Source organism: Symphalangus syndactylus, chromosome Y (genome assembly GCF_028878055.3).
Source record: "Symphalangus syndactylus isolate Jambi chromosome Y, NHGRI_mSymSyn1-v2.1_pri, whole genome shotgun sequence".
NCBI lineage: Eukaryota > Metazoa > Chordata > Mammalia > Primates > Hylobatidae > Symphalangus > Symphalangus syndactylus.
The window spans coordinates 18,865,465-19,009,643 of record NC_072448.2 but is presented as its reverse complement, the minus strand read 5'-3'; the positions used below and the strand labels follow the sequence as shown (position 1 = coordinate 19,009,643).

Below are 144,179 nucleotides of genomic sequence, written 5' to 3'. Positions count from 1 at the left end.
GGATGGAGAACAGGGTCTTTGATTAGAACTGATGAGGTCAGGAAGACAGCACCTTCATAAATGATATTAGTACTCTCCCATAAGCAACCCAAGAGGTCCCAAGCCCCTTCTATCATGTGTAGACTCAGCAAGATGGCTGTTTAAAATTCACAAAGTGGACCCTCACCAGCACACTATCCTGATTGATTCCTTCATCTTTGGCTTCTCAGGCTCTGGAATTACAAGAAATGGTTATAAACCAACAAATCTAGCTATTTTCTCATAGCAATCCTGGTGGCCAAAGATGATAAAACATATTCTATTATTCATTTTTTGCTTTTTAGCATGATTTTCATATGAAAATTAGGAATAAGGCTTTATAGAAAGGCTCGTTATAGAAGGGCTTTTCACCATTTACTATAACTTGCTGAAGTCCCTATTCCAAGGTTGATGAGTTGTTTTTTATAGGTTATGCTTCTGTTTCCCATTCCTTTAAATTATTATGACAGAATGCCTCATGAAGATACATTGGGTTCAAAACTCGTAGGGTCAGAGTGTCACAGACACTTCATCTTTTTTTTTTCTTTTGTTTTTGGCAGGGTCTCACTTTGTCACCCAGGTCAAAATGCAGTGTTCAGTGGAGCAAAGACACTCACTGCAGCCTGGTCCTCATGGCCACAAGCAATCCTTCTGCCTTCATGCCCCAAGGAGCTGGACTGCATTGATGCACTACCACCTCCAGCAATTTGTTGTCTATTTTATAGTGACAAGATTTCTCCATGTTGCCCAGGCTTGACTCAAACTCCTGAGCTAAGTAGATATGCCTGCCTTAGCCTCCCAAAATGCTGGGATTGAAGACCTGAACCATCACAACTTGACAGACACTAATTCTTATGCTGCTGTTTGGAAGATAGACAAGACTAGGGAGTTTTATCTTTACATTTAATCATCACAGTCCTACATCATAGGTGAAGGAAAACTTAACTTTGTAATGTAAATAACTAACTTGAAAATCAAAATTGGTAACTTCTCCTTTAAAATTATTTGCAGACTTTCCTTTTAAACACTAATGATCTTGTCAACATTTTCTCATGAAAATACTTCCTCTTTGCAGATTATTCTGTTAATTGTAAGAATTATCAACTGTAAAACTTCTGGAAGTCAATGTATTCTATTTCTGTAAGTTATGGGTTCAGGGAAGTTATTTGATTTTCTTATTTTGGTCCTATTCCTTGTAGTTTTATTGTTAGATAATTTCTTAAACCTTTAAGCCATCCCCTATCTGAATCTTTGTTTTGTTGTTTTATACACTTAACTTTCCAAAAAACATAAGGTTTAAAATATTCCTGTGCACATCTTCAATGATATCTGATAGGCCGAGCATGGTGGCTCATGCTTGTAATCCTAGCACTTTGCAAAGCAGGAGAGGGGGGATCAAGATTTTAAGACAAGCCTGGCCAATATGGTGAAATGCTGTCTGCACTAAAAATACAAAATTTTACCCAGCTGTGGTGCCACAGTCCTGTATTTCTAGTTACTTGGAATGCTGAGAAAGGGGAATAGATTGAGCCCAGAAGGTGGAGTTTGCAGTGAGCCAAGCTCGAGTCACTGCACCACAGCTTAGGTGATAAAGCTAGATCCTGTCTCAAACAAAAAAAAAATCTGATAAATTTTCAATCCTCCCGGATTGTTCCTATTAATAAGAATATATTGCTAATCTGTTGGTTACAACAACCATTGTCAAGTATTTCGAGACAATATTAATGTAGTATTTTCCAAATCTAAACACTCATTTTCCACTATTTAAACTAGGAACATTTAATTTCATTAAGCTATGTACTTAGGAAATTTAGCTGATTCAGTTTTGATTTTGGTGCAAAATATGTTTTCAATACCATTGTCATGCTCCAGTCACAGAATCTTTCAAGAAGATTGTTCTGGATGTTTTAAACTCTAGTATCAACCATATCTAATTATTTCCTTTGACCTTTGCTATTCCTCTGCAGGATAAATGTTTTTGGGTGAGGCAGACAGTTTTGTGGTCTTTCTGAAGACTTCTGAAACTTGACTTTGTGATCCGTCCACCTCTGCCCCACAAAGCACAGGGATTACAGGGTGAGCCACCTTGCCATGCTGAAGCTGGTAAGTTTTTAAAAAGAAACACAGCCTAATTAGGAAACTTGTGAAGTTTCCAAGGGAGACTTCACATATGCCTCTATTTTTGTGCAAACCAACAAAGGAAATTTTCTACAAACAAAACAATTTACTCTCCTATTGAGTTTGCTTTTGAGCATGTGTAGCAATAAAATCAGGCATTTTGCATTACATGTATAATTTCATTCAGAAACTTTTAATATAGACATTACACCTAAGACTACAGTATTCAAAAAGCATTAAAAATTATGAAATTACTGGCCATGTGCAGTGGCTCACACCTGTAATCCCAGCACTTTGGGAGGCCAAGGTGGATGGATCAGGAGATCGAGACCTTCCTGGATAACACATGTGAAACCCTGTCTCTACTAAAAATACAAAAATTAGCAGGGGGTGGTGACACACAACTGTAATCCCAGCTACCAGAGGCTGAGGCAGAGAATCACCTGAGCCCGGGGGGCAGAGGTTGCAGTGAGCCGAGAGAGAGTAAATATATATATATATATATATATATATATTTACTTTTAAAACATCCTTTTCATCCTAACACCTCAAAAACTTCATGGAGGAAGTTAGTATCTACCTCTCCACACAAAACCAACCTGTTTCTTATGGTGCTATTCAGGAAACTATACAGAAAAACATTTTAATTTTCAATATGCAAACAAGACTTCATATGCAAGAACTATTATTTTAAATATCTGTTTTAGTCTCCTTTTTCAGATTGGCTTCCCCCAACACCTTTTCTAGAAGCCCTGTAACTTGAGCTACCATATTCTTCATGAGGATCATGGTGCACCCTATCCACTGAAGGTGGATACATTCATTGTTTTCTGCCACTGTGCTCATGACCACTGGTATAGAAATCACCACAGCTTCTTGAGTAACGCTCCCAGCTTCTGTCATATCTACCTTGTGTATTGTGATAATCATGGTGACGGCTTCTACCAAAATTCTTCGGAGCACCCAGTGCATGTGCTGTACCAGGAGAGGTCCTTGCGGGGTTGATAAAATAATAGAACTTATGTTGAATTACATTTGAACATTTTTACTAGTATCACTAAACCATGAATCAGTTAAAGTACTATTTGGAAATGTCTGCTTTCGTCTGCCTCTGTTGTGGATGTTAACTGTGACTGCAAAGGTCAAAATGTTTTATTTAAAAGAAGTGTCATAATAGTATTTTGAAGCTTAAGAAAGTTTATTCTAAAATAATGGTTGAGTCACATTTTCTGAAAATGAATTGAAGTTCTCACCTTTGTATAAATCCCTGTGCTTTATACTGTTAACAATTCTCAATATTTTCACATTGTTTTTTCCTTTGTAATTTTCCTTAACATTTCATTACAACAATGATTTGGTCTATTAAATATAATTATATAATATACAAATAACACCTGGACTCTTACTATAACTCTGATATGTATCTCTGTAAGAACTTCCACTTGGATGTTCAGAATGATCTTTACCACAGTCATCATGATGACTATACTAAAAAAGAAAAAAAGGCCGGGCAGAGTGGCTCATGCCTGTAATCTCAGCAGTCTGGGAGGCCAAGGTGTGTGGATCACAAGGTCAGGAGCTCAATACCAACCTGGCCAATATGATGAAACCATATCTTTTCTAAAAATACAAAAAGAATTAACTGGGTATGGTGGCAGGCACCTGTAATCTCACCTCTTCATGAGGCTGAGGCAGAGAATTGCTTGCACCCAAGAGGCAGAGGTTGCAATGAGCCAAGATCACACCACTGAACACCAGCCAGTGACAGAGTGAGTGATAATCCATCTCAAAAAACAAAACAAAACACACACACACACACACACATAAACTTCTTTAGTATGAGAATGAACAATTTAAGAGATCCAATGGACAAAATCAGAAAATATTATAATACCATAGTACCCATATTCTCTACAGGAATGTTCATCCCAGCGAGAATGACCATAATCACGGTATGCATAGTCTTTATGTGGTGGAGCATAATCCCTGGTGTCTCAGGAACTTGGAAGATGTCTGCTTGCATAAGTTAAAGCAACAAATTTTAAATGATCAGCTTCTCGTTTCCAAATCCTAACCTGTTTACAACTTAAAAAAGTTAAAGGGCTAGACCTCTAAACAGATATTTCTCCAAATACAATATGCAAATACCCAAAAAGCAGGTGGAACAGATTCTCATAATTAGGGATTCAGAAAATGGACTTCAAATACAAAATGAGACACCGTATGTCTCACATACAGGAATGCCAATAAATTGTAACAAGCTGGAAATATCAAACCTTTGAGAGGATGGAGGCAAACTGGAACCTGGATACAGTGCTTGTTGGAATGGAAAATGATGCAGCTGCTATGCAGACATGTGGTGGGTCCTCAAGAAAACAAACATAATTATCATGTGATCAAGAAACTCCACTCATTTATACTCAGAATTAAGTAAGTGTACTCAAACTAATATTTGTGCCTAGAAGTACTGTGGTGGAAACAACTCAAATGAAATAATAGGTTAACAGCTTGTGTAAGGAGTGAAGTGCTATGATGTAAATGATCCTTCAGTACATCCGGCAGAAAGAAAGGAGACAGAAAAACTCATGCAGCATTTGAGCTCATTAAAAGGAAATGCCCAGAACAGGTAAATTCATACGCAGAACACAGATTAGTGTATGGGAGGGAGCCACAGACTGATAGGGGAGGCCCGACCCTGTCCTTGGGAGCTTTGGAGAGATTGGGGAGGTCCGGCCCTGCCCTAAGGAGCCCCAGACTGATGAAGCACGCACAGCCCTACTCTTAGGGAGCCACAGGATGACAGAGGAGGCACAGCCCTGCCCTCAGAGATCCCTACACTGATGGAGGAGGCACAGCGTTGAGGACCCTCAAGAAGCCCTGGATTGATGGCGGAAGCACAGTTCTCAGGGAGCCACAGATTGATAGGGGAGGCACAGCCTTGCCCACAGGGATTCTCTGATCACAGGAGACACAGCCCAGAGCTGGCTCTGTGGCAGACAGGCTTTCCCCCTCTTGGAGTCTTTGTATGCAGACTCAGCCTGAAGCCCCTGAAATTGCATGAGGATGACAGCTTTGGTGACTGGTCCCAGAGGCCAGAGCAGCAACAGCAGTGCAAGGGGGCCCAGGGCGCCTCGGACAGCAGACAGCTCCCCACCGCCTGTGCAGGAGTCCTAAAGGCGAGCAAGAGGACAGTTGAATGGGGGCCTAGAGGGTGGGTGCTGGTCAGAGTAGGGCTCCCTCTGGCCTTGAGGGTGAGTGTCCAGCAAATCAGTGCTCCCTTCAGGCCCCCAACCTGCACTTGAGCAGGCATCCCATGTTCCCCTTTCCAAGCAGCCCCTGAAATGCCCCCATGGCCAGGAAAGGGGGAGAAAGCAGGGAAGGGAGGAAGAGGGCGAGAGAGCATGGCTGCCTGAGAGGTGCCATGAGGAAACCTCATTCTGGGGATCCCCAGGACCCCTGGGCCCCATCCAGGCAGGGGCCAGGCCGGATGCTGCCACAACAGCACACAGCTCAGGCGGCTTCCATAACGGAGGTTGAGAGCCTGCTGCTGCTGCTGCTTCCTCCCTTGGGGCTGGCTGATCTCCATGCCCCCAGAGAGGAGCAGGTATTTCCAGATGTGCACACTGTAGACTCAGACAGGAGAACACACTTTCCAGATTTGTGGATGTGTGTGTGCCTGTTTCAACCCCGGCAGGCCCAACAGGGGCTGCTCCTGATTCCCACCTCACTACCACTGCTCAGGGTCCTTGCCACTCTCAGTCACCTGTGGCCATGATGGAGCCGACCCCACTCACCCTGTGGGGCCCAGGCTGTCTGGGACCCCAGCCCTGCTCAGGACCCCCTTGCCTTGAGTGAGACCAGAGCCCACAGCTGGGCTGACAGTTCTCTCTTCTTAGGAGGGTCTTTCTTGGCTGCTCTGAGGCACTAAAGCAGCCTGGAGCTGTAGGAGCCAGTGTTGCTTTGCAATACTCCCTTGTCCTCCTGCAACCAGGCTCCCACTCCCCAAGAGCCACTGGTCCTTGTATGTCTGGAATTGGTTCCTTCTGGTGGGTTCTGGGGCTCGCTGACTTCAAGAATGAAGCTGCTGACCCTCACGGTGAGTGTTACAGTTCTGAAAGTTGGTGTGTCTGGAGTTTATCCCTTCAGATATTCAGATGTGTCTGGAGTTTCTTCCTTCTGGTGGGTTCATGTTCTTTCTAACTTCAGGAGTGAAGCTGCAGACCTCCGCAGTGTGTGTTACAGCTCTTAAAGGTGGCACATCCAGAGTTGCTTATTCCTCCCCGTAAGTTCGTGGCCTCACTGGCTTCAGGAGTGAAGCTACAGACCTTCATGGTGAGTGTTACAGTTCATACAGGTGGCACTTCTGAAGTTGTTCATTCCTCCCAGTGGGTTCGTGGGTGCTCTGGCTTCAGGAGTGAAGCTGCGGAGCTTCGTGGTGAATGTTACTGCTCATAAAGGTGGTGTGTCCAGAATTGTTCATTCCTCCTATTGGGTTTGTGTTCTCCCTGGCTTCAGGAATGAAGCTGCAGACCTTCATGGTGAGTGTTACAGTTCATACAGGTAGTGCAGACCCAAAGAGTGAGAAGCAGCAGCAAGATTTAATGTGAAAAGCAAGAGAACAAGTCTTCCACAGCATGGAAGGGGACCCCAGCAGGTTGCCACTGCTAGCTTGGAAGGCCTGCTTTTATTCCCTTATTTGGCCCCACCCATATCCTGATAATTGGTCCATTTTACAGAGTGCTGATTGGTCTGTTTTACAGAGTGCTGACTGGTCCGTTTTACAGAGTGCTGACTGGTCCATTTTACAGAGTGCTGACTGGTCCGTTTTACAGAGTGCTGATTATTCCATTTTTACAGAGTGCTGTTTTGTGCATGTACAATCCTTTAGCTAGACAGAAAAGTTCTCCAAGTCCACTACCTGATTAGCTGGATGCAGGACACTGATTGGTGCATTTACAAACCTTTAGCTAGACACAGAGTTCCAATTGCTTCATTTACAACCCTTTAGCTAGACAGAAAAGTTCTCCAAGTCCCCACCCAACCCAGAAGCCCAGCCAGCTTCACCTCTCAATCCCCCCTCTAAACAGGATACCACAATTGCTGTAGGGAATTGGGCAATGACTGCTGTAGCTACTTCCTGCTGGATAGGAGTGAAGAAGGGGCCCTGCAGTGGTAGTGTCCTTCAGAGCAGAACTGTTTAGGCCAGTGGAAAGGCCAGAGGGTTGGTCCAGGGGTCCTCAGTAGAAGTTGTTAATTCAATTCATTTGGGGTTCCATTTGTAAGACCATCTGTAGCTTGATGGTCTCAATTCTAGAGGAAACATATTTGGCAAGAAGGTTAAAAATATATGACCCAAAGGAGAGTAATAGCAAGATGGCTGCCATGGGACCTAGAAAGGGGAGAAGCCATGTTGCCCAACTCCAGAGGTTATTATGAGTTTGAAAGGCTTTGTCTGATTTCAGAAGCCATTTCTTTTAAACATCGGGCAGCATCTCTTACTCTCTCTAACTGGTTAGTGTAAAAACAACATTCTTCCCGTAAGAAGATGCAGAGTCCTCCTTTCTCAGCAGTGAGGACATCTAGGCCTCAGCGGTTTTAGAGAGTCACTGCTGCTAAACAGTCTATTTGGGATTGAAAAATAAGGATATATTTCGTTGTTTCTTGCAAACTGAGAAATCCTTGTGGAAGATCTACCAAGCGATGGAAGACAGAAAAAGCAGGGTTTGCAATCCTAGTCTCTGATAAAACATACTTTAAGCCAACAAAGGTCAGAAAAGACAAAGAAGGCCATTACATAATGGGAAAGGGATCAATTCAACAAGAAGAGTGAACTATGCTACAAATATATGAATCCAATACAGGAGCACCCAGATTCATAAAGCAAGTCCTTAGAGACGTACAAAGAGACTTAGACTCCCGCAGAATAATAATGGGAGACTTTAACACCCCACTGTCAACATTAGACAGATTCGCAAGACAGAAAGTTAACAAGGATATCCATGAATTGAACTCAGCTCTTCACCAAGAGTACCTGATAGATGTCTACAGAACTTACCACCTGGAATCAACAGAATACACATTCTTCTCAGCACCACATCGCACTTATTCCAAAATTGACCACATAGTTGGAAGTAAAGAACTCTTCCGAAAATGTAAAAGAAGAGAAATTATAATAAACTGTCTTTCAGACAACAGTGGAATCAAACAAGAACTCAGTATTAAAAAACTCAATGAAAACTACTCAACTACATGGAAACTGAACAACCTGCTCCTGAATGACTACTGGGTACATAATGAAATGAAGGCAGAAATAAAGATAGCCTTTGACACCAATGAGAACAAAGACACAACATACCAGAATCTCTGGGACACATTTAAAGCAGTGTGTAGAGGGATATTTATAGCACTAAATGCTCACAAGAGAAAGCAGGAAAGATCTAAAATTGACATCCTAAAATCACAATTAAAAGAACTAGAGAAGCAGGAGCAAACACATTCAAAAGCTACCAAAAGGCAAGAAAAAACTAAGATCAGAGCAGAACTGAAGGAGATAGACACACAAAAAACTCTTCAGACAATCAATGAATCCAGAAGCTGGGTTTTTGAAAAGATCAACAAAATTGATGGACTGCTAGCAAAACTAAGAAAGAAAAAAAGAGAGAAGAATCAAATAGATGCAATAAAAAATGATAAAAGGGTTATCACCACCAATCCCACAGAGCTACAAACTACCATCAGAGAACACTATAAACACCTCTATGCAAATAAACTAGAAAATCTAGAAGAAATGGATAAATTCCCAGACATATATATCCTCCCAAGACTAAACTAGGAGGAAGTTGAATCCCTGAATAGACCAATAACAAACTCCAAAATTGAGGCAATAATTAAGAGCCTACCAACTAAAAGAAGTCCAGGACCAGATGGATTCATTGCCGAATTCTGCCAGAGGTAGAAAGAGGAGCTGGTACCATTCCTTCTGAAACTATCGCAATCAATAGAAAAGGAGGGAATCCTCCCTAACTCATTTTATGGGGCCAGCATCATCCTAATACCAAAGTCTGGCAGAGACACAACAAAACAAGAGAAATTTAGACCAACATCCCTGATGAATATTGATGCAAAAATCCTCAATAAAATACTGGCAAACCGAATCCAGCAGCACATCAAAAAGCTTATGCACTATGACCAAGTGGGCTTCATCCCTGGGATGCAAGGCTGGTTCATCATATGGAAATCAATAAAAGTAATCCATCTTCTAAACAGAACCAAAGACAAAAACCACATGATTATCTGAATAGATGCAGAAAAGGCCTTTGACAAATTTCAACAACCCTTCATACTAAAAACTCTCAATAAATTAGGTATTGATGGGATGTGTCTCAAAATAATAAGAGCTATTTATGACAAACCCACAGCCAATATCATATTGATTGGGTAAACCTGGAAGCATTCCCTTTGAAAATGGGCAAAGACAAGGATGCCCTCTCTCACCACTCCTATTCGGCATAGTGTTGGAAGTTCTGGCCAGGGAAATCAGGCAGGAAAAAGAAATAAAGTGTATTCAATTAGGAAAAGAGGAAGTAAAAATGTTCCTGTTTGCAGATGACATGAGTGTATATTTAGAAAACCCCATCATCTCAGCCCAAAATTTCCTTAAGCTGGTAAGCAACTTCAGCAAATTCTCAGGATACAAAATCAATGTGCAAAAATCACAAGCATTCCTATACACCAATAAAAGACAAACAGAGAGCCAAATCATGAGTGAACTCCCATTCAGAATTGCTACAAAGATAATAAAATACCTAGAAATCCAACTTAAAAGGGATGTGAAGGAACTCTTCAAGGAGAACTAAAACCACTGCTCAATGAAATAAAAGAGGACACAAACAAATGGAAGAACATTCCATGCTCATGGATAGGAAGAATAAATATCATGAAAATGGGCATACTGCACAAGGTAATTTATAGATTCAATGCCACCCCCATCAAGCTACCAATGACTTTCTTCACAGAATTAGAAAAAACTGCTGTTACAGTTCATATGCAACCAAAAAAGAGCCCACATTTCCAAGACGATACTAAGCCAAAATAACAAAGCTGGAGGCATCACACTACCTGACTTCAAACTATGCTACAAGGCTACAGTAACCAAAGCAGCATGGTAGTCGTACCAAAACAGAGATATAGACCAATGGAACAGAACATTCCATTGACACACCAATGGAATGTGTAAGAAATAATACCACACATCTACAACCATCTGATCTTTGACAAACCTGACAAAAACAAGAAATGGGGAAAGGATTCCCTATTTAATAAATGGTGCTAGGAAAAATGGCTAGCCATATGTGGAAAGTTGAAACTGGATCCCTTCCTTAAACCTTATACAAAAATTAATTCAAGATGGATTAAAGACTTAAATGTCAGATCTAAAACCATAAAAACCCTAGAAGAAAACCTAGGCAATACCATTCAGGACATAGGCATGGGCAAGGACTTCATGTCTAAAACACCAAAAGCAACAGCAACAAAAGCCAAAATTGAGAAATGGGATCTAATTAAACTAAAGAGCTTCTGCAAAGCAAAGGAAACTACCATCAGATTTAACAGGCAACATACAGAGTGGGAGAAAAATTTTGCAATCTGCCCATTTGACAATGGACTAATATCCAGAATCTACAAAGAACTTAAACAAATTTACAAGAAGAAAAATCAAACAAGCTCATCAAAAAGTGGGCAAAGGATATGGACACTTCTCAGAATAAGACATTTATGCACCCAACAGTCACATGAAAAGATGCTTATCGTCACTGACCATCAGAGAAATGCAAATCAAAACCACAAGGAGGTACAATCTCACACAAGTTAGAATGGCGATCATTAAAAAACAAAACAAAAACAGTTGCTGGAGAGGATGTGAAGAAATAGGAATATGTTTACACTGTTGGTGGACTCTAAACTAGTTCAACAATTGTGGAAGACAGTGTGGCAATTCCTCAAGGATCTAGAACTAGAAATACCATTTGACCCATCCATCCAATTACTGGGTATATAGCCAAAGGATTATAAATCACTCTGCTATAAAGACATACGCACACGTACGTTTATTGTGGCACTATTGACAGTAGCAAAGACTTGGAACGAACCAAAATGTCCATCAGTGATAGACTGGATTAAACAAATGTGGCACATATACACCATGGAATACTGTACAGCCATAAAAAAGGATGAGTTCATGTCCATTGTAGGGACATAGATGAAGCTGGAAACCACCATTCTGAGCAAAGTATTTTAAGGGCGGACAGCCAAACACCGCATGTTCTCACTCATAGGTGAGAATTGAACAATAACACTTGGACACAGGGCAGGGAACACCTCCCATTAACTAGTCTAAATGAGGAGTTAATGGGTGCAACCCACCAACATGGCACATATATACATATGTAACAAACCTGCATGTTGTGCACATGTACACTAGAACTTAAAGTATATGTATATATATATGCCACTATATATATATATATAGTGTGTGTGTGTGTGTGTGTGTGTGTGTATATATATATATATGTAATATACATATAAACTAAGGTGCAGGTGCCTGTGCAGTTAGTGGGAAGGCAGATATAGGTTGACTTTCCACATAAGAAGAATATACTTTGGCTGAGTAGGCAGAACTTGTGTATGTTAAAATGATGTGTGAGTTGTTTGAATTTTCCCATACTCCTAGAGTACTGGGCAAGGTAGCTCCAGTGAGTGGCTGGAAAGGGCTGTTGTTAGTAAACTGAGTGGCTCCCTGTGTTCTATTTTTCCACTGGAGGAAAAACTGTTTTGTATCTACTAGGAACCATTCTAGAGAGTGATTGAAAGAGGGGATGAGAAGGTGTTCACTAGTGGTGGGGGTGCCACTGCAGGGGGTCAAGGGGTGAATGGTCATGGAGGGAGTATGTTTGCCATTACAAAACCTGGGCTGTTTGTCAAACGGGGAGGAGTTGATGATATCTGGGGGCCCTGAGAAACAGAAAAGCCATAATGAGCTGTTTGAGTAACTCGGAATTTACTATGATCCCTTGGGGCTTGAAGTTGTAGGGTGTAATTACAATGATTGGGTAGTAGGTGCCCCAGGGGCAGGCCTGATAACAGGTTGCATTGGATGAATAAAGGGTCTTGGAAGGTTAAGATGGTATTTTTAGTTACGGGGCTGTGTATAGGCTTCTCATAGCTTGTGTAATAGGTGAGGTTGGAAATGTAAGAATGTAAAAGTTGGATTGCCTGTCCTGTTAGGGTATTCTTGGTCCTATTAGATATGGGGATGTCAGCTAATGATTGCATATTTAGAAGTCAGAAAGGGTCTGTTGCTTCATAATGAGGGTAGTAGGTTAAGTTGGTAAAGACTCAGTTTTTTTTTTTTTTTTTCAGGAATGGGAGTGGCGATGTAAGCACAGGTTCATAGACAGAATACAAAGCCAACAGTCATTTGCTAGGGAAGGATTGGACTGGTTTAACAGAGAGTGGGTTGAGTTAAGAGTCTTGTAGAGGTAATTAGATGCTATTGGGAGGTGAAGGGCAATTGTATGAGGTGTCCAAGGAAGCAGGAGGGATAGATTGGCAAAGAGTAATTAAGAAGTTAACGAGGGCCCTCCGGAAGACGAGATCATTTTATCCAGTCTGAGTTAAAGGTAGAAGTAAATTGCTGTCAGAAGGAAGGGAGATAGAAAGAAGGATGGTATGATTAGGATTTTTGTCCCAGCAGGAGCTACAGTATACAGTCCTATCCCAAAGAGTATGGTTATGCTGCTTAATAGCACGATGAAATGGTAAAAGCATTCCATTAAAGGGGTAAGGAGAGGTGTTAAAGATAAAAATTATGTAGGCTTTCACTTATCTTTTTTAAGGAGGAAGGGGTTTTTCTTTAGGATCAGTGGTAGGAGCCTTTTTAGTCTGGGATGTTTCCTTCCAAAATAGGAGTTGAAAGTCCTCCAACAGTTGGCAGGTCTATGGAGGCTGGTCTGCCTGATCTTTGGACTCCTGAGATTATGGTCCCACAGGTTTCTCAGGGGATCTCCAAAATTTAACTCAGGTCACATGAATCCAATATTCAACTCCTGCCACCTGAACTGCAGTGGGGGTAGAGAGGATTACTGGCTATGGTCCCTTCCGCAAAGATTTCATAAATGGGGAGGTAGAGGGGAGAGATTTGACCAACACTTGATCTCCTGGTTGAAATAACTCTGTTCCCTTTTCTCTGTGACATCATTCAGGTAGGTTTTTATGGTTTTACTGATATTTTGCCTAAGAAATTGTATCTTTGACCAAGTTGGCCATTTCCTGATCAAGTAGGAGGTTATTTGTGAGAAAAGGTCCCCCATACAGCATTTCATATGGACTGAGCCCTATTTTGTGAGGAGAACTTCAGATTCTCAACAAGGCCACAGGCAAAAGAGGAGGCCATGGGAGATGAGTTTCTTATGTTAGTTTCCTTAAGTGTCTCTTGAGTGTTTCATTTGCCTTCTCAACCTTCCCTGAAGGATGTGGACTCCAGTTGCAGTGAAGGTGACATTGTATCCCTAGAGCCCTTGAAATTCCTTGATTTATCGTGGTTTTAAAAGCCAGACCATTATCGCTCTGTAAACTTTGGGAAAGCCCAAATCTAGGAATTATTTCATGAATTAGGACTGTAATAACTTCCTGAGACTTCTCTGTCATGCAGGGGAAGGCATCTATCCAACATGTAAAGGTATCAACACAGACCAATAAGTATTGAAATCCCTTTGACTTAGGCTTAGGCATATGGGTGAAGTCTAACTGCCAATCCTCTCCAAGATAGTCACCTATTCTTTATTGCCCCAAAGGGGCCTTACCATGGACCAAAGGATTATTCCTTTGGCACATCTCACAGGTTTGACTACCTGTCAGATGGTCCAGAGAAGACTTAGCACTGTAAATAGGGATTTGGTCATTTGATGAGTGTCTTCAATACACATATGAAGCATTTGGTGGAGGGTTTTAAGTATTTTCCACTGGCGGGCTTTGGGTATAAGTACCTTTCCTACTTCTGTCATGAATCAACCTGAGAGGAGAAAACTATGCCCCTGGGAAAGTCCCCATTCTATTTCAGTTGTGGAATACTGGGGCTTAATCTCTTGCAGGGGGTTGCTCCATACCAAGAAATACCATAGGTATTTCTAATGGGAGGTTCCACTTGGAAGCAATTTTGGCCTCAGCATCTGTTTGATGGTTTCATTCTACATTTTCTCCTTCACCTTTCTGATGGCTTTGGCAGTGTAAGAATGCCACCTTGTTGGGTTTTTGCACTGCATGCAATAACTACATAATTTCATTGTGGTATTTAATGGGGGTTCCCCCAGATGTTAGGAACTCCCATTATTTCGATATTGCAGCATGGGCTTGTAGGATTAGATAAGCATACTTGCTATCTGTATGCACATTTATTCTTTTCCCTTTCCCAGTTCCAAGGCTCAGGTAAGTGCCACCGGTTCTGCTAACTGGACACTGGTCCCTGGGGGAAGAGGCTTATTTTCAAGTACTGTTACAGCACTATCTATGGCATAACCTGCACTTCATATGCCATTCTCCACAAATGAACTTCCATCGGTATATAGGTTAAGGTCAAGATTAGCTAAGAGGACTTCTAAGAGATCATCTCAGGCGGCATAAATATGGACTATAATTTGTTGGCAGTCATACACGATTGGTTCCCCATGCTCTGGGAGAAAAGCGGCAGGGTTGATGGCCACACACATGTGTATTTGAAGCAATGGTCCCTCAAGGAGTTTCACCTTGTATCTAAGTAGGTAGTTGTCTGATAGCCATACACTTCCTTTGGCACCTAGTATATCATTTACATCATAAGTAGTCCAGACAGTGAGACATTTTCCTTGTATTATTTTGATAACCTCTGACACTAAGACAGCCACTGTTGCAACTACTCTTAAACAGTGAGTCCAGCCTTTTGCTACCACATCAATTTCCTTACTTAGGTATGCCACAGGTTGTGAGGTTGTCCCATGAGTCTGAGTAAGGACTCCAAGAGCTATCCCTGCTTTCTCTGTGATCTATAAAGAGAAATTTTGTCCTGTGGGAAGGCTTAAAGCTGGAGCTTGTACTGCTTTAAGGTTTTGAAGGTTGTTTCTGCCCTTTGCTCCAATTCTACTGGATAAGTATTTGCCCTCTGGGTCTCTTTGATTAGAGTACAGAGGGGCCTGGCTAACTTGCTGTATCTGGAGATCCACAGTCAGCAAAAGCCTGTGATCCCTCGCAACCGTTTTAATGTCTTAGGGTGAGGATAATCCAGCATAGGCTGTATTCATTCCTTGCTGAGGGCCCTGGTCCCTCTGGCTAAGATTAGACCTAGATATTTTACCTGCTGTAGTCAAAGCTGGGCCTTCAACCTAAACAGCTTGTACCCTTGATTAGCTAGAAAGTTCAAGAGATCCAGAGTAGCCTGCTGGCGTGAGGCTTCCAAACTGGGAGCCAAAATAAATCATCCACATACTAAAAGACCAGAATGCCTGGAATTGAGAAGTGGCCGATATCTTGGGCCAGTGCCTGACCAAAGAGATGGGGGCTATCCCTAAACCCTTGGGGCAAGACTATCCATGTAATTTGGTATGTGTGGTCTGTAGGATCCTCAAAGGCAAAGAGAAACTGGGAGTCAGAGTGCAGGCAAAGGGCCGGGCGCGGTGTTTCACGCCTGTAATCCCAGCACTTTGGGAGGCCAGGGTGGGTGGATCACGAGGTCAGGAGATCGAGACCATCCTGGCTAACACGGTGAAACCCCGTCTCTACTAAAAATAAAAAAATTTAGCCGGGCGTGGTGGCGGGTGCCTGTAGTCTCAGCTACTCGGGAGGCTGAGGCAGGAGAATGGCGTGAACCCGGGAGGCAGAGCTTGCAGTGAGCTGAGATTGTGCCACTGCACTCCAGCCTGGGTGACAGAGTGAGACTCCATCTCAAAAAAACAAAACAAAACAGAGTGCAGGCAAATACAGAAGAAGGCATCCTTGAGGTCCAGAACAGTGAGCCATTCTGCTTCCTCTGGTATTTGAGAGATCAGGGTATAGGGGTTGGGTACAACTGGATATAGAGGAATTACTGCCTCACTGATGAGGCTAAGATCCTGCAGTAGTCTCCACTGATTATTTGGTTTTGTACAGCTAGACATGGGGTATTGCAGGGACTGCTGCATTTCCTTACTAAGCTTTGAGTTTTTAAAATATTTAACAATATCCTGTAATCTTTTATAAGCTTCAGGTCTTAAGGAACATTGCTTTCAATAAGGAAAAGTGGTAGGATCTTTTATCCTGATTTGGACTGGGCAGGCATTTTTTGCCCTTCGAAATTGTCCTTCCAATGCCCAGACTTCAGGCTTGATTCCCTCCTCAAGTAGAGGACAACAAATGGGTATCTTGTTCCTCATATTCATGTAGGATAATAGCTCCAGTTTGGCTAATATATCCCTCCCTAATAAGGGTGTAGGATTTTCAGGCATGACAAGAAAGGCAAGTGAAAAGAGCAAAGTCTCCCAATTACAACTGAGGAGGTGAGAGATATACCTGGTTACAGGCTATCCCAGGATTCCTTAGATGGTAATGGGCCTTGAGGACAGTGGTCCAGGACAGGAGATTAACACTGAGAAGGTCACATCAGTGTCCAAGAGGAAGTCAATTCCTGGCCCTCAATGGTTAAACGTTTCCAGGTCTCAGTGAGGGTGATGAAATGAGCTGTCACTTACTTCAGGCACCCTCAGTCTTGTTGTTGGATCATCTGTTTGGGGGCTTCTGGCCTAGAGAACTTTTGTCCTCTGGGACAATGCACCTTCCAGTGATTGCCTTGTCATAGTGGACCTGGGTGCTGGTATTTGGCCCCTGAATTCTAAGGAAAAATAAGACAGAATAGCAAGTGAAAGGGGTCCGCTGGTACTCACCACTTGGCAATTGTTGATGGTCCCTTCATGGTTGCCAAAATGTGTCTAGAATTGGTTTCTCTGGTGGGTTCTTGGTCTTGTTGACTTCAAGAATGAAGCTGTGTGCCTTTGTGATGAGTGTTACTGTTCTTAGAGATGGTGTGTCCAGAGTTTGTTCCTTCAGATGTTCAGATGTGTCTGGAGTTTCTTCCTTCTGGTGGGTTCCTGGTCTTACTGACTTCAGAAGTGGAGCCACAGACCTTAGCAGTGAGTGTTATAACTCTTAAAGGTGGCATGTCCAGAGCTGTTGATTCCTCCCCATGGGTTGGTGGCCCTGCTGGCTTCAGGAGTGAAGCTGCAGACTTTGCAGTGAATGTTACAGCTCATAAAGCCAGCACCTCCAGAGTTGTTTGTTCCTCACAGTGGGTTTGTGGTCTTGCTGGCTTCAGGAGTGAAGCTGCAGACCTTCACAGTGAATATTACAGCTCCTTGTTACAGCTTATAAAGTTGGTGCATCCAGAGTTGTTCATTGCTCCTGGTGCATTCGCAGTCTTGCTGGCTTCAGGAATGAAGCTGCATACCTTCACAGTGAGTGTTACAGCTCATAAAGGTAGTGCGGATCCAAAGAGTCAGCAGCAGCAAGATTTATTTTGAAGAGCCAAAGAACAAATCTTCCACAGTGTGGAAGGGGACCCAAGCACGTTGCCACTGCTGGCTCAGAAGGCCAGCTTTTATTCCTTTATTTGCCCCCCCACAAACTGCTGATTTGTCCATTTTACAGAGAGCTGATTGGTCCATTTTACAGAATGCTGATTGGTCCGTTTAACAGAGTATTGATTGGTCCACTTTACAGAGTGCGGACTGGTGTGTTTACAATCCTTTAGCTAGACAGAAAAGTTCTCTAAGTCCCCCACCAAATTAGCTAGACACAGAGCACTGATTGGTGTGTTTACAAACTTTAGCTAGACAGAAAAGTTCTCTAAGTCCCCCACCAAATTAGCTAGACACAGAGCACTGATTGGTGTGTTTACAAACTTTAGCTAGACATAGAGTGCTGATTAAGACACAGAGTGCTGATTGGTGCATTTACAATTCTTTAGCGAGACAGAAAACTTCTCCAACTCCCCACCTAACGCAGAAGCTCAGCTGGCTTCACCTCTCACTGGCCTGGTGCAATGCCCACCTGCACCCGCTCCAAGCCCAGCCTCGGTTGTCCCACAAGCACTTGGGACTCAGCAGCCCTGCATTTCTGAGATGGGGCAGCTCCCTTCTCCCTGGCCTCAGGCTTAGGTGAGCACGGCTTCTCTCAACAGCAGGGAGTCCCTGTGGGACTAGCGGTCGGCACCCCACAACCCCAGACCTTGCAGCCCCTTCTGGGCCCAAATTCTCAGAGAGGACAAGGCTCGGATACCCTCTTGCAAGATCTGGAGATATTTCCCCAGACTCTTCAGTACCCCAACACCAGCTCCAGAACTAGAGCATGTCAAGGTCATAGAGAACCTGATGTCCATAGAGGGGATATCATTTGTTCCCACAGGTGCTGGGTGAGGCAGAAGGGGTACAAGCAGGGGGTCACCTGGTATGTATGTTTACTTGTTTCCTAAGACCAGAAATATCAGCAGCCCAGGATATCCAGCCCCTTGGTCTTGGAAGGGATCATTGAACAGAGCTTGGCTCCCATGAGCCCCAACATCAAAGTAGGTCAAGCTGCCAAGCACAACATATTTTCCCTCTCCCAGACTAATACGTGAAAGGCCAATGCCACATGCCAGCCACAGGAAGACCAGGCCCAGGCCCGGCTTTTGTCTGCTATTCTGCTGTTTCCTGAAACTCAGAAAACACCCATGATATGAGGGTTGGATGTTGCATTGGTGGATGGAGTAGTTGGGTGCAAGGATGGTGGGCTTTGCCTCAGCTGCTGCAGGCCCATGTCCTCTCCACCCTCTGCAGCTCATTTACACAACCAAATCCCTAAACTGCTCCATAGAGAGGAGGTCTGCCTGTCTGTGTGCCTGCTTTCTGGGCTCAGATGTTAGGTTTCCCCAAGTGGGGGTAGAAAGGAGTCACAGGGTAGAGATTTGAAGACTGAATGAGGCTCTAGGAGAGGCTCAGGTGGGTGAGGAGGAGACTTATGGGAAGACATGGGGCCTGACACATCTTCTACCCTCCAGTAAGAGTGTGAAGAACTACCAGCCATACTTGCCCATCTCCAAGACTGAATAGCGGGCTTCGAGGTATGACCTGGCTCCCCTCTGCTTCCAGGTTCCTCCTCCATCCTGGCACCATTCCCTCCTTCAACCAATACTCCTCCAATTAATCAGTATTCTTCCATGCAACCAATGACCCCTGTTGCAACAATACTCCACCATCCAATCAATGCTCCTCCATCCATTCAGTGCCCTTTCATCCTATCAATGGTCTTATACCCAGCCAATACTCCTCCAGTCAACCAATACCTGTTTATCCAACCAGTGCTCCTTAATCCAATCAATGTCCCTCCATCTAATCAAGACTTCTCCATCCATCAAATACTACCCCATACAATCAATGCCTCTGCATCTCATCCATGCCCCTTTATCCAATCAATGTCCCTCCCATCCAATCAATTCTCCTCCATTAGTCAATGTTTCTCCATCTGACCAATACCCCTCCAACCAACCAATACTCGACTATCCAATTAACTGCTCTCCATGTAACCAATGACCCTCCAATCAATCAGTCAGTGCCTCTCCATCCAATCATTGCTCCTTCATTCAACCAATTCTTCTACATTCAGTCAATGTCCCTGCCTCCAGTCAATATTCCTTCATCCATCAACTCCCTTTAATCCAACCAATAAATCTTCATCCAAACAATAAATCTTCATCCAAACAATATACCTATTCATTCAGTTCTCTTCTCTTCAATAAATTCCCCTCCATCCAAACGCTATTCCTCCAGCCAACCAAAACAACTTCATCCAATCAATGCCCCTCCATCCAATAATACCTTGCCATCCAATCAATGGCCTTCTATCAATTTCCCTCCATCCAGTCATGATGTCTCCATCTAAACATAACAGTTTCACCCTGTCAATGTCTCTGCTTCCAATCAGTGCCCTTTTATTCATCCAATACTTCTTTATCTAATCAGGACATCTCCATCTAACCAGTACCCTTCCATCCAACAAATATTCCTCTACTAAATCAGTGCATCTTCATCCATCCAGTGCCCCTCAATCTACCCAGTACTCACTTGTCCAACAAGCACTTCTCTATCTTACAAGTTTTCCTTCATTCAATCAGTTCACTTCTGCACAATTAATGGCCCTCCATCCATATATTACTCCACTGAATCAAAAACCTTCCATTCAACTAATTCTTCTGATTTCAATTAATCCCCCTTCAACGAACAAATACTCCTCCATCCAACAATTACTCCTCCATCCAATCAATGTTCCTCTATCCAATCAACACCCTTCTACCAAGCCAATATTTCTCCATCCAATTAATGCCTCTCCATCCAACCAGTAATCCATCCAACCAGTAATCCTCCATCCTATCAATGCTTCTGCATCCTATCAATATTCCTCCATCCAACCAATAATTTCCATCCAATCAATACTCCTTGAATCATTCACTGCTCCTCCATCCAGTCAATACCTTTGCATCCTACCAGTGCCCCTCCGTCCAATCAATACTCTTTCATCTAATCAATGTTGTTCCATGCAATCAATGCCCCTTCATTGAACAAATATTGCTCTATTCCAACCAATACTACTTCATTCAATCAGTTCCCCTCCATCTGACAAATACTCCCTCATATAATCAGGACCCCACAATCCAAGTTATACTTCTTCATCTATCAACACCTTTCTATACAACCAGTACTCCTCCATATAACAATCCTCCCCCATCCAACCAATACTTCGAAATTTAACCACTGTCCCTCCATCTATTCAGTGCCTCTCCATTGAAACCATGGTTGGCCAGCTTTATCCCATGAGCAGCATGGAGGCAGACCCACATCTGTCCTGTGTGCCATCATCTCTCTGGTGCTTTTCAGGACAAGGAAGTGTCTTACAATTCTATCCAATGAAGGAAGGCACATCTTTTCAGTCATCCCCAATCTAGTGCTCCCAGGGAAAATACAAAGATAAAGTAGAGGGTTGTCCAGTGTGTTCCTCTGAAGTGTCAACAGTAGTCATCCACTAAGGTAATTGTGATGCTAAGGTAACCCCCAAACTCGCCTGACAGGCCTCCATAGAGCTGCCCAGCATGGCTGTGGCCAGTACCAAGAGTCAGTGGGAGACAGGTAAGGTGCAGGCTCAGTCTGCGGCCAAGATTCTGCCTTGCAATGTAAGATCACCTCCAGGGGTAAGGCTGGGCTGCATGGCCAGTGCCTGGGAGTTTAGTATCAGGCCAGGTTTCCTTGTTAAGGCAAGCATGGGACTGTCCAGCATGAATGTGGGTAGACAGAACACTGAGGCATTGCAGTAGGGTTGGGTTTACCCTTGATGGTGTTAAAGGCTGTGTTGGTCGAGTGGAGATGGATGGCACTTTTATTCCTTTCCTGCCTCTTTCACTGGGATCACACAAAAAAAGTTTAGGTAGGCAAGTCCCAGGCCCTCTGGCCATGTAAAGAAAAGCAAGAGAGAAGGGCCCAGGGCTTCTATTCATGGAGATGCAGGGGTCTGCATTTGTGACATAGCCTACTGCTGCCCCCAGGATATTGTAGCTGGGGACATGAGCAAGCAAATCCTCTGAAAGCAGAAGTGGGGCTCCAAGACCTTATCACCAATTAAGAAATAGCCTAAGTGTCACTGGGGCAAGCTGGGTGGGTGCAGCAGTGGAGGGCAAACAGGGGCTGTCCTCTGTGCATCTGGGAGGGTTTCCCAGAGGCAAAGGCAGCATCATCTCCTTTCTGCTGTTCTCACCTTCACTCTTGGCCTCCTTCCCCAACACTCGTGGTCTCCTGCCATCTGGGAAGAGGTATATGTTTGTGGTCATATGCCATGGGAAGAATGAGACTTGTGGAAGGGGGCTTAGCACCCTAGGCCTCTCATATCAGTGAATCCCTGGTAACCCACAGAGCAGAACGAGGTGCACACATGTGCACCATGCTGAGAACTTGGCAGGCTGGAGGGAACATGGAACACTGCTGTAGGCTGCAAAAGTGGGCCCTGAGTTGGCCAGAATCCAGACCAGCTCAGTCTCCCCACCCTGCACAGATGCCACCTCCTCACCTGTCATAGGATTCAAAGTCTGGTCATTTCATCAGAGTGAGACTGGCTTAGCCACTGCTCCAGTAGGAAAGCTCAAGGCTCCCATCTGGGACTCCCATAAAGCCCCAGCAGGGCTCATAAGGGAAGTAAGGCACAGCCTGGCCACCAAAGGGTTAGCATTGAAGAAAGGGAATGGCATGGAGCCCAGGTTCCCTGTCCATATGTGTGCTGGGGGTCCAAAGAGGGGCAGTAACTTAGGTCCTACTCCCTTTTCCCAGCCAAGGGCCATTCAGGAGTCCCAATGTCCTCCCCATCCCTTGCTGCAGACATAGCAGTGACACTCCTGCCATGGTTAGACACACATTTATTAGTGACCTGTGTCTTGTGCTCCATTTCCAGCACCCATCACACCCCAGAGTGGGGCAGTTGACCTCCTATCATCTTTCCCTGCTAAACACTGACTCTCAAGCAGCTGCAGCAGAGGCTTTTTCTAGTACCTTTGTGTCCCACTCCTGTGGTTGGCAACCCCCAACAGAGCCTGGCTGACTGCCTACTGGGCCCCTCCACTGTCCCTACTGGGGCCACAGCCACTTCTCAGCCTTGTTTGGCCAACGTGTTCTTGCAGAGTTTGGACTGAGGGACCCCTCCTCATCCAGCTGTCAAAGCCTGGTCATAGCCAATGATGAGAACCTTTCTCTCCTTCTCTCCTACCAGGCATCCCCTGGAGTCCTGGTCGAGGCTGGCCTCACTCACTGGGGACAGGGAGGTACAGAATGTCCTGAGATGGTTGAGGTGCATACCCCTGTCATCTTCTAGACTGCCTTCTTCAGGAGCTTCTGCAAACCCAGATTGTCCTTCCCTGGCTTGGGAAGCAGGGGCGGTGGGAGTCAAGGGGTTCCCTGGAAGCTCAGCCCATGCACCTCATGTGCCATTGACATGGCCGAGATGAGCATGGCTGTGTCCTGGGGTGGGAGGGACAGCGGTCAGCTCAGCCATCCTCCCTCCCGAGTTGAGAGGCCTGTGTCTCTCTTAATCCAGGGAGGACCTGGGACCAGGGTTGTGGAGACCTGACCATTCTGCTTCTTGAGCACCCAGAATCTGCCTGGGGTGTCCTGAGCTCAACTGTGCCTTGGGGACTTTGGTGTGACCCCAACATCATCCTGGTATAGAAATGAGGTCACAGAGATCGAGTCCTTCTGGGGACAGGGCTAGAACGTGCCTCTGGGGCTCTGTCCTCCATTCCACCCTGGCACAAAGCAGGAGCCAAGTACAGAGCCTGGGTCAAGATGCAATGCCATGTGGGCTGGGTGGGGGTCATGGGTGATCCCCAAGTGAGAGGCATGTCCCTGGCCAGCTACCGGCCACTCCAAGTTCTAGAAGAGTGGCTGGCTGCAGACACATGAAGAGTGCCCTGCCATCACCAGCCCGACCACAGTTGTATCCACTGTGAGTCATCAGTGAGGGGTGATAGCCAACATGCTCAAGAAAGCTGAGTCTGCATCATCACAGGTACATCGGCTAGAAGGTAGGAGCAGTTTTCACTGAGCTATGCTAAATGAGATATTCCCACAGATCTCCTGGCTGGCTGGTCCAGCCAAGAAGTCCATCTGGTTTGTGGGTGCCAAATGTTTGCAAGGACATTGACAAATGGCATCTGTCAGAGCCAGAGGCTACCTGGTTTGGGGAAGGAGGGAGACCTGGAGGCTGCTGCTGGTGGGGGCTGGCCCTGCTGAAGCAAGTACGTAGCTGCTGGAGGAGTTCAGAAAGAAGGAATCTGCCCAGGACTCGCTCACAGCTGCTGGCCTGCTCCGGCCGCCAGGACTACAGGAACCATAAGAACCCCAGTTCTAGCTCCTGGGTTGGACAGGCTGCTTGGGAGGCAGGCCACCTTCCCTCCACCTGAGTCAGTCTCCAACCAGAGGTCCAGAACTGGAGCACAAGTTCTGACACTGGGAAGCAGGCCTCTGAGGCAGGACGTTTTGTCCCATGATGGAGATGGGATGTGGGCAGGGCAGGGAGGCCAGCAGAGAGAGGTGCAGGGAGCAGGCTCTGTGGGCTTGCAGGAGGCAGGTCTGTGGCCCCTCCAAAGACCCCAGCCTAATGCCCCCTGAACCCCATGCCTATATTCCAGCTTCCTGGGTCTGCAATTCCAGCCCTGTGACACTGTCCATGTACCCAGGGGAGATTCCAGCCAGATACCTGCCCCTCTATCCTGGCTAAGGAGCTGCTTCCTATTGCCAGCATGGCCTACCCTCACCTCTTTGACGGCCCCCACTGCCACCTTCTTTTGCTCCTGGACCCTTTTGCCTCCCTGCCCTTCCATTCTCTGACCCCTAGAACTCTGCTCCTCATTACTTGGGGAAGGAAAGAAACTCCTAATCATTGGCCAAAAGGACATACCCTGGAGAGGCCAAGTGCCTTCTAGGAAGGTAGGTGGTTGAGGCACAGCCTGTTCAGAGAGGATGGGTCACCCTCCAGATCTGAGGGGAAACTGCAGGTCAAAGGCTGACAATGGCCATGCAGGATGCTTGATGCTGCCTCTCTCCTGCACTCTGCTTGCCAACCCTCTCTCCCCCATTTTGTAATACTTCTCCCTGTGTTTTCCCGTGTGCTGGCTGTCTTGCACTCACTAAGGTGGCAGGGCTGGCCAGGATGGGACAGCTGAGCCAGTGGCCAGTCCATTCCTACACTGCACAGCATACTGTGGCCTCTGGGTTCAGGCAGCCTGTCCTGCCTCATTGCCTTTGCAGTGTAAGACTCCAGCACATAAGCTCTGTGGTGGCCTAACTCAGGGCACCCACAATGGGTAGGGTCCAGGCTTCCTTTTCCTTAATGTCTGTGATATCCTACCACCACCATGACTAGCCCAATATAACTTCTGTTTATCCTACCACCACCATGACTAGCCCAATATAAACTTCTGCCCTGATTGTGCATCCACTGAGGGCAAGATCCACCTCAGGGTCTCCCCCAACACCCCCCAGGATGCACTAAGTGAAGGTTTTGTCCTGGGGTGGACAGGCTGCTTGGGAGGCAGGCCACCTTCCCTCCACCTGGAGTCAGTCTCCAGCCAGAGGTCCAGAACTGGAGCACAGACGAATGGGTGGATAGTGGGTGGATGGATGGTTGGATGGATACATGGGTGGTCGAACGGATAGATGATTAGATGAATGGATGGATGAGTGTATGGATAGGTGGGTGAATGGATGGGGAGGTGGGCGAGTTGATGAATGGTTGGGTAGGTGAGTGGAGCGATGGGTGAGTGGGTAAATAGGGGATGGATGAATGGATAGAGGGGTGTATGGGTGAATGGGTAAGTGGGTGGGTGGATGGATTGATGGATGGATGAGTGGGTGAATAGATGGGTGAATGGGTGGATGGGTGGGTGGGAGAATGGCTGGAAGGCTCTGTGGATGGATGGATGGATGGATGGATGGATGGATGGATGGATGGATGGATGGATGCATGGATGCATGGATGGATGCATGGATGGGTTAGTGAATGGACAGGTGGATGGATGAATGCAGGGATATATGAGTGGATGGGTAGATGAGAGAATGGTTCCATGGATGAATGGATGATAGGATGGATGAAGGGATAACTGGATGAATGGACAGAGGTAAGGGGAAATAAATAGGGAGGTGGATGCGTGAGTGGATGCGTAGGAGGGTGGGTTGATGGATCAATGGATAGAAGAAAGGAGGGATAAATGAAGGGATGGGTAGATGTTTGGATGGATGGATAGGTGGATGAATGGATGGATGGATCAGTGAATGAAAGGATGGATGCATGTATGTATAGATGGATGGATGGATTAAGGGATTTATGAGTGGATGGAGAGTTAGGTGGATGGATCAATAGGTGGATGGATGAATGTAGGGGTGGATGTGTGGATGGGGAGATGAATGGATGGATGAAAGGATGGATGGATAGATAAGTGAGTGAGTGAATGGATAGGTGGATGGATTAATGGAGGGATGGATGAGTGGACATGTGGATGGATGGATGGATGAAGAGTGGGTGGATGGATGGGTAGATGGATGATGGAGGGAGGGATGGAGGGATGGATGGATGGATACGTGGATGGGTAGATGATTGGATGAAGAGATGGATGGATGGATAAATAGATGCATAGATAGATACATAGATACATGATAGATGGATGGTTGGATAGATAGACAGACAGATAGATAGATAGATAGATAGATAGATAGATAGATAGATAGATAAGTAGGTTGATATATAGGTGGGTGGATGGAGGTATCAATGGATGGACAGATGAATGATGGATGGATGGATAGCAGGAAGCATGGATGAAATGGATGGATAAATGACTGGATGATTAGGTGATTGTATGGGTGAATAAAGGGATGGACAGACAGAGGGATGGACAATGGAAGAGAAGGAGGGATGATAGAAGAAGTGAAAGTGAGACTGACTGCATGGGAATGAATAGATGGGTAGATGAATTGACAACTGTGAAATAGCAGACAGCCTGGGGACATTCCCCCTCGTCTCCATCCTCTCCCAGGTCTAGCACTGGGGCTAACACTCAGCCCTACAGCCCTCAGTGTCTGGGAAGCCACTTTGAGGAGCAGGCCCTCCAACCTCTGATGTTCTGTACTTCACTTTGCCATTCCTTCAGCTCCTCAGAGGCACTATTTTCTGAAGGATTCATGTCAAAACCTGCTTGCCTCGTGAATACACACAGTTCAGAAAAGCAAAAACTTGACAGAGCCACCACCTATGCAAAGGAGGTGACATGCTCCCATCCTTTCTCAGATGCCCCAGCCACTGAGAGATCATCCAAGCCACCTTGCCCAGCTGGGGAGCCACCCAGTGACAGCACTCCCTTCCTTTCCCACCTGATCTAGATGAGGTGGTGACCAAGGGCAGCTGGCAGAGGCATGCCCAAAGGCCACAGCTGGGCACTCAACTGGGTGCAGAGTGATCAGCACCAGGGGCAGGGGATAGCTGGGGTCAGCAGTGCTGAGGAGGCAGCCACTGCCCCCAGCCCCTGATCAGCTCTGGCCCCACGTCAGATCCTCTGTACCCCTCTGCTGAGCTCCAGGGCTTTTCCCTCTGAGCACTGCCCAGCCACAGCTCTGGTGTTTCTGATGCAGCCTCCCCTCCATGGCCACAGCAACCTCATGCCTCTGCTCCTGGTAATGTGGAGGTCAGGCCATGCCCAACGCAGAGATCAGGAGGTTAAAAGGGGTGGCAGCCTATGAGGTCACTTGCCAGGGATAGCAGATCAAGTCCCTAGCCTCTGTGGTGCCTGGCCAAGTGGCCACTTCCCACCCTGTGACCCCTGCTACAGGCCCCTAGGCCAGCCCCACACAGAAGATGCCTGTCATCTCTGCAGAAGGAGTCAATTAATCTGCAAAATCTGGACCAGGCATGTGCGGAGGCAGCTACCTGAGGCTGGAGCAGCTCAGTCCCCAAGTGCTGTGTCAGCTGCCCCTGTCCTGGGCCTGGCAGTGTCTAAGCCCACAGCTGGGCCGAGTGGCCTCCAGGCTGGATCCATCTTGGGCACTCAGGTCAGCTCAGGGCAGCAGTAGAGGCTCAGGGCCCTCTTGGTCTCCACCATCCCCAACCATGATCCCTGGGTGCTGGGAACTAGATTGCAGGGCCCCAGCCACCATCTGGGTGTCACCCAGGCAGGGAGATGGAGCCAAGGCACGCAGGAGGCCATCCTCCCTCCCACAGCCTGCTCCCCACTCTGTGGGCTTGGCTCAGCATTCTCCAATTTCAGAAACCCAACAACTGCCCTGGAGCCAAGGCCCTGTGGTCCATACTCAGACTCCTCCTGGTTGGAAATGACTTCCCAACCAAGGCTGGGACTCTCTTGTGCTGTGCCCCCACCAAGGTCTGCAATGGCCCCAGGAGACCCCTGCCCCACCTTCTCTCCTTGGACCACCTCAGTCAGGCCAGATAGCAGCAGGACACATGTTACTTGGCGCAGGCCCTTGAGGCCACTGGTGTCTGCTCTGTGCTGTCCCTGCTACCAAACATGGCTGGAACTTCATTCAATCCCTCCATGGAAGAGTGAGGCTGCAGAGCCCATGGAAAGTCAGGGTGTGCCTTAGGCCACATTACAAGGTAGGCTGGCCTTAGGGTACTGGCTTAAAGGACGAGGACTGTCACCTGCCTGCCTCCCCCTGAGTGCCAGGCACTTGGAAGGCTGTTGCTGGGAACATCATTGTCCTCCTGCTCTGGGTCTGTGGCTTCCACCACACTGCATGCCTTCTCCTCCCTCTCCATGTCCTCGATGGGCAAGGTTTTGGGGGTAACTTACAGCCCTGTCTCTTGGACTTCTGTGACCTGCTTTCTGCCTACTGGGGATCTCTGCCAGCACCAGCTCCCGGGGGAGGTACGGTAAACTCAGACTGCTGCCAGCCTGGCTGTGTCTCTCACCCACTTATTGTGTGGGCTCCAATGGTGCCTACCTGGCAAAGCAGAGCTGACCTCTAAGGGGAGCCTCAGATGGGATGAGGGTGTGGCCTTAGTTCCATGGGGGGTCTCTCAGGCTTCAGGCTTCTTCCCCCCGAGGGAAGACAGTGAAGGGCCTGGGGCATTGGGCTGGGTAGCGGAAGGGAACAGTGGCTGTGCAGACCCTTTTCCTGGACCAAATGTTTACTCCCACAGAACATGCTGGGAAACTTGGCAGCCCAGTTCTGGTGACCCCCACACCAGTTTGGCCCAAAGAGATCCCTCAGCTTTGTGCCCCAGGGCCACCCAATACCTTCCTTTTCTCCTCCCCACCCAACCAGAATGTACTGGCTGCTGAGAGTAAAAATAGAAGCTGACACCTCCTGGAGGCAGAGGGAGGACCTTTCCTCTTCTCCAAGCACATCCTTTGCATTCTGAACTCCTTCAGCCTCCTCCTCTGGCCATTCCTATACTTTGTTAAATGTCTGTATGGGCACAGCTCCCTAGCCCCACACACGCCCCGCACACTCCAGCCACCCAGCCCCTGGCCAATGGGCTGCTGGGAAGATCAAATGTCACTAAACAGGGGGATATGAGCTGAGCACCAGTGCCTGCAGCTGGTCCTGTACACAGGGAGCTCAAGCTCTTCTCACACCCACCCCACATGGCAGGCCTGGAGGCCACTGAAGCATCTTCATATGACATGTCCACAAAGACATTTCAGTGCCAGCCTTATTTCTGGGTGCACTCACCAGGGCTTCCCCCGGGCCCTTTGGGTTTTGTCCCCATTCTCACTTGTGTTACCTGCAGAGCAGGACACAGCAAGCGTCTCTGTGCACAAATGCTTCTAGGCATGGGAATAGCAGGCCACCAGGAGGGAGGGGCCTCAGAACCCCCAACAGGGGCTGGGCCCAACCCAGTTGACAGTGACTATCTCTGCTGATGGGAGTCGCTGCTCTCTGGGGCTGGCCAGAGATGCAGGACTGACCTCCATCTTTCACCCCAGCCAAGTGAGCCCAGGCCCTCTTCTCCTGGCTGGCCAGCCTCCTGTCCTTGCAGCCTGAGTACACTGTAATCACTGTCTCTGTTCCCTCTCTTCCCCAACCCTGTCTTCTCCTGCTCCAGGCTTCTCTAGCTCTCAGAGGAAGCCCAGGAGGAAGGTAAGTGGGATCCGAGGCCCTGGCCCCCATGTCTCCTCCCCAGCCTCCCTGCTCCACACGACATTGACCTCCACCCCGCCTCTAGGGATTGCCATGTGCCCCTGTCTAACCCTCTCCTATCTCCCCCTGCAACCCACAACCCCTCTCATCAACTGCAGCTCTCATCTGCTGCAGAAATCCATGAGGAAGGTGTGAGAACACAGGACTTGTTGTCTCCATGTGGGGCCCGGGGCCTAGGGCCTGGCTGGAGGTCACGTGGGGGTGGGGGAGGGTGTTGGAAAGCCAGGAGGAACCAGCTAGCCAAGGGGCCCCCACATGTGGGCCTAATGTAACCCACTAACCATGGCCAGTGCTTGACAAAAGAGAGCATGGGGTCTTGAGGGTGGAACCCCTTCGCTGCCGTCCCCCAGGCAGCAGCAGGGCCAGGGACTCCACAGGCAGGTGCAAGCTGGGCTCCTTGTCACAAGGGCATCCCCAGGCATGGGCCAAAGGGGACACTGCATGGCCAGAAGTAGGCCCACCCTAGCCCTCCACCCCAGGTTGGGCAGCCGAGAACCCATGGTGGCATTGACTCCTGGGCCTGGGGACCCCTTCCTGTGCTGGCCACATATGATCTGTCCCACATCTTGGGACAGTCCTACATATGGTCTGTCCCACATCTTGGGACAGTACAGGGTGAGGGGAAGCACAAAGCAATGGGGCTGCATCCACCCCAGTTGCAATGCCCTCTTGATAGGGAGGATCTCACATTCGAAGGTTGCCCTTGCCAGACCCAAGAGGACAGACCAGGGGGACAGATGAGACTGAGCGCCCTTAGCCCCCTACCTTGCCCCATGTACCCCCGCTACTCTCCACCAGATCTTCTGGGAAGGGACTCCACTGGGAACCCAGCCCCTTCCTCCCTGTCCCCAAGCATCAATTCCCTGACCCAAGCTTGGGGCACTTCTAGGGCCCCATAGGCACAAGCTGGAGAAAAGAGGGTCTGAGTGAAAGGGGTCCCTTGTCCACCACATGCCCCATGCCCGCTGCTCCCCCACAGCCATGCTGGCTTTTCTCTTGCATGTGTGCTTGTGCTTTTTGCCACCTCAAAGACACTGCACGGGAGGATGCAGAAAGTAAGTGCCTGCCCCTGCTGCCAGAGATGCAGGACTCTGGATCTGGCTGATGCCAGGTAAAGAGCACTGTCTGGGGTCTCTGGCTGCCATGCCTCCAGCTCACTCTGTCCTCTTTCTCTTCCCCTGACACTTGGGCCTCGGAAGGCCAGGACTTGCTGCTCCACATGGTGCCACCGGGTTCAGGCTGCCAGGGCCTCACAGGTGCCACTGCACCGAGGTTCTGCTACACAGCAGAATGGGAGGTAGTGGGACCACCCAGCAGTGCCAGCGCCCTGGCAGGATGCACACCTTCTCCCCTTTCTCCCGAGCCTCTTCCTTCCCAATCATCTTTCCGAGCCCCTATCCTCTTTCCTCCCTGTCCTCCTGTCCCAGCCTTCAAGGAAGCTGCCTGTCTTGCTCCGATTTCTTCCCTTCCTCTTCCTCACCCTCCCTCCTGGTCCCAGGCCCTGTACTCTTCCGCTTCAAACCCCTCCAAAGGGGCTTTTGGAAGCCTAGAGCAAAAACCGGACCTACCCCTTCCACCCCCTCCAGAGGCATTCAATTACCTGCTCTAGCTCAGGGCACCTATAGGGCCCCATAGGCACACCCTGGGGAAGAGAGGGTCTGAGTAAGGTTCTGGGGGGCCTTGCCCACCTCAGGACCATTGCCCGCTGCTCCCCCGCAGCTGTACTGGCTTTTTTCTTGCATATGTGCTTGTGGTTTTTGCCACCTCAAAGACATCACAGAGGAGGACACGGAAAGTAAGGGCCCACCCGTGCCACTGGAGGTGCAGGACACTGGCTCTGGCCAACATGAGGAAAATAGCATGGGCTGGGGTTTCTGGCTGTGCTGCCTCTCTCTCCCTTTGTCATCTTTCTCCTCAGCCCCTTCCTTCCCAATCTTCTTTCTGAGCCTCTCTCCTCTTTCCTCCCTTTCCTCCTTTACCAGCCTGTCTTGCTCCTATTTCTTCCCTTCCTCTTCCTCACCCTTCCTCCTGAACCCAGGCCCTGAGCTCTTCCTCTCCGACCCCACCAGAGGTTTTTGGAGGCCTAGAGCAGAAACAGGACCATCTTATTTCTGAGGGTTGGGGATAAACTCAGCTGAAATGGAGGGTGGCCTTCAGCAGGTGGGGGAATCCAGGGCCCCAGGCCTCCCAGTCTCACCCAACCTCACTTTCTCCCTCTCCACATGCTGGTGTTGTGCTGACCAGAGGAGAAGCCAAGACCCAAGTAAATGTGGGGTCCTGGCAGGCCTGGTGCTGAGTGTGTTCCATGGTGGGGACAAAGGAGTGGGCCAGGGCCAGCTGCCTAGAGTCAGCACTTGGAGTGATGCTCAGAGTGCAGAGTGGGAGGGATGAGGGTCACCTGGGACATGGTCTTGGGAGTCCCAGCAGGGCGTGATTTTGCCCAAGCTGGCAACTGATACACTGCATGCAGTTTTCGCAGGGAAATCTGAGGTAGGAACACAGCACTGCTGCCTTCTCAGGTGAGCCTCAAACCTGCATGGACTCCAGGGGCTCCACTGCAAAGACAGCAGCTGCGTTCTGAATAGAGACCTCCTCTTGGCAGCACTTGGGCTCCTGGTGTTGGAGCCACATGTCTTACAGAAGCTGTAACATCATCATTTGGTAAGAATAAACCTCAATCAAGTTCACAGCGGCCTAGATGAGTAGTTCTTGTTTGTTTGTTTATTTGTTTGAAGTAGAGACAGATTTTGGGGTTTCACCATGTTAGCCAGGCTGGCGTTGAACTCCTGACCTCAGGTGATGCACTGTGCCCAGCCTATAGTAGTATTTTTTAAATGTACACTCAACTCACTTCTTTCCAATGTTAGGAATAATTTGGGGTGGACAGGCTGAGGATAGGCAAAGGCAGTGAAACCCCACTGCATGGTGTGACCTTCCAGGAGTCACTCCAGTAGCAGCACCACACTCTGATCTGACACAGCCCACTCCTGCCTCCCACGTCCGAGTTTCTGCCCATCATCCTGGGACAGTCGCCTCCCACCCTGCTCCCTGGATCATGACAGTGGCAGGCTTTCCTCTCACATGACTACAGACACAGTAGTAATTCCCCAGTCAGCTTTGGCCAAGGCCTGTGGAGCCATCACCTGCCAAGACCCACCTTCATCACGAGCTCTGTGTGCTCTGACATCCAGTCCACCAAAGCATGGCCCAACTTGGAAATGCAGCCACTTTCTGTTATTCCTTGGCCAGGATCTTGTTCTTTTTGGCACTCCCTGAAAGAATGCCAGAGTGTGTGTTGGGTGCGGTGGCTCACTCCCAGCACTTTGGGACGTCAAGATAGGCGGATCACCTGAGGTCAGGAGTTTGAGACCAGGCTGATCAATATGGTGAAACCCTGTCTGTACTAAAACTACAAAAGTTATCCAGGTATGCTAGTGGGCGCCTGTGATCCCAGCTACTCGGGGGACTGAGGCAAGATAATCACTTGGACCTGGTAGGTGGAAGTTACAGTGAGCTAAGATCGTGCTCCTGCACTCCAGCCTGAGCGACAGAGCATGACTCTGTCTCGAAAAACAAACAAAAAAGAATGCCAGGAGGTGTGAGCTGAGGTCCTGGCCTCTCCCTGTCTGGGCCCTGCTCCTGCCCCATGTAGTCAAAGCAAGCCTCTCTCTGCACATGTGCCTCTTGTAGCTCTGCCCCAAACTTCACTGCAGCCATAGCTCTAGACACCCCAACTCAAAACGACACTCTTCAGCTGAAAGTGCTGTTGAAGGAGGTTGTGATTTCTTTTTCTATAGATGTTGCAATAATCAAAATTGCTCCTGCTGCTTTTAGGAAGAAGTGCATCCCTCTGAGGAGCCTCTCCTCCTACCCCAGTATTGGGAGGGGCCTGCAGGGGTTGGGCAGGGGTCACAGAACAGCAGCTTTTGACTTTCTCTGTGGCAGGATGGGCAGAGGTCTCCTCAGAGTTATGGCCTTCCTGCTTACTTTCCCTCTCCCCTCGGAAATGGCAGGGTGGCTCCTGTCCCAATCACTTTATGGCTCCTTATCGCTTCTACTCATCCCTTCAGAGGCCTTTTGCCTCAGGGGCAAGACTTCTTTTTTTTTTTTAAGAGACAGGGTCTCGTTCTGTTGCCCAGGCTGGAGGGCAGTGGTGCAATCATGGCTCACTGTTGTTTCAACCTCCCAGGTTCAAGCAATCCTCCTGCCCCAGCTTCCTGAGTAGCTGGGACCAGAGGTGTGCTCCACCACCATAACTGGCTAATACTCTTTTTTCTTTTCTTTCTTTTTACTTTTTTAAGAGTTGGGGTCTTGGGGTCTTGCTAAGTTGCCCAGGCTGTTCTCGAACTCCTGGCCTTGAGCAATTCTCCTGCCTCGGGCCTCAAAGTGCTGGGATTACAGGCATGAGCCACAGTGCCCAGCCAGGGAGAAATGTTTGCATTAAATTTCTCCTATTCAGCTTACTGGTGAGCCTTCATTTCTTGTCTCAGATTTTCCACATATCTATAAGTTTCCATTTTAAACAATTTGAATCAGCTTGTGAAAGAAAATACTAAGCACTCAAGTACATCATGCTACTGGAACCTTCCACCACCATTTTACTGCAAGGATTTAAATCCTAAGAGGCTGCAGCTGTGGCCAATGAGTTACTTCAACCAGGGCTGGCTACAGGACTACGTCTAAAGGCTTGAGACCACAGGGCTTACAAGACAGCCTTTACCTGAAAACAAAGGAGTGTGTTTCTAGTATGTACTAGCACAGGCAGGCCGTCGACACCAGAAGGAGTGACAAGCTTAATTCAACAGGAATGCCATGGCCAAGCCTGCAGCCTGGGCACCAGAAGGACACCAGGCCCAACCGCCCATATCAGTGGCCAGAGATGAGCACTTAGGGGCATCTCTCCCACCCAGGAGCCTGGGCTCGCCACGCTCCCTGCACTTCCTTTAATCAGACCATTCAGGCATTTGCCCATGAACCTGCAATTGGCACTCCCCATTCCCTGTGCATACAGCTCATTGCCACATGCTCTCTCCTCTCTGCCTGACCCTTCTCTTCTGCCTTGTGGAATCTGGAGATGGAGGATGGCCTTCCCCACTCCTGGTGCCCTCCAGGCCCAGGATCTGTGAATAAAAAGTTTTTCAACTTGTTTCCTATTGTGGTGAGGACTGAATTTGCACCTTCCACAAGGAAGAACCAGGTACTGCCCAGGCTGTGTTTTCTTGGGTACGGGGGGTACCCAGGGCAGGCTTCCAGCACCAGAGTGATGGTCAGGTAGGCATCACCTAGACATGAATCAGACAAGAGCCACGGAGTGTCTGCCAATGTGAGCAAGTTTCCTGGAGGGACTCCTGGACTTAGGATGGACATTAAGCTGTCCACTGGGTCAAAAACGCATCCCTTTCAGGGTGCAGGATAATCACCACACATAGTACCTTCATCTCCCCTGACAGCAGGACTGCCAGCCACCAGGCACTGGACCCCAGTTTAGCTGGGGGCTCTGAAGACTCGGGCTGTCCACACTAAAGATGAACACAGAGGACTCACTCAGTGCATCACACATGTGAGATGGAGTCCTCTTAGTATTTTCTTTTTTTCTCCTGGAGTTGGGGGTCTTGCTCTGTTGCCCAGGCTGAACTGCAGTGGTGTAATCACAGCTCACTGTAGCCTCAACCTCCTGGACTTAAGCCATCCTCCTGCCTTGGTTTCCTGAAGAGCTGGGCTTAAAGGCATGAACCACCACACGCTCCCCGGCTGCATTTTCTTTCAACTGGTCTGAAGTTCCCACTCAGTCCTTCCTGCTTTTCTTCTGTTATAAAAAGCTTATCAATTTCCACATAAAAGTAAATGGTTACACAAAAATACATTTTAGTAAGACACAGGCAGCGCCAATCCTCTCAGCCTGCGGGTTAAGGCTGGGAAGGGGCTGTTGTGGAGAAGGCAGGCATGTTTTTCACAGCGTATGGCACAGCAGCTGGCCCCACTCCTCTGCAGGGACCCACTGCTTTCCGAAGCTGAACCCCCAGGGACCTGCGAGAGGTGTGTGCGTGCTAGGAATTCACTCAAGTTGAGGGTGAGGGAACTTGGTTCTTGCAGGGATAGTTCACAGGGAGGCTCATGCTCCTCAAACACCTGGGGCAAGAACCAATTCCCTTTCAAATGTTCTCTCTGTCTCAAACTGACAGTGCTGGTCTGAACTTCATTCCATGAGAAGATGACCGATCACATCGGGGTGTCACCACCATAGCTATGGAAACCTCCAGCAGCTCTGATTCCTGGTTTGGTCCTGCTCTCCTCACAGACATCACAGACCCCACACTGAGCAGCAACAAGACAGCACTGTCAGAGGTGGCCAGCCCACCCATCAACCATCACCAAAACTCATCTCCTGTTCCTACTGTCAGGGCCGTAAGTTTTGCCAAAGGTCGTGCTGCAGATACACACCTCTCCACAGAGCCCCTACTGCCCTGAAGACACAGATGTCCCTCCACGGCCATGGGCGGCAGCAGCCCCCACAGTCAGCAGGTGGAGCTCAGTCCCCATTAGGCAGGTGTTAGGCTGAACCCACCACACCCAGGCCAGCCAGACATTTTTACGTTTTATTTTATTATTTTTATTTTTGGGGGCAATTTTATTTTTATTTTTTCATTTTATTTGGCCAGGAATTTTTACATTTCTGTTGGACAAGTCTGTCTACTCTTAGGTAAATCTGTGATATTTTAACCTGAGGGAAAGTACGTGGTATCATAAAGAAGAGTTACACAGAACTGAAATGCAATGTGTATTCCTTTCCGTGTGATGGTTCCTTGCCACTAAATCACAACGCATTCTTGCAGGTACAGGGGGTGTGCCCTGGGTGAAGGCTATTCTTAGCAGGGCTTGAGATCAGGCGTTTGAGACCAGCCTGCTCAACATGGTGAAAACCCGTCTCTACTAAAATTACAAAAATTAGCTGGGCAGTGGTGCACACCTGTAATCACAGCTATGCCGGAGGCTGAGGCAGGAGAATCACTTGAACCCAGGAGGCAGAGGCTGCAGTGAGCCAAGATCAGGCAACTGCATTCCAGCCTGGGTGACAGAGCAGAACTCTGTCTAAAATAAATAAATAAATAAATAAATAAATAAATATAAATAAATAAATAAAAGAACAAAGAAGGAAGGAAACCAAGAATCAAGATTGTTAAGAGTGTGAGGGAAAGAGGAACAGGGAGCTGGCACCAGGAACAGAGGTGGGGAGAACAGCTGGCACTTGGACGATGTTCTACTGAGGCCATTCCACAGATAAGACACAGAATCCCCAAGGTCCATCTGCAAGGAGGAGAGAAGACGCTACTCAGGGGGCTGAGGTGGGAGAGATGGCTTGAGTCTTGGAGGCTGAGGCTGCAGTGAGAAATGATTGTACCACTGCACTCCAGCCTGGGTGACAAAACAAGTCTCTGTCTCAAAGAAAAGAAAAAAGAAACCCACAGAAGAAAATATTTAGGATCTAGGAATAGGCAAGGAGTTGTTAGACTTCACAGTAAAAATGAGATATATAAAAGCAAAAATTGATAAACTGAACTTTATCAAAATGAGCAGCTTTTGCTGTTCCCCATTAGAGGGTAAAAAGACAAGAGGCAGATGGGGAGAAAGTGAGTAAACCACACGTCCAAAAAAGGGCTATGTCCAGAGCCCTGGAAAACACTCAGAAGTCAGTCAAGACACCCTCTGAGAAGATGCGCCCTTGGGTCTCAAGATCTGCACCCTCCAAACCTGAACTCCCATCCATCACCCCTTGCCTGGGTTTCCCACAATATCCTCAGGGCTTGGGGCTGCCTCCTTGTCCACCATCCCCAGGACCTAAGACAGTGACCAAAAAAAACAAGCAACCAAACTCTGAGGATAAAGGACCAGCTTCCAAGCCTCGCTTCCCAGAGGGCCCCAGACAGCTCCCCCCAGAGGCCCTCAAGTTGCTGCAGGAGACACCCGACAGTTTGGGGGACGTTTTTGGGTCAGAGGCTCCTCCCATTCCCCATTGGAGGTGCATGTGGAGGACAGCAGGGCAGGCAGAGGTGGCACCACGGGGAGCAAGCCACGGACAAAAGCTAGACCTGACCCTACTCTCCCACTCAAAGCCTGAGATCCTCAAACCAGCACCCACTTCCTCTGAGAGAAGAAAGGGCAGAAACAGCAGCATCAGCTTTGGGCCACCAGCAAGCACTCAAGAGCTGACTCCAGCAGGAATAAGCCACCCTGCTGGCCACTCCCTGCCTGGGGAGCCCAGAAGCCCAGGTCTCCTCGTCCACCCAGGGAATAAGCCACACCCCTGGCTCCTCACTGTCTGGGAAGCACAGAATCCCAGGCCTCCTTGTCCATCCATCCCCCAGGCTTGCTGTCCATTCTGGCTTGGGCCTGGGAGAATCTCCGCCAGTGTTCCCTAAATGGCTCTTATCAAGATTTTACCAATAGGACTTCCACATACAGCAGGTGACAGCAGATGCCCTGGCTCTGTGGGGGTGGAGGGTACCGGTGCTTTGAGGGATGTCTCAATGCACCAGGACAGCACAAGACACCCAACCCAGAGCAGCTGCTCCCACCTGAGTGCACCCTTCCAACCTGAGGTCTAAAATGGGGAAAAAGGCTGCATTCCCAAACCAATCCTGGCAGAGCAGATGCTTCTGAGCAGGAGAACACAGTCTGAACCCCAAGTGCGTTCTCTGTGCTCCAGCCAGGCCATACCAGCGTCATCCGGAGCTCAGCAGTGCTTGCAAACCCCATGGGAGCACAGGGGCAGTAGGCGGGCATGAGGTGTGAGTCAGACAGCCGGCTCCTACTGGGCCTCAGTTTCTCCCTCTTCCAGTGTCCATCTACCCACCTGGCAGGCAGTCCAAGGCTCCCAGGGCAGAGCATGCTTGATATATTCACTGCCATATTAAGGACAGAGGTAGGGGTGTCCCCAGGTCACACTGGGACCAGGACCAGGACCCTGGCTTCCCAGGACCTCATTCACTGCCCAGACACTGGAAGCCTAGACCTGAAAGAGCCCCTGGCAACCACTGCCAGGCACGCATGCTGATGACTTTATTTTTCACAGACTGAAAATATCGAGCCTGGCATGGTGGCTCAAGCCTCGAGTCCCAGCTACTTGGGAAGCTGAGGCAGGATGGCTGCTTGAGCCTAGGAGGTGGAGGCTGCAGTCAGCTATGATGATGGCACTGCACTCCAGCCTGGGTGACCAAATGAGACCCTGTCTCTGAAGAAAAAAGAAGTCGAAGCATGACATTTTCACAGCAGCCTTTTCCATGTGTGGCTGCACATCAGGGGCCATCATCTCGGCTTCTGCCACCCGAGGATGACTACATTAAAAGGAGACCTGTGTGAACCACTGCACATCCTCGGCTCCCATGTGAGATTAGTGCTGATGCTCGCCATCACTGCTTTCTAGCACAGGAGCCAGGACCTGGATGTCCATTGCTGGAGGAGCCTCCACTGCTCTCTGACTTATGCCCTTCCCAGGGGGGTTTGGGGTTGGCAGGACACCACCACGGACTGGCTGACGTAACCAACAAGGCTGGGGCTTTTCTCTTCCCCAGTGAGATTTTCCCATGACTGGCACAGTTTCCACCCCATCTTGTGCACTTTCATGAACAGAAACTTCCCCACAGAAGCAACAAAGCCTAATCTGGGACCTCAGAAGGACTGAGCATGCACCGCTGTGGCTCTACATAAAGGAACTTGTTTGGAGCTGGTATGATTCAACAAGAGGCCTTCAGTCCATGGATTCCGAGGCCTTGAGGAAATCTAGGGGGCAGAAGTAGCTATTCTTATGATAGCACAGAGAGGTTTTGTGGAAAAGTCGTTTGATAGATGCTTGCCGTTGGGCTCCAGTCACTCAAAAAGTGGTCTCTGCCTTCAGTGTGAAAAGTAACCCAAGCAGAGTGAACAACATTGCCCTCCATGGCCCTGTGGGCTCCATGAGACAGGAGCAGGCAGGTGTCTCTCCTCTGAGCTTCCTCATGGTCCCCTGGGAGGGCACCTGGTCAAAATGGAGAAGGCTACAAACTCACAAGACGAAGACCTCAGTGTTCACACCACACAGTCAGCATGGTGCAGCCACCCACCTTGCCCACCACATAGAGAGTCTTAAGAATGTGGCCAGAACCCAGGGTGTCCTGCAGATTTCTTCAAAACCCAAACCACCCACCCATCCTTGAGCAGCCTCCAGAAGCAACCATCAGAGGCACACTGAAGGCTACACATCACCAAAGAGGCCACATAAAGATGCTCCACAGAGAAGCAGCACAGCAAGCCTGAGGGCTCCAGAGGACTCCAAAAGGCATGGTGATTTCTGCTTGAGGTGCAGAGCCAGCTTGCCCAGCAGAGGCAGCGGGATCCCTGGAAACCCCGATGACCTATCTCTGAGATGTCTCTCCTCAGTGTCACCTCAGACATCATAGAATCTGAACTGCTCACCTCCAATCTCTGAAGACACTCTTCTCTGAAAACTCTATTCCCAGGACCACTTGCTCTGTGTACCAAAGGCGGTCGTTCAGGTCTCCATTGCTCACGCATTAGTTCCTGAAAAAGCATGTTGTTCAAGAACCAGAGACATGGGAGACAAGCAGCAGGAGAGGTATGACGCATTCTCCACAAATACCGCAGCAACGCCGCTTCGTCCTGGACACTGTAGGGAATCTCACTTTCATCTTCTATCCTTGGAGCTTTAAGAGCCTAAAGAGCACTTTTGTGGGCATCAGTCTGTCTGACTTCACAGCAGCCCAGAGGCAGATGGGAACACTGGGCACTCAGATGAGATAGGCGCCAGCACAGTGCCAAAGCCCTCAGCAGAGTCCACTGCCAGTGACAGGTTCAGAGACACTGTAAACCACAAGGCACACCACAGCAGTGCTGCACTATCCAGCCAAATGCACTGCTCAACTTGACTCTCAGGACATGTCATAGCTTCAGAGAGGACATTCTGGAACGTCACTGGCCTGTACAAAGTGTCACAGTCACCAAAGACAAACACTGAGAAACAGTGGGGCCTGCCGGTAATCACAGCTACTTGGGAGGCTGAGGCAGGAGGATTTCTTGAGCCAAGGAGTGCAAGACCAACCTGGGCTACAAAGCAAGACCCTGTCTCAAAAAACAAAACTAAGAAATGACTCAGGACGGGAAGAGGCCAAGGAGACTGAACATCCATGTCCAGGGCAGAAGTGCCTGTGGATGGGTCTGTGGGGCAGTCAGGGACACCGTGGCCTGGTCCGAACCAGCAGACCATATATGTCATAATCAGCCTTCAGGGAGCTTGCAGGAAGGCATCAAAGAACACTCTAACTACCATGGCAATGCTTCTGTAAGTCAAAAATTATTTTGCAATAAGAGGTGAAGCAAATTCCACCCTTAGCTGAGTATAGTCAAAACTAGGCTGTGCATGTGCTAAGACACATGCCTCCACACAGCAAGCCGCAGGCAACAAAGAAAACAGCAAGTGAACGGTTGGTTCTCTTGGAGCCAGAACCCTTGGGGAGAAAAGTCTCCCTCATCTATAATACCTAAAATGTAACTAGAATTCTTCTTAAAAATTAAAAATAAATCTTACAAAGCAGAAACTTAAACAGATGCTTGTACCCATGTAAACACAGCCTGACTGACAACAACCCATGTGTCCACCAATGGGCCAATAAACAAGATGCGGTCCCTACACACAAGGCAGCATTATTCAGCTTCAAAGAGAAAGGAAATCCTGATGTGTACCCAGCACAGATGGCCTCTGAAGATGTTCTGTGTGTGACAGAGGGCAGACATTAAAGGACATACACCGTAGGACTCCACTTCTATGAGGTCCCTACAACAGTCAAACTCAGAGACAGATAGTGGGACATAGGCTGCAAAGGGCTGCAGATGGAGAATGGGGAGGGTTGAATGGGGACAGGTTTTCTGTTTGGATTGAAGAGAAAGTTCTGAAGATACATGATGGTGGTGGTTGCTCAACAATGCGATGTACTTAATGCTGATGAACTTCAAAATGATTAAAATGGTAAATTTATGTGAATATATTTTTTAAATTGATTTTAGGGACAGGGTCTCGCTGTGTTACCCAGGCTGAAGTACAGAGGCTGTTCGCAGGCAAGACCATCGCACAGTACACCTCTTAGCTCGGGCCCCAGCACTCCTTCTGCCTCAGCCTCCCAAATAGCTGGGAACACAGGCATGCACCAAGAAGCCTGGCTATCTGTATATTTTACCACAATATCCACATAAAAAAAATCTTGAAAAAGTAGCTCAGAAGAAAAATAATTCCATGTCACCTTTATTGGGTCAGCTCCACCTAAAAAAAATTGTCAAAGCCAGATCAGAAGTCATTTTCAAGGGGTCACATATGGGGCGCCTCCCTTACCGCAGCACGGTGCCCTGATGGTCTTCTGCTCAAGGCCCTCTAACCAGTGTCACACCCTCTCCAGGGGGCACAGAGAGAGATGAGGCAGCACAAGCAGACACACTCATTACAGCCCTAAAAGCATGAGAGACACTGGGTCACACAGGCTGGAGTGCAGTGGGTGCCATGATAGCTCACTGCAGCCTCAAACTCCTGGGATCAAGCCATCCTCCCACCCCAGCCTCTTGAGTAGCTGTAGCTGGCAGTATACAGGCATGTGGCACCACGCCCAGCTACTTTTAAAAATTTTTTGCAGGCCTGGCCCAGTGGCTCATGCCTGTAATCCCAGTATTTTGGGAGGCTGAGCTGGGTGGATAGACTGAGGTCATGAGTTTGAGACCAGCCTGGCCAACATGGAGAAACCCCGTCTGTACTAAAAACACAAAAATTATCCGGGCATAGTGGTGACCCCAGCTACTCAGGAGGCTGAGGCAGGAGAATTGCCTGGAACTGGGGAGGTGGAGGTTGCAGTGGGTTGAGATTGTGTGACTGCACTCCAGCCTGAGTGACAAAGTGAGACACCATCCTAAAAAAATAATTAATTAATTAAATTTAAAAAATTTTTGCAGAGACAGGGTCTCACTGTTGCCCAGGCTGATCTCCTACTCCTGGGCTCATGCACTCCCCCTGTCTCAGCCCCCCAAGATGCTAGAACTACAGGTGTGACCCACTGCACCAGGCCTGCAGAGGGAATGTTTAAATGACACACATGAAAGGCAGCTCATGCACTGCCACCATCTGTCTATGGGGTTTACGTGGTTCTGGAAAAAGCACAGAGCTCTGCAAGGGATCAAGGGCCCAGGACAGCTAATGGCACAACAGGCATGGGCCTTGGCAGCCTTCACTTGGCTGAACCGTGTGCACGGAGCTCGTGCTACTGGCTGAACAGGCACCAGCACCTGCTTGATGTCCCCATGGGACATGGTAGAGGTCACAACCAACCACAACATGTAATCAGGAGTTCGAGACCAGTCTGGCCAACATGGTGAAACCCCATCTCTCCAAAAATACAAAAATTAGCTGGGTGGAATGGGGGGAGCCTATAATCCCAGCTACTAGAGAGGCTGACGCAAGAAAATCGCTTGAACCACAAGGCAGAGGTTACAGTGAGCTGAGATTATGACATTGCACTCCAGCCTGGGCAACAAAAGCAAAACTCCATCTTAAAAAAACAGAAAAAAAAAAATTGTCCCCAAATTAGCCAAGCATGGTGGTGCATGCCTGTAGGTGGGAGAATCTGGAAAGTTGACCCTGAAGTGAGCCAAGATCACACCACTGCACTCCAGCCTGGGTGACAGTGAGATCCTTTCAAAAAAACAAAACATAAACAAACAAAAACCTTCCACCAAAACTAATTTAACACCTTTTGCATGAACTGTGTTTTTTTTTTTTTCTTTTTGAGATAAGGTCTCACTGTCACTCAAGCTGGAGCACAGTTGCAGAATCTCAGCTCACTGCAGCCTCAACCTCTCAGGTTCAAGCAATCCTTCCACCTTAGCCTCCTGAGTGCCTGGGACCACAGGTGCCAACACCAGGCCTAAGTGGAAACAAGGTGGGACACTGTGGGCCCTGCTTCCTCCCCTCCTCCCTGGTGGTGAGCCACCTCCCTAGGCCCAAACCTGAAGGGAGGGGGCACCACAAGAGGAAATGTGCACTCCACGATAAATGCCCTAACAAAAAGAGAAGGTTTCAAAAGTGTATTTAAAATGTGTGGTTTTTTTTTTTTGAGACTGAGTTGCACAAACTGGAGTGCAGTGGCATGACCTTGGCTCACTGCAACCTCTGTCTCCTGGTTACAAGCAATTCTCCTGTCTCAGCCTCCTGAGTGATTGGAATTACAGGCACATACCACCATGCCCCACTAATTTTTGTATTTTTAGTAAAGACAGGGTTTCACGATGTTGGCCAGGCTGGTCTCGAACTCTTGACCTCAGATGATCCACTCACCTTGGCCTCCCAAAGTTCTGGGATTACAGGCACGAGGCATCTGCGCCTAGCATTCTTTTTTTTTTTTTTTTTTTTTTTTTTTTTTTTTTTTGAGATGGAGTCTCACAGTATTGCCTAGGCTGGAGTGCAGTGGCACTATCTTGGCTGAACACAACCTCCACCTCCCAGGATCAAGAGATTCTCTTGCCTCAGCCTCTTGAGTAGCTGGGATTACAGCCATGTGCCACCACACCCAGCTAATTTTTGTATTTTTGTAGAAACAGGGTTTCTCTGTGTTGGTCAGGCTGGTCTTGATTGCCTGACCTCAGGTGGTCCACCCACCTTGGCCTCCCAAAGTGCTGAGATTACAGGTGTGACCCACCATGCCCAGTCTAAGGTTGTTCTTTTAAAGACAACCTTTAAAATTTCTCAGCTTCTTAGCTAGTAGGAAATAAAGGGGAAAAAAGTCTTTGCTGATCATCAAAAAATGCAGATTTGGCCAGGTTGGTGGCTCACACCTGTAATCTCAACACTTTGGGAGGCTGAGACAGGCAGATCGCCCAAGCTCAGTAGTTCAAGACTGGCCTGGCCAACATGGTGAAACTCCATCTCTACAAAAATACAAAAATTAGCTAGGCATGGTGGCCCACACCTGTAGTCCCCGCTACTCAGGAGGCTGAAGCATAAGGATTGCTTAAACCCAGGGGGCGGAGGTTGCAGTGAGCTGAGATTATGCCACAGTACTCCAGCCTATGTGACAGAGCAAGACTCTGTCTCAAAAAAAAAAAAAAGAGAAAGGGCAGATGTAGTGGATCATGCCAATAATCTCAGCATTTTGGGAGGCCAACCAAGTCGGGCAGCTCACCTGAGGTCAGGAGTTCGAGACCAGCCTGACTGACACAGAAAAACCCCATCTGTACTAAAAATATAAAATTAGCTGGGTGTAGTGGCGCACGCCTACGATCCCAGCTACTCAGGAGGCTGAGGCAGAATTGCTTGAACCCTAGAGGTGGAGGTTGCGGTGAGCCGATATCATGCCATTGCACTATAGCTGGGGCAACAAGATCAAAACTCTGTCTCAAAACAAAAGAAAAAGGAAAGAAAAACTCAGATTCAACTGCCCTGTAACCTCATGTGGCTCAGGCACTGCAGAGTTAGGGTGAGAGGTCCTCAGGCAACACTGGTTACTACAGGCCTTGCATCCAGCCCATGGGAAAGGAAGGTGAGCTGCTGCCTAATTGTGGCTTCAGGCTGCTCTCTGCAACAGGTTTTCCCTGTATATTTATTGTATAGCTTATGGGAAAAGTATTCAGCAAACACAAAACAGTAAAAGAGTTCAGAGAGCTCTGATTTATAGAACTTACAAAAGCACTGAATCCGCCTTCCCTTCCAGCCATCCTGGCCAGACTGAAAACACCACAGGATGTCCAGGCCCACTGCTGTCATCCCCATGGAGTACAGGGCACTACCGGAAGAAAGAGAGTCAGGCACAGGCTCAGACAGTGTCACATGACAGACACGTTTCCAAGTCAGAACTACAACTGGCAATGTTTCCAAGATAAGACAAGGAATCCCTACATCTGGGACCAATGCACAGATTAAAATGGTTGTGGAAATGGGTTCTCTCGTCTGCTTACTATGCTGTTTCATGAAGGCTTCCCAAATGGTCAGATTGACTGTGCAAGTGCTGGAGATATCTAGTGATCTAGCCAGCCTTGTGACAATAACAGTGTTCAGGTTTTTCTATTTTCAGTATATTTTGTTTTCAAAAGTATGTGATCAGTTTCAATTAGCAAGGCAAGAGCAGCCTAGCAGTAAAAAAGCAAATCTGAGGCCAGGAGCGGTGGCTCAGGCCTGTAATCTCGACACTTTGGGAGGGTGTGGCAGGTGGATCACAATGTCAGGAGTTTGAGACCAGCCTGGCCAACATGGTGAAACCCTATCTCTACTAAAAATACAAAAATTAGCCAGGCATGGTAGCTACTTGGGAGGCTGAGGCAGGAGAATCGCTTGAACCCAGGAGGCAGAGGTCGCAGTCGTTCAAGATTGTGCCACTGCACTCCAGCCAGGGTGCAGAGCAAGACTCCATCCCAAAAAGCAAAAGAAGAAAAAAAAAAAAAAAAACTCCGCCTCTACTAAAAATACAAAAAACTTAGTTGGATGTGGTGGCACATGCCTGTAGTTCCAGCTACTCGGGAGGCTGAGGTGGGAGAATCACCTGATCCTGGGACGTAGAGGCTGCAGTGAGCTGAGATTGTGCCACTGCACTCCAGCTTGGGTGACAGAGTGAGACTCTGTCTCAGAAAAAAAAGCAAATCCCAGGACTTTTGCCCTCATCCTGAAGGAGGGCCTGCCCCAAACCTCCATCTTTACATTATTGGCCTGCAAAGAAATGAGAATAGACCTGCCCCAAGCCACCAACTTCTGTACATCATAGGCCTACAAAGACCTGAGAATGGGCCTGCCCCAGCTTTCTGTCTTGTGTACATCGTTGGCCGCTACTAAGACATGAGAATGGGCCTGCCCTAAGCCTCCATCTTCTGTGCATTATCAGCCTACAAAGAGGTGAGAATGGGCCTGCCCCTACCCTCCATCTTCTGTACATCACTGGCCTACAAAGACATGAGAAGCACAGCCTCAGAGCAGTGATATTCCAAGAGTTGCTGGGTTATAGAATTAGAGGTGCATCCTTTTATTTTCTGTATAGATGGGGTTCTCCCTGCTGCCCAGGCTGGTCTCAAACTTGTGAGCTCAAGAGATCATCCCTTCCTCGGCCTTTCAAAGTGCTGGGATTACAGGTATAGGCACTGCACCCAGCTTGAGGTGCATTTTTTTCAAGGGAGTACTTGCTAGTCACTGGCATTCCACATCTTCAGAGATTACAAGTCAAGAATAAACCTGTCTGTTTTCAGTACCCGTTGGATCCTCATTTGCTCCTACTAAGAAACCTGTCAGGGTCCATGGTCCATAATGCACATAGTTCCCACCTGGTCTGTTTCTCTCTCAACACTGAAATGAGAATTTCACATTCCTGTTTCTACCCTCTTCCCATTCCATTTTCTTATTTGTAGAAGACAGAAACCCCAAGACATTATCAAAGTACTCCTTGACTCTTTCTTTTTTACTGCTAGGGTGATCTTGCCTTGCTAATTGAAACTGATTGCTTACTTTTGAAAACAAAATATACTGAAAATAGAAAAACCTGAACACTGTAATTGTCACAAGGCTGGCTAGATCAGTAGGTATCTCCAGCATTTGCACACTCAATGTGACCATTTGGTAAGCCTTCATGAAAGAGCATAATCAGTGAAAATTAAACAAGAATGTCAATTCAGAAGTGTCAGACCACTAAAGAAAGTGACTAAACAAATTCCAGCAGACTTGCACACAGTTGGCCTCCATAGCCACAGGTTCCCCACCTCTGCACATTCAACCAAGCACAGATTGAAAATATTTGGGGAAAAATGTGCATCTATACTGAACATATACAGACACTTTTTTGTCATTATTCCCTAAACAATAAAGTATAATGATTTAAATAGTATTTACAGGGTATTGGGTATTATTAGCAACCTAGAGATGATTTAAAGCGTATCAGAGGATTTTTGGAATATTTTTTTTTGAGATGGAGTCTTGCTGTGTCGCCCAGGCTGGAGTGCAGTGGCGCAATCTCGGCTCACTGCAAGCTCTGCCTCCTGGGTTCACACCATTCTCCTGCCTCAGGAGTAGTTGGGACTACAGGCGTGAGTGATCTCACTCACCCACTTGCATTTGTGCAAGTCCGAGGGCCAAACCCTGACATGGGAAGCCCACTTGGTCTCACCATATCCGCCACAGACCCAACAATGGGAACAATGCCATCTGCAGACCACCTGCATCTGTGGACACAAGACCACAGACCCAGCAGCGGGAATGATGTCATTTCCAGAACACCTGTGCCTGTGAACAAACCACCATGGACCCAGTAGTAGGAATGACATCATTTCCAGAACACCTGTGCCTGTGGACAAACTGCTATGGACCGGGCACTGGGGAAAAGAGACTCATGTGTGCTTGAGATTCACAGCTGTGCTCCTCCTGCATTGTCTGGGGCCTTCACACTGGCATCAGAGCCAGACCTGGGAATGTCCCATGTACCACCTTCCTTTCCAACAATCGTTTTATATGAATTCAAACAATTTTAAAATCAGCTTAAAAACAAAATGAAACCTACTGAAAAGGTTTGGCAAAATAATTGCTTTGGATATAGGAAGGTACATTTTAGATATCACTGTGTCTTGTTATAATTGATTCTAATCCTGCATCTAATACTTAAAGCTCATATTCACAAAGGCAATTATATAAAGCCCACTGCTTATTTCAGAGAGCAAATTTTTGTTCTCAGGTTAGTATTTAATTATTAGAAACTATCTGCTTCCAATATTTAATTACCAATTGTGTTTTCTACTAGAAACATGGGGCACCCTGTGAAACTGTGACCCATCCAGTCAGCTCCTCGTGGCTCCTGATCATGTGGACCAGGCCCAGGCCCAGCCTTCACAGCCACATTGATTAGCTCAGGAATAGAAAGTCAAACCTGTTGAGTCCTTCATCTCAATTTGTATTTGGAGAAGAGACTTTGTCTTTGGGGTCCTGGAGCTAGAAGGGTGAATTGTGAAGAGAGGTATTAGCATCTTTCCACTGTGGCGAAGAAGCCAGCCATGGCTGAAGAGGACCAGGCCCACAGAGTGTAAAAGAAGGTGGGAGATGAGCATCCCAGGGCCAGGCCTGTGTCCCTAGATCCAGTGCCTTGAAGGGTTGTGTTCCCTTTCATTTGCGTGTCATGAGCCAATCCCCTTTTTACTATGCTACCTGTGGAAGTCCATTAGCTACTGGGCTGCTCGTACTGGCCAGAGGCCTGAGATCTTTCCTGAACATCCCTGGCAAGGGTTCAGAAGCCTCATATGAGTTTAGCTACTAGGAAAGAAGGATCATATCTGGGTATCCAATTTCTAGCCTATTCCTAAAAGTAACTAGTTTGAGGTGTCTCTGGTTCCAGGGAGTATTCCTTAGGGGAATGATAAGATATTTGAAGTCAGAAAGGGTTTTCTGGTCTGTGGCTGGGCTCTCAGTTTTATTTTCATTTATTTATTTATTTTTTGAGATGGAGTTTCACTCTTGCTGCCCAGGCTGGAGTGCAATGGTGCATTCTCGGCTCACGCGACCACCTTCTCCTGGGTTCAAGCGATTCTCCTGCCTCAACCTCCCAAGTAGCTGGGTTACAGGCACCTGCCACCACGCCCAGCTAATTTTTGTAGTTTTCAGTAGAGACAGGGTTTCACCATGTTGGCCAGGCTGGTCTCGAACTCCTGACCTTAGGTGAAGAGCCTGCCTTGGCCTCCCAAAATGTTGAGATTATAGGTGTGAACCACCATGCCTGGCCTGGTCTCCCGGTTTTGAGCTGAATGTGCCATGTAGCCAACAGGATGCTCTGTTTGGTTGTCTCTGGGATACAGCCAGTCATCAGATGCTTGTGTCTTCATTGTTTCATTCCCAGTCAGCCACTGTCAACTGAACTGCTCCCTGATGCCTGCTGGACAGAACCTGGAGTCTGGAATCTCCCTTAAGGATGGCAGTCTCATGCCATCAGCCCATATCATTAGGTGACAGGTTATCATTGGCCTGTTCTGGATCCCAGTGGCCTCTGGCCATCATAAGTTCTCAGCACATCAGTGGTGGATCTGCCACTCGAGTTTACCATGAACCAGAGCGGAATTTTGATGGCCACAGCTGACAGAGAAGAGGCTCAGGGACCAGTGACACATCCCAGGCTTTTCTGCCAACACCTAAAAGAAACTACTTGGCCAGGTGCGGTGGCTCATGCCTGTAATGCCAGCACTTTGAGAGGCCAAGATGGGTCGATCACTTGAGGTCAGGAGCTCGAGACCAGCCTGGCCAACATGGTGAAACCCCATTGTTACTAAAAAAAATACACACACACACACACAAAAGGCAGGGAACAGTGGCACACACTTGAAATACCAGCTACTTGGGAGGTGGAGGCAGAAGAATCACTTGAACACAGGAAGCAGAGGTTGCAGTGAACAAAGATTGCACCACTGCACTCCAGCCTGGACAACAAAGCAAGGCTCTGTCTCAAAAAAACAAAAACAAAACAAACAAACAAAAAAAAACAAAAAAAACAAGTAGGGTTTCTGGATGAGAACAAACAAAAGAACACTTCAAATAAAGATAAGGTATCTAGAGCATGGCCTTGTGCTGCAGGCAGGCCAGGCCTCATCACCATGTGGGGCTGTGCCCAGGGCCAAGGTGGGAGCAAGCCCTGGTGCCACACAGGACTAATGCTTCCAGCTACTCTTTGCTCCCCCTTCCTCACCCTCCCCAGTGTCCCCCTCAAGGCAAACAGGCATTTGGTGTTTGATCCCCACAATCATATGTGTGTTTGCAATTGGAGGTGGGATTGAAGGTTCTTGGAAATGTTCCCTTGAAGGGCTTCCCTCCCCTTTTCCACCTGGCTGCTGACTTCCCATCTTCTCTGCTTGAGGATGCCTCCCTCCTCCTGGGCCTCTGAGGCCAAGTGCCTGCGTGAGGGTGAGGGGGCTGAGTCACATCCCTTCTCAGGGGCTTTGGGCACCATTCGATATTTAAATGATCATTAAACAAACTAGTGGTTGGTGGAGTTGTTAACTCATACAAGGAGAGGAGCATTTGCCCAGGATGTACTTAAAGGCCTGTTTTATCGAAATACTATGGAAGATAAATCTGAATTTGAAGTGTTCTCTTTCTCTCTGGGAGTTTGTGGAGAGTAATGTTCTCACATCTGTTCAGGGAGAGAGACTCACCCAGGTGGAAGGGGGGTTGGAGTTTTAATACAAATTACAGTGAACCCTTGAATAACACAGGGGTTGAGGGCAACAACCTCCTGTGGAGATGAAAATTTGTGTATAACTTTTAACTTTCCCCAAACTTAACTAACAGCCCCCTGTTGACCAGAGCCTTCCTAACCACATAAACCTGGACACACACATTTTGTATGTTATGTGTGTTGTACTCTTACTGTTAGGGTAAATCAAACTAGAGACATGAAAATATAAAGATCATGAGGAGAAAATAGTCTTAAGCCTCTTGCAGCAGCAGTGGATCTCCATAAATGACTTTCGTCCTCCTCGTTTTCACATTGAGGAGGCTGAAGAGGTAGATGAGAGGTAGGTCTTGCTGTCTCAGGAGTAGAGAGGTGGAAGAAAATCTGTGTATAAGTGAACCCATGCAGTGCAAACCCAGAGCCAGGTTATTCAAGGGGTCAGCCCTACTTACATTCTATCCCTTTACTGAAGGTGAATTTCAACCCCGAAGAAGTCTTTTTTTCTGTGAGTTTTAAGAATGAGTTGTGTCATTACAAGTTTTTTCTTGTGCAGTGCTTCTCAGATGTTAGTATGCAGAACAGAACATGATTAAAGTGCAGGTGTGGATTAAGAAAGTCTGAGTGGACCTGTGAATCTCCATGTTCCAGGAACTCCCTGGTGATGTAAAGGCATCTGGCAAGTAGTGCTCCAGGGCAGCCCTGCCCCAAAGCACCCCACTCCCCACACTGCCCCACAGCCTCTTCCCCACAGGCCCCACCCCACAGCCCCCCTTTCCACATCCTGCCCTGCCCCACAGGTGTCTCAGGGTCATCCTGGCCTAGCTCTGATCCTGGAAGCCCAGTAGAGGCAGCTCTGGATTCCCCACCAGTGCCTGCTCTTCAATTGTCAGCTGAAGAGACCAGATAGGCTGAAATTCCTGGGGTTTTTGCTAAACTGACATTGCAGCAGTCAATGTAACCACCAGTGAATCAGCAGAGCCTGTTGGCTTGATTTCAGAGTGCTGTGCAGCCCCTGGGAGAAGTCACTGACATGGCTGAGTAACAATGTCTTGGCCCTTGGCTAGCTCTGCCATTTGACAGCAAGGGGCAAGGCTGACAAGCCCTGAGCCCAGTAGAGGGAACACAGTGCAGTGGGGGACCAGAGGTGCCAGAGGCATCACCAGGGTGGCTTCTAGGAGGACTAGGATGTCAAGTCTTGGAAGAGAACAAAAGCAACCGGAGCCTTTGTCCTCATCTGGTGTCTCCCTGAAAAAGTCTCTAGAGTGGGCCACATGCTGCATGCCTGGTGTCTGCAGACAGGTCCCGGGAGGTGTAGGATGGGCTAGATGGCAGCTACATCCAAACCAGCTTCATCCACATCCACCTAATGCTTCAGCAGCACATCTCAGCTGTCACCCATCTCTATGACTGTGATGAGGGTGGTGGTTCATGGAGAGGCGGGTCTGAGGTTGCAGGGCCTCAAGCACATAGCTGCTATTGGTAACATTACCATCGGTAATATGTTGCAGCAAGGCCAGGTGGACATGAGGGTCCTGGAAGGGCAGAAACCTGGATGGTCTTAGCTATTGTCATGCTGGTGGCTGGAGAAACATCTGTTTCCAGAAAACACAGCACACTCCTGGGACAACACTCCCAAGCCCCGGGAGTGTTCACTGTGATATTCTGCCTGATGGGTGCGACCCATTTCCTCCACCTCCTGAGTGGACTCTCAGATCCCTGGTCCATTGGGAAAGGTTCCTGGGCACAGCACCAAGCTAGGGACATGGAGAAAATCAGGTGTTTCAGGAGTGAAGTGATATGCCCCCTCATTGTCAGGGCCCAGACATTGTCCATGGGCCATACACTCACATCCGGGATCAGGGTAGTGGACTCTACCATGATGAAGACCCCATTTTTCCATCCTGAGAGCAGGCAGTCTGGATTTTTAAAAATATTACTTGCTGATAATCCTTAAACTTCTACTTAAACATTACCATGGAGTTTCACAGCCATCAGTTTGAACAGCCTTCTCTGAGTCAAGTGTTGAGATGCCATTTCTCCAGGCTGAGACATTCCAGTTTTGTGGTGGACAATTGGAAGAGAATGTAAAATTAATAGGTTCAGGTAGAGAGAGAAACTATCTCTGGCCTCAACCATCAGGGATAGTGGATAGAAACACCTGCTCACCTGCCCTGCAGGTGGAGGTGTCAGGCAGTGAATACATTGACCTGACCTGCCCTTCTCTCCAGAATAGCTTTAGATATGTTCTTATGCCAGTTAAGTACTAAGACAGCACTTTGTGAGATTTTATCATTTATTTTGGAAAGACAAAGCAGGTTGTGAGAAGGTGTTGAGGAGAAGCATCTTGTGGTCTCACCCAAGCCTGCATCCGGGGGAAGGGCACACAGTGTAAGCTTGAGCTGACTGGGTGCAAGTGAGAGAGGCTGGGACTGGAGCTGCCACCCACATTTGTGTCTGCACCTTTTGTTTCAAAAACCACATTTTATGGGTGAGTGAGATGGTAAATACAGGGGAGCATGTTGCATAAGCTATTTCTCTTGGAATGGTCGTGCACAGAGGTGCTGCTGTGGCGAAAAGAGCAGAGATGCATGCACAGACTGGTTTGTATGAAATGTTTTCTAACTGATGTGTCAAGGACATGATGGGGGACAGTGGCTTTGGGCATGGGGGTGTAGGTGTTCCCCCATTCCTCTTGTAAATGCACCAGGAAGGCCTGGCTGTGATGGTGAACAAACCTAGAAGGCCTGCAGGCAGGGAGGAGGCCCATGCTCCTAAGGGTGTCCATGCTGGTCATGGCGTGGTGAAGTTGGTACCACTACAGAAGAGACCAGGACGAGGCTGGGAAGGAAGAAGTGCACTAGCACTGCGTGTTGCAGATGGGCCACCTCACACCATGGTGGCCGGAAGTAAGAAGCAGGGGCTTGGGGAAGGCCTCCGCCACTGCCTGTTGTGTTTTCTGCAGGAAGAGTGGGACGGGGCAGAGCAAATAGTTCAGGAGTGGCTACTTTGGAAAGTTCTTGCAGGCTTTGTGCTGTAGCTTCCTAGCTTCCTGTATTACCTGGCTTTCTAGCTTCCTGTATTACCTGGTTCTGCGATTGTTTCAGGCAGGGATTGGCTTTTGTACCTGGCTCTGTGCTTGTTTCAGGCAGGGCTTGGCTTCGGTGTGGACTCTTACCAACTTACGAGTTGGATAAGAAGGTGGTTGGGTTGCTTGGGAGCCCTTGGCTATCTAGGAATTTGCTGGCTCTGAGAGGGGCAGTCTCTCCCTGGGCAGAAACTTTTAAGATGCCAAAATTTCCTAAAATAAAATATGATTAATAAAAATAAAACATGAATAATACAGTCTGTGTCCTTGGATTTCCTGGGAAACCCACAAGCTGGAGCCTGAATCCCAGTGAGGACATCTGCTTCCATAAGTGTGGAGTTGGGACCTCAGAACTTGTGGGACTCCCTCAGAGACACCCCTTGCCCACCAAGTTAGGGAACTGGGTATGCAAGAAGTACAGGCCTGGTGGGGATAGGAGCTACTTCCCAGGTGGTGAATGGGGTGTGAGGTTGAGGCTGTGGACATGACCTGCCAGACCTGAGGGCTGAGGTACTGCACTGCATGTTGTGGCCTTGCCTGTGCTGCAGGGAAGGGACTGTTTTGTGGTGCATGACCATTTTGGGTGCAGCCTGTACCAGCTGAGACCCAGGATCCAGGTGCTGCTGACTGCCACCCAGAACATAGCCACACCCTAGACCATATGTACCATATGTCCCTTTCTGCCACCACGAAGTGCTTGAGCCCTCTCTGTTCTCCTTCCTGCTCAAAGCTGCCACTCCTGTTGCTGGTTACCACTTTATGGGAGGCAAATCCTGAGAAGTCCCTTCATGGGCCTGGTCCCAGCCCCAGGCCTGATCAGAACAGCTGCCTGCCTTGACCAGTTACTGGGTCTATCAAGGACAGTGTGAGAGTGGATAAGTTTTGTGCAGCCTCTGAATTCAATGAATTGTGTGTCCTCTCTTTTGAAGCAGGTGGTTGATGATGAAGCACTGGCCATGTAAATGAAGATCAGGCGAGGAGCAGGATGATGCCCAAGGGCAGGTGCCGTAAAGCACCACAGCAGGAAGAACTTCCCCTCAGCAGCAACATAGTGGAGAAGCAGACTGGGGAAAAGGTAATGCTGCCCCACTCCCCCCGCTGCATACACACTGCACCCAGATGGGGATGAGGCAGGAATGGAGTCTTTCCCGCATATGGCCTGTTCTCTGCCCTCCAGCCCTTTCCTTGTGCCCCTGTCTGCAGCCAGGGGTGAATAGGGTGGTAAGGAGTGATCTTTCCAATATTGGCCTTGATTTTTTTGTATTTGTTTTTGGGAACCAAAGTTAAGCATTAAATGATAGCTTTATGTACAGAAATTGCCCTGAATCTCAACGTGGCTACACGTTTCTACCCCCAGGAATACAGGATTTCTCTCCTGGATTTCATTAGGCCTGTCAGACATTCAGGTATCTGGACTGCAAGCAGTGCTGGGGCATGTTAATTCCAATTTTGCTTTATTCTAAATACGAATAGGAAAATGGGATTTAACTCAAAACCACTGTATTTTATTAATGTGTGGTTAATGCTGATTCCCGGGATGCAAAATTATTGCCTTGCAGTGTGGGGTGTGATGCAGTTTCCTGGGGTGCAAACTTCCTGTCCTGCAGTATTGGTGGGTGCTGCTGGGTTCTAGGGGGTTAGAAAGTACAAACTTCCTGTCCTGCAGTTTGGGGGGAGATGCGAATTCTGGGGTGTGCCCAGTGAATGTGAACTTGGGCAGATCCTGGTTCAAGTTCAGGCTTTGCCATGTGTTCTCTTTGTGACTGTCAAAAAGTCAGGTGTCTGCCCTGAGACATCTTCCTGTCTCTGCAGCAGGCACAGGAGTGGCTGGTGGAGTGAATGATGAAGCAGGGCCTTGCTGTTCAGGATGTGTGTCATCTCTTGCTGTGCTGTTGCTGTCATCCTTTGATCCTCATGCCTCCTTGCTCCTCCTCCCTGCTTGGCGTGTGTGGCAGGCCATTCATCTGTGACCTGTCTGACCCTCTCTGTTCCCTGGTGGGCAGGGTCCCTTCACTGTGGTTCCTGGGTGCTGCTTGCTCTGGGCTGCCTTCTGGTCCCCAGGTCACTACTGTGAGGCCTCTTGCTGCTTCCTGTGCTGCAGCTTGCCTCTCTGCTCATGTTGTGGGTTTGGTGTGGTGTGAACTTAGCAGGGATTACACATGCGAACATAACCAGCAAGATGAACTTCCTCTCAGCAGCAACATGGTGGTGATTCAGTTCACTTCTTTTTGGTTAATTGTGAAGCATTTTGTGAACATGGACATATGCAGGTGCTAAATGACAGTAGCTCTGAGACCCTTGATGTCTGGGCATTGTCTGAGTGTCTGCTCCCACTTGCTCTGTCCAGAGTTCCTCATGCCATGTGCAGGGCCAGGTGGGTACCATGGCTTGCAGCCATCAGTGAAGGATGAGCTGAAGCTGGTGCTTAGTCAGCACCACACTGCCAAGTTCACACACAGGGTCACATGTTTGTGAAGCCTATGGAGGATCAGGGTTTGGTGGGTGGGTTGGTGTGTCCTCCTGAGTCCTGAGGAGATGGGTGGTCAGAATGCTAATGTATGGCCTTCAGCGGTGAGGCAGAAATGTGCGAGGATGGATCACACTTCCTGGTGGTTCCTGCTCTTTTGTGGGTAAGCACTCAGAGTGTTGGGATAGCTACACGTAGCCATCCTGGTCTCATCTTCCTCATCATCTGGGGTTGGGTCCTGGGACTCAGCATTCATGGGGAGCAGCTCTGCTCTGCAATGGTGCAGAATGCTGTGCATGCAGCCCAAGCCCTGCCCCCATCCTCTTGAGTTCCTGCCACTGCCACCAAGCTTCGGCTTCAGCACTCTCCATGCTTCCACTGAGCACTGTCTCACAAAGAGGTCGTGTATGGTGTGGTTTCACCCTGAGGGCATGGAGGAGTGGGCCGTGTTTTGGATCAAAAGCATGTCATGTTCACATGGGTGATGTGGGTGGGAGTTCCAGGACCTCAAAACGTCTGTGAAAGGGTTGCTTGGCTTCTGCACCTGGGTTGTACTCTAGGAACAAAGATATTTGGGTCGTGCCCTTGAGAGTCTGATGCTGGAGTTCTGAAGTGGCTGCATGAACGGATTGCTGAATAAACCTGTCATGTGCTTCATAGAGGATCCCAGCCTCCATGCCTGCAGGTTTTAGGGTAAGCGTGGTAGTGGTGGCCTGGGTAGGATGCAGAAGGCACATGGGGAAAGGAGATGATGGCCCAGGCGTTGATGGTGAGGTAGCACCTGTCACTCCAAGTCTTCCCTCTGTCTGGTCTGATGAAGATGAATAAGCAGTGGAGGGAAGGGGGAGCTCTTCTGGCTCAGGTCTCAAATGCTTATTGAGGAGGTGGTTGTCTGAGCCACTTGACACACCAGCATGCTGGGCATAATGGAGCCCTGCATCAGTGGACTTACGGGAAGGCTTTTCAGGCAGGGTAGTGTGAGAAAGGCCAGGAGAGCCACAGAGAGCAGGTTATGGTTGGTCATGAGGCAGGGTGTTGTGATTTGCAGGCAGCCCCAGTGCTGACGTGTGCTCTCAGCTGCTTTGAGTTGTTCTCTTGCTTAAGGAGAAGAGACACTTGATTAACTGGTCCTGATATGGTAGGTGCAAGCTCTTTTCACACATGTGCCATGAGGGACACATTGATTTCATGCTGGGCTTTTCCAGTAAGGTAGCTGTGTTCTGGGTTCAGGTGTGTGTGTGTGTTTGAGACAAGGTAGGCTCTGTCACCCAGGCTGGAGTGCAGTGGTACAATCTCAGGTCACTGCAAATTCTGCACCACTGCCCCCCCGCCCACCACCCCAGGCTCAAGCAATCTTCCTACTTCCAGCTTCCTCATAGCTGGGACCACAGGAGCTTACCAACACACATGGCTACTTTTTGTATTTTTTGTGGAGAGGAGGTCTTATCATGTTGTCCAGGCTGGTCTCAAACATCTGAGCTCAAGTGATCCTTCAGCCTCAGCGTCTCAACCTGTTGGTATCAGAGGCATGAGCTACCACACCCAGCCTGTCCTGTTTTATTTTTTTCCCCAACTACTCATGGTAAAGCCAGGCATTTTCCTCATGGAGGCAGACAAATTTTAAGTGCATTACAGGGAGTAGGGAGCTCTCAGGCCTGGTGGAGCTTTCTTAGTGAAATAACATAGTAGCTTGAAATAGAATGCCTGGGAATACACACTCCTGATTGCAGCTGCTATTAGAAGCGGCTGTATTCCTTAGGGAGGAAGTGATCCCAGAGTGCCAGAACTCAGGTGCACACGTTTGACCTGACTTCTCCTGATACACGCTGAAATGGTTTCTGCTCAGTTTTCTACCATAAACTCCCTCTTCCCCAGATATGTTTTATGTTATCAAAAACAATATATTTTTAGATTTTTCCAAAAGAATCATAATCTCAGTGACATATACATGGAAGATGGAAATGGAGCCCATGACTCTGCGGTGAATCCTGAGTCCATGCTGACCTGATGGCTTGTGCCTGTCCCTTTGGCTGCGCCAGTGAGCACAGTGGCAGGCATGTCAGAGAAAGGGCTCCTCCTCAGGCCTTCTCTCAGGGCCCGTCCTGCAGATGCAGTCTCTTACCACTGCTGACCACGGAGTCCCAGAACCACAGAGCTGCCTCAGGAAGAACCAGCAGGTGTCTGGTTTGTTCTGATCCAAAGGTGTCCAGGGCCACAGAGAACAGTGTCATCTCACCCCATGGCACAGTCACCCTGTTTCATTGTGCTCTGTGCATGCCACTCAGAGTAGACAGCCTCACAGCCAACTGAGCTCCACTTGGTGGTTCTCAAAGTGTGTTGTCTGAGTCACCTGAGCAGCTGGAGCTTGGTAGGAATCCACATTTGCAGCCCCACTCAGAGCTTGTGAGCTTTGTGGAGGCCAAGAAGCTGGAGATGGCATCCATGGGCATGGATGCTGCAGTTGAGAACTGAGCATGTGAACCCTCTAGTGAGTCTCAGTGGAAACCTCTCCAGTCTGCACAAGTTACAGACTCACATCTGGTCTGAGACCCCTCCCTGAAGGTAGCTTTGTCAGTGCTGCAAGTGAGGAGCTGTGAGCTACATTCCCCCAAGACAAGTATTCTAGTAGTGACCTTAGCTGAGAAGCTGGGAGGCTCATGGCCAGGCCTCAGTGTATCCCACCTCAGGCTGTGGCTTCACAAGCAGGTCTGGGATGGGGTCTGTACTCACAACAGAGCCCAGAACTCACCCTCATGCTTCAGGAAGAGCAGGAGGCCGTGTCTGATGGTGAGAGCAAAGGAGGACGAAGCTGGGCTCAGACAGCCCTGAGGCTGCTGTGGGCCCACATGGGATCCTGGAGAGGGTGGTTTCCGTCCATCTTTTCACTGAGGTAGAAAAGGACATAGAGCAGCATCACAGAGGAAGCTGGGCTTGATGGACTTGGGTCTGCTTCTCTTCCCAGTCCTAAGGCTCAGAGCATAGGGCCTGTGGCTGGCCAGATCAGCACAGCCAGCATATCCCGGCAAGCTCCTACCATTTCTGCTTACCTAACAGTTGGGCTTCCCCAACCACGCAGTTCATATGCTTGCATGCTGCCTCTGCCCTGCCCCTCCCCTGCATTACTCCTCTCTGTAGAACACACCGTCCTCATCTCCTCTCACCAGAGGTGTAGCTCTGAAGCAGCAAATTTGCATTCTTTGTATCCTCAGCTCTGCCACATGCGGTCTGCACTGAGGCTCACCTGATGCTTTAAACACTGAGCTCCTCAGGTTCTCACACCAAGTTTAAGAAGTGGAAGTTCCTGGCTGGCCATGGTGGCTCATGCCTGTAATCCCCACACTTTGGGAGGCCGAGACATGAGGATCACCCAAGGTCGGGTGTTTGAGACCAGCCTGGTCAACATGGCCATCTCTACTAAAAATACAAAAATTATTGGTGTGTGGTGGTACACACCTATAATCCCAGGATAATTATAGGTGTACAGGGTATATGAGGCAGGATAATTGCTTAAACCAGGGAGGCATAGGCTGTAGTGAGCTGAGATCACATCACAGCACTTCAGCCTGGGCAACAGAGTGAGATTGTTTCAAGCAAAAAAAAAAAGAAGTGGAAGTCCTTCCTTGTGTTCCTCTTCCTGATTTTCATCAATAGAATAAAGCAAAAACTTCCCGCTTTAAGAAAGAAAAAGCCAAGGAAATCCCTTGGCTCTGGGTCCTTAGACAGTGGTGCATAAAATGTTCTGAGCAGTCTTCACTCTTGCCCAGTTTCCAAGATAGAAGTCCACTCTGTTTAATGTTTTCTTCTCTGTTCCATCTTCTAGAAGCTTCCATCTGTGAAGAAAGGGATTGAGCCCAGTCTGATTCCAGAGGAGGCCTGGGTACAGATGTTTCCAGCTTGGTTGCTGGATGCATCTGCCACTGTATGCATGGGGCTCCTCCACGAGGCTGCATGCCCCTCCTGTGTTTATTGCATGCATCCCCGCCATTTACCACACACACCCCGTGTTTACTGCACGCACCTCGTGTTTACTTCATGCACCCTGTGTTTACTGCGTGCACCCCGTTTTCATGATGCTCGCCCTCGGTGTTTATGCCACGTATCCCCGTTTTGATGGCACACACCCTGTGTTTATGGTGCGCACCAGGTGTTTATGGCATGCGCCCCGTTTTCATGGCGCTCATCCTTGGTGTTTATGCTGCACACCCCCATGTTCACAGCACACACTCCCTGCAGTATTCCATTTGTATTCTAGAATTGTTCACTTGCCTTTGGACGGGCAGTTCAGTTTTGTCATTTTTGTATTACGAACAAAACTGCTTTGAACGTCCTTGTACTTGTTTGTGAACAGGTACTTGTTTCAACCACATGACGGGAAATGCATGCGCAGCTCTCCTTTGAAGCCTCGCCGATGTTTACTGGGGCCTGCAGAGTCTGTCTTCTCCCAGCTGTCCTAGTGGAAGTGCTGGTGTGCATCTCCTGGTGGCTATAATTTGCATTTTCCTGCTGAGAAATAGCATTTCAAGTGTTCATTGTGTATTTGGAGATTTTCTTTTGGAAGTGCTTGTCAGAGGGTGCCTGTAGGCATTCTTATCTTGACCATGGACCTGGGGAGAGTCTTCCTTCTGTCCAGGCTTCCTGGAGGCCTTGATCAGTTTGGGGCTTTCCTCCCACATCACAAACAGTGTGGAATTTTATCACAGGCCTTTTCTGTAGCTGTTAAAATGAGCATGTGACTTCTTTCCTTTATTTTCTTAATGTGGTGAAATACATTGCTTTTCAAATTTTTTGCATTCTTATATCTATTCTTAGTCCTATAGTTTGTGTTGTCTTTTTTAATATATCCTGTGTGTGTTCATAAGGTACGTTGGTTTATAATTTTGTTTTCATAGAATACCCTCATAAGGTTCTGAAATTAGTTATGGTAGCCTCTTCAAATGTTTGGTAGAACCCATCCCCTGCATCAAGAGTGTTCTTGGAGGAAGGAATTTAGGATTGGAGCTTCTTCCTGGTGTGTGCCATTCTTCCCTGGCATTTCCTGGCTGTGTGGAGGATCTCTCTCATTCTGGATGGGGACTTCACTCCAAGGGGGCCATAGAAAAGCTCAGAGGAGCTGCAGCCAGCTTTCAGATGAGCTGCATCCGGACACCCAGGCCGAGGGCCGGGAAGGACTTGCACTGCTGGGGTGGGTGTTACTCACCCTAGGCATGGGAGGGACCAGCCACTGCTAGAATGGATGTTAACACTCCCAAGCCCCTGGAGGGACCTGCACTGCTAGGGTGAGTGTTATTCACCCTAGGCCTCGGAGGGACCAGCCACTGCTGGTTGTTAACACTCCCAAGGCCCTGGAGGGACCTGCCCTGCTAGGGTGGGTGTTGTGGTCCCAAGGCCCCATCTCCCCAGAGATCAGTCTGGCACCCTTCTCCTGTCCCTGTATCTCACTGGAGAGGTGGGCACACTGCCATGGCTTCGGTCTGCTTGCAAGCTTCTCTACTCTAGTTCCACGCTGAGCTTTCAGCATGTTCTGGAAAGCTCTCCTATGGTCACTCAGGGATGTCTCTGATTAACTGCCAGATTTTGTGGATGCAGTGTTGACCAGTCACGCTAGAAGATGCATCTGGGTCCCAGGAGGCAGGACCGTGGCTGGGGCTTCTTGGGCTACTCCCAGGAACAGCTGGACATCTCAGCCCTGGAGTAGCAGAGGCCTCCAGTGCTCCGAAGGCACCACTGACCACCGCACAGTATTTGCCAGCAGCTTACCTAAGGAAAGTTCCAGAAAGAAGGCTTACTGATGGAGAAGGGGGCAGTATGCTTCTGGGGACTGTGCTGTCCATGATGGCAACAAGGTGTAGACCCAGGACTTCTGTGTGTGACGTGTTTGGCTGGCATGGGTGGGCGCTGCACCCAGGACCTCTGTGTGACATGCTTGGCTGGTATGGATGGGCGCTGCCCTGGCATCTTCTCTGTGGATCTGCCATTTGGCTGTGCCTTTCCATGGCTGCTGCCCCATGTAAAGGAAGTTGCGATTTCTAGAGGCTCCAACTGTGACATGTACTGGGAAGGCCAGGGAGTGGGGCTGCTGTACCTGTCCAGTCCTGTTGCTGACTAGAATTTGTAAGACTCCACTGAGCAGCCTGACCCAGGTCAGCCTAGGGGCTGGGGCCCCTTCTGGTGCTAGTGTCTAGTCTGTGAGAGGGGCCTGTTGTGACAGCTGTGGTGGTGGCTGAGTCTGTCTCGGTGTTCCCACTATGGCACGCTCCTTGGCCTGGGTTTGGGTTTGGGTTCCCCTACCCTCTCCCTCTCCCTCCATGGCTCCAAGTTGTACCATTTCCATGTACCCATCTACAGTTCAGGAGACTGCAGAAATTACAGAAACCCTGCTGTCCCGAAGGCTGTATGTGTTGCACCATCTCCCTCCCCCATCCCCAGGGCACGTCTTCTAGCCAGTGGATTATGCCACTGAGGCAGACACTTGCTCAAGGCCAACCTTGGGACCGGGGCTGGAATTAGGGCTTCACAGTCCCTGCCCTGTCTCTTGCCTGGTAAATGCACCTGGCACTCAGGCCTGCAAGGGGCTATGCTACCCTGCAGGGGCTCCTTCCACCTCTCTGGGAGGGCAGAGATGGGGCTGGGGGCTGGGGGCTGTGCAGCGGCCTCTAGAATAGTGGAAAAGTCCATGTTCAGAAATGGAAAAGGCAAAGCTACAGCACAGCCAGTGTGAGATGGGCAGAACTCAGCCAGAACTCAGAACTCGAGGTGGACAGAGCTGTGCCCAGCCACTCACCTGGGGAAAACATGCCCCACCTTGGAGGCCCTGCCAGCCTTCACTCCACAGGGAGGCTCCTGATGGGGACATGGCTATGCATGGCAATGCCTCTCTTTTGAGAAGGCAAAGCCATCATTTTTTCTCATTGTTCATTACCTCCCACAAAGGCAGGAGTGGAGTGGGAGGTAGCCTGTGTGTCTCCTCTGCTTTCTCCACACACACACCAGCGTCCTGAGTGTCCCTTGGGTGTGCAGGGTGAGACATGAGCCAGAGTCAGGGCTGAGCCACAGCCCAGCCACAGGCTTCTGGGTGAAGGTTCTGTAATTGGTGACCAACCACACACAACCATGCCCTGGGGTGCAGGAAAGGTGTTCATTGCTCAAATAAGAGATTTGCTTCTCCTGGCACATGAAACACAATCTTGAGAGCTTCAGAATTTAATTTGGGAATCATGACTGAAAGCATCCCTTTCTTTTCTAGGATAAAGATAAAGTTTCTCTAAGCAAGACTGCAAAACTGGAGCATGGTGATGGTTGGAAGGAGGTAAGGGAGTGAGCCAGCCCTTCACCGCCAGCACCAATGGGGAGCAGAAGGACTTGGACACAGGTACCAGCCCACAGCATCTCCTGCAGTCAGCCCTCCATGGGCAGGCCAGAGCACCCCAGAGCAGCCCAGGCAGGGCGTCCCTGGCTCCCACACTTCCCGGCTTTGGACTGGGACCTACTCTAGCACCCTACAAGCCATCCATGGTAAGGGGCAGCAGGGGTGGAGCACAGGCCCCCACATGCCACCTCCTCTTTACCTGAGGCTCAGGCCTCAGAAGCTGATTGGACAGCTTCACTCTTGGGTCCCACATGCATGGAGATGCACCTGGTGAATTTCTAGCCATGGGTGAGGTATGGGGCTCCTCACCTGTGGGTCTTCTGACAGCTGGACACAGAAGGGAGACAATGCTTCCCCTCAGGGCCACAAAGGCACAGGAAGAAACTCCATTGCTTGTAGTAAAAACCAAAGGGAGCCCCAAACGTTAGCAGCAGGCAGGAAGTCTTCCCTTCTTCCTCATACCCCTTCCAGCAGGTGGGGTATGAGGCTGCAGAGCAGGAATATGTGTGATGTCTGCCTATGCCAGAGTGTGTGCCCATGTGTACGCTGATGTGTGAGTGCCCATGTGTGCATGCCCATGTATCCGTGTGCATGTGCCCATGAGTGTGCCTGTGTGTGTGCCCATGTGCATATGTGTCCATGTGTGTATGCCTGTGTGTGCCCATGTGTGCCTATGTATGCCCATGTGTGTGCCCTTGTATGTGTGTGCTTGTGTGTTTACCCATGTGTGTGCCTGTGTATGTCTGCTATGTGTGTATGCCCCTGTGTGCCCATGTGTGTAGTTGTGTGTGCCCATTTGTGTGCCTATCTGTGTATGTGTGCTGATGTGCACATGCCTGTGCGCATGTGTGTGCCCATGTGCATGTGCCTGTATGTGTGCATGTGTGTGCCCATGTGCATATGCCAGTATAGCTGTGTGTGCCCGTGTGTGTTCCTTTGTATATGTGCGCCCATGTGTGTCCTTGTGTGTGCCCATGTGTGTGCCTGTGTGTGTGCCCATGTGTGTATGACCGTGTGTGCCCATGTATGTGTGTAGTTGTGTGTGTGCCCATGTGCGACTGCTTGTATGTGTGCCCATGTGTGCATGCCCATGTGCATATATGTGTCCATGTGCATGTGCCTGTGTGTGTGCCCATATGAATGTATGCCCGTGTGTGTGCATGCCTGTGTTCATATGTGCCCGTGTGCATGTGCCTGTATGCATGTGCATGCCTTTTTTTGTGTGTCTGTGTGCGTGCATGTGTGTGCCCGTGTGTGCCTGTGTGTGCTCCTGTGTGTGTGTGCTTGTGTACCAATGTGTGTGCCTGTGTATGTGTGCACCCATGTGTGTATGCTTGTGCGTGTGCACACGTGTGTGGTTTGTGTATGCCCGTCTGTGCCTATCTGTATATTTGTGTTCCCGTGTGTATGCCCTTGTGCATGTGTGTGCCTGTGTGCATGTGCCTCTGTGTGTGCAGGTGTGTGCCCATGTGCATATGCCCGTGTGTACCTCTGTGTGTGCTTGTGTGTACCTGTGTGTGCCCATGTCTATTCCTGTGTATATGTATGCCCATGTGTGTATGCTCATGTATGTGCTTGTGTGTGCCCGTGTGTGTGTGCCCATGTGTGTATGCTCATGTCTGTACCCATGTATGTGTGTGGTTGTGTGTGTGCCCACATGTGTGCCTGTGTATATGTGTGCCCATGTGCACATGCCTGTGTGCATGTGTGCCCATGTGCATGTGCCTTTGTGACTGCCCATATGCATGTGTGCTCATGTGTGCATCCCTGTGTTCCTGTGTGCCCATGTGTGCATGTGTGCCCATGTGTGCCTGTGTGTCCGTACACATGCCTGTGTTCATGTGTACCCGTGTGTGTGTGTGTGTATGTATGCTGCGTTCGTGTGTGTCTGTGTATGTGTGTGCCTGTATGCCTGTCCATACCTGTTTTTGTATGTGCCCATGTGCGAGCCCCTGTTTATTCTTGTGCACACGCTCCTGGCAGGGTCAGCACCTCCTTCAGTGCCAGCTTTCCAGTGGATTCTGTCTTGAGCTGCTCAGTGGGGAGTCCAGGCCTCTGCCCTGGCCATGCTTGCTCTTTGGCGATTTTTGTGTCCAGAGGCCTCCTTGTTCTGCTGGTTGTTCAGCTTCTCTACAGTCATGCTGGGGAAGGTTGCGGGCAGTAGAGCACTAAGCTGCTACAAAAACTGCAGTGCACCAGGGGAGCACAGAGTCAGGCCTTGGGCTCTGTCCCTGGCTTCCTAAGACCCCAAGAATGCAGCCATAGCACAAGGCACAGAGGCTGTGCCGGGATACATGTTTACAGCAGATGGGGGAAGGGGTCCACGTGAGAGGAGCTCATGATACTAAGGAGATTGTTGAAGAGGAAAGGCAGCAGGCACAGCCAGTAATGAGAATCCACACCCTGGCTTTTGTCGTCACAGCTCAGGAAGCTTCAGCCTTTATGATTGTGTGGCTGCCGTAGGCCCGTGGCCCCTCCTGTCCTATGTGGGGTACTCCAGGGATGTGCTCACGGTAGCCAGGTGGAGACTCTGCTGAGTGAAAGACCAGCAGAGAGGGCTGATTTTTCCAGATGGGAAGCGAGGGGGTGGTGCAGTGCCAGGGACATGGCTCTTGTCTCTATGCCAGCATATCTGGGGATAGGAAGGCTGCAGGGAAACCAGCACAGGCCCGGGGAGGATTCCTGTTCCTAGCAGCAGACAGCTCCAAGGAAGAGCATTGGGAGGCACAGGGAAGCCAGTGTACAAAATGTGTGAATGGGTCATGCGAGGGACCTCAGCACCCAGAAGGGAGGGCCTGGGTGACTCCCTGGAGCTCCCAGTGGCACTATGTACTCTTGGTCTTTAGGCCTAGAGAAAAATCAGTCCAGGCCTGAAAACCCTGTGTTTGCTGTAAAGACATGCTGGTTTTTGCTGTAGAAGGCCATCACATTGATAAGTTGCTGTTAGCTCTTTGCACAGTGGCTGTGTTGGAGTTGGCCTCAGACCTTTGAGGTGTTCATGATGCCTCTGGAAGTGTTAAACAAAAATCCATGAAGTGTAAACAAGCAGGTATGATGAGGACAAGATCCTCCGAATTCTACCCCAAAGGGGACCATGGGCCCCTGCACAGCAAGCAATTTTGGACGTGGTCAAAGTCTCATCCTGAAGTGGGTTTCTTGGGTGATGAGTCCCCCACCTTTGTCCCATTTCCCAACTCACTTTCCTGTCAATTTTCACATCTAGGGCTCTGGAGCCTCAGAGGGTCTGGGTGAACCCCCACCCCAGGGATGACCCTACATTTGCTGTCTGCACCACTCTGTGGGCCCTGTGGGACTAGCTCAGAGTGGGTCAGCACACCACACCCCTGGACCTTGCAGCCCCTTCTGGGCCCACATTCTCAGAGAGGGCAAGGCTCAGATACCCTCTTCCAAGATCCAGAGATGTTTCCCCAGACTTCTCAGTCCCTCACCACCAGCTCCAGAACTAGAGCATGTCAGGGCCATAGAGAACCTGAGGCCCATGGAGGGCACAGCATTTGTTCCCACAGGTGCTGGGTGAGGCAGGAGGGGTACAAGCAGTGGGTCATCTGTGATGTCTGTCTGTTTGTTTATTTGTTTGTTTTCTAAGACCAGAAATGTCAGCAACCCAGGACACCCAGCCCCTTTGTCTTGAAGGGGACCATCAAACAGAGCTCACCTACCCTGAGCCCCACAACCAATGTAGGTCAAGCTGTCAAATCACTATCTTCTCCCCAATCCAGGACTAATACCCAAAAGGCCAATGGCACATGCCAGCCACAAGAAGACCAGGCTCAGGCCCTGCTTTTTCCTGTTATTCCCCCATTGCCTGGTCCTCAGCAAATCCCCATGATACAAGGGTTTGAGGTTCGATTGGTGGATGGAGAAGTTGCAGGGATAGAGGGTGGGTCTTGCCTTGGCTGCTGCAGGCCTGTGTCTGTCTTCATCCTCTGCAACTCATTGACAGGACCAAGTCCCTAAACTGCTCCATAGAGAAGAGGTCTGTGTGTCTGCGTTCTGGACTCAGATTGTAGGCTTCCCTAAGTGAGGGTAGAGAGGAGTCACAGGGTAGAAATTTGGAGAATGAGTGGGGCTCTGGGAGAGGCTTGGGTGGGCTAGGAGAAGCCTTGTGGGAGACATGGGGCCTGACACATCTTCTACTCTCCAGTATCAGTGTGAAGAAGTCACAGCCAGATTTGCCCATCTCCAAGATTCACCAGTAGGTAGAACAATACACCCAGGCCATCGAGGTATATCTTGGCTCCCCTCTCCTGCAAGGCCCCTCCTCCATTCTGCCACCATTCCTTCATGGAACCAACACCCTTCCATCCACTCCATGTATGGAATGGTGTCATGCATTCCATCAGTGCTGCCTTATTCAACCAACACTGTATCCAACTGATACTTCTCCATCCAATCAGTGCCCTCTACACAACTGATGCTCCCCCATCTAATCAGTGTCCCTCCATGTAATCAATGCCACTCCATCCAATCAATGCTACTCCATCCAACAAATAGTCTCCCATCCTATCAATGCTACTGCACCCAATTAATGTTCCTTTATACAACCAATACTCCTGCAACGAATACTCCTCCAATTATTCAGTGTTCCTCCATTTAATCAGTGCCCCATATTGGAAAAATACTCCACCATCCAATCAATGCTCCTACATCCATTAAGTGCCCTTTCGTACTACAAATGCTCCTATATCCAGCCAATACTCCTCCAGTCAACCAGTGCCCCTTTATCCAACCGGTGCTCCTTAATCTAATCAATGTCCCTCCATCCAGTCAAGATTTCTCCATCCATCCAACACTACTCCATACAATTAATGCCTCTGCATCCAATCAATGCCTCTCCCATCCAATCAATTCTCCTCCATCAGTCAATGCTTCTCCATCTGATCAATACCCCTCCATCCAACCAATAATCAACTATCCAATTAATAGCTCTCCATGTAACCAATGACCCTCCATTCAGTAATGCCTCTCTATCCAATCATTGTTCCTTCATTTAGCCAATACTACATTCAGTCAATGTCCCTGCATCCAATCAATATTCCTTCATCCATCAACGCCCTTCAATCCAACCAATAAATCTTAATCCAAACAATATGCCTATTCATTCAGTGCTCCTTCATTCAATCAGTTCCCCTCCATCTAAACACTATTCCTCCAGCCAATCAAAACAACTTCATCCAATCAATGCCCCTCCATCCAATAATGCCTTGCCATCCAATCAATGGCCTTCTATCAATTTCCCTCCATCCAGCCAATATTGTTCCATCTACAAAAAAGTTTTCACCCAGTGAATTCCTCTGTTTCCAATCAATGCCCTTCTATTCAACCAGTACTTCTTTATATCTCCATCTAACCAGTATCCTTCTATCCAACCAATACTCCTCTACTAAATCCAGTACTCCTTCATCCACCCAGTTCCCCTCCATCCACCCAGTTCTCACTTATCCAACAAGCACTTCTCTATCTTACCAGCTTTCCTCCATTCAATCAGTTCACTTCTGTGCAATTAACAGCCCTCCATCCATATATGTGCAGCATGGCAGTGGCCAGTACCAAGAGTTGGTGGGAGACGGGTGAGGTGCAGATTCAGTCTGAGGCCAAGACTCTGCCTTGCAAGGTAAGGTCCCCTCCAGAGGCAAGGCTGAGCTGCAGAGCTAGTGCTTGGGAGTTTAGCAGCAAGCCAGTTTTCCTTGTTAAGACAAGCGTGGGACTGTCCAGGATGAATGTGGGTAGACAGAACACTGAGACATTGCAATATGGTTGAGTTCACCCTTCCTGGTGTCAAAGGCTGAGTTGGCTAAGTGGAGGTGGATCTCACCTTTATTCCTTTCCCTACCACTTCCACTGGGATCACACAAAAAAAGATCAGGTAGAAAGGTCTCAGGACCCCTGGCCAGGTAAGGGAAGACAGGAGAGAAGGGTCCAGGGATTCTACTCCCTGAGATGCAGGGGTCTGCACTTGTGACATATCCTTCTGCTGCCCACAGGATATTGTGGCTGGAGACATGAGCAAGAAAATCCTCTGTGAGCAGAAGGGAGGCTCCAAGACCTCACCAACAATTAAGGTAAAGCCTAAATGTGGTTGGTGCAATCAGGATGGGTGTAACAGGGAAGGGCAAAGAGGGGCTGTCCTCTGTGCTTCTGAGAGGGCTTCCCAGAGGTGGAGGCAGTATAATCTCCTTTCTGCTGCTCTCACTTTCACTCTTGGTCTCCTTCCCCAACAAAGCACCCCATCTGGGAAGAGGTATAAGTTTGTAGCCACCCAGCATTGGAAGTATGAGAAGGTGCTTATGGAAGGAGTCTGATGCCCTAGGCATCCCATCTTGGTGAGTCCCCAGCAACCCACAGAGCAGGACGAGGTGCACACACATGCACCCTGCTGGGAACTTGGTGGCTTGGAGGGGGACCTGGAGCCCTGTTGCAGTCTGCAAGAGTGTCCCCAAGTTTGCCAGAACCCAGACCAACTCAGTCTCCCAGCCCTATGCAAATGCCACCTCCCTCACCTGACGTGAGCTTCAAAGTCTGCTCATTTCACAAGAGTCAGCCTGGCTCAGCCACTTCTCCACCAGGGAAGCTCAAGGCTCCCATCTGGCACTTCCCAAAAGCCCCAGCAGGGCTCATGAGGGAAGTGAGGGGCAGCATGGCCACCAAAGGGCTAGCGATGAAGGAAGTGGATGGCGTGGAGCCCAGTTTCCCTGCCCATCTGTGTGCTGGTGGTCCATAGAGGTGCAGGAACTTATATCCTACTCCCTGTACCAGCTGAGGGCCATTCAGGGGTCTTAATGCCCTCCACATCCTATGCTGCAGACAGAGAAGTGACACTCCTGCCATGGTTAGACACACATTTATTAGTGACCTGGGCCTGGGGCTCCATTTCCAGCACCCATCACACTCCAGTGTAGGGCAGGCGGCCTCCTACCATGTTTCCCTATTAAACTCTGACTCTCAGGCAGCTACAGCAGAGGCTTTTTCTAGTACGTCTGAGTCCCTCTCTTGTGGTTGGTGACCCTCACCAGAGCCTGGCTGACTGCCAAGTAGACCCCTCCACTGTCCCTACCAGAGCCACAGCACCTTCTTGGCTTTGCTTGGCCAACTTGTTCTCACAGGGTTTGTACTGAGGGCTTCTTTCTCATCCAGCTGTCAAACCTTGGCATGGTCAATGCTGAGACCCTCTGTCTCCCACCAGCCAAACTCTTGAGTTTTGCCACCTCAGGCTGTCAGCCCAGGTGGGGGAAGCAGAGGTGGGCAGTTAGAGGGGTCATGCCGGGGCTTCTTCCACCCCCTGATGAACCCCTCCCTGCCTGTCCCTGAGCACTTGTATCAGTGCCAAGTCCCATACTGGCTGGGGACTCCCCCATGCACCCTAGTCCCAGGGTCTGGCTCTGACATCAGGAAGCACAGGCAGCAAAACTGTTTACTGTGCTCTTGATGCCAATGGCCTAGCCAGCCTGACCATGCCCATGCCTCATTGAGTAGAGATCTGCCCCAATCCTTTGACAGCAAAAGGAGGAATTATGGAAGGCCCAAGGATGCTTAGGAGCTTGGGCTAGGTCAATAGGTGCAATTCTCTGCCATCTTACTTAAAGTTTTTATCCCAAGGCCCCTATCCCACATCCCAACACAGACCCCTTCTCTGTTCCCCTCACACCAATGCAGCCTGGGGACTCCAGCTCGCCCACTTCGCCCTGTCAACCTGACCACCCTGCTGACATCCACCTGACACTCTCCTGGCACACTTTTGCCCTTTCCAGGCTGCCTTGCATTCCATGACCCTTGGGCCCTGAGGCATCCTCATGCAGTGACTGTGGGCGCCGAGCTAGAGTCTCAGGCCTCTCTTCTGTCCACCCCATGGTCCTGGGCCCTGAGACCATTCTAGCCACTTAAGTGGAGCCTCCACCCAGTCACTATGCAGTTGAAGTTCTTGGGTGTGGAGTTCAGCTCCAGGATGGAGCGGACTGTGGGAGAGGGCCAGGTGGCCTCCTGCAGCTTCAGGGCATTGAAGCCAGGCTGGTACAGGGAGGACAGGCAGGTGAGGCTGGCCATGGTGCACTCCTCATCTCTGGGTCCTGCCAGGCACCCTCGGGCCTCCACCACCAACATGCAGTATAGCACAGTATCCCACATCCTTGAGGCCCAGGAGGCAGGGCCTGTAGTACACAGGGGTGGACACCTCCTGCTCCATGGGGGCAGGCACCTCCCATTCCAGGCTCTGCTGCAACCTAGGCACAGAGGTTCCAGGGCCTCCTCCAGCAGCTTCTTCATGAGCTGGGGCTTGGGTGCAACTGTGGGGACAGGGCATTGGTGAGGGCCTGATGCTAGGGCAGGGGATGAGGCCCAGGCAGGGCTAGACACTCACTTGGCCTCAGCGGCAGGGCCACCCATCGGGGTTTCTTCCAGATGTTCTCTACCAGGGCCCATGGGGACTAGGCTGTGTGGTGAGGGCTCCAGCATGTGGCAGGTCAGGGCTATAGACACCATGGACCTGGCATTAGCCTCTCTGGGCACCGTGGCCTGGAAACTGGGTGGTGGTTGTGGTACAGGGGGTTCCTCAGGCCAGTGACTGGCAGCCTGAGCTGTAGTGGGCATTGGGTGGACATGAGCCACCATGACCAGCAGCTGGTCCCTGATGGTACATGGTGGGCGGCATCTCCATCTTGGCTGTTGGATCCCCCTTCTGGGACTGTACTGGGGAGTTCAGGGGTCCCATCGTGTGAAGACAGTACCAGCTGGATGTGTACCTGGGTGATGTGGGTGCCCCCAGCCATGGGGGCTAAGAAAAGGATAAAGCCACTAAGAGGCTGGACAGGTTCAAGGGTCGGGGCTAGAACTTGTGGACCCTTAGCCTTGAAGTGAGCAGCTAGAATCCTGTGCTGGGTGAGGCTGAAGAAGAATGTGGACTTCTGCAAGAGTGACTCCATGTGGTGGATGATGGGGGTGTGCGGGGAGCAGGGTATGGCAGCCATTGTAAGGGGAGCCTCATTGGGGCATGTGGCTTCAGGAAAGTGTGGGGCTTTGGCAGAGTGTGGTCCCTCAGCAGTGTGCAGGGCTGTGACCTCCTGGTCATGGCAGGCATCTCTCAAGGGGACAGACAGGGGCAGAAGGCCCCAGGTAGGGCGAGGTGCATAGCCCCTGTCATCTTCTTCTGGACTGCCTTCCTCAGGAGCTTCTGTAGATGTAGGTTGTCCTTCCCTGGCTTGAGCAGCAGGGGCAGTGGGGGTGGCTTGGGCCACACACCTCGGCTACCTTCTACTTGTCCAATACGATCATGGCTGTGTCCTGGGGTGAATGGGACAATGGTCAGGCCAGCTCTCCTCCTTCCTGAGGTGGGAGTCCTGTGTCTCCCTTGGTCCAGGGAGGACCTGGGGCCAGGGGTGTGGAGACCTAAACATTCTGCATCCTGAGCATTCAGAACCTACCTGGGGCATCCTGAGCTCCACTGTGCCTCAGAGACTTTGGGGCCACCCCACCATAACCCTAGTGTAGAAATAAGGGCATAGAGGCCTAGTCCCTCCAGGGACAGAGCTAGAATCTGCCTCTGGGGCTCTGTGCTCCATGCCAATCTGGCACAAAGCAGGCCCCAAGTACACAGCCTGGGTCAGGCAACAATTCCATGTGGGCCAGGGTGGGAGACGCAGGTGAGCCCAAGTCGGCGGCATGCCCCTGGCCAGCTGTGGGCTGCTCCCAGGGATGGAAAGAGGCTGCCCACAGACAGTGAGGGGTGTCACCGGCCTGACCACAGGTATGTCCACTGTGAGCCAGCGGTGAGGGGTGGCAGCCAAGAGGCTTGAGAAAGCTGAGGCTGCATCATCAGGAGTAGATTGGCTGTAAGGTGGGAGCAATTTTTCTCTGAGCTATGCTAAATGGGATATTCTCACAGACCTCCTGGCTGGGGTGGTCTGACGAAGCTGCCCACCCTGGTTTGTGGTCACCACATGTTTGCAAGGACATTGACAAATGGCATCTGTCCAAGCCAGAGGCTATCTCATTCAGGGGTGGAGGGAGGTCTGGGGGCTGCTGCTGGTGGGTGCTGGCTCTACCAAGACAAGAACAGAGCTGCTGGAGGTGTGGAGACAGAAGGACCCTGCCCAGGACTCACTCTCAGCTGCCAGCCTCCTCTGGACACCAGGACTGCAGGAACCACGAGAACCTCAGTTCTAGCTCCAAGAGTGGACAGGCTGCCTGGCAGGCAGGCTGCCTTCCCTCCACCTGGAGTCAGGCCTCCAGCCAGAGGCTCAGACCCAAAGCACAAGTGCTCACACTGGGAAGCAGGCCTCTGAGGCAGGGTGTCTTGTCCTGTGATGGAGATGGGGTGTGGGCAGGGCAGGGAGGCTAGCAGAGAGAGGCATGGGGAGTAGGCTCTGTGGGCCTGCTTGCAGGAGGCAGGTCTGCAGCACATCCCCAGCTCCAAGCCTAATGCCTCCTGCACCCCATGCCTATGTTCCAGTTTCCTGAGTCTGCAAGTCCAGCCATGTGGCACCCTCCACATACCCAGGGGTGATTCTGGCCAGACACCCGCCCCCCATCCCTGGCTAAGAAGCTGCTTCCTGTTGCTAACATGGCCTACTCTTGCCTCTTTGACACACTCGCTGCCATCTCCTTTTGCTCCTGGACCCTTTAGCATATCTGCCCTTCTGCTCTCTGCCCCCCACCCCTAGCTCTGCGTCTCATTACTTGGGGAAGGAAAGAAACTCCTGATCATTGGCCAAAGGGAATTACCCCTGGAGAAGCTAAGTGCCTTCAAGGATGGTAGGAGGTTGAGGCACAGCCTGTGCAGAGAGGGTGGGTCACCTCCCAGATCCAAGGGGAAACTGCAGTTCAAGGTCTGACAACCGCTATGAAGGATGAGGCTCAATGCTGCCTTCCCACTGCATTCTGCTTGTCACCCCTCACTCCCTCATTTTGTGCAATAAAGCTCCCTGTGTATTCCCATATGCTGGCTGTCTTGTACTCACTAATGGGGCAGGGCTGACCAGGATGGAAAGGCTGGGCCAGTGGACAGCCCATTCCCACACCACACAGCATACTGTGGCCTCTGAGTTCAGGCAGTCTGACCTGTCTCATGGCCTTTTCAGTGTAAGACTCCAGCACATAAGCTCTGTGGTGGCCTAAGTCCAGGCTTCCTTTTCGAGAGTGTCTGTGATATCCTACCCCCACCATGACTAGCCCAATATAAACTTCTGTGCCCTGAGTGTGCACCCACAGAGGGAAGATCCACCTCAGGGTCTCCCACAACACCCCCCAGTATGTGCTCAGTGAAGGTTTTGTAAACAGACAAATGGGTGTGTGGGTGGGTGGATGGATGGATGGGTACATGGGTCGATGAATGAATAGATGAATGGATGGATGGATGAGTGGATGGATAGGTGGGTGAATGGATGAATGGTTGTGTGAGTGAGTGGAGACATGGGTGAGTGGATGAATAGGGGATGGATGAATGGATAGAGGAATGTATGGATGAGTGAATAGGTAAGTGGGTGGGTGGATGGATTGATGGATGGATGAGTGGGTAAATAGGTGGTGAATAGATGGGTGGGTGAGAGGGTGGCTGGCTGGCAGGATGGATGGATGGACGGATGGCTGGATGGATGGATGGATGGATGGATGGATGGACGGATAGATGGATTGTTTAGTGAATGGATAGGTGGATGGATGAATAGAGGGATTTATGAGTGGATGGGTAAATAAGTGGATGGGTTGATGAAGGGATGGCCTGATGAATGGATAGAGGGAGATGGAGAGAGAAAGAGGGATGAGTGAGTGGATGGGTAGATGAGTAGGTGGATTGATGGATGGATGGATGGATGGATGGATGGATGGATGGATGGATAGAAGGAGGGATTAATGCAGGGATGGGTAGGCAGTTGGATGGACGGATAGGTGAATGGATGGATGGATGAAGAGATGGATGCATGGATGGGTAGATGGATGGATGAGTGGATGGACAGGTGGGTGTATGGAGGAATAGGTGGATGGATGAAAGGAGGGGTGGATGCATGGATGGGTGGATGAATGGATGGATGAAAAGGTGGATGAATAGATAGGTGAGTGAGTGAATGGATAGGTTGATGGATGAATGGAGGGAAGGGTGAGTGGATGGGTAGATGTGTGAGTTCATGAATGGGTGAAGGGTGGATAGATGGGTGGGTGGATGAATGAGTGAAGGGATGGATGAATGTTTGGACATAGAAGGAGAGTGATGGATAGAGAGAGGCATGAATGAGTCAATGGGTGGGTGGTTGGGTGGATATGTAGATGGATGGAGGGACTGAGGGACGGATGGAGGCAGGGGTGAAGAGTGGTTGGATGGATGGGTGGATGAAGCGAGGGAGGGATGGATGGATGAGTGGATGGTAGTTGGAAGGATGAAGAGATGGATGGATGGATAGATTGATAGATGGATATATACAGCTGGGTGGATGGATGGATGAATGATGGATAGATGAATGGGCAGATGGATGTTTAGGTAGGTGAATGGTTGGATGAATGGATGGATAGATGAATGATGGATGGATGGTTGACAGGGTAGATGGATGAAATGGAGGGATAAATGACTGGATGGTTAGGTGATTTGATGGGTGGATGCATGGATGGACAGGTGGAGGGATGATTGATGGGAGACAAGGAAGGAGGAAGAAAATGTTGAAAATGAGAATGAATGCATAGGAATGAATAGATGGGTGAATGAATTAACAACTGTGAAATAGCAGACAGCCTGGGGACATCATCCGTCTCTCCCAAATCCTGCACTAGGGCCTGCCACTCAGCCCTGCAGCTCTCAGTGGGTGTCTGGGAAGCCCCTTTGAGGAGCAGGCCCTCTAGCTTTCTGGACTTCACTTTGGCATTCCCTCAGCTCCACAGAGGCACTATTTCCTGAAGGCTTCATGTCAAACCCTGCTTGCCTCGTGAATACACTCAGTTCAGAAAAGCAAAACCTCAACAGAGCCACCATCCATGCAAGGGAAATGGCATGCTCCCATTCTTTCTGAGATGTCCCAGCCACTGAGAGATTATCCATGCCTTCCCTTCCCACCAAGGGCAGCAGGCAGAGGCAGACCCAAAGGCCACAGCTGGGCATTCAACACTGGGTTGCAGAGTGGACAGCACCTAGGCAGGGGATAGTTTGGGTAAGCAGTGCTGAGGATGCAGCCACTTCCCTACTGTGTGCTACCATCCCTGGTCCCTCATCAGATCCTCCGTACCCCTCAGCTCAGTCCCAGTGCTTTTGCCTCTGAGCTCTGTCAAACTACAACCCTGCTGTGTTTCCGATGCAGCCTCCCCTCCATGGCAACAGCAACCCCATTCCCCTGCTCCTGGAAATCTGGAGGTCAGGCCATGCCCAACACAGAGGTCAGGAGGCTCAAAGGAGCTGCAGCCTAAGGGGCCCCTTGCCATGGATGGCACACAAGCCCCTAGGCCAACCGCCACAACTGCCCTGGAGCCAAGGCCTCATGGTCCATCCTGACTCCTCCTGGGTGGAAATGCCTCCACAACCCAGGCTGGGACTTTCTTGAGTTGTGCCCCCACCAAGATCTACAATGGCTCTCAGGAGGGCTCTGCCCTCCCTCCTCTCCTTGGACCACCCCAGTCAGGCCAGATGGCAGCAGGGCACTGGTTGCCTAGTGCAGGCCATTGAGGCTGCTGGTGCCTGCTCTATGCTGTCCCTGCTACAAAAGATGGTTGACACCTCATTCAACCACTGAGCCTGGCTCTGAGCCAGGACGCAGGGTCCAGGGACAGGCAGCATGTGCCTGAGGACACATGACAAGGTGGGCTGGCTGAAGGCTGCCACCTCAAAGGACAAGGACGATTCTCTGCCTGCCTCCTCCCCGGAGTGCTGGGCACTGGGAAAGCTGTTGGAGCTTTAGTTGCTGGGAATGTCACTGTTCTCCTACGCTAGGTCTCTGGCTTCCTCCGCAGGGCACAGTTTCTCCTCCCCATCTGTGTCCTTGATGGGCAAGGCTTTGTAGGTAACATACAGCCCTGGCCCCTGCACATCAGTGACCAGTTTTCTGCCCACTGGGGACATCTGCCAGCACCAGTCCTGGGGGAGGTATGGTAGACTTGGACTTCAGCCAGCCTGTCGTGTCTCTTGCTGACTTATTCTGTGGGCCCCAATGGTGTCTACCTGGGAAAGGTGACCTGACCTCTAAGGGGAGTCTCAGATGGGATGGGGGCCTAGCCTCAGTTCCATGGTGGGGGTCTCCCAGGCCTCAGGCTGCTTCTTCCCCATGGGGAGACAGCAAAGGGCCTGTGGTATTGGGCCAGCTAGTAGGAGGGAAACCTGCTGTGCAGACTCTTTTTCTGTACCAAATGTTTACTCCCACAGAAGATGCTGGGAAATTGGCAGCCCAGTTCTTGTGACACCTACACCATTTTGGTCCAAAGAGAGCCCTCAGCTTTGTGCCCCAGGGCCACCAAACATTTCCGTTTCCCCTCTTCAGCCCAACCAGAATGTACCCACTGCTGAAAGTAAAAATAGAAGCTGACACCTCCTGGAGATAGAGGGAAGACCTTGCCTCCTTCTCCAGAGACATCCTATGCATCCTGGCCTCCTTCAACCTCCTCCTCTGTCCATTCCTATATTTGTAAAGGGCCTGCATGGGCACAACTCCCCAGCCCTGAATCCTCACACACCCCAGCCACACAGCCACCGGCCAGTGGGCTGCTGGGAATATTAAATGTCACTAAATGGGACATTGAGCTGGGTAGGCAGCCGGTCCTGCATCCGGTCCTGTCCACAGGGATCCCCAGCTCTTCTCACACTCAACCCACAGATGGCTATGGGCAAAAGCAGCCAACTAGCGATTGGGCCAATGGAGCCTCCTGCAAGTGGGTGGACTGCCCCTCTTTCCAGGGACGCTCTGGGGTCCTGGGGCACTGAGGTCCCAGGCCCTTGTGGAACCGAGCATCTCAACTTGAAGCATTATGGTTCAAGCCACCCCAGGCGGCTGCTCCAGGTCTGGAGAGTCTGCAATTTTGACACAGTGATGTGATGGTCTCAGTACCAGGAGGATGCCGAAGAAGGTGGAGTGTGGGAGGCTGAGAGGGGGTAAATCGGTGCTCAGGTAAGCCCAGTGTTGGGAGTGGCCTGAGGCAGGAAGCAGAGAGGAATGGGCTATGAGCAGCATGGGAGAGGCCATGCAGGAGCTCTGCCAGGGTTTAGATTGCTGGCTTTCAGCAGCCATGCAGACAGTTATTTGCCCTGGCTAGCCCTGGCATTGCCATGCTGCTATTGCAGCCTTAGCCTCCAAAACCACCATTTTGTAGAGATGAAAATGAGGTCAGGAGGGCAGGGGCTCATGTATGGCCAGCATAGTAGTGCATTGGGTTGGGGGTGTCTAAAACCCACACAGCCTTCGGGGCCAGCATCAGGAGATGCAGGACAAAAGTGGACCGGGGCTAGACTGGGGCAGGATGGGGCATGAGTGGGGGCTGGGCTTCTTCACTTCTCGCTGTCTGGAGGCTGGAGGAGCTGGCAGTTCTGAGAGTCCCCACCCCCCATCCCTGCCCTGGACATGGTCCCCCTGACTTGTGCCATCTGATCAGGGCTTGGCCGCCCCTCCTGAATTCCATGGGGAGACATGGGGCAAGGCAAAGGCTGGCTGGCTGGACAACAGGGCTAGGGTCATGGTCAGGGCCACAGCAAGCAAGGGACGGCAGCTCCTGCATCCCCACCTTGCCCTGGCTCTGTAACCTCTGAAGGAAGGAAGGGTGCTGCATGTGCCCAAGGAACCTGATGGCAGGTTATTTTTATGCAGCCCCTCTGAGACAGGCACTTACTGGACACCTGCTTTGCTCTTCAGCTGTTGAAATGACATACCCTGCTCCCAGCCCCTCCCCACTACAGGGCCGATGAGACAAGCCACACTGGGGGGAACAGAGCAGGCTTGTGTTGTTTCCAGGTGCTCAGCAGAAAAGAAGGTGCCTCAGTTTCCCCACTGGGAGAGTGGGCCTTTCCTACCTCACATTGGGGGGCCTTGAAGTCAGCATGCCTGGGGATGTCAGGGCACCCATCTGACTGGCCAGGGGGCACAGGAAGGAAATATGAGGAGCTGGGGAGGGCCTGGTTGGCCGAATGTGAGCGGGCTGCTGCGGGCCAAGGAGGGCTGAGCTATCACCCGTGCTTCACCTATCTCTTGGGTTTCTGGGAAGAAATGTCTTGCCTATTTCTGGACATCTCAGCTGCTGGATCTTTATAAATAACTCACCCCAGGTGAGGGCCATGCGGCCCAAATATGGGGGCAACTGACTGATGTCAGCCCAGCTGGCTTCAAGAGTGGACACAGCAGGGAGGGCCCAGTCTCTGCTCACTTTCTTCAGTGACCCTCCTCTCTACAGAGGTTGGCCCTAGAGGAGGCTGTTGGGTTTGTGGCCTGAACCAGCTGGGAAGACAGCCCCAAAGGTAAAGAGAAGCCCAATGGGCCAGTGGGCAGCCCAGGGCTGGGTCACACCAGGGGCCTGGGCAATGCTGGCTGGTGGGGTTGAGGATTGAGGAGAGCCTTGCCCAACTGTGGCAGGTACAAGAAGCTTAACCTGAGGGGCAGCAGTATCAGGAAGAGATTCTGGGATAGGAAAAACCTGCCACCATTGCCTGGAAGATAGGTATCTGCTGGGTAATTTTGCATGGAGTTTAAGTTGCTCTCAGAAAATTAACATTCTTGACAGAAGGTTTGGAAAATGGTTCCCATCTCAGGGATGCAAGGTAGATTCATTTTTTGCTGATGAACATGTGTTTTTCTTATACAACACTCCTAGGGGACCATAACTATTGTCTTCCAGTGATCTTTACTGTGTTGTAATGAACTTTGTTTTCTAAACCCCTGGCCATCATGCCAGTGCAGCTGCTCAGAGCCTCCCCAGGCCTGGCCATGCTGGTGTGCATGGTGGTCAGCTCAGAGAGAGACAGTCACCAGCATGCTGGCCTGGCACCACTGCTGCAAATGGACAGGGCAGCTGGTCCCAGGCATGGAGCTTCCCAGAGACAGAGACAGATCTCTCTCTCTCTTTGTGTGCGTTTCTTCCTTAACTTGTTAGCAGAAGTCACCAACCTTCACCATGTCTGATGAGGAAGTGTGAGTACCCAGCTGGTGGCTGCCCCCATGCCTGGATCTTGACCCTGGCCCCTTGGCTTGTGAGGGGCTGGGGCATGCAATAACTTGCACAAGTCCAAGCAAAGCCCAGCCTCCCCACATCTCTCTCTCTTTCTCTCCCTCTCCCTACCCCCTAGTGAGCAGGTGGAGCTTAAGTGCAACAGCCATTTTCTTTCTACTTCCTGCTGTACTTGCAAGGGTTAAACATGGGCAGGGGGCTGGACTGTTCATAACATGTATCCCCTTGGCAGCCCTATGTTGGGGTGATCAGACCCAACACCAAGCTGTGGGGGCTATGAACTCCAGTGAAGTCAAAGGAATGAGAAAAGACAAGTTGAGAGAGAAAGTGGGACAAGGGGGCCAATGCTAGTATGGGGGCTGTGAAGTCCCTGAGCCAGGGAAGCCCATCCTATTAATTGGCAATCAAACAAAGAAAGGCGGTGAGGATGTGGGGTTGAAAGGAAATGGTGTGTCATGCTCCGGGGACTGTTGTGGGGTGGGGGGAGGGGGGAGGGACAGCATTAGGAGATACATCTAATGCTAAATGACGAGTTAATGGGTGCAGGAAATCAACATGGCACATGGATACATATGTAACAAACCTGCACATTGTGCACATGTACCCTAAAACCCTAAAGTATAATAAAAAAAAATAAAAAAAAAAGTGAATGAGCTACAGCTGTGATGGTGTAGCATTTTCTTTGAAACATATGTCTGCTTGAGATAATGGGAGTGCTAGAAGCAGGGAGCCAGCAAGTCTAGCAGACATGCAAGCCCTGCCTCAGCTTCTCTCCCAATACTCGGCTTTACTCTCAACTTGCTACAGCCCTACATTTTTTCCATCCCATGAGTGGCTTCTGAGTGACCACCTGAAAAAAGCTCTCTGACATGAGCCTTGTCTTTTCCCCAGTGTGTGGCCACATGGTCCTGAGCGGCTTGCAGGGATGTGTCAGGCTCTCAGTCCTGTCTTTCTGCATCTCTCATGCTCACTGTGGGACCTGGGCATCCATTACCCTCGAGCCCTCCAAAACCCACTGTCATCACTAGACCCTCTGCCTTCCACGGTGCCTCTTCTGGGCCTGAGGACCCCTGATTTCTCACCACTGGCCAGGGGAGTCACTGGTCTGTCCAGGGCTGGGACACAGTGGCTCTTCATCTTCTCCCTCCCTTCACAGGCAGCACCTTCTAATGTGGTTCCCCTCTTTTGTTCTATCCCAATGCAGAGCAGTACAAAGAAAGTAACTCAGTCCCCCAGCCCCTCCTTGGATCTTAACTCCTCTCTCCCGTGTCACTCACAGAGCCCCCTCCCCAGGCTGCTCTAGGCCACCTTGAGCTTGTTAATCAACCACCCATCTTCCTTATCATTAGTCATTAATGATCACCATTCATCATTAATTAATGATGAATGAGGCCACTGTGTTCGAAATTGGTTCCATCCAGTGGGTTACTGGTCAAGAATGAAACTGCGAACCCTCACGGTGAGTGTTACAGTTCTTAAATATGGTGTGTCCAGAGTTTGTTCCTTCAGATGTTCAGATGTGTCTGGAGTTTCTTCCTTTTGGTGGGTTTGTGGTCTCACTGACTTCAGGAGTGAAGCCGCAGACCTTCATGGTGAATTTATATCTCCTGAAGGTGGTGTGTCTGGAGTTGCTCATTCCTCCTGGGAGATTCATGGTCTCGCTGGCTTCAGGAGTGAAGCTGTACACCTTCACAGTGAGTGTTACAACTCTTAAAGGTGGCATGTTGGGAGTTGTGTGTTTCTCCCGGTGGGTTTGTGATCTCACTGGCTTGGCTTCAGGAGTGAAGCTGCAGACCCTTTTGGTGAGTGTTACAGCTCATAAAGATAGTGCAGACCCAATGAGTGAGCAGCAGCAAGATTTATTTCAAAGAGTAAAATAAAAAGCTTCCACAGCATGGACAGGGACCCGAGCAGGCTTAAGTGGCCAGCATTTATTCCCTTATTTGGCCCCACCCACAGCCTGTTGATTTGTCCATTTTACAGAGAGCTAATTGGTCCATTTTATACAGTGCCAATTGGTCCAATTTACACAGGACTGATTGGTTTGTTTTTACATAGTGCTGATAGGTGCATTTACAAACCTTTAGCTAGACACAGAGCACTGATTGGTGTGTTTTTCCAGAGTGTTGATTGGTGCATTTACAAACATTTAGCTAGACACAGAGCACTGCTTGATGCATTTACAATCCTTTAGCTAGACAGAAAAGTTCCCCAAGTCCCCATCTGACCCAGAAGCCCAGCTGGCTTCACCTCTCAATCCCCTCTCTAAACAGGGCACCCCAACTGCTTTTGGGAATTGGACAACAACAATTATAGCTACTTCCTGCTGGGTACAGGCAAACAAGGGTGTCTGTGGTTGTAGTGTCCTCCACAGGAGAACTCTCTAGGCCAGTGAAAGGGTCAGTGGGTTGGTCCCGGGGTCCTTGGTAGAAGTTGTTACTTGAGCTCATTTGGTGGTCCATTTGTAAGACCATCTGTAGCTTGATGGCTTTGATCCTAGAGGAAACAAATTTGACAATGAGGTTAAAAATAAAGGGTCCAAAGGTAAGTAATAGTAAGATGGCTGCCACAGTACCTACAAAGGGGAGAAGCCATGTTGCCCAATACAGAGGTTGGTATAAGATTTTGAAAGGCATTGTCGGATTTCAGAAGCCTTTTCCTACAAATTCCAGGTAGCATGTCATACTATTCCTGACTGGTTAGTGTAAAAACAAAACTCTTCCCCTAAGAAGGTGAGAAGTCCTCCTTTCTCAGCAGTGAGGAGGTCTAGGCCTCAGCTGTTTCGGAGAGTCACTGTTGCCAAAGAGTCTATTTAGGATTGTAGAGTAAGGATAGATTTCGTTATTTCTTGCAAACTGTCTGAGAAATCCTTTGAGAATGTGTGGTAGTAGAATAATGAAGTAGATAAACTGGCTATTCCAGTTCCTGTAGCAGTAGCTATTTCTAACCCTTTAAGTAGGGGCATTAGTTGTATGGCTCTGTGCTGATAGACTTGAGGTTTGAGGGGTACTGATAGGATCTGATTTCCTGGCAATGTTAATGCTGGGACTTAGAAAGACTAAGGTGCATGTGCTGGTCCAGTTTGTGGGGAGGCAGATATAGGTCTGCATTACAAATAAGAAGAATATACCTTGTCTAGGTAGACAGAACTGGTTGTGTATGTTAAAAAGGTGTGTGAGTTTGTTGTTTTCATCTTGCCATACTCCTAGACTACTTGCCAAGGTAGATCCAGTGAGTAGCTGGAAAGGAGTGTTTGGAGCAAACTGATTGGCTCCCTGTGTTCTTTTTTCCCATTGGAGAAAAAACCATTTTTTTCTCCAACTAGGAAGAAATCTACTAGGATTTCTAAAAAAAAAGACCATTTTTTTTTTTTAGAAAAAAATTTGTTTTTTTTTTTAAATTTTTTCCCCAACTAGGAAGAAATCTACTAAGTATCTACTAGGAACCATTTGAATGAGTGATTGAAAGAGGGGATGATAAGGCATTCATAAGTGGTGGGGGCACTGCTGCAGGTGGTCCAGGTGTGAAGGGTCATATAGGGAATATGTTTGCCATTGCAACACCTAGACTGTTCATTAAGCTGGGAGGAGGAGGTGATTTTGGGAGGTCCTGAGAAGCAGACAAGATAGCTCTGAATGGAGCTGTTTGAGTGACTCGGAAGTTACTATGATCAGATGAGGTTTGAAGTTGTAGGGTGGAATTACACTGTTGGGTAGTAGGTGCCACAGGGGCAGGCCTGATTACAGGTTGAGATGGGTGCATAAAGGGGCTTGGAAAGTTAAGATGATATTCGTGGTTACAGAGCTGTGTATGGGCTTCTCATTGCTCATGCCAGGGGTGAGTTTGGAAATGTAAGAATGTAAAAGTTGGATTGCACGTCCTGTTAGGGTATTCTTGGTTCTATCAGAGATGGGGAAGTCAGCTAATGATTGCATATTTAGAAGTTGGAAAGGGTTTTTTCCTTCATAATGAGGGAGGTAGGTTAAGTTGTTAATGACCCAGTTTTTTTTTTTTTTTTTTTTTTTTTTTTTTTTTTTTTTTTTTTTTTTTTTTTTGTAGGAATGGGAGTGGCAACGTATACAGAGGTTGATCGACATATATAAAACCAACAGTCATTTGCCAGGGAAGGATTGGACTCATTTAACAGAGAGTTGGTTAAGTTGAGAGTCTTGTAGAGGTAATTAGGAGCTACTGGAAGGGGAGGCATGATTGTATGAGGTATCCAAGGAAGCAGGAGGTATAATTAGGCAAAGAGTAACTAGGAAGGTAAAGAGGGTGCTCTGGAAGATAAGATCATTTTGTCCAGTCTGAGTTAAAGGTAGGAGTAAATTGCTGTCAGGAAGAAGAAAGATAGAAAGAATGTTGATGTAATTAGGATTTTCATCCTGGCAGGAGCTACCGTATACAGTCCTATCCCAAAGAGTATGGTTAGTATGCTGCTAAATAATACGATGACATAGTAAAAGGATTCCATTAAAGGGGTAAGGAGAGGTGTTAAAAGATAAAGATTATGTAGGTTTTCACTTACCTTTTTTAAGGAGGAAGGGATTTTTCTTCAGGATCAGTGGTAGTAGCCTTTTTAGTCTGGGATGTTTCCTACCAAAATAGGAGATTCAAATCCTCCAATGGTTCAGAGGCGTATGGAGGCTGGTCTGGCTGATATTGGTACTCCTGAGCTGATGGTCCCTCAGGTTCCTCAGGGAGTGTCCAAAATTTAACTTGGGTATGGTGAATCCAAGATTCCACTTCTGCAACCTTAACTGCACTGGGGGTAGAGAGGATTACTGAGTATGGTCCTTCCCACAAAGAGTTCATAGATGAGTAAGTAGAGGGTAGAGATTTGATCAATGCTAGATTTTCTGGTTGAAACAATGCTGTTCCCTTTTCTCTGTGATATCCTTCAGGTAGGTTGTTAAGGTTTTGTTGATATTTTGCCTAACAAGTTTTATCTTTGACCAGGTTGGCTGTTTCCTCATCAAGTAGGAGGTCCTTTGTGAGAAAAGGTGATCCATACAGCATTTCATATGGACTGAGCCCCATTTTGTGAGGAGAATTTCAGATTCTCAACAAGGCCATGGGCAAAACAGTAGGCCATGAGAGATGAGTTTCTTGTGTTCTTTCTTTACATGCCTCTTGAGTGTTTCATTGGCCTTCTTGACCTTCTCTGAGGATTGTGGCCTTTAGGAATAGTGAAAGTTATATTGCATCCCTACCACCCTGGAAATTCCCTGAGTTATCATACCTTTAAAAGCTGGACCACTGTCACTCTCTAAGCTTTGGGGAAGCCCAACTCTAGGAATCATTTCTTGAATTAGGACTTTAATCACTTCCTGAGCCTTCTCTGTTTGCAAGGGAAAGCTTCTATCCAATTCGTAAAGATATCAACAGAGAACAACAAGCATTAAAATCTCTTTGACTTAGGCATGTGGGTGAAGTCTAACTGTCAGTCCTTTCCAGGATAGTCACTTATTCTTTGTTCCCTCAAAGGGGCCTTATGATGGACCAAGGGTTTATTCTTTTGGCACACCTTACAGGCCTTCACTACCTGTCAGATAGTCCAGAGGAGATTTGGCTCTGTAAATAGGAAATTGGTAATTTGTTGAACGTTTTCAATGCCCATGAAAAACGTTTGTTGGAGGGTTTTAAGCATTTCCCACTGGCTGGATTTGGGTATAAGTACCTTTAGTTCTTCTATCATTAACCACCCCTAGGGGAGGAAACTATGCCCTGTGAAAGCCCCCATTCTCTTTCAGTCGGGGAATACTGGGGCTTAATCTCTTGCATGGGGTTGTCCCATACCAAGTGTACTTTCTTAGGCATTTCTAATGGGAGGTTCCACCTGGAAGCAGTTTTGGCCTCAGCATGTCTGACAGTTTCCTTCTGCCTTTTCTCCTTCACCTTTCTGATGGCTTTGGCAGTGTAAGACTGCCACCTCATTGGTTTTTTGCACTGCATTCAATAACTCCATAATTTCCTTGTGGTATTTAACAGGGGCACACCCCAGAGGTTAGGTACTCCCTTTCTTTCCATATTGCAGCACAGACATGTAGGATTAGATAAGCATACTTGCCATCTGTATACACATTTATTCTTTTTCACTTTCCCAGCTCTAAGGTTCAGGTAAGTGCCACTGGTTGTGCCAACTGTTCACTGGACCCTAGGGGAAGAGGCTTACTTTCAACTACTATGGCATAACCTGCCATTTGTATCCCATTCTCCACAAATGGGCTTTCCTTGGTATCTAGGTTAAGGTCAGGATTAGCTAAAGGGACTTCTAAAAGATTACCTCAGGTGGCATAAATCTGGACTATAATTTTTTGGCAGTTATGCTCGATTGGTTCCCCATCTTCTGGGAGAAAAGTGGCAGGGTTGAGGGCCACAGAATTACATACTTGAAGAACCAGTCCCTCAGGGGGTAGCACCTAGCATCTAAGTAGATGGTTGTCTGATAGCCATAAACTTCCTTTGACACCTAATATGCCGTTTACATCATGAGTCATCCAGACAGTGAGATACTTTCTTGTATAATTTTGATAGCCTCTGACACTAAGATGGCCACTGCCACAACTACCCTTAAATAGTGAGGCCAGCCTTTGGCTACTACATCAATTTTCTCATTTAGGTATGCCAATGGTTGTGGGGTTGTCCCACGAGTCTGAGTAAGGACTCCAAGAACTATTCCTGCTCTCTCTGTGATGTATAAAGAAAAGTTTTGTCCTGTGGGAAGGCGAAAATCTGGAGCTTGTACTAGGGCCTGCTTTAAGGTTTTGAAGGTGATTTCTGCCCTGATTCCCAGTCTACTAGTTGAATATTTGCCCTCTGGGTCTCCTTGATTAGAGTGTAGCGGGGCCTGGCTATCTCGCTGTATCTGGGGATCCATAGTCAGCAAAAGCCAGTGATTCCAAGGAACTCCCACAACTATTTTAATGTCTTAGTGTGAGGATAAACCAGCATAGGCTGAATTCACTTCTTGCTGAGGGCCCCGGTCCCTCTGGCTAAGACTAGGCCTAGATATTTGACCTGCTGTAGGCAAAACTGGGCCTTTGACCTAGACACCTTGTACCTTTGATTAGCTAGAAATTTCAAGAAATATAACGTAGCCTGCTGGCATGAGGCTTCTGAACTGATAGCCAAAAGTAAGTCATCCACATACTGAAGGACTAGAATGCCTGGACTTGAGAAGTGGCCTAGATCTTGGGCCAATGCCTGATCAAACAGGTCAGAATTTTCCTCAAAACCCTGGGGCAAGACCATCCATGTAAGTTGGCACTTGTGGTCTGTGGGAACCTCAAAGGCAAAGAGAAACTGGGAGTCAGAGTGCAGGAGAAGACAGAAGAAGGCATCCTGGAGTTCTAGAACAGTAAGCCATTCTGCTTCCTCTGGTATTTGAGAGAGCAGGGTATAGGGATCGGGTACAACTGGATATAGAGGAATTACTGCCTCACTGATGAGTCTAAGATCTTGCAGTAGTGTCCACTGACTGTTTGGTTTTGTACAGCTAGAATTGGGGTATTGCAGGCACTGCGACACTTCCTTACTAAGCCTGGAGCTTTTTAAATATTTAACAATATCCTGTAATCCTTTATAAGCTTCAGGCCTTAAGGGAAATTGTTTTCAATAAGGAAAAGTGGTGGGATCTTTTAGCCTGATTTGGACCGGACAGGTATTTTTTACCCTTCCAAATTGCCCTTCTAATGCTCAGACTTCAGGCTTGATTCTCTCCTCAAGTAGGGGACAACAAACGAGTACCTTGTTCCCCATTTTCATGTAAGATAATAGCTCCAGTTTGGCTAATATATCCCTCCCTAATAAGGGTGTGGGACTTTCAGGAATGACAAGAAAGGCATGTGAAAAGAGCAAAGTCTCCCAATTACAACTGAGGAGGTGAGACATATAGCTGGTTACAGGCTGTCCCAGGATTCCTCGGATGGTAATGGACCTTGAGGACAGTGGTCCAGGACAGGAGATTAACACTGAGAAGGCCACCTCAGTGTCCAAGAGGAAGTCAATTTCCTGGCCTTCATTGGTTAAACGTTCCCAGGTCTCAGTGAGGGTGATGACATGAACTGTCACTTACTCAGCACACACAGTCCTGTTGTTGGATCATCTGGTTGGGGGCTTCTGGCCCAGAGAACCTTTTTCCTCTGGGGCAATGCACCTTCCAGTGATTGCCTCATCATAGTAGACCTGGGTAAGAGGGTGGTTTGTTTCTCATTGGACAATCTTTTTTAAGGTGTCCTTGTAAACCACACTGATAACAAGCTCTGCTGGGTGATTGGCCTGCTCCATTTACTGTCCTCTCTGAACCACCAGGGTTTGTGTCCATGAACCACCAAGGGCCAAGACTAAGGCTTCATCCTTTCTCTGATCTCACTTTTCCTTTTGGGCCTGTTCCTCTTGGTCCCTATATAGAACACTGAAGTTGCCAGGTTTAATAATGCCTCCAGATTTTGTTCAGGGCTCATTTTTGGAGCTTTCTCCTGATATCTGAGGCTGATTGGATAATACACTTATCTTTTGGAATCAATTGACCCTCTAGTGAGTCAGGTGACAGAGAAGTATATTTTCTTAAGGCCCTTTTTCTTAATTTCTTGAGGAAGGCAGAAGGATTTTTTCCTTTTGACAGAAGTCTATGACTCTGGTGCCCATGATCTGAGTCGAGGTCCCAGTGGGGATCCATACTGGGTATGGCTTGCTGATTGGTAGGGAATTTATTCTTTTCTTTGGCTGTCATTCTGTCATTTACTTGACTAAGATACCAGGTATCTCCAAGCTCTAGGGCTGCAGTTAAAGTTGCAATCTTTTCATTAAAGGCCAGTATTTGATCTAACAATAGCGTGACATCTCTCCAAGTGAGATCAGAGCTTTACCCTAGACCCTGTAGGACATCTATATACCTATCAGGATCATCTTAAAACTTCCCCAGATCTACCTTTATCTGCTTTAAATCAGAGAGAGAGAAGAGGACATGTACCTGGGTTGGGCCAAATTTCCCACCCCCTATAGCTCGAAAGGAACATAACTGGTAGTCTGGGGGTTTTTGTAGTCCTTTTGAGATTTCTTTGCTTGTTTCCTTCTGGGCAGGGGAGATTGGAGGAGGTTTATTAGTACTATGCAGGGGAGGTATAGGGAGGCTAGGATATGGGGGTAAACTGAGAGGTCCTCCTGTGGGATATAAATTGCAAGCTTTGCATAGTTGTGGATTCTCCTTCAATGAAAAGAAAGCTTGAACATAAGGTATTTCACTCCATATGCCTTCCCTCTTAAAAATGTCAAGCGGTAGGATGGTATTGTACTTTATACTTCCCTCACATTACCATTTTTCCCCATCAGAGAGAGAATATTGGGGCAAGGCGATAATGCAGAATAAAATGAGCCTCCTCTTTTTCAGTGTTGGCGGCTCAAATTGGTCCCAATGGCTTAAGATTCATGTCAAGGGTGAGCCTGTTGATGCCTGAGTGTTTCCCATCTGAAAGATGAAACTGCATGGTTTGGGTTTGTTTGTTTCTCTCCTTGCCCAAGAACCCACAACAGTCCTTGGACACTGCTGATCAGAATAGTTGCACTCACCGATGCAGAAGCAGAAATACTAGTTTTCCTCCTAGACCACAAGAAGACCAAGGAAGTTGGATTTAGTGCCCTTACTGATGCATTATCAAAAACCTGTACCTTGCCTGTCCTCCTAGACCACAAGGAGGACAGAGAAAAATCAGATTTAGTGGCACTTACCAACACATTCTCCTGTTAGAGTTCTAAGCACTCACCTCTTAGTATTGGGACTTTACCCTTGACCTACAAAGATGTTATGCCCCAAAAATGAAGTGGAGGGCCATACCCTGAGGGATGGAAGGAATCTCCAGGGTTGGAAGAGTGTTGCCTTTTGTCCTCACTTGAATAAGAAGGATATCATTTATGAGGCTCCCCATATGCTAGCTTCAGGAATAGCTTTTGTTAGGCCTGCTACTCTGAAGAGGGATCCTAAAATTCCAGATAGTCCCCTGCCACATTGCGGCTTTGGGGAAAAATTATGTCTTTCTGATTGGTGAGCCTGAGTGCCAAAAGAATGTAACAGAATACTGAAGTTTATACTAGAAATTATTCTTATAAGAGAAACTAAAATCACCAGATACAGGGTGTGGTTTTTAGAAGTGGGACTAGCCTCAGAGATGACAGGTGAGAGGAAATTTGTCTGACAGATATTAGGAGGCAAGGGTCAGGATAGATAGGATAGATGGTGAGTCTTTCTTGGGCAACACGACTTTGTGAGTTCCACTCATGGCCACAGGGTCAACCAACTTGTTGTTGGGATCCCAGAGCTGAATAGCTTTTCCTCTCTATCAACCCTTGGAAAGCCCAGAAGTATAGGAAAAACAGAAGCTGGTTCCAGGCAAACCAACACTCCCAACTCCAAATGGAGTTGGGGATTGTTAGAAAGCACTTTCCCAGAAAGCCTGACACCCCTGTCTTTAGTCCAGCAGCCATGATAGTTGCTTTTAACTGGCCAGCAGGTGTCCGGTATTTAGTCCCAAATTCTAAGGACAAACAGGGCAGAATAGCAAGCAAAAAAGGTCTGATGGTACCCAGCACTTGGTGATTGTCCTTTCGTGGTTACCAAAAGTGTTTGGAAATGGTTCCTTCTGGTAGGTTATTTGTTTCCCTGCCTTCAAGAATGAAGCTGCAGGCCCTCATGGTAAGTGTTACACTTCTTCAAGACAGTGTGTCTGGAGTTTGTTCCTTCACATGTTCAGATGTCTATGGAGTTTCTTCCTTCTGATGGGTTCATGGTCTGCTGACTGAAGCCGCAGACCTTCGCAGTGAGTGTTGCAGCTCTTAAAGATGCCACATCCAGAGATGTTTGTTCCTTCTGGTGGATTCATGGTCTCACTGGCTTAAAGAGAGAATCTGCAGACCTTTGTGGTGGGTATTACAGCTCATAAAGTAGTGTGGACCCAAAGAGTGAGCAGCAGCAAGATTTATTGCAAAGAGTGAAAGAACAAAGCTTCCACAGTGTGGAAGGGGACCTGAATGGGTTGCCGCTGCTGGCTTGGGTGGCCTCCTTTTATTCCCTTATTTGGCCCCATTCATATCCTGCTGATTGGCCCATTTTACAGAGAGCTGATTGGTTCATTTTACAGAGTGCTCATTGGTCCGTTTTTACAGAGCGCTGATTGGTGCACTTACAAATCTTTAGCTAGGCACAGAGGTCTGATTGTTGCATTTTTCCAGAGTGCTGATTGGTTCACTTACAAACCTTTGCTAGACACAGAGTGCTGATTGGTGCATTTACAATCCTTTAACTAGACAGAAAATTTCCCCAAGTCCCCACCTGACCCAAAGCCCAACCTGCTTCACTTCTCACCATCATTTAAATAATGATGAATGGCAGTCATTAATTCATCACTAACATCCTTCTCCTTCAATAAGTAATATACAATCATAATCCTTCATTAATCCTTCATCCTCCATGTGCAATGGTGTTTGGGGTTCACTGGGGCTGGTCATGAAGGCTTCACTCTATTAACACTGAATGCCCCGCTGTGCCCAGTGCTGCTGTCTTTCAGCATCTCTCTGTATCTCTACCCTCCCAGTGTCTGAGTCTCTCCAACTCTCTCCAGTTCCTTTCCATGTCTCCCTTGGCACTCACTTCTCTTTGTGTGCCTGTGTATCTCTCAGCTTCTCTCTGTCTCTATATCTCTCAGCCTCTTGGTCTCTGTCTCCCCCTGCCTCTCTCTCTCAGTCTATGTATCTCTTGGGCTCTCTGGCTCCATTTCTCCACCTCCATCTCCATCTCTGTCTCCCTATGTCTATCTCTCCATACCACCCACCCCCACCCAGTGCTGTAACCCTTGGTGGAGCCTGCATCCCCCTCCCTGTGCTGGACATGTGTGGTCTGTGTGTGCCTCCATCATGCCTGGGCAGGTGTGGGCATGCTTGGGCACACCTGGGACCCCTGCGGGGTGGCAGTTCTCTAGTCGATGGCACTGCCCAGGAATCTCTGGCACCCACTCAACTGGGGAGCACATTCTCACAACCTTATCAGGCGGGCTGTCCTGTGAGGAGTCCTGAGTGCTACATTTTCAAAACATTTTGAAAATACTTGGCTACCCTAACAACGTGAGCAAAACATTTCTGTTACTGCCAAAAAGATAGAAAGACTCATTTCTGTGAGGGAAATATAGCCCTGGGGAGCCATCTTTTCTCTTGGGGTAGCCATGTGGCAGGCCCGGAGGCCACTGAAGGGTTTTCATGCAATATGTCCCTAAAGACCTTTCAGTGCCAGCCTTGTTTCTGGGCACAAACAGAGCCGGCGTTCCCCCCAGGCTCTGTGAGTTTTGTCCCCATCCTCACTTGTGTCATCTGCAGAGCAGGACATAGCAAGGGTCTCTGTGAAAAAATGTCTCTAGGCATGGGAATAGTAGGCCCCCAGGAGGGAGGAGGGTCCTCAGAACCCCTAACAGGGTCCAGGCCCTGCCCAAATGACCATGACCACTTCTGCTTGTGGGAGTCCCTGCTCCCTGGGGCAGGCCAGAGATGTAAGACTAACCCCCATCTTTCACTACAGCCAAGCAAGCCCAGGCCCTCTCTCCCAGCCGGCCAACCTCCTGTTCTTGCAGCCTGAGTATGCTGTAATCACTGCCTCTGTTTCCTCTCTTCCCCAACCCTGTCTTCTCCTGCTCCAGGCTTCTCCAGCTTTCAGAGGAAGCCCAGGAGGAAGGTAAGTGGGGTCCAAGGCCCCGGCCCACATGCCCCCTCCCCAGCCTTCCTGTTCCAGAAGACATAGTCCTCTCCCCCACCCTCTAAGGATTGCCTTGTGTGCGTGTGTCCCTGTCTAACCCTCTGCTACCTGCCCCCTGCCACCTGGAACCCTCAGCTTTTCCATGCTGCAGAAATCCATGAGGAAGGTATAAGTACACAGGATTTCTGGTCCCCATCTAGGTCTGGGCCTTGTTGGAGCCCACGTGGGAGTGGGGGAGTGGGTGGGGAAGCCGCAAGATAGCAGCTAGACAAGGGGCCTCTAAATGTGGCCATAATGTAACCCACTAGCCACAGCCAATGCTTGACCAGAGGGGGCACGGGTTCTCGAGGGTGGAACACCTTCCCCACAGCCCTCCAGGCAGCAGCAGGGCCAGGGACTCCCCAGGCAGGTATAGACTGGACCCCTTCTCAGCAAGGTGTCCACAGGCATGGGTCAGAGGGGATGCAGTGTGGCCAGAAGTAGGGATACTCTAGCACTCCAACTCAGGGCTGATAGCTGAGAGCCCATGGTGGCGTTGACCCCTGAGACTGGCCAGTCCCTAGCCACATCTTGTTACAGTACATGGTGAGGAGAGAGAAGGCGGCTGGGCGCAGAGCCCTGCAGCCTGGCACTGTCAGCTCCCTCTTAAGCATGTCCTTGCCAGCCACCCCCAGGCCCCCTCAAAGCCTTTAGCTGTGAGACCCTTGGGGTGCATGCAGCCTGGGGGCAGCTAAGAGGGCTGCAGTCCCATACCAGATCAGCAGAGCTGTCATTGGTGCCTAGTTCTGCCAGTACCCTCAGAGGGTTGAAAGAATCCCATCAGGGAAAGAATGAGTGAGTGGGCCCTCAGCTGTAGGGATGCAGGAAGTGGGGGTCCTGTGGACACCTCCCATGGCCTATCTGTGGCTCTGCCTCCCAGATCTACCTGCGTTGCCCTTATGGGCCCCTGCTGCCGCCTGCCCAGGCTACAACCTCATGCAAGAGACTTTGCACCTCAGCCAAAAGCATGGAAACCCTTGTGGGAGCACACTAAGACAGACAGGGGATGGGGGCTATCAAAGGAAGGCACAGCCACAGTGCCAAGCCTCCTCCACCAAGGGCAAGAGACAGAGCTCCTTGCCATCCTTTGAGGCTCAGTTTCCCCATCTGGGGTACTCACAGATGCTGACAGCAGGGTTTGGGGACATGGAACTGGGGTGGCGGCAGTGCCTGCACTAACTCTGACCCTGTCTTTTTGACTCCACGCATGCGCCCCACCCTCGGGCTCCAGTGGCAACGGGCCACTTTTCCACTAATCTCATACTGTTCTCTTTTGACTTCAGACCCATGGTTTTGCCTCTCATTCAGTGGCCTCATTGATCCATGAAGTTCATGAAGCAGGTACATGCATGACTTCAATGCCACATAGGCAAGTGTGGCCATGTGGGGAGTGCAGAACCCAAGAAGGAACAAGAGGGGCCCCGTAACTCCACACAGCCTGGCCTGCTCGCCCTGCAGCCTTGACCTTGACCTTGCCCTCCCCTCCTCTCTGTGCGGCCACTGCTCATACTGGTTCTCTCTTCCTACTGCCCTTTCTGCCCACCATGATGCTGCTTATGAAGAGGAAGTTCAAGAAGGTATGCCTGCACTCCCAAGCCTCTTGGCCAGAGTCCCCATCCTCCTTTCTGTCCTCTTTCACTTCCTCCCTCTTGCCCAACACTTGTGAGGTTTGCCACCAACAACTTATCGCTTTCTGGCCTCTGGGCTAGGGACAGGGTGAGGACCCTGGCTTAGGAAGGGCTGGTCAATGGAATGCAGACTTCACCTGGTCTCCCAGGCAAAGAGGATTCATTCTGTAGCTTGGGGACACAGGTCTTCCTGGCCACCAACAGGAAGATGGGACGTGAGGGTGGCCAGCCTTGAGTCCAAGGCAGAGCAGGCCTTGGGAGGATGGTGCTAGAGTCAACTGGGACCCTCTGGATCCACTGGAGTGGGGTGGGAAGAGCTCAGGAGGAGAGGCTTCCACCCTGCCCCAGTTAGAAAGCCAGAAAAAAGAAGGTAGGGAGGGGTGACATGAAAGGGACTGTAGAAGGGCAAGTGGAGTGAAGCAGAAAGGCAGGCTGAGGCCCAAGCTGGGAATGCTGGGGACCCGAAACAGCTGTGGGCCATGTGTGCAGATGCTCAGTCAGGTCCCAGCATCCCACCCAGTGCCTGGGCTCAAGACAGACACACCTGGTGTGAGGACGCCCCCTGGGTGAGCCTGGCCTCGCTGCCAGTGGGGCCGGCAGTAACCCTGGTTGGAGGTCAGAGATCTGCAGATTCATGTCAGGGGTCCCAGCTAGGGAGCACTTTTCACCTCCCCTCATTCAAGAGCCTGTGGGGCTGCGGGTTTCCTACCTGCTAGGACTGAGCTATTGCATGACTCCAGCCTCAGAGAGACCCCTGGACAAGAAGTGACATGCTAGGAGGGGGATGCGGCTCCAGCCATGCAGCAAGAAGGTGTCCAGGAGATGGCCTGTGGGGGTGACAGGGCCACCAGGTCACTCTGGAAGCAGCACTGAAGCCAGCGGACAGACAGATAGACAGCAGTGCAGAGTGGGGCAGGAGCAGAGGAGACAGGGCTGCCAGGAGAGCTTTGCCACTTGGCTGTGTGGTCGCACCCCACAGACACTTAGCCTCCCACCAGAACTTGCCCTCCTTTCTGGCTGGCCTTCCCACCCCAAGGGGTTCCTCCTCCAGCCAGGCACTGCATCCAGCAAATCCGCTGTCAGGGAGGCCGGGGCCTGCATCCAATTCATCGTCCTCACCACGCCATTCCTCTGGGCTGTTGGCCAGACTGTGGCACTCAGGATATCCCACTGCTCACTCCCCATGCACATTCACCCATCCAGGTATCTGGAACAGGCAAACTCAGGCCTGCAGGCAAAACCAAGAGTGCCGGCAGGCTTTCTGTGGTATGCAGCAGGGCCCCCAGGCAACGGAGGGATCTGCCAGCAAGGACACTCAAGGGCCAGTGCACCCCGGGCTGGGCACTGGTAAGGCAGGACACCCACCCACAGCCCCAGGGACAAGCCTGCTCGCCTCAGACAAGTGCAGAGGAGGGCACTGGTTCAGACTTGGAGGGCTGAGGGCATCGCATGTCAATGGCCTTGTTGCCACCTAAGGCCCAGAGCAGGGACTGAAGTGACAGGATGGGCAGGTACCTCTAGGCCAACCGAAGATCCCCCTCCTGGGCCCTAGCTGGGCCAGGACCACCAGGTCCACCCCAGGGTCCAGGAGCAGAGTGTAACCTAAAGGAAGCCACCACTTATGAGGGTGGCCAGGGCAGGCCAGGCAGGCCCAAGAGGTGGCCAGGGAGAGGTATCATGGGGGTCCCAGAGGGGCCTATCTGAGTCTCAGGAGAGCAGCCATGTGGTAGTCAGAGGGCAGGCCCTGGGGAGGTCAGGGGTGAGCTCACCTGGGCTCCGGGCCTGTGTATGGCAGCTGTGGTGGACATTCTGGACTCAGGTAGGTGCTCCTAGGGCTGAGACCAGCAAGGAGTTAGACATCACGTTGCTGGCAGAGGCTCCTGATGCCTGAGGGCCTATAGTCCTTCTATGATCTGATGAGTTCCACCCAGTAACATAGACTTTACAGGCAGGGGTCATGCTCTGGGAAGCACCAAGCAATGGGGCTGCACCCACCCTGGCTGCAATGTCCTCTTGGTGGAGAACATCTCACATTCCAAGAGTGGCCCTGCCAGACACAAGAAAACAGACCATGGGGACAGATGAGTCCCAGTGCCCTAAGTCCCCTACCTTGCCCCACGAGGTTCCCATGCCCCCACCTACTCTCCACCAGATCTTCAGGGTAGGGGCTCCACTGGGCACTCAGCCCCTCCTACCCGGTCCCCAAGCATCAATTCCCTGGCTCAAGCTCTGGGCACTTTTAGGGCTCCATAGACACACCCTGGGTAAAGAAGGTCCAAGTGAAATGGGCCCCTTGCCCGCCATCTGCCCCATACCCACTGCTCCCCGACAGCTGCACTGGATGTTCTCTTGCATGTGTGCTTCTGCTTTTTACCACCTTGAAGACACCACAGGGGAGGATGTGGAAAGTAAGGGCCCGACCCTGTTGCTGGAGGTGCAGGACCCTGACTCTGGCTGATATGAGGAAAAGAGCACTGTCTGTAGTCTCTGGCTGCCCTGCTTCCCGCTCACTCTGTCCTCTGTCTCTTCCCCTGACATGGGGGCCTTGGAAGTCCAGCCCTTGCTGCTCCACATGGTGCTGCTGGGGTCGGGCTGCTAGGGCCTCACAGGTGCCACAGCTCTGAGGTTCTGCCACACAGCAAAGGGGTAGGTAGCAGGACAAACCAGCAGTGCCACAGCCTGGGCAGGGCGTGCCCCCTCTCCCCTTTCTCTGGAGCCTCTTCCTTCCCAATCTTCTTTCCAAGCCCCTATCTGCTTTCCTCTCTCTCCTCCCTTCCCAGCCTTCAAGGAAGCTGCCTGTCTCACTTCTATTTCTTCCCTTCCTCTTCCTCACCCTCCCTCCTGGCTCCAGGCCCTGTGCTCCTCCCCTTCAAACCCTTCCAAAGGGGCTTTTGGAGGCCTAGAGCAGAAACTGGACTGTCTTATTTCTGGGGAGTAGGGGTACACCCAGCTGAAAAGGAGGGCAGCCTTCAGCAGCGGGAACCAAAGGCCCCTGGCCTCGCAGTCTCACACGAGCTTTTTCTCTCCCTCTCCCCACGCTGATGGTGTGCTGACCAAAAGAGAGGCCAAGACCCCAGTGAGGTGGGGTCCTGGCAGACCTGGTGCTGAGTGTGTTCCATGGTGGGGGTAGAGGAGCGAGCCAGCCAGGGCCAGCTGCATGGAGCCTGCACTCAGAGAGATGCCCAGAGGGATGCTCAGGGTGCAAGGTGGGAGGGATGAGGCTCACCTGGAAGATGTGCTTGGGAGTCCCAGAACAGTGTGATTTTGCCCAAGGTCATGTGGTGCAAACAAAGAGTGCTTCCTGCAGGAGGAGGCTACAGACAAAGAAAGGAGGGGGGGGGGTGGGAGAGAGTGGAGGAAGGAAGGCAGGGTGCAGGGAGTCGGGCCACCACAACACCCCACGGACTTTGGGGGACTGCACCATGCCCCACCATACTTTGAGGACTCCCAGAGCCCTAGATGTGAAAATCGACAGGGAAGTGAGTCAGGAAGTGGGAGAAAGGTGGGGGACTCACCCCAAAAACTCACTGCAGAATGACATCCTGACCATGTCTAAAATAGCTTGCTGTGCAGGGGTCCCTGTTCTCCTTTGGGGAAGAATTCAGACTCTTGTCCTCAACCTACCTGCTTATCAGCACTACATGGATTTGTCTTTTTAATGCAGCTCTTGTGAATTTTCTGCTTTTGATCAGTACTCAGAAGCCACAGCACTCACTATATGATTCATCTCTTGAGTGCCTTTGCCATCATTTTGCTCTGCACGAGATGCAGTCTTAGAGCATCTTAGCACACACTCACTGTTGGCTCCCACGTGGGGAGCATTGCAGAGTCTCAGAAGAAGAGTGAGAACATCTAAATGGTATAGCTGGCATATTTCCATCCTTTGCATTTATTTTTCAGTGATTTTAAGTAAAGTATTGCTGGAACATGAGATACTTTCTCATTTCAGAGAAAGTGTTTGTTTTCTCATTAAGAAAGTAAAACACCTCATGAAAGAACATTTGGAAATATATAAAAGTCAAATGAAGAAAAACATTGTTTGTAATTCTCCCACCCAGCCAGCCAGACCGTGGAAAAGAGCAGAAAAACTAAAAAGCCTTTTTTCTTCCGTTTTTGCATACATATGGCTTGGAAAAAAAGATTTAAACTGAGCACTATTTTTCAAACATCATACAGTCTATACAGCCTTGAATTCTGCTTTTTTAAAATTTAGCATTATTCATAAGTATTTTCCATGTTTTTACCCAGTCTTCTTAAATAATTTGAATGGCCACATAATATTCCATCAAATGGAAAAAAACATAGCTTTCCTAACCATTCCCCTATTGCAGGCTTTCCCCAATATTTTACTATCATAAATAATGCTGGTTGGAAAGCGTTTTCCATCTTTAGGGGTATTTCCCATAACTAGAATTACTGTGTGAAAGAGGATGAATGATCTTAAGGCTGTGATGTCCACGGCCAAATTGCTTCCCACAAGGCCTTCCCACAAGGCCTGGCCAACAATACATGGGTCTGTGTCCCACACTCTCCTCACCCAAGAAGAGAAATGTGCTTTGATGTCACAGCCTCTGATGAATTAGAAACGGCACCTCATGGTTGTTTGGCTTTGTGCCCAACAGTCAGGGGCCAACATTTCCCTGTGTTTGTAGATGGGTCATCTCTTCTCTCAGAACTCGTAGCTATGGCCATTGCTCATTTGTCTCATGGTGGAGGCGTCTCTGTGTTTTCTTAGTCAACAGTTTGGCTAAGGATATAAGTCTTCTCTGTATTTGCTGAAAATATATTTTGAGTGTTCTTTGGTCTTTATATATTTTTTCATATTCATAAGTTTTCAATTTATGTGGCATCATCTGGCCTTCCTCCCCTTAGAGCCACCTTCTGCTGTTTCTGAGCTTAGGAAACCCTTTCCTGCTCCAGTTTTTGATTGATATGTTGTAAAAAAAAAAAAAAAAAAAAGTGTTGTTTTAACTCCTTACTGCATCTGGAATGTATTGGTGAGAGGAGGAGATCACACACCCAACTGGAGAGGGGTCCTCATTTCCCCTTCAGATTGCTTTCTTCCCAACCACGACTCCTCTTTCCTTTGGGCCCTCAGAGAGAAAGATAAAAGAGGGACTAAGGAAAAAGAGGGGCTGGGGAAAGGCACAGGCTCTCAGTGGCTGTTCCTCTGTTCCTGTCCAGGGAGGCAACCTCGCCATAGCTTCTCACATGTCCTGGCTGCATTCGTTTTTCTGTTTGAGAAGGAAATGGAGGTACCCTCTCTGGTAGCTAGGGTGCAGCGACACTTGCAACGGCCAGAAGCCAAAAGACACACAGCAGCACTGGAAGCTGAGGCCTTCTTGATGGGGCTCAAGCCACTCTCAGGATGGTGGGCTACAAACCTCAGAAGCATAAAGCTGGGGCAGACGTGCCGCTAGGCAGGGCATCCTTAGCTGGAGGCCAGAGCAGGAGGGCACCAGGGTCAGTAGGAGCCAGGCAGAGAAAGGCACCAGCTGACACTCCTGGGTGTCTGCTAACCAGCCTCTCTGTCTGCTCTGGAGACTCACAGCTCCTAAGATCCCAGAAAAGGAGAAAGTAGACTTCCATGTAAGTTTATAGGACTCTGGTCAACATGGCCACAATTTCCCCACAACCCAAATTTGAGCTCCAGGCCAGGCCACAGAAGGTCACTTACTCCCAAGTACCCAGAGATAGGGCCCCCTGGTCTGGATAACTCTACCATAACCTATTCCTGGACCAGAGAAAACCCATTTAAAACCAAACATCTCTCTTCCCTTTTCCTCCATCTGTCTTCTATCCATCCATCCACCCACCCACATAAACAACCAGCCATTCACCTACCCATCAATACACTCAGCCCCCACCCACTCATTCACCCAACTATCTTTCCCTCAATTCATCCATCCACCTACCCTCCAACCCATGCACCCATGCACCTCCCAACTATTGATCTCTCCATCCATTCACTTAGCAATCCACTCACCTGTTCACTATTCTATTCATCCATCCATCCATTATCCACTCACCTATGCAATCACCCATCCACCCACTCACTCATCCACCGATTCATCCATCCATCTGTCGATCCTTACTTCCATCCATCCAACCAGCCATGGGTCCACTCACCCATTCATCAATCCACCACCCACTCAATCACCCATCCATAAACTCACCCACCTATCCACCCACTCTTCTATCAATTCATCCATCCATCCATCCATCCATCCATCCATCCATCCATCCATCCATCCAACCATCCATCCATCCATGCATCCCCCATTTCTCCAATCATCCATCCATCCACCCACTCATTTGTCTCCATCCTGTGTCACTCATCCACCCATCCATGGGTTCATCTGTTCACACACCCATCTATTTATCCAACAAATTTCTCTTGCTCAGCAGTCTTCTCTCTGTCAGGCCCATTCAGGGCATCTTTGAGGTTGATGTCAGAACCAAGTCAGAGCCAGTCCATCCCAATGATGCTAAGGACCTTATGGCTGGGCACCATCCCTGCAATGTGGCTCTGGAATCAGTTCACTCTCGTGCCCTATGAGGATAGCAGCCATGGCAATGTGAAGAAGGCAAAGCATTCCTTGCCACTTGCCATTTTCATTGTGGCCAAGGGAGATGGGGCTTCTTTGCTGGAGCAAAGGAAGGTGCCTTTTCCTGCAAGGCAGACCAGGCAGGGCAGAGGTTGGAGAGAGGGGTGGGGCTGATGCCCACTGCCCCTGCCCACAGGAAATCCAGAAGAAGTGTCAGAACAAAGACCTAATGGAGCTCCAGGCCCTCAGTGACAGACACTTTGAGGCTCGGCAGAAGGAGGAAGAGGGGCTGATTGCTTTCAAGGAGAGAATTGTGATGGGGCAGTTCAGGTTGCAGCAGGGACTGGGGGGACCATGGGAGGAGCTGGAGACAAGGCTGAGCAGACCCCCTTCTCTGGCCACAGACAAAGCACCATGCAGAGAGAGCAGAGCAGCAGAGGATTCATGCAGAGGAGAGGGAATGCCAGAACAGACTGGCAGTGAGGAGTGCACCATCCCCATCCCTGCCTCATCAGCAAATGAGACCCAGGCCCAGGGAAATGCAGGGGGCTGAGACCTTCCTCCTCCTGGGTTTCCCATTGAAATTGGCCAGTGATCAGAGATAATGACTAAGGCCTCCACACCCTGCAGAAACCTGCAGAAACCCACACCCTGGTGCAAGAGAATCAATCCAGACCAAGAACTGGAGCTTCCTTCCAGACAGTTCTAAGCCAAGGGTGGGTCCCTAAAGCCTGCCCAGGAAGCACAGCACTCCCTCCATCCCTCAGCATCTTGGGGACAGGGTGTCCACTGGAGGAAAAGGCCAGAAGGGTGTAGGAGGACACCATGAGGAGGGCAGAGGACAATCTGAAGAAGAGTAAGGCTCCGTCTTCCATGGGAGCCAACTACAGCAGCTATCTGGCCAAGATGAATACTGCTGCTGGAAGCATGGTGGCAGCCTTCAGTGAGGGCTGCACCCAGTGACCTCCAGAGACCAGGCCCCTCTCTTTGGGCCTGTACCCTACAGGCTGACCAGAAGAGAAACAAGATGCACATAGCCTTCAAAATGATGAAGAAGATTCTCTCTGAAAGATGCAAGCCCTCTCTTTGGGCCTGACCCCTACAGGCTGACCGGAAGAAAGGCAAGAAGCAGACAGTCCACAAACTGAAGATTCTCACTGAGCGATGCAGGCGCTCAAGATCAACCGCCTCAGTGAAGCAAACTGAGGTGAGGGGTAGGTGTTGCAGGACTCAGCCGTGGGGTGTAGCCCTGCAGGACCTGGCAACTGCTACCCAGGCTACCAAGGCCCCTGTTCATCAGTGGCTGGAAGAGGACATCGGGGCCTGGCCCTACCTTTGGGGCTTATTTAATGAAGCCTCACCACATCCTCTGCCCTAGAGACAAGGCTGAAGGGAAGTGGAGTTGGGAAAGAGGTGTCCACAGCCCTCACCTACACCCTCGCTCAATCATGCTCCATGCCCCCGTCCCCACATCCTGCTGCAGGCTGAAGGTAAGTGTGCAGATCCGAGCTGCTGTGTGTGGCAGCCCAGTCCAGTACAGGCCAGTGAGAGTACATCCAGGCACGAGCCAGAGGGCCAAAGGACAGTGTCCCTCTGCACAAGCAGCCAGGAGGCAGTAAGGGAGCCAAGGAGCCCTTGTGGGATCCCAGCAGCCCCACCCACCCTGCCATGGAGATTTGTGTTGTTCACAGATCACCAAGCTCAGGAGCTGCTTCGACCAGGCCCAGAAGCAGTGAGTAGCCCTGCTGCCCTTGCTCAATGCTGCACACAGGAGCCCTCAGGACTGGCTGCTGTAGATAATCCCTAACAAGGGCTGGTGGTGGCTGGCCTCAGTAGGACAGAAATGAGACTAATTTGGTCAGGTAACTCGGGACAGCATGTGCAGGCTTGTGGCCGGTGACCCGGAGCCTCCTCCTTCTTCTGCACCCAGGAGAGCCCTAGGGGATGGCAGAGTTAGGATGAGGGAGCCCAGTGGGACTCGCCCATCATGCCCTCACCCTGGGTATGGCACTGGCTGCAGGGCAAAGGCAGCCAGGGGACCTCCAGATGGGGCTTTCAGGGTGGCCTTTGGTGTGGCCAACCTGGGCCCCAGGTTATCCATCAAGTGTCCCACACTCCAAGGGACTTAGGACAGGAAATTAAGCAGCCACGGCTTCATCACCAGCCCCTCTGTGATGCTGGCCAAAATTATGGACTCCTCAGGAGGATGATGCCTCTTCCATAGAATCCTGCCCCTGCAGGCTGTGGAATCCCTTGGCATAGCTACTCGATCACCTGCATGGGGCTGCACCCAGGGTGCTCCCAGTGACACCATGCTGGGGATCCTGTCACCGAGCCTAGCTGTGCAGCCAGTTCCATTTCCCCAAGGATCATTGTGTTTCAGGGCTGCTTGGAGTTTCGATGTTTTCTGGGATTCTTCTCCCACTTCCTGTGGACCTGCCTTCCCTGTGGCACCCAGGGCAGTCTCCTCTATGGTGCACGTGACCTCACAGCCTCCCTGTTGTGCCATCAGGGATCCTTGCAGGCCCCTCTGAGAGCAGGCAGTCGGTGTGGTGTGCACGTGCCTGTGTGTGTGTACATTTGCTGACGGTGCTCAGGATCATGTGGGAGAGGATGGCCTTTGCCAGCCATGTGTCCTGCTAAGCAGCCACATCTGAAAGGGGCTGGCCTGGCAGGCCCAAGCGCTCCTGTCCCTCACCTGCCTCCATCCTTCACCTGCACTCAGCTCCTCCTGACTCATGGCCATGTGAAGGCCTCAGACAATTGGGGCAGGATCCTGGGACTGCCTCCCCTCAGACACCACTGCCTGGAGGCTCATGAGCTCTTTTGAGGCCAAGCTTCTGGGAGGATTATCATTATCTGCCAAACAGTCTTCCCCAGCTGGGGGATCTATCTGCAGTGGTACCTCAGAAAAGGAAGGGAGGACAGAGGGAGAGTGTCCTGGGCTCACATGCCAGCCCCCTCACCACACTAAGGACCCAGGCCCACCAGGCACAGGTGAGTGTGCACTGCCAGGACTGAAGCTGGGTGTGTACCCTGAGAGCAGTCTGGCATTGGGCTGACAGTCCTCCCAGGGTACCAGGGTACGGGAGTGGGAGGGGTATGACCAGAGGCCCTGACCCTCAAGTGCCACTTGCTTCCCATTTGCAGCAGCAAGAACGCTGGGTCCCTGGCCAAGGGCAAAGTGAGTGGGCACTGGAAGTAGAGAGGCCAGAAAGGCTCCTCAAGTCAGAGACCCTCCACCACTCATGGGACTCTGCATTCTCCAGCCCCCACAATTCTGTCAGGGGCTCCCTGACAATACTGGGGATGGAGAGGCCATCCTGGAGCACTGCCCCAGTCTCTGTCTTTGCTGCCTCCATCCCCTGGTGCCTGTGAATAAAACCTCAAACCCCCTTTCACAGTATGCACTTGCTTCTGCCTGTGGGCCCCAGGGGACAAGGGGTGAGGGAGGGTAGGGGCTGCCCAAGGGCAGAGCATCCCGGCCACCTGTGGGCCAGCTGAGGAGAGGACTGGCCAGCATGTGCCACCTGCTGCTACTGCCAGGGCAGTGCCCAGATGCCCACCAGACACAGCCCATGGCTTTTCCCTCTAAAACTCGAGTTTCATCCCCACCGGAGCCTATAGGACTTCTCTGCGCTCTACTTCCCTGGGGTCTTCATGCAGGAGGGATCTGCAGGCCTCACCCCCAGGCACAGATCCCGTCTGTCAGCAACAGCTCTCAATCCATTGGGGGCAGACAAATGGTGGAGCCATGAGGGATGCCCCCCTGGCCCTCCTCAGGGAAGAGCAGTGCAGGAGACCACACTCCCAGCAGACAGCAGGCAGGCCAGACACAGATGGCCTTTTCTTGAATACAGGAGAGCAGAGCACACATGGGTCATAAATCTGAAAATCCTGACCAGAGAGAATTATGGAAAATATAAATCACATAAATTGGATCAAGACACAGACACCTGTACAGCAAAATATTCATGGAGGAAAGTTTGGAGTCCAGAAGGGCCCCAGAAAGACTTAGGGCCGAGTGGCCACATCTGGGAGTTCTGCTGCTGCAGTTGGCAGGAAAATGGGGGGGTGGTAGCGCAGCCCCCCTCAGTCTACGATGGGGATGGGGACAAGGCCAGGAACCAGAAGACAAAAGAGAACTTCCAGATGGCATCACACACGTGTGCAGACCTTGCAACCCACACAGACACACACATACATGCAGAAACATCATCTCAGGTGTGTGTCCTCACAACACACAAACACATACACACACAGAAACATCATCCCAGGTGTGTGACCCCACAACACACACACAGCAACATGATCCTAGGTGTGTGAGACCCACAACACACACACACACACAAACATCATCTCAGGTGTGTGACTGCAGAATACATACACACAGACATCATCTCAGATGTGTCACCCCAGATCACACACACACACACACACACAAATATCATCTCAGTTGTGTGACCCCAGTACACACACAAACATGCACAGAAACATCCCAGATGCATGACACACAACAACACACACACACACACAGACACACACACAGAAACATCATCCGAGGTATATGACCCCAAAACACACACACACAGAAACATCATCCCAGGCAAGTGACCACACAATTTACACACACACACACACACACACACACACAGAAACATCTGTTAAAGTTTTTCGTCTAATATACTCTTCATGTGCTACTTCTTAGAGGTCAGTCTTTCACCTATGATGTGTTCACCGGCTAATCATTTAATGGAAATGTGCTAGCTTGTGTATTGTGAATTCAGTTACTACCTAACTTCATGAATCATCTAATATAAAATGTGAAAATGAAAATGGAAGTTTTCCATTTCCTCCATATTATTATGATTCAGGCTTGAGTCAGAATTTTAATTTGTTCTGCTTAAACTTCTTTGCTGTGAACTGTTACTTTTGTGTCTTCCTTTTTTCTGTTCAGTCTGAAATCTTAAGTCTTCTCCTTCTCAAGATTATTCTATTCCATCCTACTGCTCACCTCATGTGGCTTAGTTCTAAGTTGTCTCAAATAATTTCAAATCCTGCACTAAGGATCCTGGGTTAAGGTGTAAACTTCCCTGTACAATCTTAATGATAAATATGCAGCCCCCTTGTGTTTCACAACTCTGCATTTCTGTGATATCCGGACTCTTCCGCGTCTACTGTTGAAGACTTACTTTCCTTTTTAAATAGTATTTAAGCCCAGTGACCGCTTTTCTGATAAATGCTCTTGTAGTTCTTAGTATCCTCACATAACCAGTAAGAATGCCTTGCATGTAAGCATTACCAAAGTCACAGAAACTGTATAACCAGGCAAAGTGGCTCACACTGGAGCCAGTGTGGAAGGCTGAGGCAAACGGACTACTTGAGCCAGGGCTTTAAACCAGCTATGACAATGTAGTCAGATGCTGTCTCTACAAAAATATAGACCAAAAAAACATACAATTGGATAGGTGTGGGGGTGCATACCACTAGTCACAGCAATTCAGGAGACTGAAACAGAAGGAGTGCTCAGGAATTTGAGGCTGCATTGAGTCATCATCTCACCAATGCACTCTGCCCTGGTGAAAGCAAGATTCCAAACTGACAAAGAAACTGAACATGCAATTTTTAGATTGGAACACCAGGGGTCCAATACAAAGGAACCTAGGAAATGGAGGATTTGATTAGGTTAAGAAGCTTATCATCAAAGAATACTGCCAAGAACTTTAAGAAAAATCAAGAAGAATTCTGTAGCAAACAAAGCATTAAATGGATTGATTGCCTCACCTTAATCACTTCTTTGATCTGCAATTAGAAGGTCAAGTATTTCTTCACCATGAATCTGAAATTCACCTAGTGAGATAGAAATTATAATAAAAGCTATTGATCAATAAATTTGTCCATGTATGCGACAATTCTAGTATGTTTCTCAATCTTAAAGTTAAGCATTCAGGTAAATAGCTCATTTTCAGTCATACAAAAACTACTGTCTTGCTCTCAGGTAGCATTTACCTTGACCTTCCATCTCACTATTGCTTCTTGCCACAGTTGAAGGAGCAGATTTTTTAGGAGGAGGACTTCTAGTTCTTGAAAATGGACCACTTTTAACTTCAAATGTTCCCCTAGAGGAACTCACATTGAAATTGAGCGTATGCACCCTCATCTGTGTTTTCAAACAAAATCTTTTTAGTTGAGACACATCCCTTTTTCTTAAAATGCTGACTTTTAGATGTTTAGAAACCTTTCCTACATATTGTAAACTTAAAATTGCACATTTCTCTAAACTTATAAAATTTAGTATTTCTATATAAAATTAGTGTAATTCAAGCAATAAAAGTCCATTTAGAAAATCTACAAAAATAATCAGGAATCATTATATATCGGTGTGAGAGACAGATGTGGGATAAGTGCAGAGTGAAGAGAGAGGAGAATATCTAATTATAATCTAGCTCAAGAAAACATATTAGGAGATCAATGATAATTAGCTGCTCATATCATTCTGGAATGAAGAAAGTTTCATCAAAACATACCAGAATGTTAAACCAAATTCCACAAGAAGGAACTCAAATAATTACAGAATCAAAAAGTGACACCTCAGAAAATATATTATCTGTAAAATATGTTAAAAGAATTTAGAATTCCTACAGTGCCTTTCTGAAATAGTAACTTTCTGTTTAGGCTATGCTCAATTTTAATAATCTTTAAGAATTACATTTTAAATAATGAAAAAATTTTCTTTATCTACAAAAAATGTAGATATAGTCCAATTCACTGATGGTGTCACAGGTATTAACAGGGACATTCTCATACATGACAGAGTATTATTAAACTTCACTCTCAAGAGAAAAATGACACAAAGTTATCCTAGAATGGAACATACAGTGCAATTTCAACCTGAAAAAACATCTCCAGTGAATTACACATCTAGTTGTTCAAACTCCAAATGACATGTTAGGTTTTTGAAGCCTGTTTAATAGATAATACAATTTAACCAATAGGTATATTTTTAATGCATTTTTTAAGTAAAAATTGACCCCACATTTCTATCAAGCAAATCCCTCATAAATACCATTTTCAGTGACTCATCCTCCAGCAAGGAAAGTTTCATACTTATTTGTGAAGCAGTGCTTTTTAGACTTCTCCTGAGTCACAGGCTGTTTGGAGAAATTAAAGTTCTACATTCCTTAAATGAAAGATTCTGTATGGCAGTCCAATGTGCATGTTCTCCATATCAGATGAAAAAGGAATAGGTTGTATATGTGTGTGCATGTATATTCACAGAAAAACAAATATTCTTAAATCAATCCTAAAACACTGAGTTACTAATGTTCTCTTGGAAGGCTTTTATGATTTCATCGTATTTTGACAACGCAAATTTTATGAACTTCAGGGCCCCAAATTAAAAAACTCTAAAGTATCATGAATGGGAATGAGTTCTGCAGAAATCCTGTTAAGTACAGACAATCAGCATTCATAAACTCAATTCAGTTTGAAATTTGTATTATTTCAATGCAAGGTAACTAAGTTTTTAAAATAATTTTAGATATAAATCCAATCATTCTTATAATACTTGTTTAGTACTTACAAATCACTTTGCTCATTAACAAGAATTTACTTTTCATAGGAAGTAAATATAATTTAGAAATTTCTACATCTTCAAACACTGTCTTTCATTACTATGGTCATCTTTATATGTTAAAATACTACCCTAGTGTCCTCCATCTGAGGGATGCTGTCCTATTGCTCCTCCACGACTTCATTTTTCAATCTTAGACTTCCTAAAGTCTTCTGTGTCTTGAAGGAGATAGTGTTCTCCACGTACCACCACTTTGAAAAGATAATTTGTTGGCTGCTTCTACTTTGATTGCTTTTCCATACAAAAACTAAAAGTATTAAGTATACTATCAATAAAATTGTTACATTTAAACTAACATTTTACAAACATTTTTTTCAACAACTATATATCAGTTCTAGACGTTTTCTTTTAAACAAACATTTTTCTTTCTTTTTTTTTTCCTGAAATGACCACGTTGTTCACAAGGTGAAACTTGAGACATTTACTGAGTATATGACTTCCATGAAGGAATACAGACAAATTCTAACATTCAAATTTCTTAAAAGGCCTCCAGTATTAAAAAATAACACCTCAGGAAAAATTAACCTATCACAAATACTGTGAGACAGTGTAGCACATCCGTTCTTTACAATACATAGTTTACTTCATCTTTGCATCCACAACACTTATTTAAAAATGCCTCAGTGTCTCAAGTGTATATGAAACAATGTCTCCTTAGAAAAGTAAGGTTATTAGCTGGGCACAGTGGCTCACACCTGTAATGCTAACACTTTGGGAGGCAGAGGCAGGTGGTTCATGTGATCAGGAGATCAAGACCATCCTGGCTAACATGGTGAAATCCTGTTTCTACTAAAAATACAGAAAAAAAAAAGAAAAATTAGGCATAATGGTGGGTGCCCATAGTCCCAGCTTCTAGGGGAGGCTGAGGCAGGAAAATGTCATGAACTTGCGAGGCAGAGCTTCCAGTGAGCCAAGATCACGCCACTGCATTCCAGCCTGGGCGATAGAGTGAGACTCCATATTAATAATAATAATAATAATAATAATAATAATAATAATAATATAATAATGTTATTTATGAAAAGTGATTAGTCACAATATTGATTTTGTATTGTTTCTTGTTTATTTTGCTCATAGTTACATACAATGTCTCTGTATGATTTAAAATTCTACATTTACTCTACTACTGTTTCATTAAATGAGATCTGTGATTGGTCTCCTTCATGTTTTCTACCTTATTCATTTCTTATTGGCCTTAGACATGTCCCTAAAAACAACTGTTAGTGGAGTACTGCATGTTATTTCTCAGAAATGCTTAAATGTCCTACTTAAAATCACAATAACTTTCTTCAGTTTAATCTTTTCTATAGGCCAAAGTAGGGTTTGAAAACAGTTCTGGTACGAACTCTATTTAAAAATTACATGGCTTTTGTTAATAGGTAGAAGACCTTAAATCCTTTCCCAGATCTCTTGCAGACACATAGCCGATTTTTCCTACCTTGTGACTTCTGTTGTTATTTCTAGTCCTAAAATATTTTCCCCAGATTTGCATATGCGTGCTTGCTTCCTAGTATTTTGAGGTTAGTCAAAATTTCTTAAACAGTTCATTCCCCCTGAAAACTCTAAATACCTCCTTTATTTCCTTTCTTAATAGTTATGTGCATATAACATATATATTTATTTTTATACAATAAAATATGTGAGATGAAGTAATTTAGAAATCATATCTACACAAATTACCTGCTTTCTGCTTGAAAACTAGTGGAAAAAATTATTATAGATTACTATACATAAGTCAAAATTACCTCCAGTCCTGACATGATGCCATGAACCAAAAATAACTCATGTTCCACCACACCTTCAGATACAAAAGCATAAAAATGAATAAAAATGCACTCTCTGCTATGTACTAGGCAGTGTTCTAGAGGTAACAGAAATAAAAGCAACTAGGAAAATTTATGCACTAAAGACAATTTAACAATCGAGATATGATATACATGGTACAGGCAGTACAAAAATACCTTCTATATATGATGAGGAAGAAACTATAAAATCTAAGTTGTTCTTGAAGAATAAATTGTTATTTCTGAGACATTTACAGAGAACTGTAATGCTCACGACATCCAGGAAAGCATATTAATGATAGCATGATGGGTAACAGAAACTATAATCAGATCGTGATAATGTTATAAAACACAAAAAGTTGCAAAACGTCCAGAATGGAATGATCTTGACTGCAATGTAAAGGAATTCAGTAGTTAATAAAATTACAAAAAAGTTTAAAGCTGTAATAAACACAGAATCTCTTGAATTTAAGACTCAGAGGACAAGAAACAACTGATTGGATCAAAACAAGTTCTCCAACAGACTGGGAAAACCAGTAATTACACATGCATGTTACATAAACCATTCTGATGACTAAAGACATTCTTAGGAGAAAAGCGCAACAATGGGGCAAAAATGTCGGTTACTTGTTCTGTTATCCAACTTCAATGTCCTCATATTATTTTCTATTTTCAACTTGGTAACACTTCCTTAAATGAAAAGCTCTTCATTAAATATACTTTCTCTAGAAACTATTTTCAGAGAGTGAGAAATAATGTTTCCATCCTGTAACTCTGTCTAGGTGTCTTCTATAGAACATTTCTTCCTGTAAGTCAGTCTAGGTGTCTATCCACAGTGTGTGCATGCTACGGAATTATTTCTGTAAATTGGAAATAATTCCCTTACTAGCATTTAATAAATATTGACTTATTTCTCTCGTTTTTCCTGAGAGTTTCTTCTAAGTTTTAAAGCTCTTTGTAAGCTTTGAAAAGCTATTGACACTGATATTGAAATACAGACATGGAAATTCGATTACCATAAAGGAATTTATATAATGTTTATTCCTATATCCTTTCAACTACACTTACGTTTATATGGCAAAAGGAGGAGGATGGCTAAAGCATTTCAGTTCATATGGCATTCTGCTATTTTCAAAAGTTTAGTCATACTAAAATGACCTAGTAATACTGTTAATTGAAAAATAGAGTTAGGATATCATTCACTAGAGACCCTTACCTTTCCATTCATATCTTTGGCAGCATTCATAGTATCTGCAGGGTTCTCACAAATAATAAATATGAAGCCTCTGCACTTGTCAGTTCGATCTTTCTTCAAAAGAACTAAAATATATAAAAAATTTTTACATGTATATAATGGACTCACCATAGTACTAAACATCTGAAAGTTACATCAAGCCAAAAAAATTCATTTCACATAACACTATGATTCTTAATACTAAGTCACCCATATATTCTGCCTATTTTATTATATTTTGTTCACTTCCTGCACAAATAATTTGCTTTTTCTCATTTCCCTTTTACAGTAGTAGGTGACCCTTACCACAGACCCTTCACCTTCTCCCATGAGAGTTTTCTGAATATCAAATTGAAACTTGAAACAACCATTTAAAACAAAACAAAAAAAAACCACTTTTAGTTAATGTATTCAAGCAAATATATTGACTATATGTTTACTTTGGCAAAAAAATATATACAGAATATACAAAAACATATGTTGGTGTTAAGAGTTACCTTCCAACAAGGGACCATGTTTCCCAAATACTATCTTAAAGAGTCTTTTCATTGGCTTCTCTACTTAGACCACAAATGAACAGCTTGCCAGGCTGATCTGCTTCCATCATTTTGCTGTAAATTGTAAAATATTATCTATATTTATATACTGATAAGTAAGCCCAAAACAAAAATTCTATTACATACTGTGTTGAAAACTCAAGTGAAACACCTATACAGAGGCTGACATCTTTTTAGTATTTCTTACTTGATATATGAAAAATTTGCAACATACAGAGCAAAAGAAGCACTGCTTTCATGGACAAATGCTGCATTTTGCTACCTCACAAACTTGTTTGTGAAAATTAGATAACAAAATCTTTTGTGATTTTCTAAAATTGCAATACAGAGGATGCCCCCATTTAAATATTTTAATTTGAAAACTATACATTTAGGAGGTAAAATATAATTTTGTTTGTTTTCTCTTTTTCTTTTCCTACAGACATCAATTTCCTTTAGCCAAAGTGCACTGCTCACTGAAGCGCCCTCCACACAGCCTCAAGTGAGCATGCCACATCTCAATTTCTCAAGTAGCTGGGACTACAGGTGCTCACTAGGTTACCTGGGTGTGTGTGAGAGTGTGTGTGTGTGTGTGTGTGTGTGTGTGTGTGTTTTGTAGTAGACATAGGTTTTCCCATGCTGCTGAAGCTGGGGCTCGAGTGATCTGCTGGGATGGGACTATGAAACTGATGTGACTTCAAGGGTGAAACACCATGCCAAGCCTGATATTTTGACAAATTGTTAAATTCACCTAATTAAAGTATGTGCTTTGTTTGGGGAGAATATTTTAAATATTTTACAAACTTTCAGTGATTTGAAATGTACAAGAGATCAGGGATCCCCAAACACTGGCCTCCAATGGGTACCTGTCTCTGGCCCATTAGCACCCTCGATGCAGAACAGGTGATGAACAACTCCCACTGCCTGAGCCCTGCCACCTGTGGGATCAGTGGAGGCACTGGATTCTCACAGGAAGCCTACTGTTAACTGCGCATGTGAAAAATCTACTTGGCAATCTCCTTACAAAAATGTAATGTCTGAAGATGACCTAAGGTGGAAAAGTTTCATCTGGAAACCATCCCACCTATCCTCTGGTTGCCATGCCCTGTACTCACAGAGCAGCTGCCCAATCCCTGCCCCTGTCACACTGCTTTGACTCAATGCCCCACCACACCCAATCCCTACTGGGGCCCTGATACCTACCACCCTCCCCAAAATGTCCAACCCCCAGCCTTCTCCACCTATGAACCCCTAGTCTGGGGAAAAATCATCCTTTACTAAACCTGTCCTTGCTGCAAAAATGGCAATGGATTAAAGGAGCTCATTATGTTACACAGGTTGATCTCTGACTCATGACCTCAAGCCGTACTCCCACCTTCACCTCCCAAAATGCCAGGATTACAAGAATAAGTCAGTGTGCTAGGTTAATAAAATAACTTAAGCACACTTATTTTGGTTGTGTTTTAGACTGTCTATCACCATTTATCTTGATTACACTCTTATTCAGTTTAAATTATTTACCATACCAGAGATAAAGGAAACATGTTTCAAATATTGCCATACAAGGAGGGAGACAATTCAAGGCTTTACAGTGTCAAAATTACACTGTGTTTATTTATGGCCCCAGATTCTGCATACACTAAAGTGACGCACTTAAAATCAAAAATACATAATTTTTCTCAAACAAATCAGAAATTTTTTACGTATGCTGACTAAAAGGATAAGCTGATAATTTCAATGGTTAAGTAGATTGCCTGTATATTTAAATTATGGCAACATTCATAAAAAAAAAAACGCTTTAATACAAAAGTACACATTAAAACTATGGCACCATAGCTCGTTGTCCCTCAACTTGCCCACCCGTCAGACATGGTCGACAGTAAAAGGAAGAGTCCTCAAGAAACAGACAATGAATGTACAAAAGTAACTTACTTAATAACACTAGCAATTTCTTTCCCTATAGTCTGTTCCCAAAATTCAACACCAACACATTGAAAACCCATCCTGTTTTAGAGACGACATCCAGAAACCTCGCTGTCTTTGTATTTTTGCTAAGAGAACAACCTGAGCAGAGAAACAGAAAATGAAGATGCTTTAGAGTAGGACAAACGGCCTCTGTGTTGCAGGGCCCTCACAGTGCATGCATCTGGCTCCAGGAACATGGCTGGCTGGCTGCGGGGTAAGATGCCACATCCACACTATACCTAAACAATGCCGAAAGTGCAGGAAAACCCACCCTCTCTCTGAGGCTGATCAGTGCGAGGGCGGTGGGCATCTTCTGGGGCTCTTCACATCCTGGCGGTCTGCTGTTCCACCCTCCTGGGGAAAGAATCCTGTGAGAAGGCATTGGAGCTTGTACCACGCGGGGCTGACAGTGCACACTTTAGAATTAGGTGCTTGGAATTCCTACACCCTAACTGTCATCCTGACTGTTGGAAGCCATTGACTAACAGTAAACATATGAAACATCTCTCTTTCTTAGGCAGGCCAGGCAGATGGTAATGAGAATTGCCAATCGAGAGGAGAGAATGGGACCAGCACTGGTTGCTTGGGCGTCCTGGGGGCAGTGGTCCTGGGCAGGAGCATGGGAGGAAAGTCACCTTATACAGTGGAATTCTCCTACTCTTGATGCCAAGAACCCTGCAGGGGATCTCATAGGTGTTGAGAAATAGAGTCTCCCAGTACCATGGTTCCTCCCTGAGCATGATACCATCCTGAACTCCCAGGAGCATTCTGATGGGCCTCTCACCCAGTGCCCTGGGAACACCAGAGGCCAGCAGCCATGGATGCCCATGGATGGCATCTGTGGTTACTGTTGTGCACTGTCTTGCCGACACTGAGGCTCTTGTAAGCACAGCCACGATGCCTGCTGGCAGGGTTCTGAAAGAACAGGACTTAAGCCTATGGCTCCTAGACTTCTGTATGCAGCTGATTGGGCTGTGGTCCAGAGTCCCATGGCCAGTGCAGTGGGCTGCAGCACTGGCAGGGTTTCCCAGGAACCCTGGGAACATGTAGGTGTGGCAAAGGACTGTCGGCAGGGGACGCCCATGAGCCTCCAGGGGAGCAGCAACCAGAGGCCAGGTGTCATGGTGGTGTGGGTTGGGAGGAGTAGGCCATGGCCTGTGGCAGCTCAGGAGAGGGCAGCAGGGGTGCAGAGCAAAGAGGCAGCCTTGGGAGATGATGCAGTGCTGGTGGTGGACAACATAATGGTGATGGTCAGGAGGCCAACAAGAAGTGGCAGGAGAAGGACCAGAAGGCACATCCTGGCCCTGGCCCAGCTGGCAATGGACTATCTGGACATCCATCTCTTGGAGCTGGGCTACATGAACACACCAGGCCCCAGGGCATCCCTTGTTTCTGGACCAGATCCTAAACCTTGCTGCTGCCCATTCAAGATGGCTGGCAGCTGGGGCTGGGTGTTAGGCTTCCCAAGGCAAGATGGGGTGGGGCCAGGCCAGAGCTACAGGGGGTTAGCCATTAGACAGGGGAAGGAGAACAGGAGACAAACCAAGGCCAGGCTCTTGTAGATAGGAGGGCAGTTTGGTTGTGGGTGCTGTGAGAGCAGGTAGTAGGGACAGGGAGTCAAGATCATCACTAACAATGGAGAATAATTGTGCCAAGGAGTCTTCACACACGGCAGATGTAGAAGGGCACTTTTGTCTTGGAAAGTCCCAGGGGGAAGAGGAGTCTGCATGCCCATTCCAGCCATGAAGTCACACCTGCTCCCTGTGTCTGTTTCCAGCACGCTTACCCCAGAAACCCAAGGTGCACACCCAGAAGTCAGCCCAGATCACAAAGCATGAAGAAGTCCTGCTTAGCTACATGATGGGAATTGCATGTTAGGCTGTGGGGATTGGGTCTGGGGAAGGGGTAGGGTTTCTGAGTCAGGTTGATGTCCCCCTGGTACCTTGGGGTGTCTCAGTGGGAGAGATGAGAAGAAGAAAATTATGCTTCACCGCAGCTAGCAGGCTACCTCAGCCCATCTAGATGAAATGGTCTCTTGACTTTCTCCTGTTTCTCCTTCAGGCAGGTGGAGGAAGTTCAGCCATTTCAGGTACCTATGGCAGAATGACGTTTTCCTCTCCTCAAAACACTTACTTCTGCATTGAAGTGATCATTGAGGAGCATCATGTTGGCATCCTCCTAAAGGAGTGCCTCCCAGCATGGTAGGGAAGGTGGTATGTGGAAGGGTATGCCTGCCATAAACCTTTGGAACTCCTCTCCCTCTAGGATACAGGGTTTCTCATTCCACTGCAGGCTAGCAGTTCTGGGATCATGAAGGTCAAGCCCCCAGCTACAGGCAAGACACAGTCTAACTGAGTTCTTCAGCTGGTTGGCTGAACGTGACTGCCCAGGGTCGGGAAGCATTGCTAAGGCTGGTCTGCTGTGAGGCCTCATGTGAAAGGAGATTTGGTGTTATTCCAAAGCCAGTTCTGGGGAACTGGCTTTGAGCGAAGACCTGACCTGTCCTGGGACACTTTCCCCAGTCCCCCAGACCATCAGCCAGGGCCTGTAGCTCAATCCCCTGCAGTACTACCTGAAGGATTTAGGGCCTTAGAGAGGGGACAGAGAGGAGACCAGGGCTGGGGGCTGATAGGCCTGTGGGTGCTGGAGCTGGGACACATGTGGAGAACCCAAAGATCAGGGAAGACATTGCAGTGAGCAAATCCAGGCCATTCATGGGCTGAGGGAGAAAGATCCATCAGGGAACTGCAACATCCACATTTCAGCATTGTGGAACCTTAAGCCGCCTGAGGCCTAAGTGACTAAGTTGAGTGTATGAGAAGCAAGTCTCAAAGGAAAGCTGCTTCATCATCACTTACCACTTTCTTCCCTGCCCTTAGGCCTGCTACAATCTGAGGCTCAGTTGGGGCTCAACCAGGGCCCTCTCACCCTCTACGCAGATGTCTACCACAGGCACATCTATGTGCATGTGCTTTCAGAATGGCTCTTCCAGGTCCATCATATACTGTTACGATGACCACAGGCTTTCTTCACATATTTTCTCCCCTCTGCAGTCCTCATTCACTCTGCCATGGTAACCCAGACAAGACAGGCCACTGCACAGGGAACCTTATGACCATACTAAGCTCTCAGAGGGGAGGAAATTGAAGAGATGTCCAAATGGCAGGGGACAATCTTTGTGTGTCCAGGGAGGGAATCTGGCTGGCCATTAAGGCCTACATAAGCATTGATGTGAGTCGCAGTTTCACTTGTCCCTGAGCATGTGCACCCAGCCACTAGGATTAAATGAAATTAGCATCAATCCTATCTAAGTGGTCTACAGATTCTATGAAACCACTGTGTAAATATCAACAATTCATTCTGATACTAAAACACTCTGAAAATCCTAAATTTTGTACGAAATCAAAGAAGATCCTGAAGAGCCACAGCAATCCAGTAACAAGCAGAAAGCTGGAGGCATCACACTACCTAACTTCACACTATACTGCAAAGTTTTACTTACCAAAATAGCACAGCACTGGAAAAAATTGAAGACAGCTTAGCTAAAGAAAAACAACAGAGGCACAAAACTAAGTCACTGCTTTTGCTTCTCACTACCTTTTCCCAAAGAAGCAAGAATGCTCAACACAAAATCAAGTCTTTTCTATAGAACAGGTGAAGGAGAACCTGAGTTATCTTCCTAAAGGATTTTAAAATTAGATTATTTTGGCCAGGTGCGGTGGCTCACGTGTGTAATTCCAGCCCTTTTGTAGGCCAAGGCAGGCGGGTCACCTGAGGTCAGGAGTTCAAGACCAGGCTGCCCAATTTGGCAAAGCCCTGTCTCTACTAAAAATACCAAAAAGTAACCAGATGTGGTGGCCGGTGCCTGTAATCCCAGTTACTCAGTAGGCAGAGGCAGGAGAATTTCTTCAGCCTGGAAGGCAGAGGTTGCAGTGTGCCAAGATTATGCCACTGAACTCCAGCTAGGGTGAAAAGAAGAAAAGTCTGTCTCAAAAGTAAAAACTATAAAACATAAAAGAGTAGATAATTTCTCACCAGCCTCCAATATCAGACATGCAATGATAAAAATATCAGAAGAAATCAGAAGGAAGAAGCTCCATGACAATGGTGTTGGTAATGTTGATTTCAAAGTGACTGCAAAAGCACAGTAAATAACATTACAAATAAAGAATGGGGTTGTATCAATCTGAGGTGCTCTAGAACACAACAGGAAACTAAACAGAAAGAGGAGACATCCTACAGGATGGGAGAAATTATTGGATCACCATATATCTTACAATGGTGAATATTTACTATACACGAGGAACTCAAGAAAATAAATAGCATGAAAATGAATGCGCTAAGGACATGAATACCCATTTGGTTAAGTAAAACATACAGTTGCCCAGCAGACATACTACAAAGTGCTCAGCATTCCTAATCTGTAAAGCAAATGCAAATCAAATCCACGATGAAATGTCATCTCACTTCAGTCAGAATGGCTATTATCCAACAGACGAAAGACTTGCATTTCTGGTAAGGATCCAGAGTAAACGATATACATGCACCCTTTTGGTGAGAATGTAAATTAATGCAGGGCTTACACAGAGGTTTATATCAGTTTAGGTATGGGGAGTGCTAAGAAATCTACAAGCAGTACCATCCATCATGTGATCTATCAATCCAAGTACCGGGGCAAAACCAAGTGTTTGATTCCCTGCTTTCTAGCATATTTCCTCAGTGGACATTATTTAATAAGTCCCTATGTTAGAACAGTTTTCCTTAATGGGATTTTTCCCATTTGCCTGGTGTTTCTGGAAGTTTCTCTGTCTCTCTCACAATGTTTATGTCTATGTCTATGTCTATGTCTATGTCTATGTCTATGTCTATGTCTATGTCTATATGTCTATATATTTCTCTGTGTATCTCTATCTCTGTGTCTCTATCTGTATCTCTATTTCTGTATCTATCTTTGTATCTCTGTAACTTTATCTTTATCTCAATTAAAGATGTTTGACATGTCTTTGCCCCTTATTTGGATTATTGCTTCTGCCATATGACTCTTAGTCAACTAAAACCAAACTTTTGAGCCCCATTGGATTTAGGCTTTGCTAAGTAGACATCCTTGTTGTTGCAATGCTTTTGAAAGGATACTTTGGAACTTTGATGATCTTTGAGAAACTTAACATCTCCTTACCCTGGTGCATCTTTCACATCTTCCTTCCTATTATTGATGTTCCTTACTTGTCCTTTTTCTACCTTCTATCTTCCATTTAGCTCCCTTGAATCCTTTGACCTACCCTACTTCAAACCGCTCATGTGCATCCTTCTATCTACCAATAAACAAGCCCTTTTCTTTCTATTCCAGACTCTCAACACTCTATAGTCAGGAGAAACTTAGGCTCTCTAAATCAGTGGCTCCTGAGTGTCTCAAGGATCTTCCCCAGTCTCCAAAAAGTTATCTGACTGAAGTGAAAAAGAAAACTGGCTAGTTAGAAGAGATTGAGCATTTAAAGTACCCAGTTTTTGGAGACATTGAGACTGTCACTGGGTGTATCCTGTGAATAAACTGTAGTTCTCTGATTCCCTAGATTAAATATTAGGGCAAAATAATCTCAGAAATTTGTTCTCTACCAATACAGACAAAAGGTATTAGACCTGCTATTGAATAGGTAATCTTGTCTCATTTCCTGGAAGCACAATTTAGATAAAATATAAAATGGATATAAACCAGTGAGATTTATATTACTTATTGCTTTATTCATGACTAAATTGCAGGAGAGTTATAAAGACTGTTTGCCGGTATCTATATTTTTTTGCCTATACATTATGTGTGTGTTGTATTTCTACCACTGGATGTTATTATCAAGTTAATTTTTAGTATCACTTAAAAGGTTGCTATTCTAATTGGTTTAGAGATAAATGAGCACTATTGTGAATTACATACACATAAAAATCCCAGAAATAGATGATCAAGTTCACATGACTCATGCAAATATTTAATAAATGAGATTAGTTTAAAATATTTGATTGCAAACAGCCACATATTATGAGTTTTTGTTATTGTTAAGTGCATGAATACTTTGTGGGCCAGGTATGGTGGCTCACATGTGTAATCATTGCACTTAGGGAAGTCAAGGCATGTGGATCATCTGTTTTCAGGAGTTTGAGACCAGATCAGTGTGGTCAATGTGGCGAAACCCAAACTCTACTAGAAATACAAAAGTCATCCAGGAATGTTGGTGCACACCAGTAATCCCAGCTACACAGGAGGCTGAGACAGGAGAATTGCTTTATCCTGAGAGGCACAGGTTGCAGTGAGCTGAGATCTCACCACTGCACTCCACCCTGGGTGAAACAGGGTGACTCTGTCAGTGAAAAGAAAAAAAAATAAAATACATTTGTATTCTTCTTGGATTTATTAATTCACTAGTTAAGCTGCATTACATTCACTGGACATTTAATATTTTATAAACATTTTTATGGAAATAAAAGCATTTCTTCTGTTCAGTAAAAAGGTGTTCTTTTTTGAATAAAACATTATTGGAAAGCAGTTTTATTACTATGCTTTGTCTGAAATATCATATAAATTTAAGAATGATTTCCATAGAATCAGATATAACCAGGTAGCATAAAAAACTAGAGTTGACTGAAGGGATAATACTTATAAAGCCCTCTTGGGAAAAGCAGCTTTGTAATTGGTTATAGAGTTCCTAGCCTATGAGAAAAATAGGTCACTTCTGGGCAAGTTACAATGGTGAATATTTACTATACACAAGGAACTCAAAAAAATAAATAGCATGAAAATGAATGGGCTAAGGACATGAATACCCACTTGTTTAAGTAAGACATACAGTTGCCCAGCAGACATACTACAAAGTGCTCAGCATTCCTAATCCGTAAGGCAAATGCAAATCAAACTACAGGTTCTGTAGTTTGGCAACACAAACTACAGGTTCTGATAGAAAAGCCTGGTGGCAAGTTCCTGGGTTGGCACCTAGTTTCAAGGCTTTGCAAATATAATCTGAGACTAATTATAGAAAGTTCTCACAAAGGAAACTGGAAAGTCCTCTCTGGCCAGGCATGGTGGTTTACACCTGTAATCCCAGTACTCTCACAAGCTGAGGTGGGAGGAACATTTGAGCCCAGGAGTTCATGGCTAGCCTAGGAATCATGGTGCAACACAATATCCAAAACAAACAAACAAGCAAAGAAAAATACAAAATTTGCTAAGTATGATTGTGTGTACATATGGTCTTCATTACTCTGGAGCCTGAGGTGGGAGGACCACTTGAGCCCAGGAGGCTGAGGCTGCAGTGAGCCAGACACTGTAATTCAAAAAGGAAATAATGAAGAAATAAATAAATAAATAAATAAATAAATAAATAAATAAAGGCCTTCGTGGTCAATGACTACTCTTAGTGCATTTAGGTAAATAATGGCAAAACTAGTAAGACCAGATTTATTCTGTGAACAAGAGTCAAGAGAAGTAACTGCAGAGAGAATTGCGTTTCAATGGAAAACTATAGAACAACCATGAGATGTCTTACACATTTTATCAGTCTACATTTTCAATTCTTGTTTTATTCAATATATAGCTACAACTCTTCAAACTAAAATTTTAACACTGTGTCCCCTTTTCCTGATTTAGCATCACTGAAGACTAAAACTGCCCAATTGCCCCTTAACCTTGTAATCTGAAGCTGGATGACTCAGTATCAACATTTTAAAAACTCATTTTCATGCCTTTAGTATGATGGCAACAACAGAGACACTAAAAATTGCCAACCAGGGAATTCCTGGTTGGAGTCACTGCCATCACTACCATCCTCACTCCACCATCTAAAATATACTTTAAGCTAAACATAGAGAAATGCCAATTGGCTGCCCTTTGGATGGGGTAAAGGGCCTTTGATTAGAATTGATCAGGTCAGGAAGACAGCATCCTCATAAATGTTATTAGCACTCACCTATAAGCGACCCTTGAGTTCCTAAGCCCCTTTTACCACGTGTAGACTCAGCAAGATGTCTGTTTAAAATCCACAAATTGGGCCCTCACCAGAACACTATATTTGCTGATACCTTCATCCTGGGCTTCTCAGGCTCTAAGATGACAAGAAATGTCATTTATGAACCACCAAATGAAGGTATTTTCTCATAGCAATCCTAGTGGCTGAAGATGATAAAATATATTCCATTATTCATTAAAAAGCATTATTTTCCTTTGAAAATTAAGGAATAATGCTTTAGCTTTTGTTATAAAGAGGCGTACACCATTCACTGTAATTTGCTGAAACACAGCCACTATTCCAAGGTTGATAAATTGTATCTCACAGGTTATGCTTCTGATTCCCATTCCTTTAAATCATTGTGACAGAATGGCTCATGGTGGTAATTTGGGTTAAAAACTCCCAGGGTCAGAGCATCATAGACACTTCATATTTTGTGTTTTTATAACAGTCCCCCAAGGAGGGGGACTGCCTTGATGCACTACCACATCCAGCAATTTTTTGTGTTATTTTGTAGTGACAAGATTTCTCCATGTGCCCAGGCTTTTCTCAAACTCCTGAGATAAAGCAATGTGTCTTCCTCAGCCTCCAAAAGTGGCTGGGATTAAAGACCTGAACCATCACATCTTGATGGAGACTATTTCTTATGATGCCATTATGAAGATAGAAAAGACTAGAGAGTTTTATCTTTTCATTTAATCCTCACAGTTCTACATTATAGGTGAAGAAAAACATAACTTCATAAACTAAATAACTCACTTGAAAATCAATGTTGGTAACTTTTCCTTTAAAACTAAGTGCAGCCTTTTTCTATAAAAGTTAATGATACTGTCAAAATTTTCTCATGAAAATGCTTCCTCCTTGCAGATTATTGTATTAATTGCAAGAATCATTGACAATAATTTTTCTGGAACCGCATATATTCCATTTCTGTAAGTTATATTTCAGAAAAGTTAATCAGTTTAATTTTTTTGGTTTTATTCTTTATTCTTTTATCATCAGATAATATGTTAACCATTAAGCCATCCGCTATCTGAAACTTTATTTTGTTGTTTTATACACTTAGTTTTCGTGAGGTTTAAAGTATTCCTATTTATATCTTCAATGATCCTGTTAGGCTGAACATGGTGGCTTATGCTTGTAATCCTAGCACTTTGGAAGGCAGAAGAGGGAGGATCAAGATTTTAAGACAAGCCTGTCCAACATAGTGAAATGTTGTCTGTACTAAAAATACAAAATTTTAGCCAGCTGTTGTGCCACACACCTGTACTGCCAGTTACTTGGAATGCTGAGAAAGTGAAATAGCTTGAACACAAAAGGTGGACGTTGTGGTGAGCCAAGATCAAGTCACTGCACCACAGTTTAAGTGATAAAGTTAGACTGTGTCTCAAAAAGAAAATCTGATAAATTTTCAACGCTTCCAGATTATTCCTGTTTGTAAGAATATATTGCTCATCTGTTGATTACAGCAACCATTTTCAAATATGTCAAGACAATACTAATGTGATTACCTTCCAAATCTAAACACTCATTTTCCACTATTTAAATTAGGAATATTTAATTTCATCAAGCTATGCAACTAGGAAACTTAGCTGGTTCAGTTTTGATTTCGGTGGAAAATATATTTTTATTACCATTGTCCCACTTCAGTAACAGAATTCTTCAAGAAGAATGTTCTGGATGTTTTAACCTCTAGTATCAACCACATCTAATTATTTCCTTTGACCATTACCATTCCTCTGAAGGACAAATGTTTTAGGGTGATGCTGAGACCAGCTTGGTCATGGAGACCTTAACACAGCAGTGCTACAGGAATTAGAGTCACACACACAAAAATATAGAGTAGGGAGTGGGAAATCAGGGGTCTCACAGCCTTCAGAGCTGAGAGCCTTGAACAGAGATTTACCCACATATTTATTGACAGTGAGCCAGTCATAAGATTTATTAAAAGTATTTCTTATGAGAAATAAAGGGATGAACTGAAATAATGGGATGGGATCTGCTAGGTATCTGCAGCATGAACATGTCCTTAAGGCAGAGATGGCTCATGCCATTGTTTGTGGTTTAAGAATTATTGCAGGATCTGGCCAGTAGCCTGCAATACAATGGGGCTCTCTGTTTGTTCCCAGGTGGATTGGCAGGTCAAGAAATAAGAGACACACACAAGATAGTGAAAGCTGGGTCTGGGGTCTCACCACATTCTGGTCCTGGGATGCAGCCAATGCACTGGATATACCAGCATTTATTATTAAGTTTAGTGAGGGTGGGGGTAGGTTAATGAAGGATTCAGGGTCATTTGATTATGAGGTGTGATGGTCACTTGGGGATGAAGTAATTCTTTAACATAACAACTATATGAAGAATTACAGTATACAGAGATATGAATTTACAATATAGTGTGTGCATCACTAATTTCTAACAGAGCCTTAAAACAGAAACACAATCTTCCCATAACCTATGATTAGCAAGATATTAATCAGCAGTAACAGTTGCAGCAAAAGCTGGTTACAAACAATCAATAGAAACAGGACATGAAGCTAGACAACTGGTTAGACCAGAAATTCTCAGAAGGGAGTATGCCTTAACCCTAAAGAGACCTAGAATAACCATGGCAAGTGAAGGCATTTATAACCCTATCTTATCCATATGAACAAGTGCCCCTCATGAGTCCATATAGACTCTCCACAAGAATCACATTCCATTCCTACAGCTATGAACATCTGCTTTTCTGAGATAGGAATCTTAGTGATGTGAAACCTCCCTGACTGCACATCCATTCATAGGTTCTCTGCAGGGGGAAGGACGTCACGCACTGTTGGCTCGTTCTGTCAGTCCAACCTGGCATTATCTTTACACAATCCTGCATGCAATTTTGTATTTACAATAATCAAGAGCACTTCATCTTTTATTCCATAGGAATAGTTTCACGGGTCTCCCTACAAAGAATGCCTTAAGTGACTTTCCACCCTGGGTGGGCCAGGTATTCCTTGCCTTCATTCTGGTAAACTGACAACTTTCCAGCGTGGGCATCAGGGCCATCAAGAGCATGTCACAGTGCTATGGAGATTTTATGCCAGTTTTTGGGCCAGTTTATGGCCAGATTTTGGGGCCTGTTCCCAACAGTGTGAAGCAGACTGTTTTGTAGCCTTTCTGAAGACTTCTGAAACTTGACTTTGTGATCTGTCCACCTCTGCCCCACAAAGCACAGGGATTGCAGGTGTGAGTCACCTTGCCCAGCTAAAGCTGGTAGTTTTTAAAAAGAAACTCAGCCTAGTTAGGAAATTTGTTCAGCTTCCAAGGGAGACTTCACATATGCCTACTTTTGTATCTATTTATGTGTGTACCAACAAAGGAAATTTTCTACAAACAATACAATTTACTCTCCTATTGCATTTGCTTTTGAGCATGTGTAGCACTAAAATCAGGCATTTTGCATTACATGTATCATTTTATTCTGAATCTATTAATACAAACATTACATCTAAACATACAGTTTTCAAATAGCCTTAAAAATTATGAAATTGCTTTTTTTCCTCAGCTGCCGCCAAGGTGCTCGGTCCTTCCGAGGAAGCTAAGGCCACGTTGGGGTGAGGCCCTCACTTCATCTGGCGACTAGCACCGCGTCCGGCAGCGCCAGCCCTACACTCGCCCGCGCCATGGCGTCCGTCTCCGAGCTTGCCTGCATCTACTCGGCCCTCATTCTGCACGACGATGAGGTGACAGTCACGGAGGATAAGATCAATGCCCTCATTAAAGCAGCTGGTGTAAATGTCGAACCTTTTTGGTCTGGCTTGTTTGCAAAGGCCCTGGCCAACATCAACATTGGGAGGCTCATCTGCAATGTAGGGGCCGGTGGACCTGCTCCAGTAGCTGGTGCTGCACCAGCAGGAGGTCCTGCCCCCTCCACTGCTGCTGCTCCAGCTGAGGAGAAGAAAGTGGAAGCAAAGAAAGAAGAATCCGAGGAGTCTGATGATGACATGGGCTTTGGTCTTTTTGACTAAACCTCTTTTATAACGTGTTCAATAAAAAGCTGAACTTAAAAAAAAAAAAATTATGAAATTACTTCCTGGGTGCAGTGGCTGATTCCTGTAATCCAAGCACTTTGGGAGGCCAAGGTGGGCAGATTATGAGATCAGATTGAGACCATCCTGGCTAATAGGGTGAAATGCTGTCCCTACTAAAAATACAAAAATTAGCCTGGCATGGTGACACATGCCTGTAGGCTCAGCTACTCTGGAGGCTGAGGCAGGAGAATTACTTTGTAAAAAATAAAATAGAGGTTCCTCTTCCAAGACTTTCCTCCCCATCTAATTAGGAATAAATATTAACTCCTCTTGAAAGGAAAATATATTCAAAGACCTGTGCTAACATTCTTAAATATTTGCTAGCCATAATAAAGAAATAAATGTAATTTATGTTCTAAACTCCCACAATTTAATCTCCACATTTGCCCTGGCATGCTTTTACTGGTCCAACAATCATTCAGTCATAGCCTGTTCCTCTTCTTAAGTTAGAAGTGTTTTTACCTTTCTCACCATTCGACAAGTTACTTTCTTCGTCGTTTGTTCTCCTCTACTTTTGCCTCTTTAAAAAACTTCAAAGTTGCCAGTCAGTCAGGACAAATACAGAATGTGAGGTCCCTTTCCAGCCAATGGAAACTGGACACAGCTGTAGGGAGGATGCATCAGGTTATAAATGAGCCTGTCTCCTTTGTTTGATGTACTCTTGTGGCAAAACTGCTGGCAAGTGTATCTTTCCTGCAGGAAGTAAAAATGGCCTTGCTAAATAAATTAAATTTATGTTCAAGTGCTATTTTTTTATGGCACAGGAGAATGAGGATTTTAAACAATTCATTGGCAATCCATATGGGGCTGCATTCTCCTCCAGGGGTGGTCTCCATTCCTCTCTTATCAGGGAGTGCACTGCCCTAACTCATTGCAAGTGCCTCATGGGTGAGAAATGGAGACACTCCAGGTATGAAAAAATAAACTCAGACTCTCAGCTATGCAAACAAAACAAAACAAACAAACAAAAAAAAAAAAACAAGAAAAAAGGGTGGCAGGCCTGGGGGGAAGAAACTGGCCAGCAACCTAGCTTAAATGAGCCTCACATACTGCAGTGACAACTCTGTGCACAAACCAAGGAAGGAGAAGTCACAGGAGCTGGTAAAGTATCTCCTTGGTGGTCAAGACTCAGTAAAAAGTCACTAGATGGTAAAGTATTCCTTGGTTAGGACATACCAAGGAGAGAAAAGCCTCAGGGGTGGTAAAGTTTTCCTTAGTCAGGATGTCTTGGAGGTTAAAAAGAGATGATAAATCCCCACAAAGGGGAGTTGAAACTCAGAGAGAAGTGAGAAATCCCCTGGGGGAGTTGAACCTCAGAAAGAGGTGAGAAATTCCTGGGGGTGTGTTGAAACTCAGAAAGAGGTGAGAAATCCCGGCAGGCAGGGGGATTGAACCTCGGAAAGAGATGAGAAATCCCCATTAATGGGGGGTTGAACCTCAGAAAGAGGTGAGAAATTCCCATTGTGGCAGGGGGTCGGGGGGCATTGAACCTCACACAAACCCCTGGTAGTAAGAAAAATATTCAGAACCCGCTTTCCTTTCTTCTTGGGGGAAGAAAGAGTAGCTCCACTCCCAACGGTCTCTCCCCTAAGGGAGGGGGAAAGAGACGAGAGGAGAGGAGAGGAGAAAACAGTGGCATAGGTGGCTGGCAGAGACAAAGGAAAGACTGGCAGAGAAGAAAAAGAAACTAGGGGCCGGGCACAGTGGCTCACGCTTGTAATCCCAGCACTTTGGGAGGCCAAGGCGGGCGGATCACAAGGTCAGGAGATCGAGACTATCCTGGCTAACACAGTGAAACCCCGTCTCTACTAAAAATACAAAAAATTAGCCGGGCGAGGTGGCGGGCGCCTGTAGTCCCAGCTACTGGGGAGGCTGAGGCGGAAGAATGGAGTGAACCCCAGGGGGCAGAGCCTGCAGCGAGCTGAGATCGCGCCACTGCACTCAAGCCTGGGCAACGGCGAGACTCTGTCTCAAAAAAAAAAAAAAGAAAAGAAACTAGGAAACTAGGAGAGGAAGTCAGAGAGAAAGAAAGCAAAAACAGCAAGCACAGAGCCAAACAGCAAGGCAGGCACTCCAAGCATTAAGTCCTTCTCCGGAGCCTGGCTTTATGTGAAAAAGAGGTCAGGGACCGGCTCTGGGAGGAGAGCAGATGGAGGAGAGCAGAGGAAGTGGAAAGGCATAATTCTTTCAATTTGCAGCAGGCATCTGCCAAGCCTCTGAGCCAGTGACTGCCCAGGGCCCAGATTCCAGCTGCACAAATCCAACCCTGCCTGAGAAACTAAGTGTAGGAAAAAAGGAAAGAAAACTAAAAAGGAAAATTGAGGAAAAAAAAAAAAAAACAATAAAAATAATTAAAAAAACAGGAGAAACAGACAGCAGCAAATATGCTGGGACAGGGCCAGTGCCTTGGCCCATCACCACTTGCAGCAGGAGCAGGGGAACTCGGGAGAAAAAAGGGAAACAGGATGACACACAGAGAGAGGAAAATAGGGTGCAAATAAGAGAGAGAGAAATAGAGGGGAAGAGTAAGTAAGAGAGAAACTGGAAGAGACAGAAATCAAAAGACAAAGAAGGTGAAAGTAGGAAAAAATAGTATAAAAGGAAGGTACAAAGTTAAGACATGTTGGAAATTGTCTGTGAAAGTCATAAGAATAGCTATACAAGGAAATTTATGCAACAAATATGGTATAATTTAAAAATAATTAGGCCTCCTGAATGTAAAATTATTAAAATTATTTAAAAAACAGTTTATGTACAAGCTATGTAAGAAAAATAAAATATACTTTTAATAACAGGATTATAAGGAGTCATAAGAATATGCATTTTTACCTACATTAAAGGTTAAAAAATGTGTTTTAAAGGTTTAAGCAAGTTTTAAAATATTAATTGTAAAGAGTATAAAATTCTGTGTGTAAACACATTGGCTAAAGTTAAAAGGCTATCAGCCAGTTTTTCTGTGAACTGGACATTAAGATTAAAGCACAATAGATTTTTCCTAAAGCACTAACCTGCTCTTTAACAAAAATTATAAATGTTAAAACGAATCTATAAAATTCTTACCTTATAGTCAGACATTAAAATTAGATAAGTAATGTCTACAAGATTTTATTAAAATTAAGGTTAACATTAATAGGACATTAATATAAAGATAAAATTTAACTTCTCTGGTATGAAATCATACAAAAATTTGTCAAATATAAAATGATGTTTAGCTTTCTGAAGATCTAAAGGCAGCCAGATAAGTCACAAGGTTCCTCATCCCAAAGGCCACAGTACACAGGGGTGGTAAAGGCCACAAGAAGACCAAGGCATTAAGAAGGGGCAGGGCTGCAGCATCCCCTGGACAGCACTGAACAAGAATGGACCAGGAGGTGTCACCATGAGGCCTCAAGCCCCAGAATATGCAGCAAAAAATCATATTCTTAATTTATCTTCCACTTTTCCTTCCCTCAGAACTAAAAGTACTTTAACACAGGTAACACTCCTAGAATTTCCAATACACCAGCACCAGCCTGAAAACCACGTCCTCATCAAAAGATAGAAAGAAAAAACTCAAGCCAGCCTGGGAAGAACCATATTTTATGCTGTTAACTGCTGAGACTGCTGTCTGCACAGCTCAGAAAAAAAAAAAAAAAATGGACCCACTATACTCAAGTCTAAAAACATCTTCCTCCCAAAATCATGGGTTACTGTACTAGAATCTAACTCTACTAAATTAAACAAAGCTTAATTTTCATAAACCTTCTATATTCCTTCCTTTTCTTTGCTTATTCTGTTACTAGCTCCTTTGTTATTAAGGTAACTAAGTCTGACTCACCTCAGACCACTGCCTTTAATGCTTCCTCTGTCATACCTTGTGGAAATATAAAAGATCAACAACAGCTAGCCTTTTCACACAAATACTTATGTCCCAGCTCTAACTGACACAGTTACCCTTAGCACTCATTGTTGTAATGACCTGAAGCCAAGATGCTGAGTTTCTGCTCCTTCAGCCTGGCAACCTTGTAGTAAATGGGACTATGTCCTTTAAACTACTCATGAGCAAAGTTGAACCTCCACAAAAAAGGTTTTTGTGGATCTAAAACCCCTCATCTATTTCACTAAAAGGACTACCCCTTCTAACGCTCAGCCTTACCAGTGTAACCCAGTCCTTCTCTTTATCACCACCACCACCTTAAGTAACTCTAGACCTACCCTTATTCAAGATGGGACCCCCTAGGTATTATAAAAATATTGATTATTTCCCCGTCTCCCCCTTTTTCAGTAGTCTCAGTTCTAGATCCCACCCTGGTTGCTCCTACATCTAGTAAGCTAAGGTGTATGTTGTAAAAATAAGAGATCTAAGACAGACCTTAGCCATCAAGACAAAAAATCAAGATACAAATGCCTGGCTAAAATGAATTAAATTATCTGTTCATACTTTAAATAAAAGCGATTATTATGCTTCTATACATGGTACGGCAGAGGCCCAGATTATCTCCTTTCCACTTAGATGGTCTCCTCATCCACCAGATATGGAGTGTATGGTGGCTGTTTTTCAAAATCTCATTGCTTGGGCTAATCCATCATACTGCTGTCTCTCTGCTACTTCCTAAAATTCAAAACCCTGAAGGTCAGCCCCCGGAGGGCAATCCAGCTTCCACCTGTAAATGCCAAGTTTTCTTCCTACCTCTCATGGCAGGGGGAGAATTTGCTGTTCCTTGGAAGCATAAAAGGATACAAAGAGATGAAGCCCTTCCAAGCGCTTGCTGATCAGTTCATATTTAGTCATCTCAAGCCAAGGTATGGTGGTACTGTGGAGGACCTTTACTGGACACTCTGCTAAATAATTGGAGCAGTACTTGTACTCCAATCCAATTGGCTAGTCCCTTCACTCTGGCATTTCATCCATCTAAAAAGGTAAAACCAAACACAACAGGCCAAGGAAAACTCCTTGTAAGTCCTTTGATCCTCAGGTTTACCTAAATGCTAGTAAGGTCCTGTGAGAAGTGCCAAATAACTTTAAAGCACAAAATCAAATAGATGCAAAATTTAAATCCACATTGTTCTGGCAGGTAACTATAAAAAAAATTAATTTAATTTTCACCACATTCACTCTTGTTATTGGTATACTTATTCTTGTAGACTGTTGTATTATTCCCTGCCTTCAAAGCTTCATAAAAAACTTGTCTCTGCCACTCTTACAGAGTTAACACCTAACTCTCCTCCACTCTTCAAAAAAAAATGGCTTCTCTTAGACAGACAAACAAAGCAATTAAGTCAAAACATATTAAACAAGTTTGAAGAGGAATTATGAAATAAAAAGAAGGGAAATATTGTAAAATGTAAAATAGAGGTTCCTCTTCAAGACATTTCTCCCTGTCTAATTAGGAATAAATACTAACTTCTCTTAAAAGCAAAATTTATTCAAAGACCTGTGCTAACATTCTTAAATATCTGCTAGCCATAATAAATAAATCAATGTATTTTATGTTCTTAGCTCCCACAATTTAGCCTCAATTTTTGCCCTGGCATGCCTGTACTGGTCCAACAAGCATTAGGTCATAGCCTGTTCCTCTTCCTTAGTTAAAAGTGTTTTCATCTTTCTCAGCATTCCACAATTTACTTTCTCCTTCTTTATTCTCCTCTACCTTTTCCTCTTTTAAAAACCTCTAAGTTGCTAGCCAATAGGGACAAATACGGAACACAAGGTCCTATTCCAGCCAATGGAAACTGGACACAGCAGTAGGGTAGACATGTCAGGTTATAAATGAGCCTGTCTCCTTTGTTTGGTGTACTCTCATGGCAAAACTGCTTGTGAATGTACCCTTTCTGAAGGAAGCAAAAATGGACTTACTAAATAAATTAAATTTATGTTCAATTGAAATTTCTTTACAGCACAGAGAACAAGCATTTCAAACAGCTGTATCCCAGGAGGTGAAGGTCGCCATGAGCTGAGATCACACTACTGCACTCCAGCCTGGGTGACGGAGAAAGTCTCTGTCTCCAAAACAAGAAATTACTTCAGAAAAAATTCCTTTTCATCTTAATACTTCAAAAGCTTCATGGAGGATATTAGTATCTACCTTTCCACACAAAACCAACCTGTTTATTGTAGAGGTACTAAGATAACTATGCAGAAACAACATTTTAATTTTTAATATGCAAGCAAGGTTTCATATGCAAGAACTATTATTTTAAATATCAACTGAAGTCTTTTTTCAGATTGGCTTCCCCCAACACCTTTTCTAGAAGCCCTGTAACTTGAGGTATCATATGCTTCACAAGGAGCATGGTGTACCCTATCCACTGACAGTGGATATGTTAACTATTTTCTGCCACTGGGGCTCACCACCACTGGAATAGAAATCACCACAGCTCCTTGAGTAACTCTCCTGACTTCTATAATACCTATCTCCTGTATTGTTGTAATCATTGTGACCATTTCCACTGAAGGGCATCTGAGGACCTGGTGCAGGTGGTATACAAGAGGTCCCTGCAGGGTTGATAAAATAGTAGTACTTCTGTTGAACTACACTTAAACATGTTTACTGGTATCACTAAACCATGAGTCAGTTTAAGTACTATTTGGAAATATCTGCTTTCCTCTTCCCATGTTAACAGGATATTAACTATGAGTGCAATAGTCAAAATGTTTTATTTAAAGAAGTGTCAGAGTAGTATTATAAAGCTTAAGAAAATTTATTCTAAAATAAACGTTGAGCCACATTTTCTGAGAATTTATTGAAGTTCTAACCTTCATATAGATCCCTATGCTATATAATGTTAACATTTCCCAATATTCAAATAGGTTATTTTTGTTCCTTTACAATTTTCCTTAGTATTTCATTAAAATAATGATCTGGTCTATTAAATATAGCTTTATAATTTATAAATCATACCTGGACTCTTACTATAACTCTGATACACATCTTTCTAAGAACTTCCAGTTGGACATTCTAAATGATCTCTACCATGGCCATCATAATCACTATATTAAAATTATGTTTTTGTTTGTCAGAATGAAAAATTTAAGTGATCTATTGAACAAAACCAGAAAATGTTATAGTACCATAGTACCTATATTCTCTAGAGGAATGTTCATCCCCTTGAGAATGACCATAATCATGGCATGCATAGTCTTTATGTGGTGGAGCATAAACCCAGGTGTTTCGGGAATTTGATTATTTCTGCTTGCATAAGTTAAAGCAACAAATTTTAAATGATGAAATTACAGTATTCAAAACATAATCTGTTTACAACTTAAAAAAATAAAGTGCTAGATCGCTGTACAGAAAAGATAGATAGTTTTCATCTATCAACACTTTTCTATAGTTTTCATCTATCAACACCTTTCTATACAACCAATACTCCTCCATCTAATCAATGCTCCTCCATCCAACCAATACTTTGCAATTTAACCACTGCCCCTCCACCCATTCAAAGCCCCATTATTGAATACATGGTCCCCCCAGCCCACCCATAAGCAGCATGGAGGCAGACCCACATCTCTCCTGTGTGCCGTCACCTCCCTGGTGCTCTTCAGGAAAAGGAGGCATATCACAATTTCATCAAAGGGAGGAAGGCACATCTTTTCAGTGATCCCTGCTCTAGGGCTACATTAAGAAAGTGCTCCAAGGGAAAATACAAAGACAAAGCAGAGGGTTGAACAATGTCACCCTTTGATATGTCCATGGTGGCCATCCACTAAGGTAATCCTGATGCTTTGCCTCTTCCACAGACCACTGGCCTGACCCCCAAGCTATCTTGCCATGCCTCCATAGAGTTGCCCAGCATGCACATGGCCAGTACCAAGATTTGGTGGGAGATAGGTGAGATGCAGGCTCTATCTGTGACCAAGAGTCTGCCCTGTAAGGTAAGGTTGTCTCCAAGGACAAGGTGGGGCTTCAGAGCCAGAGCCTGGGAGTTTAGCAGCAGGCCAGGTTTCTTTGTTAAGGCAAGCATGGGACTGTCCAGGATGAATGTGGGTAGACAGAACACTGAGGCATTGCAGTAGAGTTGGGTTCACCTTTGCTGAAGTCGAAAGCTGTGTTGGCTGTGTGGAGGTGGATGACACCTATATTCCTTTCCCTGCCTCTTCCACTGGGATCACAAAGGAAAGATGATGTAGGCAGGTCCCAGGCCCCCTGGCCATGTAAGACAAGGCAGGAGAGAAGGGCCCATGGCTTCTGCTCCCTGAGATGCAGGTGTCTGCATTTGTGACATATCCTTCTGCTGCCCACAGGATGTCGTGGCTGGAGACATGAGCAAGAAAAGTCTCTGGGAGCAGAAGGGAGGCTCCAAGTCCTCATCAACAATTAAGGTAGAGCCTAAATGTGGTTGGTGCAAGCCGTGTGGGTGCAGCAGTGGTGGGCAAAAAGACCTTTTCTCTGTGCACTTGGGAGGGCTTCCCAGAGGCAGAAGCAGCAGCATCTCCTTTCTGCTGTTCTCACATTCACTCTTGGTCTCCTTCCCCAACAGAGCACCCCATCTGGGAAGAGGTGTATGTTTGTGGCCACTCGGCATGAGAAGTATGATAAGGTCCTTGTAGAAGGGGGTCAGGTGCCCTGGGCTTGGGCTCAAATTTGGGGACAGGGCACCAGTGAGGGCCTGATGGTAGGGCAGGGGATGTGGCACAGGCAGGGCTGGACACTCACTCAAATTCAGGGGCGGGGCCACCCATCTGGGTTTCCTCCAGGTGCTCTCTGCCAGGTCTCATGGGGCAAGGCGGTGAGGGCTCTAGGCTCCAGGGTATGGTAGGTTGGGGCTATCAGCTCCGTGACCCTGGCTATAGCCTCTCTGTGTGGGCACTGAGGCCTGGAAGCCTGATGTGGGCTGTGATACAGGGGAGTGCTCAGGCCAGGGACTGACAGCATGGGCTGTGGTGGGCAGCAGGCAGCTGTGAGCCACTGTGACCAGGTGCTGGGTCCTGGGGGAACATGAAGCAGCATCTCTGTCCTGGCTGTTGGATCCCCCTTCTGGGGCTGCCCTGGGGAGCTCAGGGGTCCCATCCTGTGGGGATGTTACCAGCTGGATGTGCACCTGGGTGATGTGGGTGAACCTAGATTTGGTGGCTGAGACAGGGATGAAGCCACCAAGGGGTTGGGCAGGTTATGGGGTTCAGGCTACAATCTGGATCCCTGTGGCCTTGAAATGAGTAGCTGGAATTCTGCGCTGGGTGAGGCTGAAAAAGAATGTGGACTTCTGAAAATGTGATGCCATGTGGTGGATGATGGGGCTGTGTGGGGTGCGGGTTAGGGCAGCCACCATGCAGGGAGCCTCAGCAGGGCACCGGGCTTCTGGAAAGTGTAGGACTTTGGCAGGGTGCAGGACCTCAGCAGTGTGTAGGGCTGTGACCTGCTGGTCATGCTGGCCTCACTCACAGGGATATGCAGGTGTGGAAGGTTCTGGGTGGGGTGAGGTTTGCACCACCCTTCATGTTCTTGCAGACTGCCTTCCTCAGGAGTTTCTGCAGATGCCGGTTGTCCTTCCCTGGCTTGGGCAGCAGGAGTGGTGGGGGTCGAGGAGTTCCCTGGAGGCTTGGGCCAGCCTGCTTGTGTGAAATATATGGGGCTGAGATGAGCATGGCTTCCTCATGGTGTGGGAGGTACAGTGGTCAGGCCAGCCGTATTCCCTCTTGAGGTGGGAGGCTGGTGTCTTCCTTGGTCCAGGCAAGATCTGGGGCAAGGCATCTTTTGGTGACACCCACCTCTGGGGTCTCAGGTATGAGTCCATCACCCAAAGACCACTCAACAACTTACAAGACTATATTCCAATCCCCATGCATCCTGATTATTACACACGGCCTCTTGGGAATGGAGTCAGAAGAGCAGTTTCCAGCCACCACCTCATAGTTTTGAAACGCCTCCTCCTCCAGCTGGACCTCACCATGTAGAAGCCCTGAAGTCGCTCTAAAGTCAAGATCTTTAGGGTCCTGCAGTGGTTTATCATAGGCAGCCTTTTTCCCAATGACTGGCCAATACTGCCTGTACCATTTTCCTCTGCTTAGGCAGGCTGACAGCTCTTACAACTGAGAGCAGGAGCCTGCTTCGCTAATGCACATGTGCTAATCTCAGGGCACCAGGCTTGAGCTGTGAGCTCTGGCTAGCATCAACATGAATGCCACTATTGCCTAGGGACAAGACCCTGTGGATTGGTGGAGAAGGAGACCACCATGGAGGTGCCTTGGTGGTGGACTGTCACCTGTCTTCTCTGGGAGATCCATGGGCTCTGGATAGAGTCACAATGAATGCCACCATTGCCTAGTGAAAAGACCCTGTGACTTGATGGGGAAGGAGAACTCCATGGAAGTTTGTCGGCAGTGGTCTCTCCCCTGTCTACCCTGCAGAATCCAAGACATAGTCCCATGATCCTAGGAGAGGGCAGATGTGAACTCACCTGAAGAAACATCAAGCAGAGCCCAAAAATAAACCATGCACCTAGGAGAAGACAGACATGAACCAGCCTGAATAAATGTCAACTAGAGCCCCAGGAATAAACTGTGAAATCCCTAAGGGTTCAAAAATATCTTCAGGATGCATTAGATCTTCCTAGACATTGTTGGCATGAGTGTTTTGAAACTTGCACCACTGCGATTTCTAGGTACAGCCACCTGTATTCCCCACAGTTGCTTTCTCCCAGATGGGGTTTCCTGATGAACCACACAGTCTCATAAACCACTGGGCTGTGTGTTTCTGTGGGAGTGTTGTGAGTGTTTTATGTCTCTGTGTGTGTGTGGCTGTGTGTATGTGTCTTTGTGTGTTCCTGTAACTGGAGTCTGCTTAAAGGAATATGGCAGCTCTTCCTTTTATTGATTATGGCAACCATTTGATGGCCTGTCTGTGTGGCTTTCCTTGGGCTGCAAGTCATTGTGTTCTTTATTTTTTTTCTGTGAATCATGAAACCGCAGTGAATTGGTAGGCTGGCTAAGACCCGCTAGAACCAAATCACCTCCCTCTTTAAAAAAAGCCACTCTGCTAGAAAGAACAGGAGCACCCCAAACCCAAGAACAGACATCTCCCAGCATTTCACTGTCCTGTAGCCAACCCAGGGAGAGACAGTAGCAGTGCTCTCTGCAGGGCCCCTTGAATTTACCTCGAATTCAGTTCCCACCTGAGCAGCTGCTGCTCATCATGATGGGGGCACCCCAATGTCTTGGGATTTAATTCTGGGACAGAGAGTGTGAGCAGCAATAAAGTCAGATGGGGGTAAGGATACAATGTGGTGAGGGGTAGATGGGGTCCCCCAACTTCACCTGCAAAATAGGTGAAGACAGGTGACACAGAAGTTCCATCCAATGGCATCCCCACATTTTCTTAATTGAAGGAGCAGTCCACACCCTGTCCTGGTGTTCAGGTAGGAGTATTCCAATGGGCAAGGGACATTTGGAGTGCAAACTGGGGCCATCCTGACAAACACTTGATTTGACGGCTTTCATACCTGGAGACAAATATGAGTGGGATGGATTGATGCTGGGTGGGGTATGGCCTCCACACTTCCCCCTTCCTTTCCTGACTTCGATGTTCCTTGTCGGCTTAGAGTTTCCTAAGTTTGGCTCAACGTTTTCCACATTAAACGTTTCCCACTTCATGGAGGATGATGTTCATTGGAATCCATTGCATGAGTGTTTCCTTCTGAACACTGTCACATTTTAATGACCGTGCAGCTGTGGCAATTTGAAAACAGTAAATTCCTGTTACAGCCACCAACAAGGAAACTCTTGTTCTCTCACTTCTATCAGAGAATGATTCTGGTAGAACAAGAAGCAGGAAAACATGTCTGGTTTTGCCTGGTAATTTAGGCTGTCTTTCATTTCATCTGCATGACCTTTCTCATTGTGGAGGTGATCTTTCACTGGGCTGTCCTTGGGTGGAAGTGCCTCTCACCACAGATGTTTTGACTGCCAGAAATTTTAGGGAGCAAAAGGGAATTCAGGGAGACGAGCTGCGTTCCATGTTGTGAGTCATTATCTCATTGTGGGGGCTGAGGTTGTTTGCACTTTGCAAGAGACTTTTGAATCCTCTGACAGGAATCTACGAATGTTGCTTGGACTTGGGCACAAGTAATCTTGTTCTAACAGGCACGACTTGATTTATCTTTGCTTTCATGGAGTGTCCACAGTGCTCCTGAACAGCATTACTGAACACCACCTTTATGCTTGTAGTTACCAAAGACAGCCTCAAAGACACTGGTTCAACCTCATCTGCACGTGTAAGCAGCCAGTTCAAGCTTTGAGAACAATGCTCCACCTTGGACTTGCCTTTATTGTATTTCCTACCTTTCCTAGAGAGTCCCTGTCAGATCCAGGGTGAAGGAAGGCAGTGAGGTCAAGGGCCCAGCCATCTTTTGCTGACAACCGCCCCTGGGATCTCAGATATGATTCTATCATCCAAAGACCCCTCTACAACTCACCAGACTATATTCCAATTTCCATGAAACCCGATTCTTTCACAGAGCCTATTTTGGGAAGGGAGTCAGAAGATCTGTTTCCAGTGAATGCCTCATAGTCTCAAAACTCCTCTTCCTTTTGGGGTTTCTCTCCACAAAGATGGCTCGAAGGGGCTTTAAGATCAAGATATTTAGGGTCCCACCGTGGGTTATTGCAGGCAGCCTTTTTCCCAATACAAAACTGGCTGTAACTGTACCATTTTCCTCTGCTTAGGCAGTCTGACAGCTCTGACAGCGGGGAGCCAGAGCCTGCCTTACAAATGCACATGTGCTAGTCTCAGGGCACTAGGCTTGAGCTGTGAGCTCTTGTTAGAGTCACAGTGAATGCTACCATTGCCTAGTGACAAGATCCTGTGACTTGATGGAGAAGGAGACCTCCAGGGAGGTGCGTTGGTGGTGGACTCTCCCCTCTCTACTCTGGAATCCAAGGCATAGTCCCATGATCCTAGGAGAGGGTAGATGTGAACTAGCCTGAAGAAACATCAAGCAGAGCCCAAAGATAAACCACAAAATCACTAGGGATCCAAAAGGATCTGCAAGATGCATCAGGCCTGCCTTGAAGTTGTTGGCGTGAGTCTTTGAATCGTGCACCACTGTGAATTCTAGGTACAACACAGCCGTGTTCCCTGGGGTTGCTTTCTCTCAGATGTGGCTTCCTGCAGTACCATGCAGCCTCAAAAGCTGCTGGGTTATGTGTTTCTGTGGGAGTGTAGCGAGTGTTGGATATCTGCATGTGTGTGTGGCTTTGTGTGTGTGTGTGTGTGTGTGTGCCTGCAAGTGAAGTCTGCTTAAAGAAATATGGCTAACGCACTGCAGTGCTTTTTTTTTTTTTTTTTGAGTCCCCCAACTTCTTGGGGCTGATCTTTGTGGATCTGCTTAGGCTGTGGGGTTCCGTGTTCTTTGTTTTTCTGTGGATCATGAATCCACTGTGAATTGGGAGACTGGCTGAGAATAGCCATGATCCAAACCACCTCCCCTTGCAATAAACATTCAGTCTTCTAAAAGAAGAGGAGTACACCACACTCAAGAACAAACATCTCCCAGTGTTTCCTTGTCCCACAGCCACAGGAAGAGACAATAGCAGTCCTTTCTGCAGAGCCTCTTGAGTTTACCTTGAATTTGGTTCTCAGCCAAGCAGGTGCTTGACGTTGTGAGGCGGGGACTCCTCTATAGTCTTAGAATTTTATCATAGGACAGAGAGTGTGAGCAGCAATATGATCAGATAGGGGTGAGGATACAATCTGGTGAGCAATAGATGGGGGCTGGCACCTTCATCTGCACAAAAAATAAAGACAGATGACACAGAAGATGCTTCCAACTGCATCCCCACATTCCTTTAATTGCACGACCAGTTGACACCATGGCCCACTTCTCAGTTCAGAGTACATCAATGTGCATGTAACATTTTGAGTGCAAACTGGGGTCATCCTGGCTAACTCCCAATTTGAGTGATTTTGTGTCCAGAATTGGTGGGTTCTTGGTCTCACTGACTTCAAGAATGAAGCCATGGACCCTTGCGGTGAGTGTTAGAGCCCTTAAGGTGGTGCGTCTGGAGTTGTTCATTTTTTCTGATGTTCGGATGTGTTCGGAGTTTCTTCCTTCTGGTGGGCTCGTGGTCTCGCTGGCTCAGAAGTGAAGCTGCAGAACTTTGCAGTGAGTATTACAGCTCATAAATGCAGTGTGGTCCCAAAGAGTGAGCAGTAGCAAGATTTATTGCAAAGAACGAAAGAACAAAGCTTCCACAGTGTGGAAGGGGACCCGAGCTGGTTGCCACTGCTCGCTCGGGCAGCCTGCTTTTATTCTTTTATCTGGCCCCACCCATGTCCTGCTGATTGTTAGAGCTGAGTGGTCTGTTCTCACAGGGTGCTGATTGGTGGGTGCGTTTACCATCCCTGAGCTAGACAGAAAAGTTCTCCACATCCCCATCAGATCAGTTAGATACAGAGTATGGACACAAACGTTCTCCAAGGCCCCACCAGAGCAGCCAGACACAGAGTGTCGATTGGTGCATCCACAAACCTCGAGCTAGACACAGGGTGCTGATTGGTGTGTTTACAAACCTTGAGCTAGACACAGAGTGCCAATTGGTGTATTTACAATCCTTGAGCTAGACATAGAGGTTCTCCAAGACCCCACCATAGCAGCTAGAAACAGTGTTGATTGGTGCATTCACAGACCCTGAGCTAGACACAGGGTGCTGATTGGTGTATTTACAATCCTTGAGCTAGACATACAGATTTTCCAACACCCCACCAGAGTAGCTGGATACAGAATATCGATTGGTGCATTCACAGACCCTGAGCTAGACACAGGATGCTGATTGGTGTATTCACAATCCCAGAGCTAAACATAAAGGTTCTCCACATCTCCACCAGACTCAGGAGCCCAGCTGGCTTCACCCAGTGGATCCTGCACTAGGGCTGCAGATCAAGCTGCCTGCCAGTCCCATGCCATGTGCTCACACTCCTCAGCCCTTGGGTGGCTGATGGGACTGGGCATCATGGATCAGGGTGTGGCACTTATCGGGGAGGCTCGGGCCACACAGGAGCCCTGGAGGAGGTGGGAGGCTCAGGCATGGTGGGCTGCAAGTCCCAAGCCCTGCCCTGTGGGAAGGCAGCTAAGGTCCAGTGAGAAATTGAGCACAGTGCTGGTGGGTTGGCACTGCTGGGGGACCCAGTACACCCTCCGCAGCTGCTGGTCTGGGTGCTAAGCCCCTCATTGCCTGAGGCTGGCAGTGCTGGCCAGCTGCTCTGAGTGGGGGACCCCGCCAAGCCCGTGCCCACCCAGAACTCTAGGTGGCTCACAAGCACTGGGCACAACCCCAGTTCCCGCTTGCGCCTCTCCCTCCACACCTCCCTGCAAGCTGAGGGAGCCAGCTCCTGCCTTGGCCAGCCCAGAAAGGGGCTCCCACCGTGCAGCAGTGGGCTGAAGGGCTCCTCAAGTGCTGCCAAAGTGGGAGCTCAGGCAGAGGAGGTGCCGAGAGCAAGTGAGGGCTGTGAGGACTGCCAGCACACTGTCACCTCTCAATCTCCCCTCTAAACAAGACACCCCAACTGCTGTTGGGAATTTGGCCGATGACCAGTCTAGCTACTTCCTGCCGGATAGGGGTGAAGAAGAGGCCCTGCAGTTGTAATGACCTTCAGAGGGGAATTCTCTAGGCCAGGGGAAGTGCCAGTGGGTTGGTCCAGGGGTCCTCGGTAGAAGTTGTTAGTTGAACTCATTTGGGGTTCCATTTGTAAGACCATCTGTAGCTTGATGGCCTCAATTCTAGAGGAAATAAATTTGACAAGAAGGTTAAAAATACAGGGCCCAAAGGCGAGTAACAGCATGATGGCTGCCATGGGACCTAGAAAGGGGAGAAGCCATGTTGCCCAGCTCCAGAGGTTGGTATAAGAATTTGAAAGGCGTTGTGTGATTTCAGAAGCCTTTTCCTGTAAAAGCTGGGTGGCACCTCATACTATCCCTGACTAGTTAGTGTAAAAACAAAACTCTTCCCTTAAGAAGGTGCAGAGTCCTCCTTTCTCAGCAATGAGGAGGTCTAGGCTTTGGCAATTTTGTAGAGTCACTGCTGCCAAAGAGTTTATTTGGGATTGTAAAGTAAGGATAAATTTCCTTATTTCTTGCAAACTGTCTGAGAGGCAGATATGGGTTGAAGATCCACATAAGTAGAATATGCCTTGGCTGGGTAGATAGAAATTTACCCTGTCTTTTAAATGAATGAGATACACTGTTTTTTCTTTACAACTTCCATCTCTCTTTCTTTCTCTTTGAGTTCTACTTTGTCTCTTCCTCTCTTTTTAACTCTCTGACTTTCTGTGTCTGTCCCTCTTTCTCTCTGACTCCTTCTCTGTCTCTTTCCCTTTCATTCTCTCTTTCTGTCTCTCTTTCTCTGTGACTCCATCTTTGTCTCTTCCTCACTCTTTCTTTGACTTCTTGTCTCTTTCTTTCCTTTCTGCTGCCTCTGACCACTGCTTATGCTGCTGTTCTCCCCTTTCCTTCCCATTTTGATGGCTTTCTCAGTGTAAGATTCCCACTTCTTTCTGTTTTTGCATTGCATGACTGGGCAGGCATTTTTTGCCCTTCCAAATTGTCCTTCCAATGCCCAGACTTCAGGGTTGATTCCCTCCTCAACTAGGGGACAACAAATGGGTAACTTGTTCCCCATATTCGTGTAGATAATAGCTCCAGCCTTGGCTAATATATCCCTCCGTAATAAGGGTGTGAGACTTTCAGGCATAACAAGAAAGGCATGTAAAAAGAGCAAAGTCTCCCAATTACAACTGAGAAGGTGGGAGAAATACCTGGTTACAGACTGTCCCAGGATTCCTTGGATGGTAACGGGCCATGAGGACAGTTGTCCAGGACAGGAGATTAACACCGAGAAGGCCGCGCCAGTGTCAAGGAGGAAGTCAATTTCCTGGCCTTCAATAGTTAA

The 144,179-nt window shown here is 47.7% G+C and overlaps 1 protein-coding gene and 2 pseudogenes across 2 annotated transcripts; all 3 read left to right on the top strand.

Annotated features, from left to right (window-relative positions):
- Window positions 1–36,407: 36,407 nt before the first annotated feature.
- On the top strand, window positions 36,408–136,031 carry LOC129476708 (uncharacterized; annotated as a pseudogene).
- Window positions 93,139–103,210, top strand: LOC129476709 (troponin T, fast skeletal muscle-like; annotated as a pseudogene).
- LOC129476761 (large ribosomal subunit protein P1-like) lies at window positions 126,839–127,268 on the top strand. 2 transcript variants are annotated; one of them, XM_063635445.1, is made up of 2 exons: window positions 126,865–126,981; window positions 127,057–127,268. In XM_063635445.1, the coding sequence occupies exons 1-2, from the start codon at window positions 126,911–126,913 to the stop codon at window positions 127,253–127,255; spliced, it is 270 nt and encodes an 89-aa protein (XP_063491515.1). In that variant the 5' UTR covers window positions 126,865–126,910; the 3' UTR covers window positions 127,256–127,268. The 2 variants fall into 2 exon arrangements, with proteins under 2 accessions (XP_055125593.1, XP_063491515.1); XM_055269618.2 differs by having other exon boundaries at window positions 126,839–127,268.
- Window positions 136,032–144,179: the final 8,148 nt, after the last annotated feature.

Bases quoted from the DNA above. Each gene is read 5' to 3' on its own strand.
- LOC129476761 (XM_055269618.2), top strand. From the start codon at position 126,911: ATGGCGTCCGTCTCCGAGCTTGCCTGCATCTACTCGGCCCTCATTCTG.